The sequence below is a fragment of the Tiliqua scincoides genome, chromosome 3 (genome assembly GCF_035046505.1).
Source record: "Tiliqua scincoides isolate rTilSci1 chromosome 3, rTilSci1.hap2, whole genome shotgun sequence".
Taxonomy (NCBI): domain Eukaryota; kingdom Metazoa; phylum Chordata; class Lepidosauria; order Squamata; family Scincidae; genus Tiliqua; species Tiliqua scincoides.
Window position 1 is genome coordinate 3,779,257 of NC_089823.1, and position 143,738 is coordinate 3,922,994.

Here is a 143,738-nt window from a genome sequence, read left to right on the forward strand (position 1 = left end):
CTTAATGCCTTATTGGATATTTCTACCTGTTGCTATACTCTGCACTTGATTTGGTTTGGCATGGGAAACACAGGAAATATATCTCTTAAAATAAATACTGAGAAGTCTGTCTCCAGCATAGCTGTGGCACTGCCCCCACTATGCACCAGCCTGGGAAGCAGCAACCTTTAGCAGGGTAAAGGAGATTAGAAAAAATATGAGCGTCAGATGGCTAATATAATAATGCCCTTGTACAAATTGATGCTAAGGTCCCACCTGGAGTATTGTGTCCAGTTCTGGTCGCCACATCTCAAAAAAGATGCAATGGAAAAGGGAAGGTGCAGAAGAGAGCATCCAAAATGATTACTGGGCTGGGGCACCTCCCTTACAAGTAAAGGCTCTTTTCCCTCGCCTAACTCCAGAACCAGGGGACATCCACTAAAATTGAGTGTTGGGAGAGTCAGGACAGACAAAAGAAAATGTTTCTTTACTCAGTGTGTAGTTGGTCTGTGGAACTCCTTGCCACAGGATGTGGTGATGGCATCTGGCCTAGATGCCTTTAGAAGGGAATTAGACAAATTTCTGGAGGAAATGTCCATCATGGGGTTACAAGCCATGATGTGTATGCGCAACCTCTTGATTTTACAAATGGGCTACGTCAGAATGCCAGATGCCAGGGAGGGCACCAGGATGCAGGTCTCTTGTTGTCTTATGTGCTCCCTGGGGCATTTGCTGGGCCACTGTGAGATACAGGAAGCTGGACTAGATGGGCCTATGGCCCTGATCCTGGACCTGGGTGGCTGGGGATAAGAACAGGCCCTCAGTTTGGCTGTACTTGTCGTAAGAGGCGACTAAACAGCCACCAGGTAGATGGGACTCGTCAGCCTGGGAAGGCAGCTCATCTGAGAGAAGGAAAACTCTGATCCCAAACCTCCACTGCCTTGTGGCTACATCCAGTTATGGAAAAGGCTTCAGGAGTCAACCTCGAGTCAAAATTCGGAGCCGGAGTCCCTGAGGCAGTTCATGGCTGAACACAGTCACGTTCTGGCAACTCCTGCAACGCCAGTGGAACCAACCGTATTGGCTTCTGCCTTTCCATTGGACCATTTCAGCAATGTGGAGAGGGGGGATTTGCTGCATGGGAAACAGTCTATCCTCCATATCTACTTTACCCAGGCTTTGCACACTGGAGAGGACACTCTGTTCCAGAACCACCATTCAGAGCGCGATACTATAGTCTTCCGAGACCGAAGGATGCCAATATGTATGTCTGCCCGGCCCAGTGGTTAATTCTCAAAAAGAGAGACAATGTCACCCCCTAAACTGCAGGTGTGTCAGGGACTTAATTAGGGTTGCTTTGTAGTGAAGGAAATTAACTTCAGGGGTATCCAGGATGAAACTAGATGATGTACACAATTCCTTTTAAAAATGCTATTCATTTTATACATTTTTAAGAGCAATTTGCAAAAGTGATAGGAACTATTTTGATGCCCCCTCCCCTGGGTTTTGTATCAAATTGATGTGGAATATATGTCAGATTCAGGGTGAAAGTTATCCCATGACCAAAATCCCCCTTCCCCGCCCATGAGACACCTCCACCACAAACTTACTGGGGCTGATGGAGGCCTCTGAAGCTACTGCTTTGAGCTCCAAGCCACTGCCTATTTGTGGCAGCAGCCCAGAAGTGTTCAACAGTGACCCAGCTTTCATGCCATCAGAAAGTGGCCAGAACAAGAGTTCTGGCCGCACACGGCAATTACAGGATTGAGCCCTGAGTTACACACTCCTGCTGTACAATATTGGATTGTTAATCAGCTTCGTGCAAAATGACTGCTTAGAGCTAAAATATTAAGTCTTGCTCTCATAACTTTAAGCAGTAGCATAGCTACAGGGAGGGCAGCATGATAAGTATTGCAGGCGCTGCTATGTGTCGTGTAAACAGCCCCTCTCAACTGGAGGCATTCCAGGCAGCAAGGGCATTCCTATCATTGCCCAGAATGGCTCTGACGGCGAGTGGGAGAGGCTGCTTACATTGCGCATTGCGGCACCTGTACTACTTACCACCCCCCGTAGCTATGCTACTGACTTCAAGGTTCCATCTAGATCACCTCTTTATAGCACTGGCCAGTCACTGCTTTTCTCCTTGCAGCCAAATGCGGAATTGTAACACTCCTTCCATGGAACAGTGATAACTGTGTGTTTTGGGGAAAATATTTGCAGGACAATATTCCACACCAGGGCTCACTATAGATTTTCCTTGTTAACGAATGTGACTGTTTGTGACATTTGAACAAACCCCCCATGACAAATTAGTGAATGGGCAGCCCAATCCTATTTAACTTCCTGTGCAGCAATGCAGCTGTGCCAATGTGGCATCCGCTGCACACCATGGGGGAGTTTAGGCCTCTGGAGGTCTCCTCGGGTTAAGGGAGCATTTCAGTCCTTGCCATGACCCTGCTGTTCTGCTGGTTCAACTTGGACCTGCACTGGCGATATTGCTGGTGGAGGTTCACATGGACCTGTGAAGGCTAATTAAGCTTGGGAAGGGGATTTGTATTATGTGGATGACACTGTCACCAAACATGCTCCCTTCGTTTTGATCTGCCTGCCCCCATCACTGCACTGTTCTGCCAACACCCTGAGCCATCTTACCAGGCATCCAGAGTCCACTGCCTCGTGGAGCCAGTCACTCACCACTTCCAGCAGCATCCAGCCCACATGCTCTGGTGTGTCACCTTTTGTGATGGTTGGAAAGCACCTGGCGCTGCCAGAACCCTCATTCCAGTAGCACTAGGCAGTGTAAGGATTGGACCCCTAATAATCCAAAGCCGCTGGATAAAAGTCTCCCCTTTCCATTTCAGACACATTTTAAGAAGACAACAACCCTTTCTTTTCAATTACACTTGTTTGGTATGTCTAGTGAATTACACACATTGCCCATTTACTTGCTTCTTATTTCAGTGTACCTCTGTTTAAAAATGATGCAGATGTTAAAGGCAAACTGCACAAACCCTGCCTGTTTATAATGGAAAAACAAGACAGGCTTTTATGCTCTCAGCAGCACCTCCTTGGCAGACCTTTCAAACTGACCCAAATGGGCACAAGCCAGCTTGCTTCTGTGCAAGCCCCACTGAACTGAACAGGAGCTGTGCAAGCACATGGCAGTGCTTGTGAACAGATAGCTTTTATTATTTTCTGTGGAGTTTATGCAGGATAACGTATCTGTGGGTTGTGCCTAAGATCAGAAATCCCTGAGCTAGCACTCCCTCCTCTAGCTGGATCTTTTCCTGAGCCTAGCAGTGACAGCTAAATGAATCTGCCCTCCTCTATATGCTGACTAAAAGGAGACACTATAGCTGCTCAGTCCTCTGCCATATTATTTCCCACTCAACCCAGCCTACTGAAGCACGCTCATGCTCTCTTCCCCCTGATGATGCATGCCCTTCCAATAAGCCACTTAAAAACCTTAGTCACCAATTAAATAGATCCTATTGCCAATTTGAGATACCTTGGGAATGCTTGCACAGGAAAGCATATCACTAATGCAGAAAAAGCCCTGCTGCAACCAGTTAGTACCACAGCAAATGGAGTGCTAGTACAGTGGAAGAATACAGGTCCAATCATCAGGCAGCCCCAAGTTCAAAGCTCAGATGCACACTCTCCTCAGAGCGCACACCTGGAAGAACAGCATATGAGCCAATCAGAGGGAGCACTAAATGGGTAAATCGTATGGCTTACACATGACATAGGCTGCTGTTTGCATCAGTCCAATCATACACATACCATGCCCGATACACTGCCCATATCTGCTGCTTGCTGCCCCCAGGTTATAGTGGCCTCCTTCCCCCTCCCCAATGGATGCCTTATTCATCATGGTGGCCGTGAATGGGTTGCTTGTGGCCCTGCCAAGTCTGTGCCTCTCCTTACTCAGAATGAAGTTCTGTTGGTGTTCTGGAAGAACCTCATTCTTCATGAGAGGTGCGGTCTTTGCAACCTGTTCACAAGCAACCTGTTCATTGCCACCATGATGAATGAGGCAGTCAATTGGGGAGATATAGTCTATGCTGCTAGAAAAATTTATTTTGAAGTATAAGTCTGTAAGTACAGTATAGACAAGCCATTTTCAACTAGTGTGCCATGAATGGTCCCCAGGTGTGCCATGGGAATTTGGAAGAGGGGCATTTATTAATAGGGCCATTGGGGGATGCAAACCCCCCACTGACAGCACAGTTTGCCTTGTCAATTGTGAAAAAAACCGATTGTGTGCCTTGACCATTTTAGTGCCTTGCCAGCGTGCCTTGAGATGAAAAAGGTTGAAAATCACTGGTATAGACCATTGCCTTAACAACTGCGGCAAAACTCTTGTACAACTGCACCAAACAGGAGAGTCTTCCTCTCTCATCAATCCATTGTGGAAAAACTGATTTCACATTTATTAATCTGCTTCAAGTTTTGTCCACTCACATCTCTAGGGCTTGGTTCAGGCAAACACTCCTTTAAAAAGCCCTATTTCAGGGAGCTACTAACCAATCTGGAACATCTGAAATGAGCAGAAGCAGGAACACCTCTGGTGGAGTGCTGGGAAAGGGCTCTGAAAAACATCTCCCATTGCATGACTCCTCCCCACCCTCCCTCCGCCCCAGAACACCCCCTTTGCGCCTCTCCCCATGCCCCCACCTACCTCTCTGCTGTCGGCAGTCTGCACGACTACCAAGCAGCAGAGCTCCGGCACTCCACCAGCACTAGTCCAGCGCCAGTCAGTGCTGGCCTAGCACCGGCAGAACACCACTGGTAGGGCACGCAATTGTGCCTTATGGCACATTTGCAATTGTCCATGCTGGCAGTGAGCAGGCGTGCGAAGTATAGGATTGGACCCTAAGTCCTGTACACCTGAAGCTGCAGCATTGCTGATGCTGAACAGAAGTGGACTGGATGGAGGGAGCCAATAAGGAGCACACTTCAAAGCAAGATATACATCAAATAAATTAAGGGCGCAAACCAGACTCACACTGGCCCAGTCCCTTGTGCCAGCCCAGGAGGGTTGCAAATGTGCTGAGTTGGCTAGGCTGGTGCACGGAGGCAGGGAGTGGGAGGTGGGGCTGGGATCCGGCTTCAAGCCGCTCCGCTTTCCTCAGACTTGTGCCACCTTAGGATGGGGGTGCAAGCCCAAGGAGACCCACAGGGGCTGCAGTGGCTTACCTGGGAGTTTCCCCTTACATAAGTTTCCCTGTAAGAGTTTCCCCTTACCCTCAGCTGAGCCACTTTGCAGTCCTGTCTTGCTCTGGATACAGCGCAAGCCTCCTGTAAGAAATGTAAACAAGAAAAGATGACACAATAGAAACGGGACTTGTGCAAAATCCTACGAATGCTTAGTTAGTCTCCTGGAACACAAGAAAACTTGCGTAGGATCAGGTTACCAAATGCTCAAACAAAAATATTATATTAAAAAGAAACAGTATGAGCAACTCTAACATATATTCCAGTTTCGCCATCATTAGGTTTTAGAACATCATTTAGGTTTCTCAAACTGTGGGTTGCGATCCACTAGGTGGGTTGCGAGTCACTTTCAGGTGGATCCCCATTCATTTTAATATTTTATTTTTAATGTATTTGACTTGATGCTACCCTGGTATGTGACTGCATTTGGGGAAATTTTACAGACCTGTACTTTTAAGAAGCTACTATATATATTCTTTTAACACTGATAGTAAATGGGACTTACTCCTGGGTAAGCGTGGGTAGGATTGCTAAAAATTGTCCTGCTTGATGATGTCACTTCCAGTCATGACATCACTGGTCCTGACAGATTCTCATTCTAAAGGGCGAGTCCTGGTGTTAAATGTGTGAGAACCAGTTTTAGAATGACCATGGTGGTGATCTATGTGGGGCTGCCTCTGAAGATGAAAGTGCAATTAGTGCAGAATGCGGCTGCCTAGGGAATGAATGTGCAACCTCCTGATTTTAGAAGTGGGCTATGTCAGATGCAGGGGTCAGCCCACCAGGCTGCAGGACATCCTGCAGGGCATTCGGTGGGCCGCTGTGAGATGCAGGAAGTTGGTCTGGATGGCCCTTGGTCTGATCCAGCGGGGCTCTTCTGATGTTCGAGATCACCACTCAGGGCTCTTCTTAGAGCACTTTGTAGTGAATGGGATTTTAATGGCAACCCCTTGAGGCCTGATCTGCTTTGCTGCTCTAACTGTTTTGGGCTTCACTTTGTGGGTTTGATGCTGCAAGCCGACTGGGTGGCCAAAGGGCAAGAATTCCATGGAGGAGGCCTGCTGCTCCAGGGCCCCTGGAGGTCCAGTCCTGAGCATGTCTCTCAGAAGAAGGGCTGCAATCCATGCACTTTCCTGGGAGTAAGAGCGGTTGAGCAGAATGGGACTGACTTCTGAGTAGACGTGCCTAGGATTGGGCTCTGAGACTAGTCCAAGGTACCCTTACCCAGGAATAGCTGCACTGACTATAATGGGACTGACTTCTGAGTAGACACGCATAGGCTGGGCCTGTGAGGCAAGTGCAAGCCACCCTTACCTGGGCCTGACTAAATGGGACTGACTTCTGAGTGGACGTGCCTAGAATTGGGCTCTGAGACTAGTCCAAGGTACCCTGACCCTGGAGTAGCTGCACTGACTATGATGGGACTGACTTCTGAGTAGACCTGCCCAGGCTTGGCTGTTAGGCTGCAACGCTAGCCACACTTTCCTGGGAGTAAGACCTATTGAAGACAACGGGAGTGACTCCTGAGTAGACCTGCCCAGGCTTGGGCTCTTAAGGCTGCAGTCCTGACTACGCCTTCCTGGGAGTAAGCCCCACCGACTCTAATGGAACTTGCTTCCGAGTAGACCTGCCCAGGCTCGCGCCTGTTCCTGGGGCCTTCCTCCCAGCAGAGCAGGCCCGGCCCGGCCCGGCCCGGCGCACGCATGCGCACTGAGCGCAGAGAGGCCGCCTGCCGCCCCCTCGCCCACTCGTTCCGCGTCTTCGCCCGAACAGCGCACAACAGGCCCCGCCCGCGCCACGGCGTCGCCCGCGGGCCCCCTGCGGCGGCTTGAGTGACAGCAGCTCTCGCCGCCCCGCCCCCGAGTCCTCCCCCTTCCCTCTCTCGGGGCGGGGCGACTGGCTCGCCTCTCCGGCGCCTTTGATTGGCGGGCGGCGGGGGGCGGGGCGAGCTGCTGCCGGAGGCGGGGCCGGATTACCTCAGCGGCGCGGGCGGGGTCGCGTCGTGGCTGCCCGGCTGACGCGGCCCGGTCTGTGCCCCGCCGCTCCCTCAGCCCCGCCGGCGCCTCGTCCGTGAGGCGGAGAGAGCCCCGCGCCCGCGCCCCTCGCCCCCCGCGGCCCGGCCGAGCCCGTCCAGCCTGCACCATGTCGGCGGGCGGGGACTTCGGCAACCCGCTGCGGAAATTCAAGCTTGTCTTCCTCGGGGAGCAGAGCGGTGAGCGGGGGGGCTGGAGCAAGTGGGGGCCTGAGGGACGTGGGGGGCTGAGGAGAGCGGGGGAGCCGATGGGGGGCTGGAGGAAGGGGGCTGAAGGCCGCAGGGGGGCTGTGAGAGGGCTGAGGTTAGTGGGATGAAGAGAGAGGGGCAGCCCGTGGGGGGCTGGAGGAAGGGGGGCTGAGGGCAGCAGGGGACCCAATAGGAGTGCTGAGGGTAGTGGGGGAGCCGATCGGGGGCTGGAGGAAGGGGGCCTGAGGGTAGCGGGGGGGTTGAGGGTAGTGGGGGGGCTGAGGGCAGCAGGGGACTCGAGGGTAGAGGGGGTCTGTGGGGGGGCTGAGGGGAGCAATCCGGCTAGGCTGGGCCCAAACTGGCCTCGACCCCTTCCCCCCACCTGCCACACTCTTACTCCTTCCCTTGCTGGTCTTGGCCCCAATCCAGACACGGGGGAGGGGGGGAGCTAGGGAGCTTCATTCCTTCCTGCCTGCTTCTCCCCCCCCCCCCGTCTCCTCTTTTGGCTCTTCCCTTGTTTCTCTCCCTCTTTCACCCCCCCCCCCGCATTTGACATGCAGCATTTTGGGGGGGGAAGAAGCTGGACGGGGAATAAAGGGCGAAAAGGCAGATTCTTCACTCCTCCTCCACGTTTTTCATGCCTTTCGGCTTGATGCAGCGAGGAATCTTTACTCTTATCCTGCCCCACAGTGGGCTCCCTCAGTCCCTTCTGTCATCCCCTTTTCTTAAAAGGGGGGTCCCGATCCTGATAAGGATGGCGACAACCAAGGCAGAACTTCTTTTTGTTGCAAACCCCCCCCCCCCCCCGCAGCCACAGCTGGTGCTGATTTAGTCTTTCTGGACCACAGGGACATGTAGTGGCAGGTGAGGCAGAGCCTCCCCACTGGACCGCGTGGGTTGTGGGTGCTTGGGTGCCTCACATGGCGGCGGCGCTTTTCGAAGGACCCTGGTGGGGATGCTCTGCCTCACCTGCCTTCCCACCCACTGCACATCCCTGCTGGACCACCATCAGGGTGGAAAAAAGTCTTCCATCCAGGTTTGTAGTGATGGGTAGTTAGGCTCCCCTCATTCTATGCAAAAATCTGTGTTTCCATCCCTGAAGCTTGATAAGAGAGTCTTTCTGGCATTCTCCAGTCTGGTCTGAGCCTTGCCATGGAGCTTCCACAGGCGAGTGACGAAACCACTTGTCATTTGATACCGATTTCTCCTCCTCCATCAGTTCTGAGCACTCTTCTCTCTATCGCCCCTTCGTATTCCGGGAGTTTAGTTGCTGCTCCTGAGATCCTGATCTTCCATGTTTCCTCTCTACTGTGTGTTGACTAAAGGTCCATCAATTCTGGCACAACCAAGGAATGCAGGGGAGAACACCAGGATGCAGGTTGTGTCTGTCGTCTTGTGTGCTTCCCTTGGTTTGGTTTGGTTCCTTTCCGTTTGGTGGGCGATTCTGTTGAAATGTAACCTGTTCTCCCAACTCCTTTGGATTCCCAGGTTTCTTGCACTTCCAGCCATGATGGATTCAGATTTAATAACACGTCTCAGATCGTTCACCTCTTCTGTAGTACTCTCAAATTCTCATATCATACTCTGGATAAACTCAATCTCAAATATTTGAGCTGTTTTTGGATCTTGGAAGAATTTAGTTTTGGACTTCCTTACTCACTGTTTTTGGAAAAGCTGTTAATGGTTTTGTGGACTGATCTTCAGCAACAAGCTCAGCACAGTGATTTGGTCCTGGCATCCTTTCCATAGTGCAAGGAAGACTGGATTGTCTTGGGAAAGGAGAGAAATCTCAAATGTCTCCTCCTCTTCCTTTGTAAACAGTTTGTGCATCTGGGACTTGTATTGTCCCTATCCAAGTACTGTGAAAGAGACAGCTGAAATCTGAATCCATCTGCGTTGTGGTGAGAACATCTTAAATTTTTCCATATGTTCCATACCTGTGAGGAAGATTTTGAGGATAAATACAGCAAAAATCCACCATTTTGCTGATTCATACAGCCTTGGTTTCTTTGACTTTATTGGGTATAGAGTGAGATTTAAAGGCTGACAGATCTGCCTCAGTGTTTTCAGTCTGAACAATATTCTTGCAGAAGTCCACCCCACAAGTGACTGTTCTACAGTTGTGTGCTGCATAATGTCCTTTTGATCCACGATGGACCACATACAATGGTGGTCCAATAAGATTATAATAGAGCTGAAAAACCTTGGGTTTTGTGTAGCTGTGACCGGTAGGTTGCTACCCAATTTTTGGTGGGTCTTGTGTTGTCTGTGGCACCACAAGGCATTCTGATATTACCTGACCAGTGCAAGGCATTCTGGAGCACTACTTGGCTGCCACTCTATGATGTTTGCACAATGACAAATTGCCTAATGTTGCATTTTCAGAACATATCTCTTTTGTCAAGTGACACATACCTATAGTCTAAATATTTTATCCTAAGGATCTTTGTTCTTTAATCCTCCTCCTTTAATCTATATCTCCATGTTCTATTAAGGAGAAAAGGCTTTGGTTTTAGTGTGGTCCAAAATTCAATCTTTCAGAAGGAGATTTTTCCAGTCTGCAGGGGGCCATGGCCTAGTGGTAGAGTATCTGCTCTGCACAGAAAAGATCTGAGCTCAATCCTTGGTATAGCCAGTTAAAAAGGATCATGGGTTGAGAGACAGTCTGGGACCACCAAGAGCTATTTTGAGTCAGTAAGTAATAGTGAAATCGACCAATAGTCTGACTTGGTAAAAAGCAACCTAATAGGTTCAGAGGCTGCTTCCTTGTCAGGATTGCTGAACCAAATTTTGTCACACCGCAAATGCATAGTGATGCCATTAAGAGTATAAATGTTTATTTTTGATTGCAATAGAGTTGCAACTGCTATTATAATAGAAAGGTTTCTATTAATGTTAATATTCAAACAGTATGTTAAAAGAGAAATGTTTTTATTTTCTGCCATGCTTGTAATCTGCTTTATATCAGTCTTTCACCTTTTAGAAGATTTATAGCAGATCAATCTATATTACAGGCTTTTTGAGTACAGTATTTGTCTGTTGGGAAAGTCTTTTTTTGGTAGAGCCATGTATTCACACAAAAATGTTAAAATGTGTGTGTAAGATAGGTTTGAATGTGCAAGAAGGTTGTTTACCTGAGACTTACAGGGATTTCAGTACAGAGCAGTGTATCAAGTAAATATTGATAAAATAAAGCCACAATTCTGGATTAGCACCTTTGGGGTGCAGCTGCCTACACTATTTTGATGCAAAAATCTGATCTGTAGGAAACCTTTGAGACAACCAAGCTTGTAGATTAGAAAAAGTTCTGTTGCCTAATGGCACGACATTTTTCTCAGTTCCAAGAACATCTTGCATACTTCAGGTTACAATAAATCAGGGGTGCTCACTCTTTTTTGGCTCGAGAGCTACTTTGAAACCCAGCAAGGCCCAGAGATCTACCAGAGTTTTTTTTACAATGTTCGTGCCATCATAACATATAACATTTATGCGTACAATGTATGTTGGTGTACCTTGAGCCCCACTGAGTATAACAGGACTTACTCCTGAGTAGACATGCCTAGGATTAGGCTATGAGGCTGCAATCCTAGCCACACTTACCTGGGAGTAAGCCCCATTGAGTACAATGGGCCTTACTCCCGGTGTTTCCTCCCAGAGGCACCTGAAGGGGGGAGTCGGCACTCCGCGATCTACTCATTTTGCCTCGCGATCTACCGGTAGATCGCGATCCACCTATTGAGCACCCCTGCAATAAATCCTAAGTAATAAAAGATCCCACATGGTCATGGTGCTTTGCTATTTAACACAAATGTGTATTCTTTGATATGTCAGTACACATGGTGCAATGGCCAAGGTGCTGATAAACAGATTGCTGACCTAGATCTTAAAAAAATCTCTAAGGGGTCTGAAGAAACAATGTTTGCAAAGTTTCCAAGGCAATTGTATTTTGAAATAGGAATGGGGACTGGAGTCTGAGTAGTAAAAAAGTGTTTATTTAACACTCCAGTCACCTGTACCGATGACTCAGGCACTGACCCAAGTTTGAGGCCATGTGATTCGGCACTGATTCCTCACACATGTGCACTGGAGTCTGACTGTATCTGCATGTGCTTTTTTTCCTTTTTTTTTTTTTTTAACTTTTTTCGTGGCATGAAAGACCCATCATTCAGACCGGGTGAGCAGTAGGGAGGTTCTAGTCAGAAGGCAGGGAAGGGTTAATGTTTTGCTTTGCAGGAGGGGGGGAGATGGGAGCGGGCTTTCTTGCCCATCTCTGAAGGAACCAGTGATCATTGGACGAAGTGGTCTAATTTTTCTTTGAATGAGGGAAGGAGGAGGAGCCCAAGGGGGTTGTTGCCTTAGAATTGGCTGAAGAATTCCCCCCCTCAAGGGAGGGGGAAGAGGTGGATCGTAGTCATCACGCTTTCCAACTGCATGGCTGGCTCAGGGAACCTCGCTTTGGCTTGCAAAGCACTATATGTTGCACACGTAGTCGTGATTGGATGAACTTGGAGCGCAACAAATGTTCCCTCCCCCCAGTAAAAAGGATAAAAACAGGCTTGTGTGACTGGTAAAGTGCAACTTTTTTTAGTCTTGTAAAGCTAGTGAGTCCTGAAAAAGTGTCATTTTTAAAAAGTGGGTCCTAAAAAGTTTGGGAACCACTGTGCTGTTGGGGAGCCTATTGGAAGTTTGCGAACTGTTTCTCAGTTCTTCTGTTTGTTTAATCATCACATTAATCATAAGTGCTAATCTTTGTTTTTTAAAGCCCCAAATGCATTTTCTGTAGAGAAGGTTTTGCATCTCGTATATACTTGTGTATAAGTTGAAAAATGTATGCCCGAAATTGGCCCTAAACATGGGTTGAGTTATACACTGTTCAATACAGTATATAAACCTTCTGAGAGCAGCTGTTTGGTGAGGTGGGAGTGGAACTGGGCTGTGAAGCAGGATGCAGGGAAAAAAGAGTAATTTTGCTTACTAGTAATTATTCAGAGGCAGCAACAAAAAAGGTAGCCATTTTAGGTTCTTCACCTTCACTTTTCTTCCTGTTTTTAGCTTATGGGAATTGTAGTCTGTATGAGGTCTGAAGCTATGGAACAAAGAACATAAAAAGAATCCTGCTGGATCAGGCCAAAAGCCCATTTAGTCCAGCTTCCTGTATCTCACAGTGGCCCACCAAATGCTTCAGGAAGCACACAAGACAACAAACACAACCTGCAACGTGGTGCCCTCCCCTGCATCTGGCAAACAGAGGCAGCCTACCTCTAAAACCAGAAGCTTACACATACCTATCATGAATTGTAACCTGTGATGTAACCCAGAAATTTGTCCAATCCCCTCTTAAAGGTATCTAGGCAAGATACCATCACTATGTCCTGTGGCAAGGAGTTCCACAGACTAATTATACGCTGGGTAAAGAAACATTTTCTTTTGTCTGTTCTAACTCTCCCAACACTCAATTTTATTGGATGTCCCCTGATCTTGCATTAAAACTGGCTATAATCTACTGGATATAAAAGTCCACTGGATTAAAAGATAAATTTAATTTTAATGGTGTGTAAATATATTTAAGAGTTTAATGCCTCTTAAATATTTCCACTCTCAAACATTTGAAGTTTATCTTATGTAGGTAATTGAGCGGGTGGTGGCGTCCCAACTCCAGAGGGTCTTGGATGAAGCGGATTATCTGGATCCTTTTCAATCTGGCTTTGGGACGGAAACCGCCTTGGTCGCCTTGGTGGATGACCTACGCCGGGGACTGGACAGGGGGAGTGCGTCCCTGTTGGTCCTGCTGGACCTCTCAGCGGCTTTCGATACCATCGACCATGGTATCCTTCTGGGCCGATTGGCCGAGTTGGGAGCTGGAGGCACTGTTTTGCGGTGGTTCCGCTCCTACTTGGAGGATCGGTCCCAGATGGTGGTGCTGGGGGATGCCTGTTCGACACCCTGGCCCTTGAGGTGCGGGGTGCCGCAGGGCTCAATTCTGTCCCCCATGCTATTTAACATCTACATGAAACCGCTGGGAGAGGTCATCCGGGGGTTTGGAGTGGGGTGCCATCAATATGCTGATGACACCCAGCTCTATCTCTCCTTTCCTCCAGACTCCAGGGTGGCGGTTGAGGGCCTGGAGCGCTGTCTGGAGGCAGTGAGGATCTGGATGGGGGCTAACAAGCTGAAATTAAATCCGGATAAGACAGAGGCTCTCCTGGTTCGGAAATCCTCGATGCAGGTGCTGGACTATCGGCTTGCGCTGAATGGGGTTGCACTCCCTCTGAAGGAGCAGGTCCGCAGCTTGGGGGTCCACCTGGACTCGCAGCTGCTCCTGGATTCCCAGGTGGCGGCTGTGGCAAGGGGGGCCTTCGCTCAGCTTCGGCTGGTGCGCCAGCTGCGGCCGTACTTGGATCGTGCAGACCTGGCCACGGTGATCCATGCCTCGGTGACATCGAGATTAGATTACTGTAACACGCTCTATGTGGGGCTGCCCTTGAAGACGGTTCGGAAACTGCAACTAGTGCAGAATGCGGCGGCCCGTGTGGTTACTGGAGGTAGGCGGTTCGACTCTGTCGGTCCGCTTCTCCAGCGGCTGCACTGGCTGCCCATTCGTTTCCGGGCCCAATTCAAGGTGCTGGTATTGACCTTTAAAGCCCTATACTGCTCTGGACCAGGGTATCTTAGAGATCGCCTGCTCCCATACAATCCGGCTCGCCCTCTCAGGTCATCAGAGAAGGCCTTTTTACAAGTGCCGCCGCCTAGGGAGGTACGTGGGGCGGCTGCAAGAAATAGGGCCTTCTCAGTAGTGGCACCAACGCTATGGAACTCCCTTCCCCTTGACTTAAGAATGGCTCCCTCTCTTGAGACCTTTCGGCAAGGCCTGAAGACCCTTCTGTTTAAACAGGCCTTCTGAGTTCTTGGCCTTTTAACATCTTTTTAACATCTTTTAATATTTTTTACAGGCCTGATTCTTTTATGACTTGCTGCTGCTCTATGCTCTTTTTACCTATTTTTTTTTTACTCTGATTGCTGTTTTTAGTATGTGTTAATATGTTTTTATTTGTTTTTAAATTGTTTTTAATTATGTTGTAAGCCGCCTTGAGTCCCTTCGGGGAGAAAGGCGGGGTAGAAATAAAGTTGTTATTATTATTATTATTAGTTCTTATGCTAAGCAAGTTTGGCCAACCCCAATATCTATAGTCTTGTTTCTTCAGTCCAGCTGTTGCTGATCAGGTACAATAGTGGTGGGAGCTTGACTGAATAGTGTACCTTGCACTGTGCATGTTTATTTTAAGGCTTTTTTCTGCATGTGTCCAAACTTCCTGATTTCACCAGCAGCTTTTTATCTACTGTCTTAGGCTGCAATTCTATGCACAGTTTCCTGAGAGTAAGCCCCATTGAAGACAATGGAACTCACTTCTGAGTAGGCAAACATAAGGTTGTACTAAGAGAAGTTCTGCAAACTTTGGGTGATGCATTCTACATCTGTTAGGGAGTGGGACAAGACTCATTGGTAGAAAAGTAGGGATTCTCATTCAAAGCACAGGACAGTTTGAAATAGCTCTGAGCTTGAGTTCCTACAGTTAGAAACTTGGAGTTATGTGGATGCTGAGCTTCTCTGTTGGTGTCATTTACCTAGCTAGTGCAGTGAACTTGATGCCATCCTAGATCTCTTAAGCACTGTTTAACATTGCTGCTCTGTCTTGCCCTATTGAGAAGTTTCTAGAGGCACAATTATTCGCTGTGGACTTTGTGCAGAACCCAAACACTGATTCTTTCCTCTTGTGGTGAGAGCAACCTGTAGTAGACAGGAGAATGAAACTGTGCTGGGAGTTCTAGTCCAGTATTTCATAGTACAGTATTCCTATCCTGTTTTGTAGTAGTACTGTCTACTTATCTTTTCCTCTCCAGTTTGGGCACTGCAAGGATAAAACTTCAGTTTCTGCTGTACCTGTTGAAAATGGTTTTAGTTCTTAGAACAGATGCATTTGTCCTTTGATGCAGAATGAGTTGCCAACCCCTGGATTAAGGAAACTGTTGGTTAACTTCTTTTAGAACATTTAAATGATTCTAGATTTAAATGATACTATCTCAAGGGTTTTCTGATTACAAAGTTGAGCAGCTGTAAAATATGTAGATCTCTTGTAAGAGCTTTGTGCTAAGGGATTTGATACAGCTACAGGAAATATGCATTTTTTTAAAAAAAAGTTTTGTAATTTCCCCTTAAATCTCTTGAGCTGCTCTGCCAGATGATTTAGCACTTGGCGCTAAAGTTTCAAGCCCAGATTCTTAACTGAAGTGGCTCAAACTAGCATTTCTTAAGTGATTAATGAGAATAGAATTACTCTGTGTTTAAACTTGTAAATATTCAATAGTCTTTGTTTTTTTTATGTGTTCTCTGCACATGAGCTGTTTTGTTCTTGCTGTGTACCCTTGGTTCTTTTTTGGAATAGACAGAAATAATTGAATGCCAGTTGCGAGATCATGTATGTGTTCATTTTCTTACATAGCCTTGTTCCAGTAGTCTTTCAGAGAAGAAATCTTCATGTTACTAGTTATTCTGACTGCAGTTTGACTGGCAGAACTACCAAGGAAACAAATCTTGTTATATTTACAAACACAAAGTGAATGTCCTTGCTTTTGGTTGATCCCATCCTGGTTTGCTGCTTTCGACACGAGCCTATGTCTCCTTTTAGTTGGTTTTTGGCATATCGGTGTCCTAAAAAGATTCAAATATCTTTTAGTTCATGAAACACTTCTTTGTCTAGTCATCTGGAAGAGATTTCTCATTATGTTAACTACAGACTTGAGTACTTTATATTTTAGGGGGAAAGGCAAGATAGAAATACTTTAAATATTTATAAACTGCATTACCACGTTGAAGTGGGCAAGTTTATAACATGCAAAACCTGTTTTAAAACTCTAATACTGATGGCTTATTTCAGAACCATCAATTCTGCCTAGTATTGTATTGGCAACCTTCAGTCTCGAAAGACTATGATATCGCGCTCTGAAAGGTGGTTCTGGCACAGCGTCTAGTGTGGCTGAAAAGGCCAATCCAGGAGTGACAATCCCTTCCACACCGGGAGCAAGTGCAGTCTGTCCCTGGTCTGTCTCCCTGGCTATGGGCCTTCCTTCTTTGCCTCTTTGCCTCAGACTGTTGGCAAAGTGTCTCTTCAAACTGGGAAAGGCCATGCTGCACAGCCTGCCTCCAAGCAGGCCGCTCAGAGGCCAAGGTTTCCCACTTGTTGAGGTCCATTCCTAAGGCCTTCAGATCCCTCTTGCAGATGTCCTTGTATCACAGCTGTGGTCTACCTGTAGGGCGCTTTCCTTGCACGAGTTCTCAATAGAGGAGATCCTTTGGGATCCGGCCATCATCCATTCTCACAACATGACCGAGCCAATGCATGCATCTGTTTCAGCAGTGCATACATGCTAGGGATTCCAGCACGTTCCAGGACTGTGTTGTTTGGAACTTTGTCCTTCCAGGTGATGCCGAGAATGCGTCGGAGGCAGCGCATGTGGAAAGCGTTCAGTTTCCTCTCCTGTTGTGAGCGGAGAGTCCATGACTCGCTGCAGTACAAAAGTGTACTCAGGACGCAAGTTCTGTAGACCTGGATCTTGGTATGTTCCGTCAGCTTCTTGTTGGACCAGACTCTCCTTGTGAGTCTGGAAAACGTGGTAGCTACTTTACTGATGCGTTTGTTTAGCTCAGTATCGAGAGAAAGAGTGTCCGAGATTGTTGAGCCAAAGTACACAAAGTCATGGACAACCTCCAGTTCATGCTCAGAGATTGTAATGCAGGGAGGTGAGTCTACATCCTGAACCATGACCTGTGTTTTCTTTAGGGTGATCGTCAGTCCAAAATCTTGGCAGTAATGGTTACTTGCCTAGTAATGGTTACTGTATTTTCAAGTGAAGGACTTAAGCACTTGAGTGGTTAAGTTAAGTGGAATGTGTTCACAGGAGATGTTGGAGCCTGAACTTGGGATCTCATGCATGTGAAACCTGACTCTAATGAGTAAAATTTAAACAAATGGGGTTGTGGTTTGTCTACATTGGTGGCAGAACATTGATTGACACAATTGGTATCAATGCCAGGTTGCTGTGATTCTAGGGCAGATACAATCTAGGGCAGATTCTAGGGCAGATTCTAAGGCAAGATACAAATGTATTAAAGAAATAAACAGCACTGGTACTGAAATTGTCACATATTGGCCTAGATGTGTGGGCCTTGGCAAATGCCCAACTGGCCAACCTTAATTCCCTGTGTATCAGTAGAATGATTGTTTTGAGCTTTTTTCTTCTAGAAGACATAAGGCTAAATTTAAACTAGTTAATCTTACTAAAATGCAAGGAATGACTGTTCGGTTTACACCAGAGCTGCTCACTGCCCTTCTTAGGGTTAAACTGTGTATTACATTGCTTGTGTGTGAACTCGCAGACTTCCAGGTGAATGCATGATTGTCTGCATGTTTCGCTTCTGTTCAGTATCTTCATGCATCATCTAACTCCTTGTTTGTTTGGAGATCTTATACATCCCTTTCCACCCCTGCAAGATCTTAGTACACCTTACCTAAATAGATAAAACTAATGCAGTGAAAATAGTCAACAAACTACAAAGATCACAGTAAAACGCAGCTGTTTAAAAATCCTTTGTTAAAAGAAAAGTGGAGTTAAAAAAAACCCTAAGATGCCTCTGGAAGGCCAGCAAGTAGAGGGCAGTTCAAAATTTCAAGGGGAGAGAATTTTGCCTTGCAGGTACAACAACAGAAAAAATCCTGTTGCTGTTTACCGCCAGCTATTTGTGACATGGAAAGGAAAGTCTAAATGAATGGGATGTTCTGATTTTGGTACATTTTTACCTTGATTGGTCACCAGTGTCAATTTCTGGCTTGAGGTAGGCAGTATTGCTGCAGCCCTTTAGACAAGCTGAGTACTTGTGAAGGAAATTTGGAGTTCTACAGAGTTGTGCAAATATTTCTTCATCTTATAATCACAATCTGGCTCTTATTTTCATATCTCATGTAGTGTTCAGATCTTTCTCTGGTCAGCTTATTCTGTTTACTCCCACCTCCAGCTACATTTCATCTGTTACAGTTTGTGAATATACATTGCGTCTTGGTGGTCATGAATGTGCTGAGTTTCTCTGCTCTTAAGGACCATTTCTATTAATTTCTAATTCTTGCTTGTTACTACTTCCAGCCGGAAATAATGCTGTGGGCTCCTATTCTGTTTTGGGCTGCTGTTCTTCACATCCTAGGGAATACAAGCTCAGTGGTCTCTCCTAGTTTGTCTCACAGTTCTTAGGAAAGGGAGCCTAGCTTAGACCTACAGCATCCTTTTTGGTTAGCATGGAGTGCTTCAGCGGTGAAGTGAGAGTCAGTTAGGTGGAGAGGGAAGCAGATGATAGGAGATAGGAGTGATAGGAGACAAGCGGGCAAACAGTCTGAGCCACACACTGAGTGGGTCAAATTTCCTCAGCCTGCAGTTAAGGAAAACATGTGTCTTTCAGGATTCCCATTGTGGTTACATATTTGGCTATGTCCAAGTTTATATGCCTTGGGTTTATAGCATTTCTAGGAAATTTTTTTTATTGCCTGCCGATATGGCTGCCTTGTACTTTCACTTTAGTGTTGTCAGATAAACTTTGTTGTCCCTGTAGATCCATCTACTTGCTTTGGTTCTTGTTAGCATTAGCCTTGGTGGCTTTCAGTGCAGAGGATACCCTGCAACCGTATCTCACCCTGTGCCCTTTATTCCTAAGGAAAACAGTTGCATCTGGACTTGCCTTCTAAGCCAGCCCTTGAGTAAGACTGGAGACTTGCAGGATTTAGCAAGAAGCATCTGTCCTTAGTAGTATTTCACAATGTTTAGTACAACTTGTCATTTAATTCCTGAATGTAATTTAACCATGCAATTAGTTTATTTCTAACATAAATGGCAGCTTCTGTCTTGCATTCACCCGACTGTACATAGACTCTAAATGCTTTGTTTTTTAAAAGTGCTATATCAACGCTTAAAACAGACTCCATGGGAATATTATACTTCAAGTTAATTCATCAGGTCTTCTGGAAAAATATGGACCATGTACTAGGGGTATCAACTCATTTCATATTGTGGGCCGAATAGCTTTCTTGGAGCCTGCTGAGGGCAGGAAGTGATGTCATTAAGCAGATGATGGCCCGACATAAGCATTTTGTTCTCATGTAGAAACTCATTAGCTGCAAGTGACAGAGGAGAAAATGTGCAAATCTTGATCATATTTTCAAGATATGGGAGAACCCAAATTTTAGCAGTGCTGCTGTTGCCAAGGAATCGGCAGCTAAGAACTGCTGATGGTGGTGCTGGGAGACCCCATTTATCATATGTGGTAGATAAAGAGCTTCTGCAGGATGTATCTGGCACATGGGCCTTATGTTTAATCCTTGGCTTAGGGTCGCCATAAAAGATAAGGTTCCTAGAGGTGGGCATTCCATAACATCAAGGCAACTATTGGAATGACTGTACTTCTTGATGCTGCTTTTGTGCCTACAAATAGTGGTATTTAAGCAGAGTCTTAGGAAGTTCTTAGAGATATGTATGTACAGGAGAAAATGCTCTCTGAGATACTCTAGGTTTAGATAATTTAGGACTGCATAGTTCAGGTTGTTGATTTTTTTAGATCCAGAAATATGCTGGTAGCTAGTTCAACTGTTGAGTGTGTGTGAAATGCTCCCATGATTAGTCCATTTTTGTCAAAAACTGAAACTGCATTTTGAGCTAATGAAAGTTTCTGGATAATCGTCAAGGGCAGCCTTACAGTGAGTACATTTTTGTAATCTAACTTTCAAGTTACCAAGATGTGATCAGTTGTTTCCAATCTCTGTGATCCAGTAAGTGAATACAGCTGTGAATTGACCAAAAGTGCAAACACATGCTAAGCTATAGAAGCAAAGCCTGGGTGCAGGAGGACACTTTAGCTGTGAACTTGGCCAATCAGGGTGTTATCCTGTCCAAAGCAGTCATTTCTTCAGCGAACTGTGGATAATATTAAAATATAGATATTAATGGATTAAAATAGAGATGAATGGAATACTTTGAGGTATATGCTAAAATTATCTGGAATACTCTGCTATAAATTCTTTCCTTATTGTTGGTTGCTGTTGAAAAAATAGATTTGTTAGATACTGAAAAGGAAGTGTAGACTGTTTCCCCCATATAAGTTCTGCACTGTTTTATTCATTAAAGTTCTAGTTGACAAAATGGTAATGTAGCATATAGCCTTAGGTATTTCTATGCGTTTGTCAGCCTTTTGAAAAATTTTCAAAAAGTATTTCTGGAAATCCACGATCTCCTAAAGATTTGGTTACCTTTGTTGTGCTTAGTTTGTAGATTGAAGGTGTGCTCTTGTCAGTTTATGCACTATAATTTTAACTCAACTCCCAATTGATTTTTTTGTGCATACTGAATAATTCCATCATGTCTGCTAGACACCTGTGGGGCTTATGCACTGTGTTGGTTACCTTTGCAACAGTCCCAAGGTGTGGTGCAAATTTAACTTGCCTTGATTGTTTATGCTTGAGCTCTTGTGATATTCAGTATTTAAGAACTTATTTCAAATTATGAACCTTAATTAATATTCCTGTTGAGCAGGTCATTTGGACAGATTCATTGAAACTAAAGATGTAAAAGATTTTGTTATAAACTGAATTAAACTTCAAAACCTCCTTTTACAGGTGAAAAGTATGATTTGAGGTAAAGCATTATAAATTATGCAATGATCTCCTCTATGGAGAACTCGTGCAAGGAAAGCGCCCTACAGGTAGACCACAGCTACAATACAAGGACATCTGCAAGAGGGATCTGAAGGCCTTAGGAGTGGACCTCAACAAGTGGGAAACCCTGGCCTCTGAGCGGCCCGCTTGGAGGCAGGCTGTGCAGCATGGCCTTTCCCAGTTTGAAGAGACACTTGGCCAACAGACTGAGGCTAAGAGGCAAGGCCCATAGCCAGGGAGACAGACCAGGGACAGACTGCACTTGCTCCCAGTGTGGAAGGGATTGTCACTCCCGAATCGGCCTTTTCAGCCACACTAGACGCTGTTCCAGAACCACCATTCAGAGCGTGATACCAGAGTCTTTCGAGACTGAAGGTTGCCAACACAACACATAATGTTAACTAATGTTGAAGCTGTATGAACAAGCCTCAGCCTTGTGCATTCTGATCTTCCTCCCTGTGTACTTTATCTGAATTGGGAGTGCAGGTGTTAAGGTTGACAGAATCCAAGTTCAGGTAGGAATAGAATGAAAGCCCAAGGCTCACTCATGTAATGTTGAATCATGATTGGTATTCTGTCAAACCAGCTTAATAGTTCAAATCAGTTGTCATACTGAACCATAGTTAAGGGACCTTGGCTTGATGTGGTGTCTGGACAAACCATAGTTTGCAGGTGACTGACAAATGAGAAAGCATAAACCATGGTTTTTCAAACATGCCAAACCATGGTTAGTCATTGCATTGCCCGAAGAGGCTTCCATAACCTGGAGATGGGAGTGAACTACTCTTGTTGAAAAGCAGTATATAAAGTATTCTTAATAATAAGCAGTATATAATGTATTGGCAACCTTCAGTCTCGAAAGACTATGGTATCGCGCTCTGAAAGGTGGTTCTGGCACAGCGTCTAGTGTGGCTGAAAAGGCCAATCCGGGAGTGACAATCCCTTCCACACCGGGAGCAAGTGCAGTCTGTCCCTGGTCTGTCTCCCTGGCTATGGGCCTTCCTTCTTTGCCTCTTTGCCTCAGACTAAGCAGTATATAAGTATTCTTAATAATAATAAATAAAACAGAATACTGAAAAGATGGAAAACAAAAGCAGATTATTATACCCAGTAACTACCACTCTTCTTTCTAGCAAAGTTCTGGTTACTTAGTCTTCAGGTTAATGATCTTGTTTTCTCTCTTTGCATCTTTTGTTTCATAATTATGCTCAAAGGATATAAATTCTGGAGTGCAAAAAGGATTTTGGGCTCGTGTGACTAGAGGATTATGCTAGTATAAAAATTCTATTAAGATGCAATAAAATTATTTCTGGCGATTAGTTCAGTGAATTATGAATAAGAAGGTTGGAAACTCTGAATTTATTATCTTAATCAGATGCTGTTCCTAGTGATTTAAGTCAATACGTTGCGTAGATTTAAGTAGATGATGATTAGGAGAGTAGAAGGTTTAGGATCATGGACTTTTGAACATCTAACAGATGGAGATAAGAATTTTTATCAGTGGTTTATTTCTTATCAATGGTTCGTGTTTAAGAGAGAATGCACTTCTGAATGCAAGTGCAATTGTTCCTGTGTCATAAAGACCTCAATTCTAGGTACACTTTTGTAGGAATAAGGAGGGCTTACTGCTGAATAAACGTTCATAGGATTGTGTTGTATGTCTGTGTTCTCTTCTTGTCTACCTTTTGTGGTTGCTGTTATCCTAGCTGTAGGTCTGCATGGGGATTATGATTGGTAAATAATCATGTCAATAATCATTATCAAATCACAGCTGACTCTTGGTTTGTAATAGCTGTGGCTTCATAGGAAAGTATGATTGTGTCCTAGCTCAGTAAGTCATTTAAATAATTGGCCACTTTTCATACCTTCCTTAAGCAGAAGAAACAGATCAGAGACTCATTGGGGACAATTTCTGCTTACCTCATATTTTGGGAGCACTTTAGAAGCGGCTAGGCCTATAATCTGCCTATTCTGCAAGCATTCCCTGATTTGATCAGACTCACATTACATAAAGTTTGGGCTGTGCTACAGAAGCCACTTGTGCTTGCCACTTGCTTTGCTCTGGAAGCTCGGATTCTTCCAATGCATCTTGCGTTTCTGCTTTTGATTAAAGAGCCCGTGTGGAAGAAGGGGTGAACATGCAGCGATCTGTCCCTGTCTGCCACATAGGCTCTTTAAAAGAGAGGAAGTGCAGGGCACGATGGAAAAAAGTTCAGCTTAGTGAGGGGTGAGTGTGGGTGGCTATTTCTGCACAGTGTGGTTCCAGCTTGCATAAAACTCAATTTAAGGGTGCCTAGAACAGAATCTTCATATAAGTTGGAGAATGCCTGCATTGGGAGTCTTGTTCACCAATCTTTTATTTATTTATTTTTAAACCATTTTTTATTGGAGAAATAGGTAATAAGATACAACTAGACAACACACGATTAACACGTACAGAGAGAATAACAAAAAGGCATTCAACACTATTGAATACAGATATATTAAAAATAAAATATTGAAATGAATGGGGACCTACCTGAAATTGGCTCATGACCCACCTAGTGGGTCCCGACCCTTAGTAGGCAAGCTTCAGTTTCGAAAGACTATGGTATCACGCTCTGAATGGTAGTTCTGACTCAGCATCTAGTGGGTCCCGACCCACAGTTTGAGAAACACTGTTCTAATGTAAAATGCACTAAAATACACTGTGCCTACAGTTATCAAGTTAACCACACTTTGCCATTGGCAAAAAATAGTTCAGGACGATCTTTAATCTATATCAAAGACTTGCAGAACTGAGGGTCAGAAAAACATTTTATCGAAATTTATGGTGGTTTTTTTTATGAATTTGGGTTGCTGATTCCAAAAATGGCCATAGCATAGGCTTCCTCATGAGGAAGCTACTTGAGCTACATAGTCACTAATGAGACTATGCCATATTTCCAAAACTAGAAATGATAGGGGGAAACTGATGCCATTTTTGGAATCAGCACCCCAGTGGCGTCACTAGGATTCTCGTACCCAGTGCGGGAGGCCTGTGCGTCACCCCAAGCAGTGGGCAGGGCAACGCCCCAGGTGGTGGGCGTGGTGATGTACCATCACCCTGCCCCCCCCCCCCGGTTTATTGGCTGTACCTTTTGTTAGAACACAGATATTTCAATGTGGTTTGTTTCATTGCATTCTGCATGAAATTACACATAGATTGATATAAAACATGATAGTATTGTTCCTCCAAATTCTGATTTTAGTGATTTTGAAAACTTGTAGTGATTTTGACACACACCCCTGTGTCACTAACAACTTATGGCAGCAGTTCTCAAACTTTTAGCACTGTTTTGCCAGATTAAGGCCAAGCTCTGCCTGGAGAATTATGCCCACTTTAAGCAAATTAGCTTCCTTTCTTTCCCCCAAGAAATGACCCTGGTTCTGCCCTGCAGTCCTGCTGGACCCTGCCTCCAGGGTAGCTCACCTGTTCAACCTGCAGAGGTCTTCTCTCGTGCCAGCAGCCTCCCACCACTACAGCAGACCCTTGGTCCTCAGCAGGTCTTAGGCACAGCAGCCACACACCAAACTCCAGTGTCTCCAGCAGTCTCCAAAGTCCATTCACCAGTCAGACCACCAGCCATCAATTCCTTAGTCCATTAATCCAGTCTCCCCTGCCTCAAGCTTTGCTCCTTCTGCTGCCCACAAACCCTTCCTACCTCAGGTGCTCCTCATATCCCTGAGAGACCTATTGCCTTCAAGTGGCTGCAGCTGTGCAGCACACTCCCTGGAAGTCCAGGCCTTACCCTTAAAATGGCCACTGCTGACACCACAGCCTACCTCCTTTCCAGATCTACCGAGATTCCAATACACACTTTTTAGAATGACAATCTGTCCAGGATCCACTGGAAGTGATGTCATGGCCAGAAATGACATCATCAAGCAAATTAAAATAAATAATTATAAATTAAATTAAAAGAAATAATTAAATAAGGGGGAGCCAGTCCTGTTCCACCAAGTGAATCTACTCTGAAGTAAGTCCTATTGTGGTCAATGGGGCTTACTCTCAGGAAAGTGTGGGTAGGATTGCAGCCTGTGAGCCCAATCCTATGCATGTCTACTCTGAAGTAACTCCCATAGTGGTCAGTGGAGCTTACTCTGTAGCCTGCCTGCAATAACGCCCCCCCCCCCCCCCCCCGAACAAAAATCAGTGAGATTTCCAGTCCTCGCCAGTGCCCAGTTTAAAGTTCTTCTATTTCAGGCATATCAAGAAAAAGACCCTCCCGGCTTTGTAAGTGCAAAATAGAAAACTTTCCCCTTACCACCTGGAGCCTCTTTTTTGTCCTTTTTAGTGGTGGGGGGGGGGGAGAGGCTGCCTTCTGGAGTATCTCCAGCTCCATGGGATTGGGACCATTCTGGTGTCCTCACATTCCCCTTTGCCTGGCCTGACCAACAGCCAAGGCACATCTACCTACTCACAAGTAAACATGCCGTGAGGCTGCTTGCTTTCCATACAGCTCAATAGACTGCAGCTGGGAGGGAGGCAGGGACCTGCTTTTCCCTTTTGTGTTTTTGGGGGCTGCATTCATTGGATCAGGACCATTCTGACGTCCTTGGAGTCCTCTCAGCTGCCCTTTCTGAGGGACTACTAGTCAGTAAACGCGGCCACGTGGCTTCCTTTCTGGCTCAGGCTCGCAGCTGGGAGGGATGGGACCTTCTCGGGTGTTTTTGGGAGGCTGCATTCATTGGATTGGGGCCATTCTGGTGTCGTTGGATTCCTCTCGGCCTGCCCTTCCCGACGGACTATGGCAAGTATGCCTACTCGCGAGTAAATGCACGCTACTACTCACTTTCACTTTCCATAGGGCTCCATTCATTTTTTCCTGCAGGGGACTGCATAAAAAAAAGGTGCAGGAATGCCGTTCAGGTGCGTTTTATTACAAAAAAGCCCTGTGTGTAATTAACCCAAACACTGTTTACCCAGCTGTTACATTTTAGTAGCCAAAGCCTTTGGGAGTCTTTCCTAAAGCACCTTCATAAGCATGTGTCCTTCATTGGTGATGAGTTCTTGCTTTGTCTTGCTGAGGGTTAAGAGCAAGGAGTGAAAAATTTGACCAGATAGCACGTAAGATAGAGAGTTGTCATGGAGATAATGGTTTTCAATAAACATCCCCTTTGGCCTTCACTTTCCTCCTATAATTTCAAAACTTGATTTGCTACATTTTTAAAACTCTAATTTTTGAGGGTTTTTTCAAAGATATCCACAAAAATGCAACTCATACTATTGGATCATAAATAAAAGGGGGAAAAACTCCTTAACCTACAGTAGGATTCATATTTAAGTGGCAAGAAAGTTCTTTTAATAGTAACTGTTTGATGGACCTCTACATTTTAAGGACAAAACTGACATCTGATGTGCTCTCTGTGGAGGAACTACTGCTCCTATGCCCTGCGTGTAGTGTTCATTACTACAGATTACTTGAAGAGTACATTTTGAATATTAAAATATCTGTGATATCTTTTGAGGGGTTTGGATCACTTTGGGCGGAGCAGTTTTTCTTTCTACTTCAGGGGGTTAGCTGTTTTGAGGAGTCTTGAATTGCCTCAAGATAGAGAATTCATTGACTTTTTCATCATGTTCAAGTATGTCTGATGCGGCCTTGAATGTGACACGTTCCCTGTGCACTTGTATTTGCCTCCATGTAGCACATTGCTTTGTGAGAGCTTGGGCTTGGGAAAATTGCTTTGTGAGAGCTTGGGCTTGGGAAAGATTTTTGCGTTAATTCATGTTTATAGTTCTGTCATAAGCTTCTTCTACTAACTTGACCTCATTGTTAGCTACGTTTCTTGCCCTAGGGGACTAAAGCTGTAAATACAGTGCTCCTGTTAAGTATATGACAGTGGTGTTTAACCTTTTTTGTGCCACAACCTCAATAGAGATTTATTCATTTATTTATAACAGAAATAAATAAAATTTATTTATTTGAAGAATTTTTACTCTTGTCTTTCATCAACGCATTGGGGCACCCAAGACAGCTTACAACAAAAGAAATAATACAAGGTAAAAGATTAAAACAATACTAAAACGTTAAAACAGAAGACCATTGAAACAATTAAATTAGTAAGACAGATCAGACCTCATTGAATCATGCTAAAATTACATTTGTTAAAGTGCCAGCCTCCCCAGTCAGCAATTAAATGCTTCCTTGAATAAAAACGTCTTAAGGCTCCATCAAAATGTCTCTAGAGAGAAAACTTTCCCCTTTAGTGTGGTGTCCTGGTCCCACTGTTGCCTCTAGGAAGTGCAAAGATTTTAGGAAGTTTGAACCCACTTTAGTAGTGTAAATATACTCCTTAGTGAGCAACTACTTTGGGTATATATCTGCCTTTTTGAAACAAATTTTTGAAAATTTGTTAATGGCATTGGAGCATTACTGGTGTGAACCAAAATTGGTTAATAAAATTGTAATAGAGGATAAGGAGGTGCAGAATTGTTGGTTGTATGACTTTTTTTTCAAGGCAGGGCGAACAGATTGCACTTCCTTTGTGGAAAGGAAAATGCTCTCTCCATGTACTCAGGTGCTCAGCATGAGGCCATCCTTTTGTCTTTGCTCATCTCTAATTGAAACCATGAGTTGTGGCACATGGAGAAGTATCCTGGGTACCTGTCCCAGAATAATGGACATATTGTGAACTTGAGTACATTGTGCAACACTTTCAACAATCTCATTGCTTATTCTGAGACAGATCTGACTGTAATTTGGGCGTGAGGGTGATATAACTGTATAGCTGAGGCTTGGTTGGGGGGCATGTTATTATTACATATTGGAGCATGTAAAGCTTTCAGAAGCTGTCATCTGGTTCAACTGTTTAGCAAAAGCCAGAATATGAATCTAGGACGGGAGAAAACAAGCAGTATCTGTTAGAAAGCACATGGCTTTCCTTTCAATCTTGAAAATCTGTATGGTTCACTTCATTGTTCAAACACTTCCAAGGTTTCAGTTTCAATTTATTTGCTTAAAACCATAGGTTGTCACAATACACACTTCCAAGGTAGAATTCAATCTGGTTTTAAATAATGGCAGCCTTCCTAGTTGTGTTGTGTTCTTAAGGGGATCCTGATGATTGGTACCATTGTTTCCTGTAGGTTGCATGGCCTTGCAGTTCAAATTGGAGCTCCATGCAGCTTCTGTCTTGGCCCCCTGGAGCTTGATGATGGCATCTCTGTGTGCTTTAGAGCTGTCCTCATGCCAGCTCCATTAGGGAACACTGTTTGGTTCTTGAAGATTTAGGATGGACTTAATTCTCCACGCACCATTTCTCTTTATGCACCAATCCTGCATTTTCTGTTGCAGTTGCAGAATCTAGATATCTTTTCCTGCCCATTACAATTCACACATGTGTCAGGCGTACAGTATTTGCTTCTCTTTTATATAGGAGAAAAGAGAAAATCAGTCTGTGAATGAACCTTTTTTGTACTCTTCAACTGGCTGTATAATGTACTGTATCTACTTAGTGGTAACATAACTGCTGCATTTTCAGACTTGGTTGGTTTGTCAAGGTTACAGTTCTAAACATAATTTAAAGGCTGTGCAGGAGGATGTCTCTGCAGTCAGGTAGTACCTATATTTGGGTATGAGAATTGAACTTCCTTTCTCACTACTCTAGCAAAAGCTTCTAGGACTTGATTCAAAAAGCCAACAAACTCGTGTTCATGACATGGCTAGGGATTCCACACATAGCCCTGCCTGCCATCCCAGGCCCTGAATTGTTGTAAGCCAGGATGTGGCAGGGGGGTCCTTGATATCCAGGCCTGGTATAAAATGTACTTAAAGGAACAGCAGCACTGTATGCTGATTAGCAATCAGCTGCACCTGTTACAGGTGGGAGTCATGTGACTTGGGGAGAGATATGTGCAGAGTCGTGTACGCTATGGTGGAGTGGTACAGTGCACCACTGGACAGCCAATCAGAGTGGGTCACAAGACTGTCTTGTGACTGAGGTCACCCTACTCTGATTGGCTGGCCCTGGTATATATGGGGCAAGCACAGACACCAAGGTGTGTGTTGTTGTGGTGAAGTTTCTGTGTGCCGTGCTGCTGGTTTATGTACCACTTTGCTATCGGGAAAGCAAGGGCTATCCTCTCCTGCTGCCCTGACAAGACCAGTCCTATCCCCCACTGCAGCGAGGTACAGTGGTACTGAAATAGTTGCCACTGTATCCCGCAGAGCCAGAGCAACCACCAGTCTCTCCTTGGCAGAACAAACGTTCCCTTACTCTGTGTTGACTTCCGCTGGCCCCAGTGGGGGCTTCTTGTTGGACCAGATTCTCTTTGTGAGTCTGGAAAACGTGAGTCTGGAAAACGTGCATAACATAGGGCTCTTGTATAATTAAACAATCTATAATTGTATCCTGTGGTGCTAAGCTGTTGTTCCTGTAAGTATTAGAAAAGGTTTATTTATTGGAGTGTTGGATTTGATGGTTTGCAGTTTAGACATACAGGTATTCCTGGGAGATATGTCCCGTCCCCCCCCAGAGATAGAGTTCCCTCTTAGGTAGGTGTAGGACACTCTGCTTTCCTGTTGATCTGGGAGTTGGTGACTTTTGGTGATTCCCAAAATTCTTCATTGGATGGACATTCAAAGCTAGGTCTCTCAGGCCAAAGTACTGGTTTGCTGTGCAGTTGGGCAGACTTAGAAGACCTTTTTAGTTCCAACTGTCTTGGCCTTTGCCCTGTGAATCATTGTGAACTCTGATCTGAAAGATCTATAAATATTATCCAGTTTACTGGGAGTGAATTTATTCTAAGATTAAGGTTTGTGGTGATTAAAGAGCGGTGTTTCTCAATGCTTGTTCCCTGTGGTACCACTTTGTATGGTTCACCTATTGTAGTGGTTTCCAACCAATAGGAGACTGCAGACCACTCAGGCGAATGTTGGAATTGTAATGGATCACATGCAACCTCCTCCATCCCCACCACACATAAAAAATGCAGTTGAATTTGGCAACCCACAGAGGAAGTGTTCGGCAAGACACTGAAAATGCCAGTTGCAGGAGGGGAATCCATTTTATGCCTTCTCTGGTGGTTCATGGCAAAGCTTCTTACTGAGTAAGTGCTCCTCCACAGACTACCAGAAAGGGTGGAGAATGGACCCTCCCACAACTGGCACTTCAGCAAGCGCTGGACCACCAGAGAGGGTGGAGAACTACCTACAGCCAAAGCTGACAGTTCAGTGGTCTGTGGGGGAACAGTGGCGATCATGCTTTTTCCCCTGAGACATCAGGGACCACTTCTCAGGGTCCCCGGACCATAGGTTGGGAACTACTGACCTATTGGAAGTAAATGGTAATGTCATCACCAGTTATGTCCAGGTTGGGAGGCCAGACACGACAAACGCTGGTAAGAGGCTCAGGGTGGACTGGAGGGCATTTTCAAGGGTGCAGAGAGTGCATGCTGGAACTCTGCTTGCTGAGCCAAGCCTCCTACTGCTGCTTGTGTCATTGCATTGCTCTTCTCACTGCCATGCAGTGGGGGTCCCACGCATATCACAGGACACCTCCTCAAGTACCACTGGTGGTATGAGTAGCACTGGTTGAGAAATACTGTAGTGAAGGATGCCCTAAGTGTAGTCTTCTGTGGATGCATTGATGATGTCTCAGGGAGGAGGACATAGAACTCAGCAATAATTGGAGCAAAGTTTGAACGTCATTTGGCTTAGTTGTGGACTCATATGCATATTGCACATGATGAAATTCATCACAAAACTTGGTGTGACAGTGAGAAGAAACTGTGCAGGATGGTTAGGGATTTCAAACAGGAGTAAGGGTAGTAAACCTTGGTAATGCTTACTATAGCTGTAAGCTGAGCTGCTAATGTCCTCCTATTACAAAAACAAAGAGTGACCTGCCAAAAACAGATCATAGAACAAATACAGGAACTCATTTTTATGGTATTCTTGAATGAAAATTAGATGACTGTCTGAAGGGGTGATGGATGATGGTTAAAGAGCACCTCATAAATGGTCTAAAAAGTCTGATTGCTTTGTAAACACCTACCGAGCAAAAGGTAATTTAGAGCATATTAAATGAGGCTGTCCTTGATCTTCTGTCCTTGAAGCTATTTAGTAGTTAGAAATTTTGATCATAAGAACATAAGAACAGCTGCACTGGATCAGGCCATAGGCCCATCTAGTCCAACTTCCTGTATCTCACAGCGGCCCACCAAATGCCCCAGGGAGCACACCAGAACAAGAGACCTGCATCCTGGTGCCCTCCCTTGCATTCTGACATAGCCCATTTCTAAAATCAGCCCTACAACGGCACATCAGACTTCCATCTCTTCTAGCACTTCCTAATACCCCAGAAGGCAAAGAGATTCTGACAAGATAATTGTCACAGATCACAAGTAGTTACCAATATACAGTACATATATATAATTTATTCTTGCTAACCCACAGTACCTCCAGTAGTCCAGCATATCCAATAATCTGGCACTGTTAGAACATAAGAACAGCCCCGCTGGATCAGGCCATAGGCCCATCTAGTCCAGCTTCCTGTATCTCACAGTGGCCCACCCAATGCCCCAGGAAGCACACCAGACAACAAGAGACCTCATCCTGGTGCCCTCCCTTGTATCTGGCATTCTGCATAGCCCATTTCTAAAATCAGGAGGTTGCACATACCCATCATGGCTTGTAACCGTAATGGATTTTTCCTCCAGAAACTAGTCCAATTCCCTTTTAAAGGCATCCAGGCCAGATGCCGTCACCACATCCTGCGGCATTCAGTTGGAATATTGGAGTTTTACTATACTTGTGCAATAAGACCAGGTAGCTTTCACATCCTCCAGATCAGCGATCTTCAACCTTTTTCATGCCACAACCCCAATAAATAATATATGAGACCCAGTGCTGATCTCACCCCCTTTCTGGAACCCAATCTGCCCACCCCCCACCCATCTACCATGCCCACCTGCCCCATTTCCCCCATCTCTTGTGTCTTCACAACAACCCTTTGAGGTATCAGCCTGAGCAGGGCTGGCCTTAGGAGCTGCAGGGCAAGACAGTGAGAAGAAACTGTGCAGGATTATTTCAAGAACTCCGTTTTGATAAGTCAGTACCATTTTTGGATTGGATCCAAGCCCTCTCTTATACAGGCTTTGAAAGGTTGCCGTGACCCTCCCCCCTCCATGAGGCTTCACTACTCCACTGGGGTCGCAACCCACAGGTTGAAGAACACTGCTCCAAATCTGTCAACTCCAGCATCACTTTCTGAAAAACTGGTTTTACTTTGTTTGTGTCCAGTACAGTAGCTGATACAGCTTTGACGACATGCTTAGAAATGTCTGGGGGGAATGATGACAAACTATTGACCACTGTTAACCTCATTAAATAAGAGAATTGACTCAAACTACGTATACGTTAAAAATGACCTTTCCATGAGTGTTGGTGCCAATGAGGAGAACCTTCTAAAGCATGTCTGCTTTTTTTCAAAAATCAATCTGACAAAAGATATAAACCTGAGACCTGGATTGATTAAAAACATAAAGTCTACATACATACCTTTTTGACTTGCACTGGAAATGACATTGTAGAAGAAGTGCAAAATGTTTCTGTTCCATAAGGATTATGTTCATATAACATGAATAATGTTACTAAAATATTGAAGTTAATGTCAGCTTCCTTAATGCATTTCTTCCATAAATCTTTCTGCTTCAAAAGTTGGCTAGCCAGTTTCACACTACTACTGGCTAAAATCTCTTGAGACATGCTAGAAACTTATTCAGAAGAGTTTGCTTAGGTTAGTAAACCTCAATTGGGTAACTCCACTTGTAACAAGAAGAATTTAAAGGGAGGCATATTCACTGTCAACATTTCTCCTGATTTGTATCTTCATGAGAGTACTGCCAAAGCGCTGGTACTTGTTCCAGGGAGTGTATGAGTTATTGCTACTTTTCAAGAAAAAATTCTGTTAGGTTTTCATTGCCCCTATTGCAGTACTGTACGTTGTGACTGGAAACTGTTGTAATCCCAACCTCTCTTAGGAAGAGAATGTGTATTGAAATCTGTGGTTGTCTGCTTCAAACGGAAAATAACTAAAGTGTGACACAGATCTTTAGGGATTTACTTTATGTTCTGCATCAAATTTTCCTTTAGAGGCTGTAGGTATTGCTGGTAATGTGTGCATGGTCTGAATTTGATGAAAGAAAAGTACAGTAGAGTCCTGATTATCCAAACTTCAGTTATTCTGTGTTCTATTTTATTAGACATGCTACTTACACCTGTACAGTCTGCAAAACTTTCTTTTAGCCCTCTAATGGTTAAAGTGGCAGAGCTCTTACAGTTGCTAGGAAATACAGATAGCCTTACTGGATCAGGCTAAGCCATCCAGCTTCCTATATCTCATAGTAGCCCACTGGATGCCTCAGTGAACACTCAAGATGACATGATACCTGTACTTTGTACTTTGTTGCAACTCCCTTGCATCTGGCATGCAGGAATAGGCTACCTCTGAAACCCAGAGGTTACATACAGTCATTGTGACTTGTACATTATGATGAACTTTTTAAATCTGTCTGATCCTCTTTTAAAGGTATCGAGACCAGTGCCATCACCACATTCTGTATGAAGGAGTTCCATGCATTAATTATTCCCTAGTTAAAGAAATACTTCCTTTTGTCTTAACTCTCCCAGTCAAATTTTAATGGAAGTTCTCTGGTTCTGGTGTTAATGTGAGTGATTGACATAGAAACACTGTCATGCATGTCTCTTGAAATTGAGGGATCAGACCATAATGTGTCACAGATTTTTAAAGATCACAGCACTAACCTGCACATCACATCCAGGTACTTTTAGGTCCTGTGGCATCTATCATGGCAGTCGTCTCACTTGGTATGCCTGTGTATGAGACCACCACAGAGAGCGTATTCAGGCCGCTATCAACATAAATGGGTAATCATTCCAGATGAAATCCTACATTACCTGCAGTGGTGTGCTCTTCGAATATATTCTTCAATGTTACGCAACATCCAGAACACTAACCACCAACGTAAAAGTGTAGGGATGGAGAACAATTTGGCTATAGCTTTCTGCTTCAGTTATAGCTTCTGAGTGGTTTTCAGGGACAGCCCCATGTAGTATTGCTTTAATCCGATCAGGAAGTGACCCAAAGCATGGGTGGCCAGATCTACCTTTGCAAGGAAGGGCTTATCAGCCAGTCAGGCAAAGGCACCCTAGCTGGCTGGCACCTGCCCTTGACTGGATAAGAGCAGATCCGGAAACAGCCTCAAGTTGCACAAATGCCCTTTCCCTCATCTGTGTCTGCCAGCTGTATCTGAACTTCTTGTGAACAGCTGGACCTAAAGATCATATTGCAGATGGGTAAAGCTTAGCCAATTTTAGGCAAATGACTGCTAAGCCAGTACTTTTATTAAAAACAATAAAAGTTTTCATGGCTTGAGTAGTTGCTACTCGGGGTAGGGGACTTGTTCATTCTATACAGTATCATTTTTCTACAAGTGTTAGACACTGCGTTTGTTGCAGCAGAGGTGAATCTTATTTAGAAATTAATTTGTATGACGTTTGCATGAATGTGGACGGCACCAGCCATGGATGATGGAAATCTTGCACAATATTTATGCAATTTCCAGTGCAAATAAGAGGAACCTGTGTTGTGGCAATTGTAATCATTTAACGGCAATCTGTTAGTTCTTGGGGTCCACCTCCTACAGTGTTGGCTCATCAGTGAATGTATAGTGTCTTGGCTAAAGTGTTAAATTTGGGTTCAGGATGCTTGGGTTAAGTATGCTGGGAAACCCAGAAATCCTGTAGTGGAACAGATGAGAAGACACATCTTCTGGCAAAAAGTAAAGGAGAGAAGATGCAGAGAGTGGCAGGGAATACTACAGAATAAGCTGGAAAGAAAAGTCCTGACATGGTTAATTTAAATATGACTGTTTACTCATGCTTGTCTCAGACTCCCAATTTCGTACAACCAAAGCTGCCCATGGGGATGAGCACGCACAACCCATACTGAGCATCTGATCCAGGGTGAATGCAATTGTGCATGGTGCAGGTTGGATGGGCTTTACTTTTGGATCTTAAGAACAGACCTGCTGGATCAGGCCATAGGCCCATCTAGTCCAGCCTCCGGCATCCCACAGCGGCCCACCAAATGCACACAAGACAAGAGACCTGCATCCTGGTGCCCTCCCTTGCATCTGGCATTCTGACATAGCCCATTTCTAAAATCAGGAGGTTGCACATAAACATCATGGCTTGTAACCCATAATGGATTTTTCCTCCAAAAACTTGTCCAATCCCCTTTTAAAGGCATCTAGGCCAGATGTCATCACCACATGCTGTGTCAAGGAGTTCCACAGACCAACCACACACTGAGTAAAGAAATATTTTCTTTTGTCTGTCCTAATGCTCCCAACACTCAATTTTAGTGCATGTCCCCTGGTTCTGATGTTGTGTGAGAGGGTGAAGGGCATCTCTCTATCCACTCTGTCCATCTCCTGCATAATTTTGTATGTCTCAATCATGTCCCCCCTCAGGCACCTCTTTTCTAGGCTGAAGAGGCCCAAACACCGTAGCCTTTCCTCATAAGGAAGGTGCCCCAGCCCAGTAATCATTTTAGTTGCTCTCTTTTGCACCTTTTCCATTTCCACAATGAATTTCCACTATGAGTTATCTTAATGCCAGTGGTTTTAAACTCTGCTTTACTTGAGGGATCAATTGTCTGGATTTTTGTGAATTTCTTACTCCTGGTCATCAGGTGGACTTCAGGGTAAAATAGCGGTTAAGTCAAATTTCTTTTGGTTACTAATCGAGGGAAAGATGAAGGTGATCAGAGAAAGGGCAGCAATGAGGACATTGGAGGGATTCCCCTCATTGCCCCGTGGCCACTGCCTCAGGATATCTTAGCAACCTCTGGGGTTCTAGACAGGTCTATAGTAGAAAGAAAAGTGAATATACTTGTTATGGCAAGTGTTGAGTGGAAAAGTGAATCTTGATGAGTGATAACACATGGAGTGATAATGCTGGCATGCATTTTGTAGTTAAACTGTTTCTTGAGACAGTTGTGATTAGCAGAAGCTTGATGCTGTTGCAACTACTTGACTGTATTTTGGATGTGAATTGCTTCTTAAGGATGCAGTGGCAGGTGCAGCACAGATGTGCACTGAAGCCATTATGTCTGGTATTTGTTGCTTGTAATTGCTGATTAGCTCTTCTCCAATCTTTGGGGAGAGCATAATAGCTGAAGTCTTCAGTTCTGGAAAAATCATAGTTCCTGAAATCTTACCACTTTACCCATAATAAAATTTTTTTAGAATAAGCTATTGACTTCATGCTACTGATGTCTGCTATATGTTACTGTGATTTTTTTTGCACTTATGCAAAGATCTCAAAGATTCTTAGCAATAATTAAATATAGTGTTGAAATCAAATTGTTTGAAATAGTAATCAACAGTTCTTTACTTTCCACCCATCATAACAAGTGGCTATTTTACTTGTTTATAGTGTATATTTGAAGTTTGCTCACAATGTGTTTCTCGAGGAAGATATCTACACTAACTTAGAAGAAAGTAGTTTTGAATTCTGCATGGTCTCTGCTATCTGTTTGTAATTTTATTGCCATGGCCCCTACTTTCATTTTTTAAAAAGTTTCTGGCCTTTGATTGTGATGGCTATTTGGATCAATGTTGGCAATGGCTGGGAAATGGCTTGGGTGTTTTAACAAATTGTATCCCTCCTTTCCCACGCCAAAGCAAATGTCCAGGGTGGCTATGTTCTATAGAAAGATGCAACTGTGCCCTGCATGCCCAACATGCAGGGAATGTTCATATATAACACTCAAATTATGCAGTAACTTGAAGTTCTTAAACATGCAAATTGATTAACCATTATAGTTCCATCTTCCCTCTCTAGAAAGGTGCCCAAGGCAACTAACTATGTAAAATGTACACAAAATATAATAACTGCATAAGCGCAATTGCAGTTTGCAGATTTCAATTTACACAGGTGCACAGCACACCAAATTTTATGCAACATTTTAAACTGGGATGTGCTACAAACTTCCCAAGTGCTATATAAACCAAGTTGGCTCTCACTATTGCCTAAAAATCTGAAGAATGAGAACTCCCCTGTGCCCAGACTGAGATACAAATAGTTCCCTTTTGATATTAGTATCTTTTGGTACAAAGCAGGGCTGGATTTCTCTTTTTCCTTCTGTCGATGTTCATCTGCTAGGTGTATGTCATCCCTCATTTCATGCCATTTTACTCTGCTCTTTAGTTTCCTTTCTTGCTTCTGCACCAGACAGTCATAAATATTCATGCAGGCTTCCTTCACCCCTTTAGTCTTGTATACTTAGCTAATAGCTGTCCCTTTAAAGGGGGGGGGGGTTGTCTTAGCATGCTAGCACAGAGGGCCCCTTAGTGAACCAACACTGGCTTTGTGCCTGAAAATGTCAGAGCCCTTTTGAGAACTATAGTCTTGTTTTGTATTTGAAAGATGTTCTAAAATTTCATTCACATTTGCTGCATCTGGCAGATCATTCCAGGAAACCTCAAAAGCTTCTCTTTCTGTGCACCTAATTAAATTTAATTGTGCTTTTCCAATTCCCCCACTCTCTTCTTAACATGCAAGCCACAGGATCATTTGACTCTTAAATATTTGTGTCTTGTTTGGACTCTGGTTTGTACAACCCACCTTTTTTTAACTTGGGGGGCCACGGCAGCATGTGAACTCAGAACTACTGTCTGGAAATGAGCAAGTGTCTCCGTTTTACAAAGAGAGCCTGGGGAAAGATTATCCAGGTTCACATCAGTCAGTACCTAGAAAGATCTTTGAACAGATTGAGCAGGAATTCTGTGAGTCCATGGAAAATGACGGTGATTTTCTGTTATGAACAAGTCAGTCCAGACTAATCTCATCCCCTTTTGATAGCCACTAATCTGGTTGTTCATGGGAGTGTCATGGACATAGTGTACCTAGATTGCAGCAAAGCAATGGACAAAGTGTCCCTTTATAATCCTTTATGGGTAAAGTGGTGAAAAATGGTCTGTGTGGTGATGGTGGGTTCAAAGCTGGTTGAGCAGTTGTTCCCAGCAAGTGTGATCCCTTTTATTGAAGTGTTTGTAATTACAAGCTTTTGAGGGTCTAGACCTGGGGTCGGCAACCCGCGGCTCCGGAGTCGCATGTGGCTCTTTCAGCCGTCTGCTGCGGCTCCGTGCGGGGCCAACCCGTCCCGGGGGGGAAGGGGTTCACTCCACGCAAATGCTGGGGCTGAAGGGGCGAGCCTGACGTGGCCAATGGGAGTCTCCCGCGACGCGGCCGCCACTTACCAGCCCGAGCAAGCATGCACGCAGCTCCGACGCCACCTGCGGCTGCGCCGACGAATGTATGAGAGGGCGTGAACGGCCGGTGTGCCCGCACATGCAGCTGTGCTGAGGAGGGCAGGAGAAGCAGCCCAGCTGCCCGCCCCGCGCCTCCCCTCCCCAGCCGAGCTGGCGGGCCAGCGGGATTGACATAGACTGCTCCTGCGCCTGGAGGCTCCTCCCCTCTTGGGCTCAGCTCTCCCGGTGGGTCGCAAAGTGCTGAGCTTCTAGCCTCAACACAGGTGAGGCCAGATCATAGAAGGATGGCGTGGGCGGGACGAAGAGGCGCCCCTGAGGATGATCCTCCCCGCTGCTGCGCCAGCCACCTGCCCGTGTGGGGGAGAGCGTGTAAACAAATGGGGTTTTAACACCCTGACCACCCTGACCACATGCAGCCCTGACCCCATGGAGCCCTGACCCTCTCTCCCATGCAACCCTGACCCCTGTGGAGCCCTGACCCCCAAGCAGCCCTGACCCCCTCTCCCATGCAGCCCTGACCCCCTTCCCACAAGCAGCCCTGACCCCCATGCAGCCCTGACCCCCCTCCCCACAAGCAGCCCTGACCCCCCTTCCCACAGGCAACCCTGACCCCCCTCCCCACAAGCAGCCCTGACACCCTCTCCCATGCAACCCTGACCCCCCTTCCCACAAGCAGCCCTGACCCCCCTCCCCACAGGCAGCCCTGACCCCCCTTCCCATAGGCAACCCTGACCCCCCTCCCCACAAGCAGCCCTGACCCCCTCTCCCATGCAACCCTGACCCCCCTTCCCACAAGCAGCCCTGACCCCCTCCCCTAAGCAGCCCTGACCCCTTCCCATGTGTACCCATGGGTGTCTGGATAATTGATGGGAATACTGGGAGGGGGGCTACTGGACATGCAAGTGCAAGTGAGGACGCTAAGCAAACAGCAATATGGAAATATCTTCAATAACAGTTTGTCAGGTATTTAATATTTTTTCATTAATATTTTAAAACTCTTTCTTAAAAAGTTTTTTTTATACATAGCATAAAGATTAAAAAAAACTATATATGCAGTGTTATCTTCATTTTAGTCAAAAGGGTTTTGTGGCTCCCGAGGTTTTCTTTTCTCCGGAAAATGGGTCCAAATGGCTCTTTGAGTGTTTAAGGTTGCCTACCTCTGGTCTAGACCATGTTCCATGCAAGTTTGATCTCCTTGCTGTTTCACCCTTAACTGTGAAGGGCATCATCAGAGGTGAAAAGAAATTAAAAGCTGTTGAAAAGCTGCTAAAATCACAGAACCTAAAATAGAAGGCTTAAACCTGCTAAATGCTAAACCCTGCTAACTGGGTGAGAGGCACTTTTTAAAGTGGGTGCTCCTCTTATTTAGCAAGGGGAGAGTAAGTGGCCGTCCTCAGCCTAGCAGTGTTTTTCTAGTGGCTGTCTGCTGATGTTGTTTTGCATCTTTTTAGATTGTGAGCCCTTTTGGAACGGGGAGCCATTACAGGTCCAGCCTATTTATACACGGATGTTTTATACATGGATTTGACTCAACACGAAAGGCCCCTGCAAATGAGAAAGAATGTGCTGATTCCTGGAGAAGGGGAAAAATGTATCCCTTCAAAATCAGTTTTAAATACTGAAGAGTCCTTTAACAACAGCCTCCTTAATGAGAGAGAGAGGGGGGGGTAGCAGGCTAACAATCCATCAATCCTTCTCTCTCCTTCGGACCCCTCCCTTCCCCGAGCATGTGAAAGAAAGGTGATCATTTTGCATTGGTGAAAGGAGGGGCTGAGTGAAGTGCTGATGGATTGTCTTCTTAATAACTCTTATCTTAGAGTCAAAATGTCTGCAAGGCTGTTTTTCAATCACTGGAGCAAAGAAACTTTGTTTTTTAAATTGATTTGCTATAGTTCGTTTTTTTTATCCACATGAATGTTTGGAACGGAACCCACGCAAATAATTAGTCTCAACCTGTATTGTTTGATTTTCTCTGTAAACCGCGTTGTGAGCTTTTTGTTGAAAAGCGGTATATAAATGCTGTTAAATACTGTTAATAATAAATAATAATAATAAATGAAGGGTAAAAGTGTTCTACTTCAGAGAGACAAACTACCAGCGAGAGCTCCCAAGAAGGAAGAGAGAATATAGATACTTTTACCTACTCATGAGTAAACATGCATTGTGGTTCAGTTTCACTTTCCATAGGGCTCTATATTTTCCTTGTTAGCTATCAGCTTGTTGGTTTCATGACCCACCAATTAGGTCGTAACCCACTGGTTGGACCTAACCCACAGTTTGGGAAATGCTGCTCTAAATTATTCTAAAAAACACTGCTAAAAGTTTATTTAGCACTGCAGTTCAAGTCTGCAGCTGGTACTTTCTGTTCTGGAAGACTTCTGTACCCTGCATTACAGTAGTGTGAGGCCTGCTCAGTACTCTTTGGTGAAGAAAAGCTATTTACATACACAAAAAGGTTTTCTCTCACTTGTATACTAAGGCTGAGCCCAGACACTAGGAGCAAATTCTTGCAGGTAGTCTTTGTGGAAGCTGGTTCAAATTAAGACCTCTGCTACGGTTTCCTGCCAGGTGAACTCACAGAGGCGGGCATGGGCAATCATGGGAAGCTGATCACAGTAATCAGTAACTAACTTCCCTTCTTGGCAACTGCATTGCAGGTCGGTTTACTGCTTTCTCCAATGTACTGTGTAATCTGTGGCCACATCATCACTTGGTTGGCACCAGTTTGATGCTTGAGTGCTCCTTTCAGGGCTCTCCAGTGGCGATATTGACCCTAATTTAATGAGTTGGGATTAAATGTGAAACAATGGAATGTGTTTAGTTTTCTTTTGTAATAGGATCCAATTTTTGTAATAAATTGTGTGGTACTTATGCGTCTTTGGGCGTGTTATATGGCTTTTTAGGGTGAGGTAGAAAACCTGTTGAATTCTCAGGTATGGCTCATGTTGGGTCATGCTGTTAACCTTCCAAAAAATTTTTTCTGTTTTAAATGTAAAGTCACTACGTGTTGTGGTTTGTTTTAAAGTTTCTTTTGTGGGTGACTATGAGCTTTGGAAAAGCAGTCTGTAGACTTTTAAAAAAGTTTGGTAATGTTCCTCTCCACCCAAAGAGGTACTAAAGTAGCATGTGGGAATCAGTGGTGTACCTGGCCCCTCAGGCACCTGGGGCTATGACTTATGACATCACCCTTGGAAGGGCCTGACTCAGAAGTAATTGCGGTGACGTAATGATGTCACTGCGCATGCCTTCTGCTCGAAGTGGCCATTGACTTTTTCATTTTTTCCATTAAAGTGATGGGGGAAGGGAAAAAAGTAGTTGGCCTCTCAAGAGTGGCTCACAACCACTCTGAGTGCCTGCAAGGGGGGTGCTGGATGCTCTGCAGCCAGGGTTTCCTCTGCCCCATCCCAGCGGCTCCCCATCTCCATGCAGAAGTTCACTATGGAAGCAGCTGTTCTGGGATGGAGGTGTGTGGGTGCGTGCGCAGGCTGGGAGGTGAGACTCGGACACCTTTGCTGCACTCCTCCTTGTCCCTACTGGGAACCAGACATAACTCACAGCTGGACTCTAGCCAGAGGATGGAGCAGCACCTCCACCTGTGCTCCCGGAAGTCTCCCAGAGACTTCCCCACCAGCCACACTGTAGCTTTGCCTGTTGCTGCAGCATGGTTTCCTTAGTTAGGACGCCTGCCTCACCAGCTGAGATGTGGTTTGACTCCCATGGTGCGTATGCTTGACCCTTTGCTCACTGCTGCTTCTGGCCAAGCCCTGCCACTGCCCCAAGCTCTGCCCTTATAGGTTCTGTCAGGAGCTGGACTCAGTGGTTTTAAAGCTTGCCTGGAGCAGCACTTTTACCAGCTCTCCCAGAGAACAAAGGTCTTCTCCACCACACCAGACCTTCGCCCCCTGCTCAAGCTTGGTACGACCCTTTGCTCATTGTTGCTTCTGGCCAAGGAAATGCACCAGATCCCTGACTTTACATGTGGGCGCCTCTGAAGGTGTGTCCATGGAAGACATACAGGATGGTAAAAGACATGCATTGCGTGCACATAATTCTGGTTCCCATTTGACCTCCACAGTTCAGAGGCACCCCTGGCTTGGCACCACCTCAAAACGTGGTGTCCAGGGCCCAGTACCCCTCAGCCCCACCTTATCTATGTTACTGGTAGGAATACAAACTTACAGAACAATTCTCAAAGGAATAGGATCCAAAGTGATGTTGCCTCCACAAATCTTACCCACTCAAAGATTAGCAGAAGCAATTTGCACAAACGGCAGTTTCTGCACAGTTTTCACATACTGTTCTGTTAAGCAATTGGAGAGGTTAATGAGGAATGGGTGCTGATGGCAAGATCCCAGTAACTCGTCATCAACACAGTAGGCCCCATGATGAAATGCCAGTGGAGCTGGAGGATTAAAAGTGTTTGCACTGGTGAAAAAGTAGTCAAGACAAATCTGACATAGTTCAGGGGCTTTTGTAAAACCACAGTTCAAATTTGGGAAAGGAAACCTTTTAACAGCAAGGTGATTTTTTAGATAATATAAACAGACTATAAGAACATAAGAACAGCCCCACTGGATCAGGCCATAGGCCCATCTTGTCCAGCTTCCTGTATCTCATAGCGGCCCCAGAATATTCGGTATAGAGGTATAAAAATATCTAAATATGTTAAGAATTGCTTGACAAACCATCTTGCCACAGTTGTTAATGAAAAGGGATCTTTTACCTTCCCCTGACCATTGGTTAACTTCAGGTTCATGTGCATTTTATTGCAGATAGTACTGTATAGGAAATCGCTGGATGTTGCCATTTTGTTTGAACATTTGCCGAAAAGCTCACCATTGAACACATGAGGCAATGAATAAATGGTTGAAGCAATAGTCAGTCTTCCTGCTATGCCACAGTACATGATGTTCCTGGCATCTTGAATCAATGTGGGTAGCAGCTCTACTAGAAATAGCTTTTCAACTGCCTGTGCTATTTTTCAGCAACACTCCTAAATTTTTCATATTTAGACACTGAATACAGGGCTTTCTGTTTTGGTTACATGGTATATGAAGTGCTTATTTCACATTAGCAGCCCAGTCCACCAGAGCCAGGGTGCTGGTCTCTGGTGTGCTGCCCTGGCAACAGATGTCACGAAAGTGCCTAAAAGCATTTTGTGGCAACTGAGCAGAGGCAGGTGCTGGCACAGAGGCCAGCACAAGCAGGGGCTGAGCCATCGCACTGATCAGAGAGACTCCAGGCACCAACAATGATAAATTCATTGCCAAGCAGTGTGAAGTTCTGGGGAAGGGGGTGAGAGGGGAAGGGTAGTGAGGGGGCCAGGCGTGAGAGGACCTGGCTTGGGAGGGCACAGGGACAGCAGCAGAGGCTACCTCCAGATCCTATCTCCAGGCCCAATCCACTTGACATAGGGTTGTGTGTGCCTGCGCCAGCAATTTTTCTGATGCAGGTCTGAGTAGCCCCTTAGCGGCTGCTAGGGCTTTCCCTGGGGCAAGGGGACAGAAAGTCCCCTTACCTCAGGGAGACCTCCAGCAACCTCATTTCCCATGCTGGATATGTGGTGGCTCTTTCAGCACTGCTGCATTGTGGCATGGGAAATTCGGGTATTATTGGGCTGTAACAGAGCCAGGATGGTATAATGGTTGTGGTGTTACTTAGATCTGGAAGATCCAGGTTCAATTCTCCTTTCAACCATGAAACTTTCTGGGTGACCTTGGGCCAGCCACCGTCTTGGAGCCTAACCTATCTCACAGCTTTTGTCCTCACAGCATACTAGTGAAAGAACCATGTATACCACCCTGAGCTCCTTGGGGGAAGGGTGGTATAAAAATGTGGAAGTTAAACTGGTTAGAAGAAATGGTATTTTGCTGGGTTCAGAGGGATTGACGAATCATAGAACATAAGAACAGCCCCACTGGATCAGGCCATAGGCACATCTAGTCCGGCTTCTTGTATCTTACAGAGGACCACACCCACCAAATGCCCCAGGGAGCACATTAGATAACAAGACCTGCATCCTGGTACCCCCCCCTTGCATTTTGTATTATTTAATAGCTTATATTATAATATAAGCTATATATTATATATTAATATATTATATAAGCTGTACAATTAATAGCTTATCTTATGTTATATTATATTTCTGTGTGTTGGCAACCATCAGTCTCGAAAGACTATGGTATCACGCTCTGAAAGGTGGTTCTGGAACAGCGTCTAGTGTGGCTGAAAAGGCCAATTCGGGAGTGACAATCCCTTCCACACTGGGAGCAAGTGCAGTCTGTTCCTGGTCTGTCTCCCTGGCTATGGGCCTTCCTTCTTTGCCTCAGTCTGTTGGCCAAGTGTCTCTTCAAACTGGGAGAGGCCATGCTGCACAGCCTGCCTCCAAGCGGGTTGCTCAGAGGCCAGGGTTTCCCACTTGTTGAGGTCCACTCCTAAGGCCTTCAGATCCCTCTTGCAGATGTCCTTGTATCACAGCTGTGGTCTACCTGTAGGGCGCTTTCCTTGCACGAGTTCTCCATAGAGGAGATCCTTTGGGATCCGGCCATCATCCATTCTCACGACATGACGGAGCCAATGCAGGTGTCTCTGTTTCAGCAGTGCATACATGCTACGGATTCCAGCACGTTCCAGGACTGTGTTGTTAGGAACTTTGTCCTTCCAGGTGATGCCAAGAATGCGTCGGAGGCAGCGCATGTGGAAAGCGTTCAGATTCCTCTCTTGTTGTGTGCGAAGTTGTGTGCATGGTTGTGTGCGAGTCACTCACCATGGCTCGCTGCAGTACAGAAGTGTACTCAGGACGCAAGCTCTGTAGACCTGGATCTTGATATGTTCCGTCAGCTTCTTGTTGGACCAGACTCTCTTTGTGAGTCTGGAAAACGTGGTAGCTGCTTTACCGATGCGTTTGTTTAGCTCAGTGTATTAAATAAGAAATGAACCTAGAAAATCTCTTCCGTGCACATGCAAGTTCGAGGCATGTGCTGGCAATATTTATGTTTGGTTAAATCAAGAGTTAGTGTTCAGTGAAAGTTTTGCTCAAATCAAGATTTCTGTTTTTTTGTAACTTCACCTGTTCCACAGAAAACTTTGGATGGAATCCAAAGAGTGTTTTCTAAATGCATATAGTAGTAAAAGCAAAACAAAGTCACACACACCAGAGAGATTTATGCAATTAAGTAAACATCAAAGAGGCAGGGATTTGTATAGCCAAATCTTATCATGCAGTCTTGTTAGTAGTCACCTTATTTCAGTGGACTCAGAGAAATCATGGTTGTTCTTGGGAAATTTAACAGATTGGGGTTAATTGCCCTCTCATGGTTTGCCATGGTCATGGTCTTTCCACGAGGACATGAAGGGCACTATAGTCTTTGATGGCTCCACATCAGACCCCTTTGACATCCGAAGCGGAGTGAAGCAGGACTGTGTTCTTGCGCCAACCTTGTTTGGGATTTTCTTTGCTGTCCTGCTGAAGCAGGCCTTTGGAACTGCAGCAAAAGGCATCTATCTCCGGACCAGATCAGACGGAAAGCTCTTCAACCTCTCCAGACTGAGAGCAAAGTCCAAAGTCCGGCTGAAATGTCTGTGTGACTTCCTCTTTACCGACGATGCAGCTGTTACCACCCACTCTGCCGAAGATCTTCAGCAGCTCATGGATCGTTTTAGCAAGGCCTGCCAAGACTTTGGACTCACAATCGGCCTTAAGAAAACGCAGGTCATGGTTCAGGATGTGGACTCACCTCCCTGCATTACAATCTCTGCGCATGAGCTGGAAGTTGTCCATGACTTTGTGTACCTTGGCTCAACAATCTCCGACGCTCTTTCTCTCGATACAAAGCTAAACAGACACATTGGCAAAGCAGCTACCATGTTTTCCAAAGAGAGTCTGTTCCAACAAGAAGCTGATGGAACATACCAAGATCCAGGTCTACAGAGCTTGCGTCTTGAGTATACTTCTGTACTGCAGCGAGTCATGGACTCTTTGCACACAACAGTGGAAGAAGCTGAACGCTTTCCACATGCGCTGCCTCTGTCGCATCCTCTGTATCACCTGGCAGGACAAAGTTCCAAACAAAACAGTCCTGGAACAAGCTGGAATCCCCAACGTTTATACACTGCTGAAACAGAGACGCCTGCGTTGGCTTGGTCATGTTGTGAGAATGGGCAATGGCCAGATCCCAAAGGATCTCCTCTATGGAGAACTCGTGCAGGGAAAGCGCCCTACGGGGTAGACCACAGCTGCGATACAAGGATATCTGCAAGAGGGATCTGAATGCCTTAGGAATGAACCTCAACAGATGGGAAACCCTGGCCTCTGAGTGTTCTGCTTGGAGGCAGGCTGTGCAGCATGGCCTCTCCCAGTTTGAAGAGACACTTTGGCCAAGTGGCCAAAGACCAAGGCAAAGAGGCAAAGAAGGAAGGCCCACAGCCAGGGAGACAGACCAGGGACACGCTACACTTGCGCCCAGTGTGGAAGGGATTGTCACTCCCGAATTGGCCTTTTCAGCCACACTAGATGCTGTGCCAGAACCACCATTCAGAGCGCGATACCATAGTCTTTCGAGACTGAAGGTTGCCAACAACAACTATGGTTTGCTTGTAGTCTTGTAAAGCAGACTGTGCCATAAAAAGCAGAAAAGTTGGAGATACACTGATATAGGATAAGTATAGATAGAAATTTTGTAAGATGTAAAATCCAAAGTGCTTTTGGACAGCTTTGGCTGGGATACTCAGCTGCACCAGTTTCTCTGTCAGTTGTACCTGGCTTTGGGGTTAACCATACCTTGCAGCAGAATCCTATGTGTGCCTATAGAAGAGTCTCATTTGTTTTCAGTTGGGCCTACTCCTGGGACACTTATAGCATTGCAGCTTTGTCACCTCATAAGAACATAAGAAAAACCCCACTGCATTCGGCTAAAGGACCATCTAGTTCACCTTCCTGGATCTCACCATATGCAGTGGCCCACCATATACTTCAGGGAACACACAAGACATAACCTGTGTCGTGGTGCCCTCACCTACATCTGGCAGTCAGAGGCAACCTACCTCTACCTTGCACATACCTACCATGACTTGTAACCCCAGTCTCCTCTTAAAGGCATCTAAGCAAGATTCTATCACTACTTCCTGTGGCAAGGAGTTCCACAGATTAATTACATGCTGGGTGAAGAAATATTTTCTTCTGTCTGTCCTAATTCTCCCAACATTCAACTTTAGTGGATGTCCCCTGGTTCTGCTGTTATGCGAGAGGGAAAAATAGCATCTCTCTATCCATTCTGTCCATTCCCTGCATAATTTTGTATGTCTCGATCATGTCCCCCCTCAGGCTCCTCTTTCTAGGCTGAAAAGGCCCAAACATTGTAACCTTTCCTCATAAGGAAGGTGCCCCAGCCCAGTAATCATTCTGGTTGCTCTTTTCTGCACCTTTTCCATTTCCATTATATCCTTTTTGAGATGTGGCAACCAGAACTGGACACAATACTCCAGGTGTGACCTTACCATCGTACAACAGCCTTATTATATTAGCAGTTTTGTTCTCAATACATTTTCTAATTATCCTTTTCCAATGGTCTAATGAGCATAGAATTGACTTTCTTCACTGCCGCCGTACTTTGGTCAACACTTACATCGAGCTGTCCACTAGCACCCCAAGATCTCTCTCCTGTTCTGTCGCAGACAGCTCAGAATCCACTAGCCCAGTGGTATTGAAACTGGGGCGTCGCAACGCCCCAGCCTGTGGGTCCTGGCCTCTGCCCCCTTAAGGGGTGGAGGCAGCCAGGAGACAAGGGGAAGGCAGCGGCACAATCCACAGGATCGTGCCACTCAGTGGGGCTGCAGGGTCTTGGGTGCACTTGCCCAAGCCTCCTGTAACCTCCCAGGGGTGCAGGGAACCCTGCGCAACCTTCGGCAGGGCTCCCTGGGTCAGGAAAAGTGAAAGCGGAGCGATCGCGTCCCGCTCTGCAAAACTGGAAGCGGAGCACGATCACTCCGCTTTCCCTTCTGACGGGGCTGCAGGGACTGCAGGTGCTTGAGCAGGGCTCCCTGCACACAGGGATGGCTGCTGCAGGGACTGGTGAGTGCATCCCAGTCCCTGCAGCCCCTGCGCGACGCAATCCTGGGGATCGCGTTGCTGCCTTCCCCCTGCCCCTGCTGCCTCCCGCCCCCACAAAGACTTACTGTGAGTTTCAAACTCCCGGAGAGTTTGAAAACTGCAGCATTAGTCTATATGTAAAGTTTTAATTCTTTGCCCCAATGTGCATGACTTTACATTTACTTACATTGAAGCACATCTCCCATTTTGCTGCCCATTCTCCCATTTTGGAGAGATCCTTCTGGAGCTCTCCTCATGGAGATCCTTCTGGAGCTTCACCTCATGGATTGCTGCAATGTGCCTTATGCAGAGCTGCCTTCAAAGACCTCATGTGGGCCTGTCATTTGTTAGGTTTCATCCCTCATGGTTTGTAAGAGACAGCCTGGTTAGAAGTGCCATCCTTGTATTTAAATAATTTGTGCTCTGAATTTTTCTTGAAAATCAATTATTCTCTCATTTTGGTTTTTTCTGGTGAAGCGGTTTTTCATTAACTTAATTACCATGTTTTTTAAAGTGGCAGAAATTGGTGGGATTGATAAGGCATTATCAATAAGCTGTAGCTGAATAAGATCTAAAAACTTAATTCTATTAAATCTTACCTTCAAGCCCTTGGTTTGTTGGCAGACCTAAAAGAAAAGCGTGTTCAGAATGGTAACTTTAAAGCAAGGCTTGTTTGGTAGTAAGCCACAGAAATATTTTCTGTTGGAATAAGATGCAGCTTTGGAATCTCTGTCTGATGGCCTATGGTGAAAAAGTACTACCCTATACAACAAGGATATTGCATAGAATCCAGTATTCAAATGCTTGTCTAATGCAAGTACTGTGCAGCTGTCCATGGGGAGGAGAGTGCTATAGCAACACTGTATTACTCAGCAAGCATGTTAATGGGGGAGGGCACTAGAAGTCTTGGGGTCTGAGAAATACAAGAAGCTGCATGACTGAAACCACCAAGGAAAGCTGAGATCTGGTAGCAGGAGGATTTGGATGCATCATTATTAGTACTACTGTGGCAAATCTCTCTCCCTTACACCTCCATCACCCCCCAGTGAACTCTTAAGTTATAGCAAGGGTGAATAAAGAGACTAATAGGCCAATGTTGTTTTTAGAAAAAAAAATAGGAACCAGGTGGAGTAGAGTCAGTTCTGAGTATAGAATGGACAGCAGAAAGAATTAAAACTGTATTCTCTTGACCCAGGTGGCAGGATCTGATTAAACAAGGAGTGTTATGAGAGGAGACAGTCGGAAAAGTTATCTGTCTAAATCCAAATGCAACTCAGTTACCTTTAGACTGAGGAATGAGCCCCCCTGCAGATATTTCTCATGTGTCAACAGGCACGTTTCATACAACAGAACAAATGAAATGTGGGGACAAAGAGGACCAAATGTACAAGAAGGCAGCACCTCTCTAGGCAGCTGTACTTCTGAGTATCTACAGTATCTTTTCAGATAACATAATCTGAAAGTCAGAGAAACCCCAGGGTTCCCTGAAAACTTACCAGCAGTATGTCAGAGAGGAAATCAACAATGCTGGAACAATTTTCTGAAAGAGACTTCTACCACCTCAATTTTCCCTTATAATTTGTAGTCACAGGAAAGTGCAGAGTATGTTTGTGCTCTGTTCACACAAGACAATGATGCTCATCATCATCCTATGTGAATTGAGCATATCCTACAACATTCTGAAAATCCTCTTTTGTGATGGGTGTGCAGGAATTTCTGGACATATGCGTTGGTGTGGAAGTTTTCTAAAGGTAGCAAGGTTTGGAAACCACATCTAAAGTGTAGTGGGTTACAGAACAATAGTGAATTGTCCTGAGTACAATGTCGTTGCACAGAATATCACTGCCATGATAGATTGTATTGACAGGAGCACTGAGATCACAGTGACACTTTAATAATAATAATAATAACTAGGTATTTATATACCGCCTTTCTGGTCATCGAATTACTCCTCTGACTTTATTCAAGGCTGTTTACATAGGCAGGCGTTTCTAAATCCCTCAAGGGGATTTTTACAATCATAGAGGTTATCTCTTTCAAGAACCAACATTTCAGATGGATCTTCCTGGTTTGGTTTCACTTCTGGCCTCCAGTTCTCCCACACAAGCTGACAAGCAGCTCCATCTCTCACATGGAGGGCAGCCAACTCAGCTCGGCTTTGTCAGCTGCTTCAAGGTCTCGCCATTATCAGCCGTTCAGGGAGCTGGTGTCCTCGAACTGGCGACCTTCTGATGTTATCTTCGGGCTAACGGAGGCTCGACCCTCTAGACCAGACCTCCTGCCTCAATAATAATAAATAATAATAATACAGGTATTTATATGCCGCCTTTCTTGGTCGTCAGATTTCTCCTCAGACTTTAATTCAAGGCGGTTTACATAGGCAGGCAATACTAAATCCCAGTAGGATCCTCAACAGTGTGAGAGCTTGTTTGGAGCACTGTGTGTTCTGTTCCAGTCGCCACAATTAAAAGTGAAAGATGTTTCCTACAAGGCTGATACAAATGGGGATAGTAATGAATGCAAACCTGTAAAATGTTCTACATGTTAGAAGTGTACAGTATTATAAATATTGGAAGATAAGATAATTTGCTATGTGTTTGTCCTGCTTGCTGGTGTCATGTTACAAAGAGTGGAGTGTTTTGAAGATAAGAATGTATTAAGTGTAACTGTATTTTCAAATTCTAGCCCTGTGAATACTGCTTGAACACTTGTGTGGGTGTTACTGCATGACACAAATCTTTGCATGTTTAAGAGCAGAGCCTACTGCTTCTCTTTAATTATAGACACAGTGGGAAGTGGCTAGTATTGATTTTGATTATCTCTGCGAAGATGTCTTGATGTTTTCTTTTCAGCATTCTGATACCATGGAGTTAAAACTGAGATCCCAGTACTGAACCAAAACTGATAACGTTATTATGCAAAATAACCTTTTGTCTCTCTATATGAAACTATCCAATATGAATAAGGCAAATTACTATTATGAAGGTTAAAATAGGCTTCATATTAGCAGATCAAAACTGCTTCTTTCTTGAAGAACCTTTACAGCACAGTGAATCTCAGCTTTTCAAGATTTTCAAGAATCCTGGTCTAAGATCTCATAATGTCAATATTGACTTAATTTTTCACTCTTGAATACGTTCAGCAGAAAGAATATGGTTCGGATGTCAAAGTTGAATATTTGAATAGTTGAATAAACTTAGAAGAATATTCATCATCCTTTTAATCCTCCTACATATTTGTGGTCCTAACTCACTTGAAAGGAAAATAAGATGTACAACTATTTCTATAACCATTTTCTGGCATTCAAAACATTGCATTTTCACTATATGTGTGAGTTTGAGTCTCACAACTGGTGAGAGCTGCTCCCCTGCAACTCACATTCAGAAGCACACTGCCCCTGAACCTGGAGGTAGCAAAAAGTTGTCATGTCTAGTATAAAGTGAAAGACTTCTCCTTCCTGAATTGTCTTGTTTTTGTTTAAAGTAATAATATAATATAATAATATAATATACAGTATTTATATACCGCCTTTCTTGGTCTTTATTCAAGACTTTATTCAAGGCGGTTTACACAGGCAGGCTTATTAAATCCACGCAGGGATTTTTACAAATTGAAAGAAGGTTCTCTCTTTCAAGAACCACCACATTCAAGATGTTACACTCCGATCTGGTTTTAACATTCTGGCCTCCATCCTCCCACGCTCCGAGCAGATGGAACAGCTCAGCTGCAGCTTGCCGGCTGCTTCAAGGTCGCACGGTGCCGGTGGCCTCGAACTGGCGACCTTGTGGATGTTAATCTTCAGGCAAATGGAGGCTCTACCCTCTAGACCAGACCTCCTGCCCTAAGTAATCTAAGCTAGTGGCCATCACATCACCACTACTATAAATTTCCTAGTAGGTTATATGCTGAGTTTAAGAAAGTATTTTCAGTTGTCCATTTGAAATCTCTTGCCACTCAGTTTCATTGGATGACTCCTGGTTCTGAGAGAAAAAAACATATTGCTTTCAATTCTCTCCCCACATAATCTTCTAAGTCCCAGTCATGCCCCAGGACTTTTTCCCCCTCTCCCAACTAAAAAGTCCAGATGTTGCTTTTCCTAATAAGAAAGATGCTCCATTCCCCTAATAATTTTGATTCTCTCTTCCTGCACCTTTCCTAGCTCTACTATATTCACTTTAAACATTTGGTAACCAGAACTGTACAAACTATTCCAGATGTGGTCACACTATAGATTTGAATAGGGGTATTAGGATAGTGATATTTTTCCCTTTCCTGATAACCTCTAGCATGGTATTTGCTTACAGCACTGCTGCATTCTGGGTTGAAATTTTTCCTGAGCATATCTACCATGGTCCCAAGGTCTCTTTCCTGGTTCATTGCCAATAGCTCAGAGCCCACCAAGGTATATATGAAGTTGGGATCTTTTGATCCGTATTAAAACCTTGCCAACTTACAGTGTTGAATATTCAACAAGAGTTGAATATTTGAGTTTAGAAAGCAGTATGTGCAGGCTTGCAGTACTTGGCAATAAAAGCCTGCAGTGGATAACTGGATTGATACAATTTAAATTGTAAAAGGAGGGAAAAATTCAAAGTCAAGAGACTGGAATAAATTGATCACTTAGACCAGTGGTTCTCACACATTTAGCACCGGGACTTGCCTTTTAGAATGAGTATCTGTCAGGACCCACCAGAAGTGACATCATCAACCAGGAAAATTTTTAGCAATCCTAGGCTGCAATCCTACCCACACTTACTTAGGAGTCAGTCCCATTTACTATCATTGTTAAAAGATTATACATAGGAGCTTGTTAAAAGTACAGGTCTGTAACGTTTTCCCGCATGCAGTCACATACCATGGTGCCATCAATATTAAAAATAAAATATTGAAATGGAGACTCACCTGAAATTGGCTTGTGACCCACCTGGTGCGTCCTGACCCACAGTTTGAGAAACACTGACAGACTATAAATTGGCTCAGATTTTTTCCCTTTTATTTAAATGCTGTATAGGTGCTCTATTAAAAAGAGTAATTGAGATATTTTAAAATGAGGTTCTGTAACTGAATTTAACAGTTACAGAACAGTTATTTTTAACCTTTGAAATTTTGTAAAATTATTAAAGTTCTTCAAAATGTGAACAAAAGCATTTTTCAATTTTGTATTTTTTTTCTTCTAGTGGGGAAGACCTCTTTGATCACCAGGTTCATGTATGACAGCTTTGATAACACCTACCAGGTAATATGCTCTTTGTTTAATGACTTCTAAATGCTCACTCATATGGAGTAGGAGCTTGACCGAAAGGCCTACCAACTGAACATAAGAAGAGCCCTGCTGGATTAGACCAAAGGACTATCCAACTTCCTATATCTCATTAGTGGCTCTCTTAGTTGCTTCAGGAATTGCATAGAACAACAAGGTACCTGCATCTTGTTGCCATTCACTTAGGCAAAAATACCTGGACCTTTAACAATTGTATAGGTTGCCCACTGCTGCTGTAGGAGGATTTCCTGCTGCAGGCAAGAGTTTGGACTAGATGACCTATTAGGTCCCTTCCAACTCTGATTCTATAATATCCTTGTATTTGGCATTCTGAGGCAGCCCACTACTAAAACCAGGATGTTGCACATACTCAATAGTGTTTTGTGACCTGGGTTGGATTCTTCTCCGTAAGATACCTCTGTGTCATGATTTTACCACTATGTGACTGAAGAGTGGAGAGATTATTGCTGAGGATCTCCTACTTGGTTGTGTAAATCTCAAGCATCAACACCTAAAAATTGGAAACATTTCTAACCTCGATTCCACTGTCTTGCCCCCAACCTTTCAACAAAGTGATTGGTGAATTAGCAGGAATACTGTTACTGCAGTGGGGGCACCCTCAGAGTTTCACATTATGTGCAGATATGCTGTAAGAGTACCTGTATGTGCAGCCTGCTCATCAGTGTTATCATTGGCATCCTTCAGTCTCGAAAGACTCTGGTATCGCGCTCTGAAAAGTGGTTCTGGAACAGTGTCTAGTGTGGCTGAAGAGGCCAATTCGGGAGTGACAATCTCTTCCACACTGGGAGCAAATGTAGTCTGTCTCTGGTGTGTCTCCCTGGTTGTGGACCTTCCTTCTTTGCCTCTTAGCCTCAGTCTGTTGGGCAAGTGCCTCTTCAAACTGGGAGAGGCCATGCTGCACAGCCTGCCTCCAAGCAGAACGCTTAGAGGCCAAGGTTTCTCACCTGTTGAGGTCCATTCCTAAGGCATTCAGATCCCTCTTGCAGGTGTCCTTGTATCACAGCTGTGGTATCGCACCTGTATCGCACCTGTAGGGCGCTTTCCCTGCACGAATTCTCCATAGAAGAGATCCTTTGGGATTCGGCGATCGCCCATTCTCAAGACATGACCAAGCCAACACAGGCGTCTCTGTTTCAGCAGTGCATCCTTGCTAGGAATTCCAGCTCGTTCCAGGATTGTGTTGTTTGGAACTTTGTCCTGCCAGGTGATGCCGAGGATGCGTCGGAGGCAGCACATGTGAAAAGCGTTCAGTTTCCTCTCCTGTTGTGAGCGAAGAGTCCATGACTCGCTGCAGTACAGGAGTGTACTCAAGACGCAAGCTCTGTAGTCCTGAATCTTGGAATGTTCCGTCAGCTTCTTGTTGGACCAGACTCTCTTTGTGAGTCTGCAAAACGTGGTACTTACTTTACTGATGCGTGTTTAGCTTGGTATCCAGAGAAAGAGTGTCATAAGAACATAAGAACAGCCCCACTGGATCAGGCCATAGGCCCATCTAATCCAACTTCCTGTATCTCACAGCGGCCCACCAAATGCCCCAGGGAGCACACCAGATAACAAGAGACCTCATCCTGGTGCCCTCCCTTGCATCTGGCATTCTGACATAACCCATTTCTAAAATCAGGAGGTTGCACATACACATCATGGCTTGTACCCCATAATGCATTTTTCCTCCAGAAACTTGTCCAATCCCCTTTTAAAGGCATCTAGGCTAGACGCCAGCACCACATCCTGTGGCAAGGAGTTCCACAGACCAACCACATGCTGAGTAAAGAAATATTTTATTTGTCTGTCCTAACCCTCCCAACACTCAATTTTAGTGGATGTCCCCTGGTTCTGGTATTATGTGAGAGTGTAAAGAGCATCTCCCTATCCACTCTGTCCATCCCCTGCATAATTTTGTATGTTTCAATCATGTCCCCCCTCAGGCGTCTCTTTTCCAGGCTGAAGAGGCCCAAACGCCGTAGCCTTTCCTCGTAAGGAAGGTGCCCCGCCCCGTAATCATCTTAGTCGCTCTCTTTTGCACCTTTTCCATTTCCACTATGTCTTTTTTGAGATGCGGCGACCAGAACTGGACACAATACTCCAGGTGTGGCCTTACCATAGATTTGTACAACGGCATTATAATACTAGCCATTTTGTTCTCAATACCCTTCCTAATGATCCCAAGCATAGAATTGGTCTTCTTCACTGCCGCCGCACATTGGGTCGACACTTTCATTGACCTGTCCACCACCACCCCAAGATCTCTATCCTGATCTGTCACAGACAGCTCAGAACCCATCAGCCTATATCTAAAGTTTTGATTTTTTGCCCCAATGTGCATGACTTTACACTTACTGACATTGAAGCGCATCTGCCATTTTGCTGCCCATTCTGCCAGTCTGGAGAGATCCTTCTGGAGCTCCTCACAATCACTTCTGGTCTTCACCACTCGGAAAAGTTTGGTGTCGTCTGCAAACTTAGCCACCTCACTGCTCAACCCTGTCTCCAGGTCATTTATGAAGAGGTTGAAAAGCACCGGTCCCAGGACAGATCCTTGGGGCACACCGCTTTTCACCTCTCTCCATTGTGAAAATTGCCCATTGACACCCACTCTCTGCTTCCTGGCCTCCAACCAGTTCTCAATCCATGAGAGGACCTGTCCTCTAATTCCCTGACTGTGGAGTTTTTTCAGTAGCCTTTGGTGAGGGACAGTGTCAAACGCCTTCTGAAAGTCCAGATATATAATGTCCACACGTTCTCCTGCATCCACATGCCTGTTGACCTTTTCAAAGAATTCTATAAGGTTCGTGAGGCAAGACTTACCCTTACAGAAGCCATGCTGACTCTCCCTCAGCAAGGCCTGTTCATCTATGTGTTTTGAGATCCTATCTTTGATGAGGCATTCCACCATCTTACCCGGTATGGATGTTAGGCTGACCGGCCTATAGTTTCCCGGGTCCCCCCTCTTTCCCTTTTTAAAAATAGGCGTGACATTTGCTATCCTCCAATCTTCTGGCACCGTGGCTGTTTTGAGGGACAAGTTGCATACCTTAGTCAAGAGATCTGCAACTTCATTCTTCAATTCCTTAATAACTCTTGGGTGTATGCCATCAGGGCCCGGTGACTTATTGATCTTTAATTTATCAATGAGGTCTGAAACATCTTCTCTTTTAACCTCTATCTGACTTAACTCCTCGGTCAGGAGGGGCCGTTCGGGCAGCGGTATCTGCCCGAGCTCTTCTGCAGTGAAGACAGATGCAAAGAACTCATTTAATTTTTCTGCCATCTCTAAGTCTCCTTTTATCTCCCCTTTCCCTCCCTCACCATCCAGAGGGCCAACCGCTTCTCTGGCGGGTTTCCTGCTTCTAACATATTTGAAGAAGCTTTTATTATTCCCCTTAATGTTGCTGGCCATGCGTTCCTCATAGTCTTGCTTGGCTTCCCGTATCACCTTCTTACATTTCTTTTGCCACAGTTTATGTCGGAGATCATTGAGCCAAGGCTTTTTTTGCACCTTCTTTCAAGGCACCTTCTTACATTTCTTTTGCCACAGTTTATGTCGGAGATCATTGAGCAAAGGCACACAAAGCCATGGACAACCTCCAGTTCACGCGCAGAGATTGTAATGCAGGATCTGTGTTTTCTTCAGCCTGATTGTCAGTCCAAAGTCTTGGCAGGTTTTGCTAAAACGATCCATGAACTGCTGAAGATCTTTTGCAGAGTAGGTGGTGACAGCTGCATTGTTGGCAAAGAGGAAGTCACGCAGACATTTCAGCTGGACTTTCAACTTTGCTCTCAGTCTGGAGAGGTTTCTGTCTGATCTGGTCCAGAGATAGATGCCTTATGTTGCAGTTCCAAAGGCCTACTTCTGCAGGACAGTGAAGAAAATCCCAAACAAGGTTGGCACAAGAACACAGCCCTGCTTCACTCCGCTTCGGGTGTCAAAGGGGTCTGATGTGGAGCCATCAAAGACTACAGTGCCCTTCATGTCCTTGTGGAAAGACCTGATGATGCTGAGTAGCCTGGGTGGGCGTCCGATCTTGAGGAGAATCTTGAAGAGGCTGTCCCTGCTGATCAGGTCAAAAGCCTTCGTGAGATCTATGAAGGCTATAAAGAGTGGCTGTCATTGTTCCCTGCATTTCTCCTGCAGCTGTGTAAGGGAGAATACCATATCTGTGGTGGACCTGTTGGCTCGGAATCCACACTGCGATTCTGGATAGATGCTCACTGCAAGTACCTGGAGCCTCTTTAGTGCAACTCGGGCAAACAGCTTTCCTACAATGCTAAGGAGAGAGTTGCTGTGGTAGTTATTGCAGTCGCCCCTGTCGCCTTTGTTCTTGTACAGCGTGACGATGTTTGCATCCCTCATGTCCTGTGGTACTGCACCTTCTCTCCAGCAGAGTCAGAGGATTTCATGCAGCTCAGTGGCAATGATCTCTTTGCAGCACTTTAGGACCTCAGCAGGGATGCTGTCTTTCCCAGGTGCCTTGCCAAAGGCGAGAGAGTCCAGGGCCACGTGAAGTTCTGCTAAGGTTGGTTCACTGTCAAGCTCCTCCAACACAGGCAGGCACTCAATGTTGTTCAGTGCTTCTTCAGTAACTACATTTTCTCTGGAATACAGCTCAGAGTAGTGCTGCACCCAGCGTTCCATCTGCTGCGCCCGATCCTGGATGACCTTCCCTGTGGCAGACTTCAGAGGGGCAAATCTCTTCTGTGTTGGACCTAGGGCCTGCTTGATACCATCATACATCCCCTTGATGTTGCCTGTGTCAGCTGCTGTCTGTATCTGGGGACAGAGTTGGAGCCAGTAGTCGTTAGCACATCTCCTGGCAGTCTGCTGGACTTTGCTGCGAGCAGCTCGGAGGACCTGCAGGTTGCGCTTACTGGGACAGGCTTTGTATGCTGCTAGAGCTCTCCTCTTTTCCTCAATGACTGGTGTCAACTCCTCAGAGTGGGATTCAAACCAGTCTGCCATCTTGTTGGTCTTCTTGCCGAATATGGACAAGGCGGTGTTGTAAACGGCATTCTTGAAATGTTCCTATCTGTTGGATGCGTTTGCGTCGGCTGGGCCTGGAAGAGATTCCTCAAGCACTTGTGCAAATTCCTCCACTTTTCTCTGATCCCGGGTCTTCCTGGTATCAATGTGAGTTGTGGCTATACATCTCAAGTGTCTATACAGTACCAAATTGCTAAATGGAATTGTGTTAGAAAGCACAAATTCCTTTGCTTATGAAAAAGTGATCTTAGTCACTGTCAGAGTTACTGACATAGTACAGTAATACTATATGTAAAGCATAACCACAAATACAAAGTACAAAACTCTTCTGTCTTGCAGTTTAATGTACGTTTCTCGTATCTGAGAGTGGGGATTTAGACCTTGATAAATTTTAGACCTATCCCTTCATTGCAGAACTGACACTTGTCTATTCATCAGAAGTTTAAGAAATTGGATCAGGGGATTGTTGTTGTCTGTTCAGTTAACTTAGTGGGGTTGGCAATGGAACAGAAGATGGGTTATGGGGTGGTTCTGGCTTGACCAGTTCAATTTCACTGTTCTACAGCATTTTGAAGTTTTTTTCCCCGTCTTCAAGTGGAGGAAACCCCACGCATTCTGCATACCTTAGGAGTGGAACAGCGGTCCCTCAGTTTTTCTGACCCCTGTACGGGAATTGCTTGAACTTTGTTACTTCCTCCTTTTTTTCATTGTATTTCCCAATTACATTTACCTCAGGTATTTTAGTTTTAAAAACTTGTAATTTAGGATACTGTTCCAGTGAACACAGTTCTTTTTTGGTCCGTTTGTCTTTGCTTGGCTGTATGATAGCCCAGATATTTGGAAAAAACTGTACTTGTTTTGGGGCCAGGCAATCCACTGTTAAGATGAGCACAATTTTGCCAACTCTGCTTGGGAGCGATTCACAGGCTCAGTATTCGTGGCTTCTGCCAAGCAAGTAAGATGGACTTGCAAGTTTCAGAAATCTTCATTTTGGGAGATAGCATTAATTCCCCCCCCCTTAATGTTGGCTAATTCCAGAACAGTTGCCTCTTGCATTCCATTCACATCTAAAAATCAGCTTTTGATCCTCACTGAGGCAGAAGGAAGCCTGAACATAGGCCTCCGAGTAAGAAGGAACCAGAACACGCACAGTCCCTTAAAATATTTATATGCATCTTTCACCAAAACATTCTCAGAGCAGCTTAAATAGCAAAGGAGATGGGGAGAAAGGTCTTTGTTCCACAGGGCTCACCGTCTTTAAGACAGGCACCAGCAAACGACTACTGGAAAAGATGCTATGCGCGGAGGACTATGGGCAGTTGATTACTGTTCAGCTATTCAGCGGCTAAATAAAAACATAAGTCATGTTTGAAAGCCTCTGATTCTGAACTGTGGGGTTCTTTATGAACTATGGGGTTATGCTATGAGACTTTCTCATAGCAAGTCTCAGCCTCCCAAGATTTTGATCCTGACTGTCTCCAAGCCTGCATTACAGGCCTCACTAACTCTGATGTTGACAGGCTCTTGTCACGCCTCTTGAATTCATGCCTGAGGAGGTTTCGGCGTACCCATCTGTTGGATCAACTATAAGTTCTAATATTTTAATTGTCAGGACTTGTTCAAAGGAAGTAACTGTGAAAACCTCTTTGTGCTTGAGCTCAATCCAGCTCACTATAGCTACACTGTTGAACCCCACCCCCCAATGGACTATGAAAAGTAAGTTTTAAACTCAAAGCTCTGTTTTTTACCAGGGGCATGAGTCTTCATGTCAATTGTATTATCAAGCCCACAAAAAGAAACATAGCCATCTTGGGTTGGGAAATGGTGTCATGATAACTTCAATTATGAGCATCCACCTTTTCTTATGTGTCAACATTGGAAATTTTTCCCCTGGGAAAGTACATATGGCCAAAGGTAAACTGGTTATCACTGTTACTGGCCAGCTTTTGAGAGCCACTATGGACATTATTCCCCTGTTCCACATTGACATCTTTGTAGTGACTCATCTTGACATCACCAACACTATGGGGGTGACAGTCGTATGCAATCAATAAGCATTTGACCCCTGCCTAGATTACTGACAGTCTCTGATGCTCTGATATTGGGCATCAACCTCTGATACGGGGGCTGTTGAATACTTCACATCAATGACTGTTTATGCCCCCAGCTATAGTGTGTTTGGCAAAGCTGTCAGTGTCAACCCACTGTGTTTTAGTGCCTGTAAAGCCTACTTTACAGTAGTACTTTACATTTACTTTACATTTACATAGTATATTGGCAACCTTCAGTCTCGAAAGACTATGGTATCGCGCTCTGAAAGGTGGTTCTGGCACAGCGTCTAGTGTGGCTGAAAAGGCCAATCCGGGAGTGACAATCCCTTCCACACCGGGAGCAAGTGCAGTCTGTCCCTGGTCTGTCTCCCTGGCTATGGGCCTTCCTTCTTTGCCTCTTAGCCTCAGACTGTTGGCAAAGTGTCTCTTCAAACTGGGAAAGGCCATGCTGCACAGCCTGCCTCCAAGCGGGCCGCTCAGAGGCCAGGGTTTCCCACTTGTTGCGGTCCATCCCTAAGGCCTTCAGATCCCTCTTGCAGATGTCCTTGTATCGCAGCTGTGGTCTACCTGTAGGGCGCTTTCCTTGCACGAGTTCTCCATAGAGGAGATCCTTTGGGATCCGGCCATCATCCATTCTCACGACATGACCGAGCCAACGCAGGCGTCTCTGTTTCAGCAGTGCATACATGCTAGGGATTCCAGCACGTTCCAGGACTGTGTTGTTTGTAACTTTGTCCTGCCAGGTGATGCCGAGGATGCGTCGGAGGCAGCGCATGTGGAAAGCGCTCAGTTTCCTCTCCTGTTGTGAGCGAAGAGTCCATGACTCGCTGCAGTACAGAAGTGTACTCAGGACGCAAGCTCTGTAGACCTGGATCTTGGTATGTTCCGTCAGCTTCTTGTTGGACCAGACTCTCTTTGTGAGTCTGGAAAACGTGGTAGCTGCTTTACCGATGCGCTTGTTTAGCTCGGTATCGAGAGAATGAGTGTCGGAGATCGTTGAGCCAAGGTACACAAAGTCATGGACAACCTCCAGTTCATGCTCAGAGATTGTAATGCAGGGAGGTGAGTCTACATCCTGAACCATGACCTGTGTTTTCTTCAGGCTGATTGTCAGTACATGTAGTAGTACTATGTAGTACTATGTAGTACATGTAAAGTACTATGTAAAGAACATAGTACTTTACTATGTAAGTACTATGTAAGTACTTACTTTACATAGTACTTTACAAAGTACTTTACATAGTACTTTACATTTACTATGGTAAATACCATAGTCTCTCGAGACTGAAGGTTGCCAATACAATACCAAGCCTACTGAATCCTCCATACTCACAATGACACAAGTTCTAGGCTCAACTGATGATACTTTCACTTGCTTCTGTTGATGCTTCTGTTTTAGTTTGGCTGCCTCTGCTGATTCAATGTAGGAGTCACTAACTTCTTGCAATCTTCCTTTCATAACTTCTGAGTAGTCTTGGACCACCAAACTGGAGAGTCATCAGCCATCTCTGATACTAAGATCTGTGTATCTACAATGAAAATATAGTAAGAATGGCAACAGCTTTGGGCATGAAGTCTCAGAGGGCCAGAACATCTTGACTTCATGATCTACAGTTTTGTACATGCTGAGTCATCTGGCCCAGTGGTGGTAGAGATGGCTCAAGCAATAAAAGATATGTGGGACAAAACTTTGTGCCTCTGGCTGAAGAAATTGGAGCAAATGTACAAGATGCAGAACAAATGCTATTTGGTTTAATCTCTTTCAGTCGCTAAGCAGAGCTGTTAGTGTAATGCAGATGCCTCTTCATACTACTGTTGTTTGCATCCTTTCATGATGCTATTGTCTAGAACAGTCTCCAAACCCTGGCCCAGGGGCCAGATGCGGCCCGCAGCAAGTGTCTTTCCAGCCTGTGGCCAACCTCTTGTCCCCTGAAATCCTCTGGCCCACTCAACAGAACATGACCAGAACTGTGCTCTGATTGTGTCTGGAGGGTGTTCTGAGGGCCAGAGAGGTTAAATGAATGAGCCCATTCATTTATTCACTTATCTGTTCCATCTCTAATCTATTTATTTAAATTTTATATTTAAATTCTTTTTCCGGCCCTCCACACCACACCAGATATTTGATGTGACCCTCTGACCAAAAAGTTTGGAGACCCCGGTCTAGAACAGTGATTTTCAACCTTTTTCATCTCACAGCACACTGACAGCATTAAAATGGTCATGGCACACTATCAGGTTTTTGACAATTGACAAAGCACACCATGGTGCCAGTGGGGGGCTCACATCCCCCATTGGCCTTGCTAATAAATTAGCTTCCTCCAAATTCCAATGGCGCACCAGTGGATCATTTGCAGCACACGGCACAGTGGTTGAAAATGGCCGGTCTAGAACAGGTGTGTCAAACTCGTTTCATACAGCAGGCCAAATAGTATCCATGTTGCCTGCTGAGGGCCAGAGATGATGTCATTCAGTAGGAAGTGATGTCGTTAAACAGGTCATAACCAGAAATAAGCACTTTTTTCTCACTTATGAACTCATTAGCTGCAAAAAAAGAGAAAACATGCAAATTTGATCATATTTCAAGATAAGGGAGAGCCCAATTATCATGCAAGCCACCCTTTCAGCAGTGCCCTGTCAGCAATGCTCAGCAGCTGAGAGCTCAAGGGCCAGATGAAAAATTTCAGGGGGCCACATCTGCCCTCCGGGCCTTATGTTTGACACCCCTGGTCTAGAACGTGGCAAAAATAAGCGGCCCTTGTTGGGACTTGCGCTGCATTCTCTCACCATTGATGTGGTGCAATCACCGTTGAGACCTGCATTAAATTAGTTGAAACGTTTCTGAAAGTGCCTCACAAGGCAAGATCTGAGACTTTCATGTACTAGAGCTTGTCAAAGATAAAGCCTTCCACAACAAGTTAAATCTCAGCTCATCACGTGGAAGGAGAAGGGAGTTGGGGGCAGAGGTGGGTGTTTGGTATCCAAAAGTGAGTAAAACTCATCTGTGAATATGTGCCATAAATGTCAGTATCTGAGTTGCAGTTCATTTAGTCTCATATGAGAAATCTTTCGGTTGTCCTTCTTTCAAAATAATGTTTTCAGAGTATGTGTAATATCTTAAGAATTTAATCTCCAGTTTTGCTTGAATTTCTCTAAATTTTATTGTAAGGTGAAATCTGTTGAATATTTTAATATACTGCTTTTCCTTAAAAATAAATAAATAAATCTCTGGATTGCATAGAAAAAGAAGTGAGAAGATAGTCTCTAGTCCCACAAAGTCTCTTGGTCTGAAAAGAAACACAAGGGAGACACTATCAACAGCCACAGGAAGGATCAACATTTGTCCTGAGTCCAGTTAGCCAATAGGAAAGCTAATTTGCTGGGCAAGGTCATGATTTCTAAGAGCTTTTGAACATGTTCATGACTCCGCATGCTGCTGTGTCCTTGTGCCAAAGAAGTAAAATCCTGCAAATTTGGTATGCTAAGCCGTGCATAGCCCTGACATTGCACAAAATATTCAAGGTGGCCTTAAAGGTGGTGCTTAATTCCAAGCAGATTTAGCCTTGGCTGAATGGAATGCCATTTGGTCCATTAAGATTCCACCACCACCACCACCCCCCTGTTTCTGGCAGAGAATGTCTGTGAGCTAGCTTAAGCTAGCTATCAATACCCCCTTGTTTTATGGGATTAGGTGTTCAGTTAGCATTTGTGAATACACTGAGCTTTGGATGTGTCCGCGATCCTTTTCGTTATGAAATGCCATATTGTTTATCTGAGAATGTTCTGAAGATCACCTTGGTCTAATCATGTGTTGAAGTGGGATCCATTCTGAATGGTATAGTGTTATTTGTTGTACATTGTTCAGAACTGAAGAAATAGGAGTAGGAAGAACTTTCCAAGAGTTTAAATTCTCTAGGACTGCTTCTTACTTTAACTTTCCTCCTACCTCGTTTCTTCTGTTAAGGTCTAAACTATACTAGCCATGGTCAAACTTAATAAAACGTCCCTCAAAGTACCCTATCTTTGCCCGTCTTGACCTTTTCATTTCTATTCTGTCCTGGCTACATCTGTCGTTCTGAGTTTCCCCTCCCCTTTATCTACTGTAGTTCTAATTTATTTACGAATGGCATATTTCTTACTTCCTTATGCTCATGTTCAGTGAGAGTTATATTTGCTCAGAAATAAAAACTTTTGTTTTTGCAGGCTACAATTGGTATTGACTTCTTATCGAAAACCATGTATTTGGAAGATCGCACAGTGAGTAAGACTTGTATAGTAGCCCCACTGAACTCTGTAAAGTATATGGAGAGAGAACTCAAGATCAATGCATCGTCTTAAGGCATCTTAGAAAGATCCACATACAGGAGCAGATTGGAGGTTTTGTTGAGGTCAACTAAAAGTGCTGTGGTCATTTCTGCTGGATCTTTTCAAGCGTTTCATCTGACCCTGCCAGTGCAGTTTCTGAAGGCTGGCATGCTCGCATAGGCAATGCAATGAAAATGTCTGGTCCAGTGCATGTTTGGGGGCTTAAATGTCAGTTCTTATGCTAAGACAAAGATCTGGATTCCAGACCAATTTCCAGTTGTTCAGCAAAAAATTTTTAGAAAGTGTTTTCCTATGCATTGGTATTTGCTAAGATTGCAGAGATAGATTCATTTAAAAATTTAGGTCATTTACCACATGGAGTGAAAGTTGTCTTAAAACATTAATAAGTGACACAAAGTTAGTAAGGAGAATCTTTTTTTTTTTATTGGACAATCTGGAGACCCTGAGCAAATCCTGCACTGGGTTCCCCACAGCACCTTTCTATCTGCCCCCTAAAGGTGCACTGTGCAATACCATTGACACCAGTTCTGAGAGCTCATCTCAACCAGGACCCTTTGATGGATGTGGACCCTTGGTCAGGGCCTGACCAGACCAACCCCTGAACAGGCTGCTGTTGGGCTAGATTCTAGCCACCAGAAGGATGCAGGCTTTCATATTGGCCAGCTTTCATTGGATAGAATGGAAAATTACTCCTCTGATCTGGATCTGTTCTGCCCGATTCAAAGAACTGTGTAGCTGAAACTTTTTCTTGCATCAAAAGACACTGGTCCAACCAAACATGCCTGCATGTTTGTTACATTTTTTTTTAATACATTAGAATCTTGCCTGTCTTCCTTAGAACTCAAGGCAATGTACATAGGATTCCCAAACAGTCTCCCATCAAGACACTGGCCAAATCCAGACTTGCATAGCTTCAGCAAAATAGCTGTCTCATTTGTCTTCAAATGGGAGAGTTGGATGACTGCTCAAAGCCACAAGCCACAAGCCACAAATTCAACTGACCTTGAATTGGGTTTTCCAGCTTAAATCCAGTATGGTATCATTTCTATCTATTTTGTATCTCATTTTCTGGCAGCTGCCTATACCAAGCGGCTGTATTAAGTACTGTATCAAAAGAAAATATGTTCATAGGGTCTAAAGAGAATATTTACTCATCGCATTGAAGAGCATCAGTGCGGTTGCTGCTGATGAATTTAAACTTCTGGCTGTTCTCAGCTTTGGTGTGGCCTTTATAGGATATTGTCAAAATGCTTATGTTTCTCACTTTACACCTGAAGTGAATGTCACCCTTGCCATGAATGCTGTGGTGTTTTTGCAAGCTACATTTAATCAGCTTTATACTCTACATGGCTGTTGATTAGTAGTTTGCACAGCCGGCAGAGACTTATTGATCACTGCTCTGCTAGTTCTTGCAGTTTCTGGTTTATCATGATAATTCTGAGCGGCTTTGATTTTTTTCATCCGCTGCTTCCTTGTTCCGGCAGTGACCCTCTATGGAGGGGGGTGCCTTCAAATTGGCCTAGGGTGTGCCTGTTTCAGTACTGCCTGTGAAGAAACTGCAGATTGGTGTTGCCTTCTGATTAGCAGCTGTGCACTCGGCTTCCTACCCTTCAAATAAGGGAGGCTACCTGGACTGCACTCCAAGCACTGAAAAGTCCTTGCTGTCTGCTTCTGTTCACAACCCAAGTAATGCTTTCCACGCATGAGTCTGACATAGCTTTTTTATTTAAAAAAACCAATCGCAAGCTTATTCATTTTTAGTGGCAGTTGGCTTTTTTTTTTAATTTTCTCCCATCCCACAGATCAGGTTGCAGCTGTGGGATACTGCGGGTCAGGAACGTTTCCGTAGCCTCATTCCCAGTTACATCCGTGACTCTGCTGCTGCTGTAGTAGTTTACGATATCACAAGTAGGTATATTTTGCTCCGGTTTTGACCCTTTTTTCTTGTTTTTCTTGCTTGTTTTGACTGATTTCCGTTAGGTACGGTTGCAATTGTGGGACACAGCAGGTCAAGAGCGATTCAGGAGCTTGATTCCTAGCTACATTCGTGACTCCACTGTTGCAGTTGTTGTTTATGATATCACAAGTGAGTGGGGGGAACTTCTGTGTTTCTGGTACTCCCTTCTTTGCTCTTTCATCTTTCAGCCCAGCTGTGCATGCCGTACCACAGTCATCTGCTTGTTTCTTGTTGTGGCATGAAAACTCTTTCTGGTCTGGAACTTCAGATGGGAGACTGTTCTAATGTTTTTCCATTTCCTCATGTGTAGGGACGTTCAGGCTGAACCATGAGGCCTTATCAGGGCTATGGCCTGCACCTGCAGTGTGCAAAGCACTGGTATGAGTGTCTTTGAGCATGTGCAGAAAGCATTTCCTTATCACTGAACAAAACAACTCATACATTGGGGATCATAAAAAAAGACCTCCAGTTTGGAAGCGACCACTATCTTGCAGGCCTGGGCCCTGGCACTTCCTAAATTGAGCATGGTTGATCAGTCTCCCAAATGTGGAGTTTCATCCACAATTTCCCCTCTTGAGGAAACTATGAAGCTTTTGCCCAAAGGTGTGCTAGGTCCTTCACCCTTAAAACACCATCTCTGCCCCTTTCTGTTCATTTTCACATCATCTCGCCTCCTTTCCCTCAGAATTCCTGAGCTGATCTCATTGCCATCTCAGTTCATCTGCTGTTCTGTGGGTGTCTCTGTTGTGGGTGTCTCTGTTTGGCTTCTTCTACAAACAGTGAATTCCCAAATTGAGCCTTCCCACTGAAGTCATATACTGTTTGTATCTCCATTTCTCCTGGTAGCTGGGTGTGAGCTCCAAGAACTGTAACATCCTCTCTCTTATATACCCCAAAACTGTCTCTTTTCTCTAATTAGTTGTGCTTTTTCCTTACCAAAGGTATGTATATTTTTAAGAAATAAATGTAGCCTTTTTCTCTTCATTTTGAAACGCAAGTGAAAATAGTAGCTAGCTTTTTAAACCTTATTTTGAGGCAAACTTAAGTGCATCTTTTCACTTCAAATCCTGTGTGACACAGTTGAGTGAAACAAGAATTGCGTGAAACTCTTAGAAAATGAATAGTATGCGACAGGTAGGCTTAGTTTGGATGGACATGGTCCAAGATCATTAGATGCTAATGAATCCAGTGTCCTAAGTAGAGAGAAATTAGAAGTTTGGCAGGTGATCATTTTAAAATATGTTGAAGATGTAAAGGATTTTTGTACTCAGTAGTGGCCAATATTATTGAAATTGATATACTGCTTTTCAACAAAAGTTTGCAAAACTTCGCAAAGCCATATAGCCCATAGTTGCCAAATGTAGTTAGGTCCATGGCAAAAACCTAGCCTCAGATAATCCCATGCAGAAACAGGCCAGGATTAGCCCTGCTTTGCCACCTTAAGTCTGACTTGCTCACAGCTAGCAATAAGCTGAATTTTTTGTAAGATGCAGAAGTGTTCAACCATGGAAATCAGTTGTTTTGGTAGAAAGATAGGGATAAAATGAGATCCTGTCTAAAATGAGGTTTGATGAAATACACCTGTGCTAAGCCCTGCCAGCTTATGTCCCGCCATTCCTTTTTTAGAGTGACAGATGTGGTTCTACCCTTGCACATAGCAAGACCAAAAACAAATCTGAAGGGTTATGTTGTGTTTTGGGTTTGAGGAGGGAGGAAAAAGAAGAGGAGGCCAGTGATACATGCTCCAAAGTGTGTTGAATCCTACTGTCAACATAATTCAGGGAGAGGCACCAAAGGCAAAATTAACATTTTTTTCTTTAGCATCTAGATCATTCAGGAGCAATTTGGCAGTGGATGGAGCAAAAGTTTTAATGTCTATAAATTGTATAGCTCTCTTGCTCCAGAAAGAATACAGTAATTTTAAAAAATGCAAATTAACAAATAATTTAAATACAGAGTTTAAACTGTGTATGTGGTTTTTTAAAGCTGTGGTCCACAGTGAGCCTTTTCTGTGGTGGTTCATCAGGTTTTGTTTAAGCAACTAGTAATGGGAAAGTAGGTAGCAGTGTGTGGGCCTCCCAAAGTATGTACTTGCTGTTTGATTCGAGTTCCAGCCTAGTTTGCCACATGCATGTTGAATGACTCAGGAAGCACTGAGTCAACCCACTGAGATACCCACTGAATGACTCAACCCACTGAGATACCCACAGAGCATTGCAGCAAACCCTTTTTCATGGTGTTTTCTTGGATTATGCTTTTGGGGAACTTCAATTATGGAGTGAATCTGATTGTCTTTGATTCCTCCCTTTCTTTTCTTAGCTATCCATATGCTAAGTCATGGGTTTTCAAACTGGGGTGTCACAGCGCCCCAGCCTGAGTGCACTGGCCACTGTCCCTTTAAGGGGTGAGGCAGTGAAGAGGCAGGGAGGAGGCAGCAATGCGATCCACCAGGATTGTGTCGCTCAGGGGGCTGCAGGGGCTTGGCTGTACTGACCAGAGCTTCCTGCAGCCTCCCAGGAGTGCGGGAAGCCATGCACGACTATCTGCAGGGCTCCCTGAAGCTTTAGAAGTGAAAGTGGAGCAATTGCACTCCACTTCCAGTTTAGCGGAGGCAGGGCGCGATTGCTCCACGTTAGCTTTTGAAGCTTCAGGAAGCCCTGCAGAAGGTCACATAGGGCTCCCCATGCCCCCGGGAGGCTGCAGGATACATTGGCAGTTATCTGAAAACTTTAGGATGACCTTCACTTCCTTGTTTACTTTTGCTTCCTAGATGTAAACTCATTTCAGCAGACCACAAAATGGATTGATGACGTCAGAACGGAAAGGGGTAGTGATGTCATCATTATGCTAGTAGGAAACAAAACAGATCTAGCAGATAAGAGGTAAGGAGACCAATTCCTTGGCTTTGAGCAGCCTTTATATTAAGACAATCTTTTGTTTGACTAATATCTGGATTTGAAAAAAAGGACAGAGCATGACATGAATGGTGAACTGTGCTCAGTTCTAAGCACATGGATATGGCTAGAATTCTGAAAAGTTGGAGGAGATGTAGTAGTTTGAACCAATCTCCTAAAATTTGTGTGCTAAAATGGTATTTGAAGAACATATTTTGAGGTTCTGTCGTTTCACTTTTCTCTGTTAGCAAGAAGCAAAACTTTTTCTCAACATGCTAGCAATTAATTACTTCAAATGATATTTTTCTCTGTATACTTTGCTCAGACCTAGAGCTGTGGAAGGATAAGCTGCACACACTGGATTTGGCAGAAGTAGGGTTCTGCCCCATTTTCTTCTGTTTTGGAAAATATTCTGTGTGTGGAGCTACTGAATAAGTTACTTACTCCAGCTGACCGTCCTTTACCCTTCTGTGTCCTATTGGTCAAACTGAAAAGGTATCATGTAGGACAGTGGTTCTCACCCTTTTCAGCCCTGGTCGCCACATCTCAAAAAGGATATAGTGGAAATGGAAAAGGTGCAAAAGAGGGGAAGTAGGATGATTACTGGGCTGGGGCACCTTCCTTATGAGAAAAGGCTATGTTGTTTGGGCCTCTTCAGCCTAGAAAAGAGGCGCCTGAGGGGGAACATGATTAAGACATACAAAATTATGCATGGGAAGGATAAAGTGGATAAAGTGGATAGAGAAATGCTCTTTACACTCTACGGGGTGCATTACTGAAGATGGGAATGGTGGTGGCTGTCCTGGCAGCTGAGTGATTTCAAAGCCCACAAAGCTCATTTCTTGTTTCTGTCTCTGGTTGAATCTTCAGAGAATTATAGCTCTGCCATGGTCTTTCACCAGTTTTGCTTTATTGTTGCCAGCTGACAGTTCTGGCATATGTTTAAAACTTCCTACTTCTTGGTGGCAGTTTTACAGATGCAGGTTGTTAAACTTTCATATTTATTCCTGGAAGCATTAAGATATTCAGTAGAAATGGATAATTGCTTTTAAAATATAAACACCAGACCTTTTCACAGCACAGAATCATGTCATTAATTTTGCGAACTCAGGAGCCCTGACTTCCACATTACCCTATGCCCGCCCAAACACTGTTTCACCTGCTGGCATCCTTGTCTCCAAAGCACCATGACCCAGGCTAGTTCCAGGGAGTGAGTAATAAGATTTAAGGACCTTTCCTTTTGGAGAATATCACAAAGCTACATTAAATGATGTTCCCAACTTAATGGGCAGTAAGAAGGGCTTACTTCTGGTATAGTACAATGGTAGTGGGGGGGGGAGAGAATTGGAAGAAGCTTCTGAGCTGGAATATTTTCTCTTGTCATTTACAGTTTGAGTTCCTAGGTAAGAGCAGTGATGTCACTTCCTGCTTGATGAAATCACTTCCGCCTCAGATATCACAGTGATGTCACTTCCTGCCATGACATCACTTCCAGGTTGATGACATCACTTCCGTTAGGTCCCAGACAGATTGTCATTCTCAGAACATAAGAGAAGGTGGCCTGGCCCCACTGGATCAGGCCATAGGCCCATTTAGTCCAGCTTCCTGTATCTCATAGTGGCCCACCAAATGCCCCAGGGAGTACACCAGATAACAAGGGACCTCATCCTGGTGCCCTCCCTTGCATCTGACATAGCCCATTTCTGAAATCAGGAGGTTGCACATTCACATCATGGCTTGTAACCCATAATGGATTTTTCCTCCAGAAACTTGTCCAATCTCCTTTTTAAAGGCATCCAGGCCAGATGCCATCACCACATCCTGTGGCAAGGAGTTCCACAGACCAACCACACGCTGAGTAAAGAAATATTTTCTTTTGTCTGTCCTAACTCTCCCAACACTCAATTTTAGTGGATGTCCCCTGGTTCTGGTGTTATGTGAGAGTGTAAAGAGCATCTCTCTATCCACTCTGTCCATCCCCTGCATAATTTTGTATGTCTCAATCATGTCCCCCCTGAGGTGCCTCTTTTCTAGGCTGAAGAGGCCCAAGCGCCATAGCCTTTCCTCATAAGGAAGGTGCTTCAGCCCAGTAATCTCCTTTTTGCCAGTCTCTCCCTGTACAGTGTCATGACAGTACTATGTTGTCGTGAATATGTACATGTTAGGCCTTGGTTAGCATGTGGAGCCTGAACCAAACTAAGTCAGTAACGGAGAAGTTGCTAGCAGTTCCTAGCTGCAAGAATGTGAGTAAACAAACAAAAAGATTGTTTTCTCTCCTTTGCTGGCCCTGACATGTACATATTCACGACATATGTAAACAGCACAGGCCTCACTAATTAGTCTCTGTTAAGGAGATATTTATCTTGACTTGGTTAGAATGTGTCAGCAGTTCTGAAACTGCATATTGAGATGTGGGGTGGAGATGACTTCTGGGTGGCAGGCATAACAATATAAGAGGCGATCATTTGTATACAAGCAAAGGTCTATCTTTTCCATTTTCCATAGTGGCTTCTTCTGTAAGTCCACAACCAGGATATGAAGGCATTGGCTTCCCCCAGCAAAAATGTTGCTGGTTTCACTTCACTGACATAGCTGTCAGCCACTGATAGATCTGTCCTCCTCCATGAGTTTGTCTAATCTTTTAAATGCATCTCAGCTGGTGGCCATCAGTACATTTTGTGGTAGTGAATTCTGTACATTGTATCGTGCAAAGAAGGCATGATTGCAGGTGCCTGGAATGTCCTGTTTTTGCTCTAATGAAATTTTTTTCCTTTGTTCTCCAGGCAAGTGTCTATTGAAGAAGGGGAGAGGAAAGCCAAAGAGCTGAATGTAATGTTTATTGAAACTAGTGCAAAGGCGGGATACAATGTAAAACAGGTAAGTGATAGGGTACAGCATCATTGAGGCATGTCTTGAGGTTTGGTAAAGAAGGAACGGGGTATTCAACTTGTGCAGTGGTTAGAGTATTGGCCATGGACCAGGAAGTCCTGGGTTCAAATGGCCACTCAGTTGTGAAGCTTACTGGATGACATTGGGCCAGTCATACATTCCCAGCCTGAGCTGTCTTGAGGGTGATTGTGAGAATAAAAGCAGGGGGAGGAGCTATGTGCACTATCCTAAACTCTCTGGAGAAAATACATTATATAATTGAAAAATAAGATCAACTGCACTCATACCACAACATGTCCAGTTTTTGCAGTGTGTGTTTGGTTTGCCGGACGTTTGGCTCAGTCATCCTGCAGCTGGTTGTATAGAGAAGTGGTTGGTGGGTTGCTTTGTCAAATAGAATGCCTTGTTTTGTATTCAAAGCCCTCCTCCAAAGAACCTTTTCTCTGGTGCTGTTCCGTGTCCTTTACCCTTCTGCAACTAAGTATAGGTCCATGTACTGTACATGAAATAACGACATTCTTCATTGCACCCCCTCCTTTTCTTATTTCCCTTTTGCCTGTTTTTAGATTGTGAGCCCTTTGGGCCAGGGACCTGCCTTGTCTTCTACTCTAAAGAACTCACTGATGGGACTATATAATATCTATAATGCTGAACTCTAGAATTTTCTGCTGATATGTTCATAGCCAAAATAGAACCATCTGCAGACAACGGAGAGGTTCCTTAAAGGAACCTCCTTAAAAAGGTTCCATTTCCTTAAAGTGGTTATGAAAAATGCACAGAACTCTTGTGGAAGGCAGGGGACTGGTTGGTACATTCTTCATCATGTGGGGCTGGACAAGTAATCAAAATATCATTCAAACTGGTCCAAAGAAAAACGCAAGGGGTCAATTGAAGAGCAAAAATTAGAGGGCAAAATGAACAGAAAGGGCATGCAGCAATTTTGTCCTGTATGTCCAAATGTTAGAAACAAAGGCATCACTCATTTGGGAAGCAGATTAATGCTGCAACTTTTTGTTTCAGGCCCCTTTCTGTAGTATTAGATCAGTTTAGATTAGATGTATTAGATCAGTGCTTCCCAAACTTTTTAACACCAGGACGTGTTTTTAAAACAATTTATTGCAATCCACATGGCTTTACTAGAGAAAAAAGATCTAGAAAGAAATATTTTTAATAATAAAAAAATATTAATCAGGGTCATGTGCTTCCAAGGCTGCCAGAGACCTTATATACTATATTGTGTGTGTGTAGTAACTTTGCTATGCTATCCCTAGAAATGGAGCTCGAGGACTGTTCCCCTAAACTTTTAGTCATTCCAGGGTACACAGAAGGCTGAGGTGGAAAGCAAGATAAGAACATAAGAAGAGCCCCACTGGATCAGACCATAGGCCCATCTAGTCCAGCTTACTGTATCTCACAGCAGTCCGCCAAATGCCCCAGGGAGCACACCTGATAACAAGAGACCTGCATTCTGGTGCCCTCCCTTGCATCTGACATAGCCCATTTCTAAAATCAGGAGGTTGCGCATACACATCATGGCTTGTAACCCGTAATGGATTTCTCCTCCAGAAACTTGTCCAATCCCCTTTTAAAGGCATCCAGGCCAGATGCCATCACCACATCCTGTGGCAGGGAGTTCCACAGACCAACTACATGCTGAGTAAAGAAATATTTTCTTTTGTCTGTCCTAACTCTCCCAACACTCAATTTTAGTGGATGTCCCCTGGTTCTGGTGGTTTGTGAGAGTGTAGAGAGCATCTGTCTATCCACTTTATCCTTCCCATGCATAATTTTGTATGTCTCAATCATGTCCCCCCTCAGGCGCCTCTTCTCTAGGCTGAAGAGGCCCAAGCGCCATAGCCTTTCCTCATAAGGAAGGTGCCCCAGCCCAGCAGTCATCTTAGTTCCCCTCTTTTGCACCTTTTCCATTTCCACTATATCCTTTTTGAGATGTGGCGACCAGAACTGGACACAATACTCCAGGTGTGGCCTTACCATCGATTTGTACAACGGCATTATAATATTAGCCGTTTTGTTCTCAATACCCTTTCTAATGATCCCAAGCATAGAATTGGCCTTCTTTACTGCCGCCGCACATTGGGTCGACATTTTCATCGACCTGTCCACCACCACCCCAAGATCTCTCTCCTGATCTGTCACAGACAGCTCAGAACCTATTAGCCTATATGTGAAGTTTGGATTTTTTGCCCTGATGTGCATGACTTTACACTTACTGACATTGAAACGCATCTGCCGTTTTGCTGCCCATTCTGCCAGTCTGGAGAGATCCTTCTGGAGCTCCTCACAATCACTTCTGGTCTTCACCACTCGGAAAAGTTTGGTGTCGTCTGCAAACTTAGCCACCTCACTGCTCACCCCTATCTCCAGGTCATGTACCATTAGGACTTCCAAATCAAACAAAAGACTGAAACTGGGTTCACAAGTGATCTACAGCATACCAATTACTAGAGAAAATGGGATAATGTGGCATTTTAATCTGGGGGTAGGAACTTCATACCACAGGTTAGCATTCCAGCCATGACGGTGGTTTCTTCATGTGGATTGCCCGTTGTTGCAATTTTCTTCTGTAAACTGGTCAAAGATGTTTGCAAAGTTTTTAAAAATATATTTCAGGAACTTTTTGTGACCCACCAAAAATTTGCTTGCAACCCACAGTTTGGGAAATACTGTAATACCCATATCCTTGTACGCTGAAGGAATCCTACAAACTGACCTAGAACCAACCTTCCCTGCACAGCTGGATTGGAGGCCCCTGGGCAGCTGATAAAGACTGCCACACCATTGGGCTTGGCTAGATTGAATCCTGTAGGAAGCCTCTCTCCCTCTTGGTGCTTTGTTGGCTTCTCTTGCAAGAGCAAAGGGAGGAAAGTCAGCAGAATGTTGAGAGAGAGCACTCTGGAGTGCCGTGAAGCAGCCTTCCCTGTAAGCTGCATAGTTGTAGTGGGTTACAAGGTTGAAAAGGCAACTCAAGAATAACCGGTACTCAGGAGAGAAGGTTTGCAGGCTTTTTTATTTCATTGCAAGCAATGGGCATCTCATGGGACTAGTGTCCAAAGCGTGAGAGCAATTCCCAATATTGATTTCAACTTTTATACAATTTTTGGCTTTGTCCCAAAATCTAGACTTCCCATGGGCTGAAATTTTACATCAGAGATGGGGCTAACACCTAATAGGTTACAGATAAGGTACAATTCACCTCATAGGTATATTTCAGATTACATTTGCATTAAAGATGGAAATAGGTGGGATTTCATCTTTAAACTCAGACAAAGTTTTGGATGCCGGTAGAGTGCAGTATGATACAAATATTAAAGTTTAGGTAGAAGGCAAGATAAATCACAAGTTGGTTCTTGGCATAAATATTAGGCACTTACTCATCCTTCATTAGAGTTGCCTGGTACAATTGGCCTAGTCTCCTGTTATCTTTACACCTGTTGCTTAACGTAAACATCATGGGGCCCAGTTTGCAAAGCCAAGGTTTTCTATAACACAGCAAAGCAGCTTTTGGTTCCTTTTATTAATGAGGTTTTTAAACACTTTACTAAAATCAAGCATTTTGGTTTCCGTGGCTTAATTTTATATAACTATTGTGACCCTTTTACCTTGGGTACAGTTTGGCATCAAGGGATCACTTGGTTTCCATATTACATATGTATGCTTCTGCTCTAAAAGCGTAAGAGTATAGCTACAGAGTTTTCTTAGTAAGCATAAATCAGTGAATGCCCTTATCCCTTGCCAAGGAGTGAGCTCATTCTTCTTCAGTAGCTACCTGGCACCTGCTATCTCTTGAGCTACAAAGTGTAAACACCCTGAGCTGAGGCTTCAGCCAGCTTCTTTCGCTCAGACTCGTAAAAATAATAATAATAATAATAATAATAATACAAGTATTTCTATACCGCCTTTCTTGGTCCTCAGATTTCTCCTCGGACTTTATTCAAGGCGGTTTACATAGGCAGGCTAATTAAATCCCCAAAGGGATTTTTACAATTTGAAAGAAGGTTCTTTCTTTCAAGAACACTACATTCAGGTGTTTCATTCCGATCTGGCTTCACATTCTGGCCTCCATCCTCCCACGCTCCGTGCAGATGGAATTGCTCGGCTTCAGCTTGTCAGCTGCTCCAAGGTCGCATGGTGCCGGTGGCCTCGAACTGGCGACCTGCGGATGTTATCTTCAGGCAAATGGAGGCTCTACCCTCTAGACCAGACCAAAATGATTCTTTCTTAACACCAAGCAGCTTTTTTCACCATCTTATGTGTTGATACTGGGCTATCCAGTGGCCTTTACATGTGGGTTACATTCTGGGGTCAAAGGTCACTGTACCTTAGTGGAAGCCTTATGCAATTTCCCCTTGCACTCCACAGCCACAGGAGAGCTACTTACACTCCAGGGCAAAATTTGCGGGAACATTGCTTACATCGTACACACAACATTGGAGAATTCCATGTTCCATTTAAAAAGATTTCTGGCCTTCTTAGTAATGCATCAGAGGCAGAGATCTGCAGCCAGTAAGGCTGTACAGGGAGGGAGCGTCAATGAAAAGGGCTTTGAAATGCCTTTGATTTCAACAGCATTTTGGATCTTTTGTTTTTTTGTTCATGGTGTATAGCTAGTGCACTATGGTTCTTTTCATTCCTGTTTCTTGGCTGGTAAAGAGCAGCAGAAAGAAGTGGCATAGCAGTTGGGAGCAAAGTGCCAGTGGCTGTAGGTGAGCTACTAGCCGCAGAATTTGATTTTATCCCAACCTTAACATGATTTATTATTTTTAAGGAGCAACTTGTGGATTATTTGCTATTAAAAAATCAGGACTTTGGCACTTAAGTGGCAATTAGGACTATTATAAGAGTCTTCTGGACTCATCAACTGATAGGTGCAACTTATCTGTAAGGAAACAGTTGTTGCAGTGAACTAAAGGGTTGTATTAATATTTATAACGAGTCTGATTTTTCATTTGACCATTTCTTTCCTCCTCATTTCTGAAGGGTAGCCTGTTCACTTGGAATAGTTTGTGCTCTTGTTTCTGTTGAGAGCCCTTATGCAACAGGGTTGTTTAGTATGTCTGTGTGGTAAAAATGCTGATATTTGAGTCATCCATAAATATTTGGGGATACATTGGGGAGCATGCATAGAAATGCTCAAAACATGACTGCTATGAAAAATGTAGAGTACCCCTGAGAAGACTTAAGCCATGAAGGATGAAGAGTACCTATCATGCATAAGTCACCTTAATATGTGACTGTCAACTGGATAGTGGAGGCCTGAACCAAGTCTGTCCACCACATAGAGACATTTCCTTGCCTGGAAGCAATGGGAAGACCCTTGGGATGCCACTGCATATAATCCACTTGGTGGTAAATGTGCTCTTCTCCATGGTGAGCAAGGACATCAGTAAGGCAGGCCCTCCTGAGTGTTATCATTTTGTACCTTGGATCTTGTAAATGCAAGCTGAGCCACTGAAAAGGAAATGCTGACCTGGTTTTTGTGTTCCAGAATATAGTTGTGATTGCATTGCTTTTTCAACAGTGCAAGGTGTTCACCCTCTTTTCCCAGCATTGATCTGTTGATTTTTTTCAAAGTGGGGAAGGCCGTATTAATGTGCTTTGGAAGCTAGTGGCAATATGTCTTGTGTTGTAAGATGAGTTGTCATCATGATGAGTTGTAAGATGAGTTGTCATGTAAGATGAGTCGTAAGATGAATTGTTAAATACTGAGCTCTGTGATGACAATGATCTCACTGCCTGCTTCATTGAAGATAAATGCTGTTAGACAACTTCCTAATGGTTCCTAGCCATAAAAGCTACAGTACAAACTGTGCATGTGGAACTTGGTTTTAGTTCAAGGTCATTTAACTTTGGTGAGAGTCATAATTGCCAAATAGCAGGGCAAAGGGCTGTTGAGTCAGAACCTCACAGAAAAAGCAAGTAGGGCAGTAATTCTTTGATTGGTACTGCTGAACAACTTGGCAAACCCAATGTACGTAAAGATTAGTACTGCAGAAAATGGGTCATTCTTATCTAGCAAGACCTGTTCTAGACACATCATAATTTTAAGTTATGCTTTCCACCAGTTTACCTAGGATGCATGTTAAGCTGTCCGGCCTGTTATTTCTTAGATCCCTTTTTAAATATAGGTGTTACATTGGCTATATTTCAAGCTGCTGTCATAAAGGCAGACAGGTTACTAAATTTTGTTAGATTAGACAGTCAGGAATTTCATGTTTGAGTTTCTTAAGACCTCTTGGGTGGATGCCACCCAGAACCAGTGACTTGTCCATTTGCCAGTACACAGTGGAGCCTCATCCCTTGCCACTTCTGTTTGGCTCAGTTCTTCACCCTTTCTCCTTGAGAAGTGTCATGAATATGTACAGTTCAGGCCTAGTAGCATTGCAAGGCCTGAACCAAGCTAAAACAGTAACACAGAAATGGCTTGCATTTCCTAGCTGCTAGGATTTACAAATCAATGGAAGGTGATTATGTAGCACCTAGGCAGCCAGAAAGACACCCATCAAGGATGGAATGCAGCTGCAGATCTCCAAGGGGGAGGGAAGAGCTGAGAGGGCGAGCTTCCAGCCCCACTTCCAGAGGACAGGGTCTTTGTTCCTTGTCTCTTGGTGAGAGAGGTGGTGGGTGCACATCCTGCCCCGCCAGGACCATGTGGCCATAGGTAACTGGCCTGAGGATCTACAAAAGAAGCTGACCCAGGTGAGGGTTAGGAAATAATAGAGTTAACCAGTTAGCTTTGTTGTTTTATGCTGTTACGTTTCCTAGAAGTTTTATGCCTCTAGCATTTGCTGCCTTTTGTAACCTTTTGTAACCCTATGTATTTAATAAAGTAGAAAATCTTTTTACCATGTTGGTTCATTGTCTGTTGGGGACAAAGGTTCAGAATCCTGCCTAGCGGTTCAGCAAGCTACCAAAAATCCTCATTGTGGACTAGTAACTTGAGGACTGAGACTTTAAGTAAAGAAAGTGCTCAGTGCCTACAAGGGATACAGTTAAGCCTAAAGGGTCTCGGTTTCCCTGGACTGAGGCACTGGCTCTTACAGGGTGGTGGCAGTACTACCGAACAGGGATCTTTGAGGGCTCTAGGGTTCAGAACCAACAACTCTGAGCACCCAAAACCCTGGGAGTGAGACCCAAGGGTGCGACAAGAAGGTCATGTCAGGGATGGGTATCTGCCCTATATCTTGTGTAGTGAAGACAGATGGAAAGAATTCATTCAGATTTGTAAAAGAATCTACAATCTCCATATCCTTCTGTTATCTCATTATCTAATGGTCTAACTTGCCCCCTCACAGGTTTTCTGATGTATTGAAAGTTTTATTGTTTGCTGTGATGTTTTTAGTCACGTGCTTTTTGTATTTTTTTGAATCTGTTTTTAAGCTTTTCTGATGGGCTGACTCTAAACATTGTGGTTTGTTTCTCTCCTGAACCAACACTGCTTGTCTCCTGTTGCCCCCCCTCCCTGCCCTTCCCATTTTGCTGTATGTAGGAAATACTGCATCTGGGGCAAACCTGTGGTGGGGAAGGGTTTTGAGCAGGATGAGTTTGAGGAGAAAGGGTTAAGCTCTCCTGCACCATGATACTGATCTGGACCTCTCACACTGCTCAGTCGCCTTTTGTTTTCAACTTAGTCAAGCTTAATAATGTCTTGGCACTGTCTTTGCAATGTGTAGCATCTATGTTCAACAAAGGGACCCTTGAGGGGCAAGTGTAGAATCCACAATTTAGACGAGTTCAGTGATTTTTATTAAGTTATGCAGCAGTAGATATGAAACAGTTTAGTCTGTTTCCTTGCTGTCTGAAAGACAATCCAGCTAGCCAAACAATCCCTAAAAGCAGAGCTGGACACTTCCTTTTGCACATGCCTTGAGTGGCCAATTAGAGGTGAGAGCACATGCAATGGAAGGCTGGAGAAGCCGGCAGCACATTGCAACCTCTCTTTGTTGCCAATAGTAGTCTTCTTCCTTGGGCTAGAATCTTGCTTGCTGTTTTTTAGTCCTTTTGATGTCATTTTAAGAATATGGTTTTTTCTAGTATTGGGCAGTGACTTCTCTGACATGCTTATCCCCTGGCCCAGCTTCATCTTCCTCTACTAACTCTCACAGGGCCTTTGTCACAACCCCTGCACTGGATCATTAATCCCATGGGGGGAGGCTAATATAGGTGTAGGCTGTGACATTATTGTAGCCAGGAAGCTGGGCTAGCCCCAAAATTGTGCTTGAGGGGATCCCAACTCTATTCCACAGCTCCCCAGGCCTTTTCCAAGTTTGGCCTTCTGAAAGCATACAATTTTCACTCATTCTGCACATTCATACATATCAAAAATAGCTGGTAGCCAATACTTTGATTGAAGCAATAATAGGCTGTACAACAATTGATTAAAGCCATAGTCGGTAACTGCATAAGGCACCAATGTTGTAGTGATGGATCAAGCAGTTTGTCCTACAGCTGAGGCAATTGTAAGTAATATGACAGTAGGTTATAATTATGGAAGCCAAAACCAGACCACAGCACTCCCCCTTTTATCATTTTGCAACGACAGTCAGCCCACATCTTACTCTTGATAGTCTCTCGTGAATTCAAGTGTACACACTCCTGATGGAAAAACAACAGTTTAAAATGGTGGGTCCCATCTACCAATCCACTTACTCTGCTTATGCCTCAGAGCAAGCCTGAAATGGGGGACTGGAGCTGCTGTTCCTTCAGTTGCCGCATTTAGTTCTTTGGGCTTTAAGGGAGTTTCAACTGTATGTGACTTTGGCTTTACCTGACCTCAGAACATAATGTAAGATGCAAGCTGATTCATGAATGTTCTCATTTGGCTCTTAATCTTACCAGTAGGGGAGTTGTCCTGCAGGGCAAAGGCAGAGGGTAATGGTGGAGCAAGATTCCAAGATACTATTATTGGAACGGCAGCAGAGCTAGGTCACGACAATAAAGCAGAGCCAGCTAAGTGAGGTGTTGTGCTGGCAACATCCAAGTTACTGAGGGTTGTTATAGCAAAGCTTGCAACACCAAATGCCCTAATCTTGTGTAATGCCTGAATAACGGACCCTTCTTGAGGAGCTGTGCTAGGAAAAGGGAGATCCTGTACTTTAAGTTGAACATGCCTCTTATTTTGTTGTCAGATGTGCATGACCTGAAGCCATCTTTGTTCCTATTACCCAGGGGTCTTTGTACCAGAACCAGAGCATAGGTCAGGAAAAGCAGTTTCCAAGACTGGATCATTCTCAGTGGCTGATATTAGAGTCTCCACTAGAAGTTCCCATTGACTTAAGCTGGTCTCGTCATGTATTGGGGCCTGTGTGGTGGTTGTCCGCAGCAGAGAGACTATACTTAGAGGCAACATTCCAGTGACTCTGCTGCCATCTCTGAGGCTATCCCCTCAGATTTGATATGAATAGTGTTAGGTGTGATGTCTGTTGCCATGTGCCTTCTCCCTTTACCATTGGTTCTGGCTTCCCAAGGATCTCTCCTTGCAGGATTTCTAATGCTCATGAGTAAATCTTGGAAGCCTACATACAGTGTTGGCTGCAGGCACAGAAAGCCAAGAAGTCTCAGCTGTTTAAAACGATACAGCTTATTTAAAGACTGCAGATGAGGAGTAAGCCAGGGCCATGATGATTCTTTTTTTGTATGGTGCCAGCTGTAGTAGAAGTGTGTTAACCAGTGAATGATCATATTAAGTGTTGCTGAGGTACATTTGAAATTCTGTCTTGTCATGCTTGTGTACCCTCATGGTGTGAAAATCCATAGCCCAGGGAAACACTGATTGTAGGGGCTGAAGACAAGGGAAAGGAATACTGGAGTGCGAAGCCCTTAAATTCTCCGTGTGACTTTTCAGCTTTTTGTAATGTTTTGCTAATTGGATTTATTTCTGCACGCTCTGAATGGTAAATCCATTTTGACTTGACTTGCTTGCCAAATGCTCCCCCTTAGTGTAATAATTCTGGTGAAAAACCGAGCCTAAGGCATAATTTTGTTTCCAGCTTAAGTGCAGAGATTACTGCATTTTTAAATGCCAGTTGTCCGCAGCTGGTTTTGTATGCAATAATCCAATTGGTTCCTGACAAGTGATTTTTTTTGAAGACTTAAAAAAAAAATCATGATCTTGAAAGTACCAGAAAATACAGCGAAGGGAGCAAGCCTTCTGGCACAGATAGCAAGAGAAAGGGAGTTATTTTTATAACCACAAAGGCTTTAGAGTTCTTTGGTGAGGTAGGGCCAGCACACAATGTGCAGATTTAGGTATGTTTGCAAGATCATGTACAAGAGATGTTTTCCCTACCACTTGGCACCCTCTGATCCTCATCTCTGAATGAAGTGAAGCAAGAGTATACTGAAAGAGTCACCCTTTTTCCACAGTGTGGATCATTTTGGTCATTACAGTGGTTTTGAGTTCTAAACTCAAATGCTGTAATGCCCATTGTGTGATGGGCTTAACAATGCAATTGGTTCACTTTAGGATCGACTCTCCATAGGTTATTCACTCTATAGGCTTATGATTGTTACTAACCTAACCTCATGGGTGATAGATGAGCCAATCAGTGGCTGTAAGTATTTGGTAGTGCCTTAGCCAGTAGCAGTGTGATTAAAATTATGTTTGAGGGAAGGAATCAACAAAGGCAAATGCAAATGTTGGCTATAAGGCTTTGAAGTAGCATTTCAGTTCTTGTTTACATCATGGCTGTGTGTGTGTGTGTGTTGAAGGAAGGAGTTGACAAGAAGGTAAATGCAAACCTTCTGAGTAGCTCTTGTTCCTAGCAGTATGATTAACATAACATTGTCCCTGAAGAGCACAGTAGGCACCTTTTTAAAATCACTTTTTAGAGAGGGAAATAGCTTCATTCTGTGGCAGAAGTTGAGGTCTTGGAACGAATTATGGAAAAACAGTGCATGGTTGAAATCACATCACAATATTTTCACAATACAGTGGTGTCTCAAGAAGGGATTAGCATTGTTAAACCAGGGGTCTTCTGTACTATAGCAGTCACCCCAGTGCTCTCTGGGACATTTTGGAGTGCCATTGTTGCCTCTGCACCTCCATTCCAAGCCTTCAAAATAATTGCATCAAGTTCTCTTCAGTTACTTTTTTGTCTGCCCACTAGAGCACCTCTACTGGTGCTGGCTTTCACATTTTTATTCCCACAGTACATATTTAGTTGCTTTTACACCCCGTGTTGCCTTGCCCCCTGAAGGGATAGTGTACAGCTGCAGTGTATGAATGCAACTCACCCATTCTATCGATTACTACACTGCTCATATGTTGCTTCTGGTTTTTCTGTCCTTATCCTTCCCCTGCCTCCTTCCAGCTTTTCCGACGTGTGGCTGCTGCCTTGCCTGGAATGGAAAGCACGCAGGACAAAAGCAGAGAAGACAGTATCCTTTTGCACAGGAGTTCCTAAATGAATGAATTGGGGCAATGGACACTGAGAACCGTGAGTTAAGGTGGCACATAAATGTGCTTGAGCAGGTTTGAACATGGGACACAAGCCCAGATGTTCAAACAGAACAGCTACTAGTAGGAGAGGACTCTGGCTGCGCAAGCACGTTGGAGAAGGCACCTGCAGTGCAAGGAAATGTGCAGGTGATTCAAACAAGTGAGGCCAAGTTCCAGCTGGGGGTGGGGAGACTATAAAGCTCATTAGTTAGCTTCCTCTGAAGGAAATTCCTTCTTGATCCCAGATTTAGTGACCAGACAGATCATGAGTGTAAAGCTTAACCTGTCTCTTGGGTTGTCCTGGAGGGTACAGGGAAAAAAGATCCTCCAAGAACAAAGGTTCCTTCCTAATTCTAGTCAGCCCCAACTGAGGTACACAAGAATTGAAATGTCATGACAGACCTTCATAAATGCTTGTGTTCTGACATCTGAGCCCAGGGAGCTTGCCACCTTATTGATGTTTAGAAAGCTGGCAAAATTTTGCTCCCTGGTCATGAGTTCAGTCTTCAGTTCAGAGATCCTTTGTCACTAGGCCTCCTACAGAAAGACAGCAAGCAATTTCAGTGACCTGTGAATGGACTACTTTGCCTCAGCTGTATATGGCCTCTTATTTGCCACAGCAGTTTATAGCTTCTTATTCCCCCCAGCTCTTATTTGTTCATATGAACCTTTGTCTTGATTGTGAAGCATTTGCTCTGCAACTCCTAAGGCTGGCTCTTAGAGCTTTGCCGAGCTGCCACACACCTTTGGAAACTAATGTTCAGAGTTCACTCACCACATGTGTCACAACTGCAGCATTTTTTGTTTTTAACTTGTGGGTAGCACATAGGGACAAAGAATCAGGGGAGGGTGGTTTGGTACAGGTGCTCAGGTTCTAAGCTAGCTCAGCCCAGAAAGCATCACTAGGGTTCTTGAGGGTCATGCAGGGGAGTTGTGTGGCTTCAGAAGAGGAAGTCAGTCTGCCACACTGAGCTGTGCTTCAGGATATGGTGTTGGACTGATGCACTGGTTCTATCAAGGACAAAAATTCAGTTAGCCCCACAGGAATAGCACAGAAGGGTCAGAGGCACTCAGCCCATTTAAAATGTTGAGTGTTAACATACATGTTTAAGTACGCTTGGTTTCATGGAATACCCAGTAATACAAGAACATAAGAAGACCCCTGCTGGATCAGGCCCAGGGCCCATCTAGCGCAGCTTCCTGTATATCACAGCGGCCCAACAGATGCCTCAGGGAGCACACACAAGATACTTGCATCTCGCTGCCACCTCTCTGCATCTAGCATTCTATTTACTCTCACACCCCTCAGCAAAGACACCAGATTGCACTTGGGCTTAACATGTTCTCCTTTATTAAACACAGTGTCCAGTTTTTAAATGCATGAAATCCACTGAATATACCTTCCCTCCCTCACAAGTCTGGGGTAGGTGAAAAAACTGCCATCCACGGCCAGTTTGGTTGACAAAAAATGGTCTCAAGACATTGGCAGTAGCTGCTTTATTCTTCTAGGGTGCCAGAACCCTCTGGGAGCAAAAGCTATTGAAAATGGAGAGAGGCCTCCTTGATTCCCAGTGCTGATAGTTAATATTAAAGGTTATATTTACAATGATGTCATGATTATATTTACAATGATGTCGGCCGTGACGTGAGAATGGTTGATGGCCAGATCCCAAAGGATCCCCTTTATGGAGAACTAGTGCAGGGAAAGCACCCCATAGGTAGACCACAGCTGCAATACAAGGATATCTGCAAGAGGGATCTGAAGGTTTCAGGAATGGATGGGACAGATGGGAAACCTTTGCTTCTGAGCGTCTTGCCCATTGGAGGCAGGCTGTGCAGCATGGTCTTTCCCAGTTTGAAGAGTCACTTGCCCAACAGATTGAGGCAAAGAGGCAGAGAAGGAAGGCCCGTAGCCAGGGAGACAGACCAGGGACAGACTACACTTGCTCTCGTTGTGGAAGAGATTGTCACTCCTGAATTGGTCTTTCCAGGCACACTAGATGCTGTTCCAGAACCACCATTCAGAGCGTGATACTGGAGTCTTCCAAGACTGAAGGATGCCAGTGACGATTTACAATGTTTGAAGGGCCTTTCTGGGCATAGTGGGCAGACACTATCTCCTTGGCACTTGTTTCCATTATTGGAAATGCTTCTGTTTCCCAGTACCCACATGACTGCAGTAGCTGGGAAGACTGCATGTCTCACCTCAGAAGGCAGTAATGTGTGTGGAGAGGTGCAGCTGACAACATATAATCAGCACACAGTGAACCTGAAGGGCTGTCCCTGCAGCAGTGGAGAATGCCAAGCACAATATCCATGTGTGTTTTGAATCTCGGAGTTGAGATCTCCTTGCACTGCAGTGTGCTCCCTCAGCTTGCGCAATGTCTATGTGCAGTGAGACCTTCACTTGGGGTAGGTTTTAAGCAGTGAGCTCCTTGTGAGCATTTTGAGGGTAATGCTGGCCTATGATGTGTTGACTGGCTCTTCCTGAATGTTTGAGTGGGCTTGGAATAAAACGGGGGGGGGGGGAGAGAAGGCGGTATATGAGGCTTCTGTGAACCTAGGCCTCTTTCCCCTGTTTTTGTTTTCCTTAACTGCCTTCTTTTCCAGTGATTGACATCAAACTTGAAAAACCCCAAGAGCAGCCAGTCAGCGAAGGGGGCTGTTCGTGCTAATAGTGTGTTGCTTTTGTCTTACTTTTCTCCAGACCATCATGGCTTCTTCCCTCCCTTCCCTTTACTCATTGACAGCAATGTGACTATTTGCTTGCCCCTTCCCCACTCCTATCAGTAACATAATGCGGTTCATCATTGCTGCCTGTCTCGTGAAGATGATCTGTTAGCTTCACAAGCACAAAAGAAAGTCAGTGTCTTTGTTATTTATAAAGAAACAAAAAAAAAGCCAGAATGGTCTTAGCATATTCCAGTAGTTCAGAAAAAAATAGGTACAAGTTTGGTAAACCTTTGTTCCTTTTTAAAAAAAATGTTCTGATATTGCACTTTGGAATGATGAAAATGGGTGTTAAATATGATCTGGATTTGGTGGAAAGGGACGTGCAGGGTAATCTTAACTGGAAAAATAGCCAGTGCTCAAGGCAGGTGGAGAGATCGAAGGCTGTCCTTTGCGTAACCAAAAAAGCCTGCTTTGCCTTTTCAGCCAAGATCCTCAGAGCCCTTTTTCCTAATTGCTAGGCTTTTGGAAACGCCCAGCTGACTACTATGTTTAATCTTTTTGTTTCCGTTCTTTTTAGTGGACACGAAGGCCTCTGGCACCTGATAGATGGGCAAAGTTACAGATTGGTGAACTGTGTACAGAAGTTAGAACCCTTAGTCTGTTCCGTGTAGTTAAGACCCCCAGAGAGGAAAAAAGTAGTTTGCAATGCCTGTTTTGGCTATTGTGTTGGGGTGGAGTGTTTTCAGAATTGGGGTGGGGAAATCTACACACATGTAACTTTTAGCATTAAAAACATTTTGACTGAGCTAAATCAAGGTCTTTAAAAACCTTTAAAAGTGTGCACATGACCACTCTGCAAAAATATAATATAAAATGAGGAGGTGTAATGAGGAGGAAGAAGGGATCGAGCAGAAGGAGGCTATTTCTTTATACAATCTAAATAAAAGGGGGGGTTACATGTAAAATGTAGATTAAAAAAGATCCCTAAGATGAAGAAGGAAGGGAACACAACAAGATGGAAACAAACTTACAATTATGCAGATTTTGCCTTGTGTTATCATTTTTTTTAACATTTGGTCATTAGTATATTTGTTAAGTTTATGTAGTTTGGTTAAAAAAAAAACTCTGGTTGTTTAGTATTATGTTTAACTGAACTGCAATTAACCGTGATTTCCTTCAATATTTATTTTTCTGCTTTTATTATTATTTTTTACTGCTATTCAAAGAAAAGGAATTTGTTAATCCATTTTAGTGCTTTGCCAATGTCACAAGATGTAGCTACCCAGGAAACACACTGAGACTTTGCAGACACACATTCACACACTTACCCTAGAAGTGCACTCTCTTATCTGTACTAGTTATTGTGAATTGCTGTGTATGTTAACAAACACAATTGTAAATACATTGTTTGCAGGAAGGGTGTTTGCATCTGGGAGGGGGGTATCATACAGGAAAGGCTCCATGGGGGTCTCTGTTTTCTAAGTGACTAAGTTTAAAAGGGGAGGTGGGGAATCACCCACCCTTCCCTTTTTTGAACCCCTCCATCTTCAGGGGATAGTCCTCTCCCCAAACATCCAACTTCTGGGCACACTCACATGGGGTCTTCGTTTCTCCTGCATTGTGGAATTGGAATGGCAAATTCATCATTTTGACCTGAGTTTCCAATAACTTTGCATATCCCAGTCATGTCATGTTAAGGGGCAGAATAAAACACAAAAATGCTTTTAATGCAATATTGAAGAGGTGATTTCTTTTTGGGTCTATTTTTAAAGTAGCATGTCTGAAAATGAGCATATAAATAGGGTGATGGATGGTTCTCTTTTTCTGAAAAGACTCTGTAGGAGACGTGGCTACTTTTCCTGTATTGTTGTATTCTTATGTGTGCAAAAAAAAAAAATCCATCTTGCTGCTTTTTAATATTGAGTTTTCCGTGGCTTGGGTTCTTAAAGCAATGAAATGTGTACACGGGTTGGATTTTTTAAAACATGCACAGAATTTTTGCTTTCAATAAAGTATCTAATCAGAAACACTAAAACAAAAAGTGTTCACCTTGGCTCATTTTGCTTGGCTCCTAAGATTGGAATGAGAAGATCCCCCCAGAAGATCCTCACTAACTGTTCCTAGTCACAAACATGACAGTGCTAGTGACATAGGGGGGAGTCATCTGGGTGGTATAGATGGTGCTGCTCACTTCATCCCCCACATTTTTATATAATGTGTGTCCTGCCTTTCTTTATTAAAATATATTCAAGGTGAGAGTCATTCTTGATCCTTTGTGTCCAAGGTGATTGAGCGCAGCAGTCTTTGTCCTGTCACTGGTGGTATATTGGTTGTAAGGCTTACAAATAAACTTGAGATGATGGTGGGGATTGGTGTCTTGTCTCCTGATGTCAGAAAGGCACTGGTGGCTCCCTAAAGAGAGGATCAAGTTGTGATGCTCCTATGCAGTCCTAGGGAGAAGAGGCATTTTGGCCTTGGGAGGGGTTGGCTCTTTTTTTTCCAATGGAAAGATTGCGTCCCCCAGTATATTACTTTTTCCTCCTGCACAGCTTTCTAGCAGTACCTCTCCTTCTCTTGGCAGGAAAATTGTTCAGGAGGAGAAGCCACCCAGTTGGATATGCATGAAGAAGGCAGGCAGCTATGCAGCTATGCCTGGCACTTGGAAATGGGGGCTAACTATTGTTTCCTGCTTGCAAGCAGTGTCAGGCCATTCTGACCCTCACACACCTTACTTCTGGGTTCCCTTTGATAAGGTTTCCAAAAGCTGCCAGACTGGGAGGCCTGGGTTGCTAGGCATCTCTAGGGTGCCACCTGCTGGTTGCTTGCTAGGAGTAAAACAATGTTGGTAAGGTATATACAGTGACACAGTTGGTTTGAAAAATGGATGCATACTCCACACTGTCGCTGCCTTCTAGCTCAGCAAGATCAGAGTGTTTTCATTACCACAGCTTCTCGTATATAACTGCTGCTAAGGAAATGGCTCCACGCCTACTGGAAATGCTTGTGAAATTCAGGCTGTGATTAACTCATGTAAAGGAGCCGTATCAAGGTAGTATACAATGAGTTGTAACGTGACAGTAGCAGTAACCCTGCAGGTGCACACCTCTGGAAGGGTGTGTATCACGGGGAGGGCATGGAGGGGCCTTAGTTGCCTGAAGTGTTCTAGACATTTTGTTTAGAAGCCGGGGGGGGGGGGGGGAGATGGGTTGCTGGAAGGTATGTGGATGCATTAATATAAACTGTTAAAACTTGGCCACATTGGTTAAATGAGCATGTAGGCAAAGCATCAGCAGGGAGTCAGAAAAAAATATTTTGAAGAATTGTCCAAATAGCTGGCGTGGGCAAGGAGGAGAGAGCCCTTTTCTGCTCTATCCATACTGAAGAACACAGTAAGTTACCTTCTGCCAAGATCATGGGTCTTATGTCTTATGGGTAGCAACTGTTACCCTGCACATGCCTGATCTTGTCTGATTTCCAAAGCTAAGCAGGGTCAGGCCTGGTTAGTACTTGGATGGGAGACTGCCTGGGAATACCAGGCGCTGTAGGCTTATACCATGATCTTGGAAGCTAAGCAGGGTCAGGCCTGGTCAGTACTTGGATGGGAGACTGCCTGGGAATACCGGGTGCTGTAGGCTTATACCATAGTCTTTCAAGACTGAAGGTTGCCAGCCATGGGTCTTACGCTGAACATTCACGGCTCATCAGCAATATGACTGAATTAGCAGTTGCAGGGAACAGTCGTGGGAGAGGAGTGTGCATATACTTGTACATTCTTTCTTGTGGCTGTACAGATCTCATATTTTAGAGTGTGTGTTTGCAAGTAGTTTCAAAGCTAATGCACAGCATAGTAATGAAGAACGAGCTACACATTGGGGCTGCCCTGCTTCATGTCTTGCCACTAATGTGAACTTGTTTGGGGGCCTTGAAAGAGCCACCCTCTCTTGGTGCCTGCTTGCCAGCTGCAGCGAGGGGATAACACTCACCTCGCTGGGTTGTTGCAAAGGTTGCATCAAGACTGTGTGTGCTTGGAAAACCCTGTAATTGTGTGTGGTGGCATTGAAGCAGCAGGCAGTTAGTGTCCATGAACCAAGATGAGGGAGAGCTCGCTTCTGAGGAGGGGAGGATGGAAGTCAAGGAGGGGAGGATGGAAGTCAAGCACTCAGCAACTTGGCAGCCCAGGGCCAGCTTCTTGTCTGGTTGCATTAGGCAGACCTGCGGACTTGCTGAGGACAGTTGGACTTTTCACAGCTGAGCTACTTGACTGGAAAGGCCAGAGCTGGCTGGTAAGAAGTGCAGTTGGAGTGACTGTGAATATTGTGTGTGTGCACATGGAAATGAAGAAATGTAAAGTGCACAACCAGGATGGTTAAAGCTGGACCCTGCACAGTGATCTCTACAAAGAGCTCACCAGTTTTCTTAGCCACTGAAGCCAAGGCGCCATTGACAATGATGGAAATGTTATGGATAATCATCTCTAAGAAGTTGCTGCACAACTCCAATTGCTTCTGAAGGATGGTAGTGAAGGAACGGAATTCCCCCCTGCAAACAGCCTGGTGTAACCAACTTCACTGTCTCCTGCACTTCCCAATCTACCTTATTCTATGGGACACAGTCCTCGGCTAACCACAGCAAGGGGCTGAACCCTGAATGAGCATTCAAGAGCACGTGATATGTTGATAGTTTTAATTCCTATATTAGGCATGTTTGCAAAGAAGGCAAAGGAGAAGGCAGGCGTTAACTTGCTTGAGAGTCTACTGGGGGAAGATAAGAGCCCAGTAAACCCCAACTGCTGGTTCTCATTGGTCCTATTTTTTAATCTTCATTATACAGCAACGCATAGCAAGAAGAAAATCCTTGGCCTTTTTCAGATAACATTCTTGATGGGTCCCACTCCATGTGATTAGGAGTGAGTGTGTACACCCTGGCATGCTCCAGCATCCTGAACCTGCAGTCCAGGTCTCCAGCATCCTGAACCTGCAGTTCTCTTGAGTCACACCAATACTTTACAGTCTTCAGTGCCCTGTGATATTCCCAAGTGCTGCAAATGGAGCATGTAGCTCCCAAAAGTCACTGGCAATTATGTCACTGTGGGACACCACAATCGGAGGTAAGAGGCTCAGGGTGGGCAGGAGGGCCTTTTCCAGTGCCTGAAAACTGCCAACGGTTGGGCTGAGCCTCCCACTGTTTGCAGTGTCCCTTGCCAGCCCAGCAGCCCACAGTGCCCCAGGGAGTGCCTTATGACTCCCAGTTTGGGAACCCCTGCTATGCACCCAACTCTATGAAAAGGAGAATACACAGCCATTCCTCTCCATGTGCCTGCAGGGAAGTGGGAATCATTCAAACTGCCCCTCGAAGACCAGCGATCCTGAGCAAGAGAAGCGTAAGAGGGTATAGTATCAGAGGGGCGTGGAGGGCAATAAAGGACAGGGCTGGGTAAAGCAAGGACAACGGCTGTGAAATGTAAAGAATGCTAAAGCTATTTATGATGACCATTTGCAATACTCCTAATTGGTGGTGATACAATCCTTCTCTTGCTTCTGGCTTCCCCCGTTGTGCAATGGGTTTGCTGCAGCAGCAGGCTTTCTTTCTGCGTGCAGTCAGGTCAAATGGCTTACTAAGAACCCCCCCCCCACACACACACACGTTTTACATGGAGGCTGACTTATAGAACCCCTCTTTCTGTGGCTGGAAAGTCACACCATGATGCCTCAGCCAGTGCCTTGCGCATGTGATGAGTGGTTCGACTTCACAGCCATCCTCACAGAATCCACTTCAAAGAGTTGGTTTCCATCTCTAAAGCGACCCACTGCACAGGTGAGCCCAGGCAAATGTGTGCATACACCAGCCAGTGCTCGATGCCAGAGGGCTGTTCTTCAGCAAAGCTGATTTTAGCGTGCTGTACACACCAGTTCAGCTCATTAATTTTTCATCCAAGCACATCTAATTGGCTGCCTGTGAACAAAGGCAGGCGCATCTGTGGCAGAGAGTCTATGTGTGGCATTTCAGTCAGGCTGAGCATGAAGATTCCTGCAGCTGCTTTTCAGAATCCAAATGCCCGAGTGGAGGTTTCAACAGGCTTCCTCTGCTGCTGTTGGAGCAGTCCCCAATCTAAGATGGCACCAAATGATGACAGAGTCTGGTGGGGAAATCGGGCAGAGGGTCAAGCTTCAAGTGGATGCCTGCAGTCTGCTGCTTTAAAGATCTTTGCCCACTGCAACTTCTTGTGACGAGTGCCCTGGTTTTTTCCCTAACCTTTTGCCCTGTTTTTCCTTATGTTTGAACGTTACTGACTTTCAAGAAGCTCCTGTGCAAGTTCAGCAACCTAAACAGCTGCTGGGGTGTCCTTCAGCAAGCAGCCTCTTGTTCTCTGTCTGAATGCCATCATCCACCAGCTGCAGGTGCTTGTGGTTTCAGACAGATTCTTCTCACGCTGGCATAGCTAGTCTGCTTAAGGATTGGCTGATTAGGCAGCAGCTGGTACCTAGGTGAGGGGCCAGGCAGGATCTACTCCTGTTGGGTAACTGGATGACATCATCATCCCCAGAGCACTTCAGGAGCACAAACAGACTCCATAAGCCCCTCTCCTGCCTGAAGACTAGCTTTCTAACATTAAAATCAAGTTCCTTCTTTGCTGGGGTAGAACAGCCCAAGGATACGAAGAGATGCTTGCAAGAAAGGAAGATCTCCAGTGTCTTTTGGGGACTCTGGTATTTGACTCCAAAATGCTGCAGGGCTGCTCCAGCTGTGCCACTTGCTCTTGAGCCTCAATGAATGGTTTGCAAGCTGCCTAGAGGCTCTGTAACCTTTTCTTCCCCAACATGGGCAGTAGCCGCCTTTTCTGTAGCTTAGTGTCTTGTGCTCCCTTTGCTTGCCTTTGGGTCACACCTGAGGAAGGTGAGGGTGTTACTCTCAAACTGTGGCACTGTTTGTACTGTGGTGCTCAGGGCCACCATAAAGGGGAGGGGGTTTCTTTGGATCAGGAGCTGTTCTGGGGACCCCGCTGAGTCTTGATTCAGAGCTGCCACATACTTTTCTCTGTCCCGCAGGGCCAAAAGATCACAAGGCCCCAACTATTCTTGATATTACAGAAGATGCTTCTTGCTATAGACCCATTTTTGCTCAGTCCACAGGTGTACACATATGGTCACTGTTGCGTATATACAAGGTTGGGCAGAAATGGCTTAAGTGAAGAAGCTGGCAGGAAGTGGCAGAGCGGGTTTAATGGAGAATAAGCTGGATGAGGACAGGAAAGCTCTCTCCTGTTCACATCTGAAGGCAACAGCGCTGGGGCCATTTACAGATGCCTTGAGTTATCAATCAGTTTTGTTCCCCACTTCTATAGGCCATCTCAGCCCAGAACTGTACCTGGCTGCCTTTGACCAAAAACCCAGCTGCTTAGCTGGCAACAGATGAGCAAGCTTTCCAAATTGGACAACTGAGCAGAGGACTCAGAGGACTGATCAAGATGAGAAAAGCATCATGCGCTTTCATTCTTGTGGAGGAACTGGGCTAGAACAGTGGTCTCCAAACCATGGCCTGTGGTACGCCTGATGATTGTCAGGGCATAGTATGGTGTTGGAGGAGCCTTACCATTCCAGTGCAAAGTGACCCCACTGTCACATCATGACTTCTGAGCTTCTTGCCAGGCAGCCATTCCTTCTGCCACTTGCCTCAGGGGGCTCTGCCCAATTTCCCAGCAGATGTGGTTGCCGGGCACGAAACTCTGCAAAGTCACAGTGTGAAAACGGGTTGCTTTGTTCTGGAATGATAAGGCTCTGGCACTGCCGCGCTGTGCCCAGATGCAATCATCGGGTGCACCAGATCCAGCCCATAGGCTGGAGTGTGGAGGACCCTGATCTAGAGAAGGAATACTGCCCCCTTACCTCTATTCTCAAATTAGAATCACTGCAGTATTCTTTAAAACAGCCTCTTGTATTCAGAGTGCCAATTAACCCTTAAAATGCATTAAGTAATGGTGAGGTCAGGTGCAAACAATAGTTCAAATTGTGCTGCTGCTCTTTTGTGTTGAGCATTGGCTATTTAACAACTATGTGGCCAGCAGGCCTAAATTCAACAGGTGCTGTTTCTCCTAGTCAATGAATTTTGCTGTTATGGTGACGCTTGACCTGACTTAACTGCTGCATGTCTGTGTGGGAAGCTCCACAGCCTGAGCAGAGAGTGACCACCTCCCCAAGACTCTCTGGTGAGTTGCTTGTGGGACTGATCCTGTTCAGCAGTCAGAGTCCATCTTTGTCTGAACAAGAAGGAAAGCGCTTGTAACAATGTAGTGAAGAGCAACTTTTATTCTTAAATAGCATTTTTTCCCTTCCAAAATATACATAAATATTAGTGCTTTGAACAACAGTGACAGAACTGAACTCTGCAAACTGACACACAAAACCCAGAAAAGGAAATGGGGCAAGAGAAGCAAACTGAGGCATGGTCTTGCTGGGCTGTGGATAGCGAGTTTTGCACTTGCTGCTCTTTCCCAGTTGCCAGCTGCAGCTGCCCCTTCTCAGCTGGCAGGGTGAAAACCTGCCTTCCCTTTGAGCACTTTGTCATCCAGGACAAAGTATGTTCCTCATGTGACAACTGGGCTGTGTGCATACGTGTATTGTGGACAGTTCCCCTTTAAAAATATACCTAATTCATGTGTTTTCTGCTATTGTACCCAAGGACAAAAATATCTTACTCTCATTTAGCTTTGGTCTTAACCTTGCACATTAAGTCTGTTCCTGAAGGCTGAGCTGCACCTGACCAAGCAGGCCTCCACTATTCTTTGTATACTACTGTAGTGACACATTGCAGCCCCTGAGACTGCACTTTGCAGCAGGGAGACAGGGCCTCTTTCACCCTCTTACCCTGGTAGGAATAAAACCAGCTGGAGGGAAGGCATGAGGGGAGAGGGTTAAGTAGCCCCTGCCCTACTCTCTGATCTTCCCTTTTACTTTGCACTGTCTTTTGTCTCTGTCTCTCTCTTCAAAAAGTCTGGAAACCCAATCTTGAGCCTACCTCTAATGCATAGTTCCACTTCACAGAGCAGAAAAGTTGCCTAAGATACCTGATAAGAGCAACAGCTATTAACTGGGTTTGGAATCCACATCACTGATAGCAAAGAGTTAAGAACACACAGGACCCTGTTCTGGGGTGGGGGTTTGTGGATGCATGTGTAAAGCAGAAATGCAAGCGCTACATGCAGTTTGTCTTCCATCCATACCGGGCAGCCTCAGTCCTTTTTAGAGCATCATACATGACTGTCTTGGTCCATCTGGAGAAAAAGTGACAATCTAACGTATGATAATGTTTTTTTAATCAAAAATAGCCCAAAGTGCCAAAAGTCTCAACAGGCCAGCCTTCAGCTGCCGCAGGACTCTCCACTGGACAGGTGGCAAGCACAAGGGGAACAAACCCAATCAGACTACTGGTCTCAGTGGTGTTGCATCTGCCCTGGTGAAGCACTCAGCTTGCTGCTTTGCTACTTTTGGGGTAGTTCTAATAAAGGCATTTGCCAGTTATGGAAGGAGCTATTTTCAGGTGGGCTGTGCCTTCCCCAGGGGCATAGCTAGAGGGGATGCAAAGCACTAAATTTTGCAAGGATCTGCACTGTGGCACACAAGCGGCCCCTCCCCTTTGGAGTCATTCCGGGAGGTGGGAGCAAAACAAAGATGAATGCCTGTATTTTGCTCCTACCACCCGGAATGGCTCTGAAGGGCAAGGGCTGCGTGAATGCTATGGTGAGGCTCCCTCCAAAACTTAGTGCTTTGCACCCCCTCTAGCTATGCCACTGCCTCCCCCCTAAATTATATTTAATGTTGAAACTGATCCTTGTGCTCATCCAGCAGCTTTCTCCTAACCCCTTTACCACAACCAGTATTGGGAGGGGGGCTTCTTTGTGTCATATACTGCTGCTGCTGTAGACCAGTGCTCAGTATATTCAAAAACAAATCTTAAACTACTCTGTAAAAGAGTCTTGCCACAGTCTTCAGTCACTTGATTTGCTCTTGTGCCAGCCATGCCCTGGCCATGAGTACCTGCTGCTCTCATTGGCTGTAACAGCTGTCAATCAACCCAAGACAAAGAAGGCTGCAAAGAAGTGGCATTCTTGGAAGTTTTGCCTGCACCAAGATAGTTTCTCCACTAACCCCTGATTTTACTCCAGTTTTCTCTCAAGGCACACCCAGTGACCCTCTCCTTCCCTCCTCACACTGAAGGAACACAGAGGATGTGCTCATCCTTTGTTCCTGTCGCCTTTAACAGTAGTTCTGCCTGTCTGCTATGACTAATGGACACCTAGGATAAATATATTGGCTTTGACACCAGATTACCTGGAGCAAACCACAAACTCACCACTACAACTACAGAGATTAGACAGGATCAGGGGTGTGTGGTGGGTGGAGAGGCAGGTGCCACAGAGCCTCCCCCCAGAGTCCTCTGAAAAGCAACCCCAAGTGTCAGGTGTGCAAACACTCACAATCCACATGCTACCAGCATCACAGAATTACTCTCTTCAGTGCAATAAATAAACTCCTGGATGGAGCCCTATTCTATTGGAGGAACTTGTCCAGCCCCTGCAATCACTAGAAGAACTTTAAAATTAATATTGTTTGGGCTGATGGGCCATTGTTTTAAATTGTTTTATTCAACCGTGGCCCATCAGCCCAAACAATATTAATTTTAATGCTATGAATGCCAGCCATGAAAGCTTTAGTATTTACATCAGAAGAGCTGCTGCTTTTTTCCCTTAATGGAGCTCCTGTGCCTTTAACAGCTACAATGAGTAAAAATTCCATAATTTTTTTTTGGTCTTTTGGATTTTGTAGTTAATGGGGAGTTAAAGAGTGTGCCTGCAGTGGGGGGGGGGGGAAGCTACATTCCCTTTCCTGCTGAGAGGCAAGGAACAGGTGGTAGGGTGAGGCTGAGGTTTAATTTCATAGCTTTGCCATCTAGCCTCGGAGCTCAGTGCCACTGACACAGGTGCTCCACATAATCAGCACCCACTAAATGGATTACAATTTGTATTGCACAAGCCTCCATCTGACGGCATCCTCCATGTCACAGGGACATGTGCAGATGAACTGGGTAGGCTGACACCACCACACACCTGAAACAATCGTGTTTTTAAAAAGCCAAGGCTTGCAGCAGCTCCCTTTGGTGGCAAGCCGTGACCTCCTGGTGTCCAAGGCAATGCAGGGCACAGAACGGACGGAGGAGGTGGGCATGTGGGTGGTCCCTGCCAGCCAGGCACCCCAGGGTACTGCCTCAGTTGGTCTCATGGAAGAGCTAGTCCTGGTAGAGTACATTATTTGTCCCGCAGAAGAGCCCAGTTCACATTCTCACATCTCCAGTAAAAAAAAGTCAGCACAGAGGTGAGAAAGTGCATTCCCTGGAGGGCTACTGGTCTAGATGGCCTCCCTCTGATCTGACTCCGCCTGAGGCAGCTTCATATGTTTCGGCAACTGAATGGCCATCATCGTAGAGAAGTTCATCCTTGGGCAGTGAAAGGCTGTGAGTGGCTGTCTTGGTCAGACTGTGCAAGCTCCAGAGGCTCACGACCCTCCTCCCCCCACCAAGGAAGAAACCGGGCAACTACCTGGCACGGTGTTCTCACTCACACGAGACCCACTTCTCTCCCATGTGGTGCTCTGTTTGTGCCAAGAGGGGCTATTTGCGCACTGTGTTGCAGGCCTGGCTGGGCTCTGATCTAGAGAGAGGCTTAATCAGAAAGTTCACCTGATTGCGCATCAGCCGAAAGACTAGCAGAGAAGCAACACACACATGCTTGGAAATTCTGGGGCTAAGGAAGCAGCCAAACCAGCCCACAGGAATCAGGAGCAGGAATAGATTCTACCAAGACGCAGGGGAGAAGGTTCGCCTGGCAAAGCTTGTGTCTGTGTGTAGAGACAGGACTAACTAAACCTCCTTCCAGTGGCATAGCTAGAGGGGGTGCAAAGCACTAAGTTTTGCATGGCACCTCACCTCTGCTTGAAGAGCACTATGTTTTGCATGGAGCTACGCCACAGGTGTGCAAGTGGCCCTCTCCCCTTTGGAGCCATTCCATAGCAGCCTGGGGGCTGCTTGCACACCTGCAGTTTGGCTCCATGCAACATGTAGTGCTTTGCAAGCTGAGGTGAGGCACCGTGCAAAACTTAGTGCTTTGCATCCCCTCTAGCCATGCTACTGCCTCCTTTGGTCACTGCACTTGCTCTCTCTCTCTCTCTCTCTCTCACCTTTTGCTGCAGAAGGAGGCTGAAAAAACAGGTGCCACCTGTGCTGCAGGTGAGGCTGCAAGAAGGATGCTGCCTACCACTCGTCCTCCAAAGTCCAGGAAGGCCACATTACGCCATAAATACGCCTAGTCGGGGATGCCAAGGGAAGTGCGAGCATGACCAGGAGGGAATCTCACAGGAGTCTGCAGTCCAGGTCAGTTCCCTTCAGCCCTCCAGGGAAATGCTGGAGGCATCCTCGTGGAGCAGCTGGGTTTGGGTGCAGGTTGTAGCAGTAGGACGAGCCTCAGAACCAGCAGGGCATCCACATGAAGGACCCCAACGCAGCCCCACTGGCTGCTCCTGCCAGCAGACCCAAGGCCATCTGGTCTCCAGACACACGGTACGGGTCTTCGCGGATAATGACGTGGGTCATTCCAGGAGCTGTGTGGGGAATGAGAGAAACTGTCATCAGGCACAGCAATCACTGCAGTCGCACACGCATTGATCCACATGGTGCAGTGGCTAGAGTGTAGGGCGTACACATAGCAGTCCTGGGTTCAAATCCCCACCCATTCATGAAGCTGACAGGGTAGGCCTTAGGTCTAACCTACCTCACAGTGTTGTGATGAAGATGATGAGGAGGGAAAGAATGTCAGCTGCCTTGAGCCCCTTGGAGGAAGGGTGGGAGAGCAACAGAACCAAAACATTGATGGCTGACAGCAACAAAGCAGGCTTCTCCTTCCTCCTCCTCTCTGGCTCCCCCTATTTGTGGCCCAAACCCATGTCAATCTGGCAAGAAAGGTGAGGAGGAAGGAGGCACCTCTAGTGGACCTTTCACCAGTGGGAGAAGTCACCGGCCAGGGACGTTCCTTATTGGAGCCACCAGGTGTCACCCTCGCTTTGCCTGATTCACTCCCCTCCAGTCCCCACACTTGGTCCCTCCCTCAGTCCTTTTCTCATCTATCCAACATAGTCCCAAAGCCCACATTCTACACCCTCTGAACACCCACACACTCTCAGGGCTAACCCTGATGGCAACAGGAGCCCTCTCTGGCAAAAAGCACTCCCAGCAGTGCAGTCAGAGAGGGCAGCGTGGAAGTACGTTGCTGTCCCTCCGACTGTGGGGGGGGGGCACTTACGTGACACATTGCGGCTTCTGTCATGCCGTGCTGCCCCCCCCCTCAGGCTACACAACTGGCACTCCCAAGTCCAGTTAAGGGCTGTATTTTCCCATCAGTCCATCAGACGCCACTATAGGGTCACAAGCAGGGCAAGAAGTAGGTGATCCCCCCTTGTTCATGCTGCTTCGGCTCAGAGGTTCAGTTTTAGCAATCATGGCTATTGACAGACTCATCCTCCATGAACCCCACAGCTAAAGCAGGGAACATGGAATGTTACACTGCAGATGACAGTGTCTCTGATCATGTGTCGTGTGCTTTTTGCTCACCACTTAGGAATTGCTGTTGGTTCCCTGAAAATATCTGGCATTAGGGTCAAAGAGTGCGCTATGCAGGGCAGCCCTCTCAACTCCAAAATGTCTGGGGCAGCCATGATCTTATGCTGCCTGACGGGCTGCAGGACTCGGCCTCTGCTCTTGGTCCCTCCAAGGAAATGTGCAGTCTCTGATTCCGCTCAGGCCCACCTCTGCAGCAAACACCCAGAAAGTTCCTTGCCGACGCAGCCCGCAGCTGAACAAATCCGAACCACCCCAGGAAGGGGGTGGCGGGTGGTTTCACCTGAGACATACCTCCATACTGGTTGCCGTAGTAATCAGAGCTGACGTACATCGCCTGGTGGGAGTCTAGGGGCACTGTCTGGTAATAGTCGTCATAAGGGTCATACAAGTGAACCTGGAAGGGCAAAAGGACCATGAGGAAGACAGGCTGGTGGAAAGGCTTTCACGCAGCACCAGAGGGGGATCTCGACCATGAGCTGTGGGTCCTCACACTAGGCCCCAGCCGGTGCTTTCCCAAGGCAGCTTCTCTGAGACCAACGTCTAGAGGTCTTTCAAGGATGATGGGTCGAGTCCCTTCTCTGCTAGATTTCAGGGACAGCCCGGGCACCTCCCTCTCCAGTTCATGAAGCCAGGCAGGCAAGCTCTGAAGAGGTAAAATGTGGCAGCTGATGGCTGCGTAGGAAGAGCCGTTTCTGCTGACTTTTCCCTCTGCTTTCATCCACACTCAGACCACTCTCGTAGCTGAGAAGCCGAGCAAAGAGGGGAAGAGCCAAGGTCATCTCCAGACAGGAGGCACCTTCCTCATTGCCAGGACTGTGGCTGCACTTAAACAAAAGGAGCTGATTCTGCACCAAGGGAGTGGTATGCAGCCTGAATGTATTTCTTCTCTTTGCGCAATGCTTTCTCCTTGTCTTGGAGGGGGGAAACAGCGACACGGGATCACCATCACCTTCCATTCTGACTACTGGGAAGCCTCCTTTGAAGCAATAGCACGGGGGGGGGGGCAGCACAGTAAGGATTGCAGCCCTAGCACCTCCCTGCCCAGAATGGCTCCAACAGCGAATAGGCAGAGCCACTTACATGGCATGTGGTGGCGCCTGCAGTACTTCCTGCGCCGCTGCCCCTCTGGCTATACTACTGCTTTGAGGTCACTTCTGGTTTCTGACCAGGGCCTCGGCCTTGCCCACACACTTCCTCCCTTTAGAAACAGGAAGCTGTGATTCTCAGGCAGAAAACAGGAACCACATACTCAGCAGGAACCAAATTTGGCATGTACACAATGAACTTGCAAACATGCGCACAGTTCTCCTTGCAGTGCTGCATAAACTTTGTACACCTGACATTGTTACCTGGGAAGGCCGAGCTCCAGCCTTCTCTTTGCCTGTCCCTTGCTCAGCCCAAACCCGGGCTGCTACCTTCCTTACGTAGGGTGCAGAGGTCATCCTTTGCAACCCACCATCAGGAACAGCTAAAAAAAATAAAAACCCAGCTCTCTCCACTAGTTTCTTGCTATACATGATTTTATGAGTCCATCTTGTCCACCATTTATGGCCCTCTTTCTTTCGACTTGAAAAGCCAAGAATGCTGTAACCTAACCTCATGAGGATGGTGTTCTAGCCCTCTAACCATTTTTGTTACCCCAGCAGCATAGCAAGATGGGGTGCAAAGTGCTGTGTGTTGCACGGAGCCTCACTGTAGGTGTGCAAGTGGCCCCCTCCCTTTCAAAGCCATTCTGGGCTGCTAAAGTAGCCCAGAATGGCTCTGAAGGGGAGGGCACTGCTTGCAGGTCTGCAGTAAGGCTCAGTGCAACACACAGTGCTTTGCAAGCCATGGTGAAGCACAGTGCAAGAGTTTGTGCTTTGCACCCCTTCTGCCTACGCTACTGCATTGTATTGCACGTAATTCCTTGCATTCGCCTCTGTTGTGCTCTCACTGCCCAGAATGGCTCTGAGGGGGAGGGGGCCACTTGCACACCTGCAGTGAGGCTCTGTGCAACATATAGTGCTTTGCACCCCTTTTAACTATGCTAGTGGGTTCCCCTCTTTTTCACCTTTTTCAGCTTTACATCATCATTGGCCAGAAATGAATAGCATATGACCCCCTAGCAAGAGAGCTGTGTGCTGTCGCCAGGAAGGCATGCAGGCCCTGGGGAGTGCTGCATTTCCTTCTAAAGAGCCACTGAGATCCTCTGCTTCATTCAGGTCTCTATTCTGTGCGTCTCTCCTGGGTGCTAGAGGCACTTCAGCTACAGCAAGGCACTCAGATTGCACTTATTGATCTGTAACTGGCCAGGCCTGGAAACTGGGAAGCAGTTTAGTTAAAAATAGAGTGCAGCAGGGAAATCAGCGGGTTGGTTCTTGACCAAAGGCCCTGCTGACTGTATTGACAAGCCGCCGGGGTGGGGGTGAGGCTTAGCAATATAGTTTGCTGCACAAATTACTGCCCTGCCTCCTCACATGGCATGAAAGATGCTGCATGCTTTTTCTCAAGGACTAACCAGACATAACATGAGAGTTTTTGTAATATGGGGTAGGAAGGGAATAGAGGGGCAAGATTTAGAGGATGTTGGTGACCCTTACCCAACAGGTGTAAAAAGGAAAAAAAGGAAAATGTACCCATTGGGAGGAAGGGAGAAGTTCAGAGGGAGACCCATCATGGGTTGCTGAACAATTAGCAACTTCCTTCCTGGTTATTATGCCAAACTGGACTTTCAGATGTCTGCCAGATTTTTGCATCCTGGGTCCTTCCTCTCCAAGAAAAGAACTAAAAACTCTTCCCTTCTCCAGCTGCTCTTTATTCATGGTCAGGCTGAAAGGCATTCTTTGAAAAATGACAAACAAGACATTCACCAAGAACCAGCTGTGCTTTCATTTGGTGAGACAGTTTCCTTTGCACCAGCAGCCATGTTACCAAGAAGAAGGGGGGGCCAAGAGCAAGTGTTTTTCTGTAGGCACCTTCCTTCCAAATTCCGTGACCCAATAAAGCAGGAAGGGACAAATGGCGAAGAGACAACCCTTTCCCTCTTCCCTGTCCAGCCAAAAGGAAGGACCATGTGCATTATTCTTGCCTGCAGAATCAGACCTGAATTCCTGTTTTCCTACTAAATAACTGAGGAGTGAACAGGAGTGGCCCCTCCATTGGTTCAAGAAACTGTGCACAGAATCTTGCTCCAAAGACAAGCCTGCTGTTGCATCCTAATGTGAATCTGTGCTGCAGTTCATTTTTTTCTCAAGCTTTAAGAACGTTCCCTGCTTTTGAAGAGCTAGAAAATCACAGGAATGCAGAACTGTAGCCTGTATGGAGCATTTCCCGCAGCAAGAATGGTTAGCTACTCACATCACAAACACAACACAAAGAAAGCCCACCTGGGTTGCTTTGGCCTCCAGAATCGCCATCTTCCATGCTCTGTAAGCAAACCAAGAGAAACAGCAGGTAAGCAAGACAGTGCAAATCGTACAAATCGATGGGAAGGCCACACCTGGAGTACTGTGTCCAGTTCTGGTCGCCACATCTCAAAAAAGACATAGTGGAAATGGAAAAGGTGCCAAAGAGAGCGACTAAGATGATTACAGGGCTGGGGCACCTTCCTTATGAGGAAAGGCTACGTCGTTTGGGCCTCTTCAGCCTAGAAAAGAGACACCTGAGGGGGGACATGATTGAGACATACAAAATTATGCAGGGGATGGACAGAGTGGATAGGGAGATGCTCTTTACACTCTCACATAATACCAGAACCAGGGGACATCCACTAAAATTGAGTGTTGGGCGGGTTAGGACAGACAAAAGAAAATATTTCTTTACTCAGCGTGTGGTCAGTCTGTGGAACTCCTTGCCACAGGATGTGGCATCTACCCTAGACACCTTTAAAAGGGGATTGGACAAGTTTCTGGAGGAAAAATCCATTACGGGGTACAAGCCATGATGTGTATGTACAACCTCCTGATTTTAGATTTGGGCTATGTCAGATGCAAGGGGGGGCACCAGGATGCGGTCTCTTGTTATCTGGTGTGCTTCCTGGGGCATTTGGTGGGCCGCTGTGAGAAACAGGAAGCTGGACTAGATGGACTTATGGCCTGATCCAGTGGGGCTGTTCTTATGCCAAAGCCCCAGATACTTTTGAAGCCCCCCTTCCCCCGCATTCCTCTCCCTGGTGTTGCATCTGCAACTATTGCAGAAAACACACACCACCTTTAGGCCACATGAATGGGCTTGAATTTGTGAATGAATTTGAATTATTGTGCCTTTTGAAAACACTTTTCAATGTTTGGAAGTGGAAAACTATAACTTGCTTTGGAAAGTGGCTGTTCCTGTCCCCTTAAGGAAGACCATCATGCCAGCATTAAACAGGAACCATCCTGATTCTCTCGTCACAGGTTAAGCTCAAAAGCAGTCTTCTTAGGCAAGCTGACAGGCTTTAAGGAGCTGGTGACCCAGACCTCTGAGTGAAGCCAACATGTCAGTCTGCTTTCAGCACAGTTGTAGCAGGGAAGCTGTCTCGCTTACCTCGGAGGGTGAACTACGCCAAGAGACAGACAGGGGCAGCACAACCCCATCAATTCCCCTGGCTCTCTCTGCGGTTTTCAGTGCCATTGACGGCATGAGATCTGTGGTGGCTCATTTGCGCCTAATAAGTCACAGCTTGATGCTGGACTCCCTGCGCATGTAAGAACCAGCCTCACCTGAGGCTGTTTGTAGTTTCCTATGTTTCTTCCAAGGAACTCTGCACTCTGTTCCACCCCTGCTCTTATCACAGCTCCAATCTCCCTTTATCTCTTTGACCCCACTTTCAGCCTCTGATTGATCCTGTGACACTGATTGATCCTGATTGAGCCTCTGATTGATCCTGTGACAGCAAACAAAATCAGAAGCTGAAGTCTGGTTTGCAGGTGTCAAGGGTATCGCCCCAGGAAGCTAGAAAAGGAATCATTTGCATGAACTTTAGAAGAGCTCTGCTCCAGCATCCTGTTCCCAACCATGGCAAGCAGAGGATGAAGGCAAGAGTGCTCTGCTGCTCCTGGTCCCTGGCAACTGGTGTCCAGAAGTACACAGCCTCTGAACATGGAGGTTCCATCTAGCTATCCTAGTTAATGGCTGCTGGCAGATCTCTCCTCCTAAAGAAGAGCCCTGCTGGCTCAGACCAAGAGTCTCCCTCACTCAGGCTCTTGTTTCTAGGTGCTTCTGGGACACAAGGCATGAAGGAAATGGCTCCTGCTGCTTGCATATCATGCTTGTCCATTAAATGCTGAGCTACCCAGCATGAGAAAAGGAGAACTTGAATTTTTAACACAAATTCTACAATCTACGTGAGAGAGAGAGAAAGAGATACTCTGTGTGTGTGTGTGTGTGTGTGTGTGTGTGTGTGTGTGTGTGAGAGAGAGAGAGAGAGAGAGAGAGAGAGAGATTTATCACATTCTTGCTTATCCTGTTCTGCTCACTGTGCTCTTCAGGATTTCAGACTGTGAATTGAATCTGGGTCTGCCTGCCTGCAAAGCAAATGTTCTGCCACTGAGCGATGGCCTCAGCCCCACTGAAGCCCCTCTGCCTCTGTCACTACTGCTCGGTTCCTTCTCTAAAGTTCCACCAGGTACTGCCCATACACCTTCAGCCCACCTTCCATCGTGGCAGCACAAACACACTCAGACACTAGCGACTACTGACGAGGACGTTGCCTGTACTGCAGTTCCGCAACTGCAGATCACACTGAGCTACTTTTGCAAAGCAAATGACATTGCGACCCGCTGGTGCACTCACAAGCCTGGTCTGGAATCTGAACCCTCAGCAGAACTTTTTAGGCACTAGTGACCAACACAGCCGGCCTTCAGGATCTGAGATCTTGCTGTTTTCCCAGCTGCTAGAAGGGAGTCCAAGCAGAACACGAGCCCACTCCTGCATAACTGCGTGGGCTCTGCAGGCCTGGCAGCCACAAAACAACACTTGTCTTCTGCTGCCAACTCAGGCGAACAAGGGCTGAAGGGCGGCTGTTCTGTGCAGTGAAAAGGTACTTCATTTGATAGGCCAAAGGCTCTCTCTGTACTAGCTGAGAGGCATTGTCTACCCACCCGTCCTTTGCCTTAATGAAACCTTTTAAAAACTGCTCTGGGGACTGCTCTGACAGGTACCAGCCAATCGGTGCTCTACACAGTTTGGTTTTGCTGCAAAATTGCAAAACAGATTTGTTTTCTTTTCCACCACTCAACAGCTTTCTCACCACTCTCTGTTTTTTGTTGGGACTTAGGGCGGGCGGGGGGGGGGGGTTTGAAAGAGCAACTTCCAGCATTCCTGGTCCAGAGATGTAGCCCTCAGCTGGGAAACGCTGCAGGGCAAGACAGACACTGTGATTTGATGGCAATGGTAATGTCTTTGCCCAGTACATTCCTCTGCTGTAGATTCTTACCTGAGAGGTTCTCCTCCACACAGATCAGAGGAAGATCTCTGAAGCACCCCCACTCCCCACCCACCCACTCCCCAAAGCACAAATTCCATTCCACTGTGGTCTAGAACAGTGATGGCGAACCTTTTAGAGACCGAGTGCCCAAACCTCAACCCAAAACCCACTTATTTATTGCAAAGTGCCAACAAGGCAATTTAACCAGAATACTGAGGTTTTAGTTTAGAAAAAAACAACTCACACATTAACATCTTTTACCTACTATTACTTGTAACCCATAATGAACTTTTCCTCTAGAAATTTGTCCAATCCCTTCTTAAAGGCATCTGGGCAAGTTGTCATCACTGCTTCCTGTGGCAAAGAGTTCCACAGACTAATTACATGCTGGGTAAAGAAAAATTGGCAGGGAAGGGGTGGCTGCAAGACCTTGCCACTGCTCATTTTTTCAAACAATAATATATAAATATTTTTTAAAACCCCACCCACAGAAGTGGGCTCTAAGGCTGCAATCCCAGCCACTCTTTCCTAGGAGTAAGCCTCATTTACTCTAATGGGGCTTACTTCTGAGTAGACATGCAGAGGAGCGGGCTCCAAGGTTGCAATCCCAGCCACTCTTTCCTGGGAGTAAGCCTCATCCGCTGTAATGGGGCTTACTTCTGAGTAGACATGCAGGATTTGTCTGGCTGCGCTGGTCACCCCCAGCTGCGCCTGTGCTGTGGAGGAAAAGCCTCTCCTGGTGCTGAGTGGGGAGCTGCTCACAGAAAGGTGGGCTGTAAAGGCTTGCAGTGACTGAGGAGGAGGGCGGCTCAGGATTGGCTGGTGGTCAGCCAGTGAAGGGCCCTGAGCCATTCCAACAGAAAAAGCCAGGAGCCTGCTGGATGCTGATTGGCTGAGCCTGCTGGAGAGTTGGGGAAGGGAAAAACAGGGACCTTAAGCCTGCAGAGTGGGCAAAATTGAAAAGGGAAGCAAACTCGGGGCAGGCGGGGGCAACAGAGTGAAGGGAGAGGAGGGCAGCAAGCTCGGGGTGGAGGGAAGCAGCCCGCCCTCCTCGGAGAGAGCCTCTGTTTTCTTTAGAGTGACAGCAGCTTCAGCGACCCTCTCCAGGCTGCCTGGCTCAGCGCGCATGCCCACGGAGATGACTCGGAGTGCCCTCTCTGGCACACGTGCCATAGGTTTGCCACCACTGGTCTAGAATAGTTCTGACCAGGTGATTGTAGCAGTGTGCAAGTGCCCTGAAACCCTTCGCCATCTGTCCAGACCTGACACGAGAAAGTGGAAAATTTTCAGAAGCTGCCACATCCCCGAAGGAAGCCCGTCTGTGTCCCAAAGGGGCTCCCTGCAGCACTGAAGGAACAGCCCAGAATGTAAACAACCTCACAAGATCTAAGCCTTCCACTAACTGGCTTCAAGACCAAGAAAGCGCCTGAGTGGGGGCACTGCAGAAGGATCCCTTCACATCTCCCTATAGCTGCCCTCTTGCCAGAGAGTTGCATCCTTGGCTGATACTAGCACAGGCCTGGTCCCTTCCAACACTCCGGGGGACTGCAAGGGCCTTGAAGGGGCCCTGTGGTGGTCAGTGATCTCTGCTCCCATTTGACAGATGGTGAAAGTAAACTGAAAATGGGGGCAAAATGCCTCCCTCAGAACGCCTTAAAGTCAAGCTAGACATTACAAGGGAGGCATAGCTGAGGCAGGCTCAATGGTACCAGGTGGCACCAGGTGGTACTCTGTGTCTCCTTGTGGGGGTGTGACATTCCAGGTATGCTCACAGGGAGGGAAGTCGGCCAGCCTCTCTCCCAGTGACTGCGCCAAGAATCACTGTGGGGGTGACAGGCAGGAGGACCTGCCCACCACCTCTGCAGCAGCCCAGAAGCACCGCAGACACACGCCTATAAGTCGACACCACAGATAAGTCGAGGGCAGGTTTTGAGCCAACAATCATGGAATTTTCTATGATCCTCGGATAAGTCGGGGGTTAAACTTAGGGGGGGTGTCTGACTATAGTTTTGTCTGATTTTACCCGAGGCCAGATCCTGAAAAATAACCTACCACTAATTGTTACCTAAGAACTGTAGTCTCTAATTTATTAAAAACACAGTAAAAGATCATAAGATACATTTTTATTCTTTTTTTAAATTCTGGTCTTCACCACCTTTTTGTAAAAAGTTTCAGAGTAAGTGCACTGTAAACACATACCAGTGGTTCCCAACCTGGTATCATGTACTCCCAGGGACACTCAACAGGACCTTTAGGGGTGCTTGAAAAAGAATGGAATAAAGGCAGGTTGTGCTCCAGAATGCCTTGCAAGGACCAGCAAGGCAGGAAGGGAGGTGGCTGTGAAAGCCCCACCAATAGCTAGTTTTTGGTCATCAATTCATGTATGAACCAGTGATTGGAAACCAGCACAGTAAAAAAGCTGAAACATAATATGGAAAGTGATCAATCACCCAGAATTTCTCAGCACACTTCTGGTGCAAACAGTGCAAAGGCAGAGTCTTCTGTTCTTCAAACTGATGAAAAGAGAAAATACGTGATGGATACATGAAGTCTGGGCTTTCATATGGAGGAGATGAGGGCTTCTCTTACTAATTACAAACATTTTGCTAATAGGAAGGGTACAATTTATGGAAATGGGCTGCCAAGAGATACGCAAGTGAAAAAGGTTGGGAACCACTGCAGGAGATTCATGAATCAAATCCACCTTTAAGGTGTCTGGTGTGTTAAGCCAGAAGCTCTACATACAGCATATAACACATAACTGGGAGTGTGCAATTCACTTCACAGCAGAGAGATGCAGCTGCATATATTTGCAGCCCTTTTTACTCAGAAGTAGACCCACTGCTTTCCATGGGTGTTATTCTTAAGTAAGGGTGCAACTGAATTGTAGCCTGGGAAGGAGGGTCCCATCCTGGTGTTTCAAAAAACAGACCTGCTTTGCAAGCATTTGCCAAGCAGAACCAGGCTGCAGAAGGAAGGAGATTAAAAGGTTAACTTTGGCTGGAATTTCCCAGTTGCCTAGAAAGGATCTCTGCCTGGTGCCTGCCTACCGCTTGAGAACCGAAACTGTTCAGAGTTGAAAGGCTCTGTCCTCTGATTGACCCAGAGATAAGGCAAAGTGAGAATTGGAACTTGATTGTACTATACCTGAGTATCTAATTGCCCCCATTGCTCCCATGGTCCCCTGCTTCACAAATTTTACCACCTTGTTTGGCTACATGTGGAGGCTCAGCCTGAAAACCAGTGTGATCTGGAGGAAGACAGTCTTCCCTTCTGGAGGGAAGAGAGAGGCAAAGAGAATGAAGCCTCTGCTCTTCCGTGCATTTACTGGAGTAGCTTGGGCAAGTCTTAGCCTCAACTGCTCCTCTGCACAATGGGCAAATTCTTAGTATTATTTATGGATACACATAAGTACTTGCAACTGTTGGAAGTTCCATTCAGGGCACACCCACAATCAAACAGTTATGGGCAGTGGTCAATAACCCCCCCCCCCCCAAAAAAAAAGCACTTACACAGCATCATCCTCACTCTCTGCACAAAGCATGGTTTTGGATCCATCTCTCTGCACGATGCACATCAGACACTCGCGGGTTTTTCCTTCAGGAGGCTGAATGTCTGGAAGACAAAAGGAGAGACACACACAACACTGGTGAGAAGGAGGGTGCGGATCCGCATTTCATGCTCAGTCAGTGCCAGGACACCAGCTTGCAGGCAGGAGGCCCCCGTTTCAACCCTTCGAATCTCTGATCAAAGCTCTGGGAAGGGCTTGGCCTCCAACCCTGAAGAGCCACAGGCAAGTGATTCAGATGATGAGCTTGAGAGTCCAGTGGGCCAACGTAGTACAGAAATGGCTGTGCCATTCTAAGGAAGCACAAAAGATGGCATTACTTTTGTTTGATTTTTTTAAAAGCAGGTTTCTAGTCCTGAAGACTGGGGAGAGATGAGTTAAAGTGCTGGCAATGGCTGCTAATGATATCTCACAAGCCGGAGCAGTGCCTGAAATAATAATAATAATAATAATAATAATAATAATAATAATAATAATAATAATAATAATAATAATAATAAACAACTTTATTTATATCCCGCCCTTCTCCCCAAAGGGACCCAGGGCGGCTCACAACATATTAAAAACAGATTAAAAACATAATTTAACCACAAATAAAAACATATTAAAAAACACATTAACATATACCCATAAAAACCATAGTCAGATAAAAAGTCAGATAAAAAGAGCAAAACGTAGCAAATCAGAGGAATCAGGCCTGTAAAAATACTAAAAGGTACAGAAAAGATGTTTAAAAAGGCCATGCACTCAGAAGGCTTCTTTAAACAAAAATGTCTTCAGGCCTCGCCGAAAAGCCTCAAGAGAGGGAGCCATTCTCAAGTCAATCTGAAAGACAGATCCACTGGTGGAAGTGGGGAGGTCTTCAGGGCAATCCTTTTCCCTTCCCCACAAATAAAGTGTCTTGTCCAAACCAACTTAAAAACTGTGGTATTTGCTGTACTCCTGAGAACTTTCACTCCACGAGCCAGGGAAATGCCATTCCAAAGGGGGCAGCCCCAGAGCCAGGAGGCAGCTGGGCAAGGGGCTGCATCCCCGGTCCCCACTTGTTCTCCAGATAAGCTCATCTCCTTCCAGATGCTCTACAAGCTACCCTGAACTTGGAAGGAGAAGCAGGAACTGGAAGTCAGATGAACATTGGTCTTTTTAAATAAAATAATAAAACTGCGACTGCTTAATTAATCATGTCTCCTGTTCATTAAACAGTGCTGAAAATGTTGATTAACATTTCTAGTTGTAACGTCTTTGTTAACTGAGCTTTTTTATGACTTTGCCCCGGATCAATGTCAGAATGACACAATCTTGTAATTAATTAAGGGGTTATTATGCCACTTGTTTATTCATAAAAAGAGACACCCCACACAGTCTGGCTTCGCGCAAAGCTTCTTTTGGAAGACACCCAGAATTCCAAGGCTTCAGAATGTCACCTCCTGGAGTGGATGCTGTCAGAACAGGGTGACAGGAAAGAGGTGTGGGCATCAAGGATCAGTGTGGCTGCCACCCTTGTATGCGAACACCCCACTGGATCAGTCAAGGCCCCACCTGGCCCAGTGTCCCATTTCCAACAGCAGTCACGGAGCCACAAGAGCCCTCCCCTGCTTGCACAGTGCACCTGGAGGCTTTGGATGATACCATGGCTACACCCTGTGAGTGGCTGCCTTAGGTAACAGGGGCAATACCTGGTCAGCACAGCCAGCGCTGTTCGCTCTACCTGGCCCAGCCACCTGCAACCCTTTAAGTTTCAGGGGACACTGAACAGAGGGTTGTGTTCACGCAAAACACATGCTCTCCAGCCAAGCAACAGTCCTGTCTCATTCCACCAAGGAGGCCAGGAGGATGATCAGCTTGTGCACTCACCGTTCATAGAATCATATAGTTCAGGGGTCTCCAAACCCCGGCCCGGGGGCCAGATGTGGCCCGCGAAGTGTCTCTATCCGGCCCGCAGCCAGCCTCTGATCCCCTGAGAGCTTCTGGCCCAGTTGACCAAACACAACCAGTGTTGTGCTTGTGGGGTGAGGGAATGTGGGTCCATTTAAGTGTGTGTGCTTTATTTCTTGGGTTGTGTTGGTGCTTGGAGAAATCCTGGACATTTGAGCCCATTCATTCATTCATTCATTCATTCATTCATTCATTCATTCATTCATTCCAGTCATTCATCTAAGTTCCTTCTCTAGTGTATTTAAATTGTATATTTAATTTTTTTTTCCAGCCCTCGACATCATGCCAGGTATTTGATGCAGCCCTTTGGCCGAAAAGTTTAGAGACCCCTGATATAGTTGGAAGGGGACCAATAGGTCATCTAGTCCAACCCCCTGCCTTAGGCAGGAAAGTAAGTCCTATTCATAGCAAGTCCCAGTGTTCCTTTCCGTGGCCAGCCCTGAGGAAAGGGGGTCGTGCTTTCTGGCTCCATCCCGATATGTGCAGTGCTGTTGAGCAATCCCATGACAGAGATGTGCTCCGCACTTACATCCAAAGCCCAGACACTTCCCACCGTCATGGGGTCAGGATCTGCAACAAGGGCTGTTCCTGTTAAACTGCAGCCAAATTCAGTCATGGCTATCTGGTACCAGACTAGAATTATTCTCACGCTCCATTCAATACGGGTGCAATCATATACAGGATATGAGGACTGCTGACCTGTAAATATGAACCAAGGTATGGTTGTTTGCATGGAAATGTGCACCCAGGTACAGGTATTCTGTACTCAGATACAGGACAGCCTGTGGACAGCAGATCAGAGTGAGCTCCATTTGCACGCCCTCCCACTGCACTCTTTGGGATGAAGTAAACAGGCAAGAGTCACAAACTGGGGTCAATAAGGGATGAGGAAGAGATCGAGCTCCCCACTCAAGTGCTGTCCCCAAATACATCCCTTCACCTTCTCCCACATAAGCAATGGTTGCCCCAAGCAGAACTTATGGATGCTATTATGAGGTGTTTCCCCTCAACGTTGAGCAGCCTGACTTCAGAGGGGGGAGTATATGATGCATGGGGCCCCTCCTGTGTGCTGTGCATCTTCCTTCATGGCACTCCAGAGCTGCCCCTGCACAGCAAAGGGAGGGCTCTGCCATGCAATGCAATCTCTTCAATATTTACAGGTACCCCTGGCTATAGGTTTCATTCCAGACAGAAGTCCAGCACTATGAGCCACACTGCAAAAACCACCTGTGATGATCACACACAAGGGCTCTTGCACCAATGCAGTGTCACAAGTTGCAGCCTTGAATCATTATGGCAACCCAAAGGAGTGCATCAGTGCAACTGCACCATTCCAAGCATAAACTGTCAAGAAGCCACAGTGGCATAGCTAGAATGGGTGCAAAGCACTAACTTTTGCAGGCACCTGAACGCGCAAGCAGTCTCTCCCCTACAAAGCCATTCCGGCTGGTGGGAACAAAATGAACACAGAATGCCTCCATTTTGCTCCCACCACCCGGAATGGCTCTGAAGGGGAGGGGCCACTTGTACGGCACATTCAGGCACCTGCAAAACTTAGTGCTTTGCACCCCGTCTAGCTATGCCACTGCGAAGCGACACTTCAGGGATAGGTGGAAATACTAGACTCAGTTGAATCAACCACCAAGTCAGCCGATGTCCCTCCTCCCTCCAGCACCAATTAAAACCTCTGACCACAAAACACGATGATTTCCTTGCAGATGCAAGTGATGAGCACAAGGAGCACAGTTCAAATGGAGTACACACAGGTGCTGTGTTGGTGTCCCAGCACCTTTTCAGGACTTGTTCCCAGACCAGGCTGCAAGCAGTGTGTTCAAGTCACAGCCCTATCATCTGCCTTCTGAGCCTCTATGAATGCATGTGCCTGGTGTTTTCAAAAGCTCTTGAGGACTAGAAACTTAAGAAAGAAAAGGAAGCCCAAATTACCTGATCCTTAATGAACTTGCTAATTGGGTAAGAGGCACTTTTTCAAGTGGGTGCTCCTCTTTTATCTAGCAGGGGGAGAGTAACTGGCCCTCCTCACCCCAGCAGTGTCTTTTCTAGTGGCTGTCTGCTGGTTTTCTTTTGCATCTCTTTAGATTGTGAGCCCTTTTGGGACAGGGAGCCATTTGTTGTTTGATTTTTCTCTGTAAACCTCTTTGTGAACTTGTTGAAAAGCAGTATATAAATACTGTTAATAATAATAACAACAACAACTGCATAATCAACATAGGGCACAATCCTAACCAGCTCTGCTCAGAAGTAAGTCTTATTTTGTTCAATAGGGCTTACTCTCAGGAAAGTGTGGTTAGGATTGCAGCCATAATCTCCCAACTCCCACAGGTTGTTTTGGTGGCCAAGGTGGAAAAAATTGACCCCCCCCCAACATACAAATATTAACAAAGTATCTGTGGCCAAGCAAAGAATCCATCTCAGGCCACAGAGCTGCTGGTCTTAGCAGTTCAGGTGAGCTACAGCACCATGAGCAGCCAATGGAATAACTGGGACTCCAGGGAGGAGCTGCTGGCTCCAAGGCTCCTGCTGCAGCCACAAGAAAACAAAAGCAGACTGAAGAATGAAGTAGCCGATCTCTTGACTAAAATATGCAGCTTGCCCCTTAAAACAGCCCTGATCTTTAAAAAGGGAAGGAGGGAGGACCCAGGAAACTATAGGCCCGTCAGCCTAACGTCTGTTCTAGGTAAGATCTTGGGGTGGACAGCCTGATGAAAGTGTCCTCCCATTGTGCAGCAGCAGTGAAGAGGGCTAATTCCATGCTTGGGATCATTAGGAAAGGCATTGAGAATAAGACAGCTAATAGTGTAGTGCCACTGTACAAATCAATGGTAAGGCCACATCTGGAGTACTGTGTCCAGTTGTGGTTGCCACATCTCCAGAAGGATATAGTGGAGATGGAAAGGTGCAGAAGAGATGCAGAAAGGTGCAGAAACCAAAATGATTACTGGGCTGCAGCACCTCCCTTACAAGGAAAGGAACTCTTTGCCACAGGAAGTAGTGATGGCATCTTGCCTGGATGCCTTTAAGAGGAGACTGGACACATTTCTGGAGGAGAAGTTCATTACAGGTTACAAGTCATAGTAGGTATGTGCAAGCTCTTGGTTTTAGGGCAGGCTGCCTCTGATTGCCAGATGCAGGGGAGGGCACCAGGACGCAGGTTGTGTCTGTTGTCTTGTGTGCTCCCTAAAGCATTTGGTGGGCCACTGTGAGATACAGGAAGCTGGACTAGATGGGCCTGATCCAGCGAGGCTCTTCTTATGCTGTTAAGCATTTGGGGCTTTTCAGTCTAGAAAAGAGGAGCCAGAGGGGGGACATGATTGAGACACGCAAATTATGCAGGGGATAGACAGAGTGGATAGATAGACACTCTTTTCCCTCTCACGTAATACCAGAACCAGGGGACATCCACTAAAGTTGAGTGTGGGGAGAGTTAGGACAGACAAAAGAAAACATTTCTTTATCCAGCGTGTAATTAGTCTGTGGAACTCCTTGCCACAGGCCGTAGTGATGGCATCTTGCCTGGATGCCTAAGAGGGGATCGGACAAATTTCTGGAGGAAAAGTTCATCACGGGTTACAAGTCATAGTAGGTACATGCAAGCTCCCGGTTTTAGAGGTAGGTTGCCTCTGATTGCCAGATGCAGGGGAGGGCACCAGGACGCAGGTTGTGTCTTTTGTCTTGTGTGCTCTCTAAAGCATTTGGTGGGCCACTGTGAGATACAGGAAGCTGGACTAGATGGGCCTTTGGCCTGATCCAGCAGGGCTCTTCTTATGTTCATATGTAAAATAAATGAGATCTAGAGACACCCAATAGACGGGGCAACATTCAGACAAGACCAACAGGTCAGAGTACAGGTGTACAGGCAGGCCCCACATTAGACACCCACTTTTAGCTGATGTCCCAAGCAGAACAGAAACCCATCTTGCCTCTAGGAAGCACACCCAGCAAGGCTTCATCAGAACCAGAATTCAGCCCTGAAGTCTATCTTCATGAGGATAAAACCGGGAACGTGTGAAGAGTATCTTTTCTTTATCAATTTCTTTATTTCTAATTCAGGGAAACTTCAGGATTTAAATGGAACCTTCTGAATTTTTAACATGCCAGCTTTTGCAATTGAAATCTCAAAGAGAACTTAAAGTAAACTTGAATCTTGTCCACGATTTTTAAAACAACTACATAGAAATTGGTACTGATTTTATAACTTGTGGTTTTGTTTAAATCCCTACTTCCAAAACAGCCACCATATGGGAAAGTTTGTTGAAGTGAAACAAAAAAATCCTAAAATTAGAATACAAATTGAATTTTTGCAAGCAAGGAGAATGTTCCAACCCAACTCCACCCCCTGTCCAATTCCCTTAAGCTCCAACAGGAGCTTGGGAGCAAAGTAAGAAGAACAGATCAGTGTTGGCATTATTGATCATTATGCATCAATATCTCAGAACCCAGACTCTGCAGGGATTTAGATGAAGATGAGACAGGCAGCCACAGAACCGCAAAGCATTGCATTAGCTTTCTTGGAAGGCTTAGAAAAGAGAGTCCTGCTACATGAATCAGTCCTTTGTTTGGACAATTTATTTCCTAGCAGTTTCTACAAGAGAATGCTCTGAGTGAGTCAGCATGGCGGTACCATGCAGTACAAGACATCAAAACTACCGGGGGGGGGGGTGTGCGGAATGGAACAAGCGGGGAAATAATTCAGACTTTGCACTGAAAAAGTGTGGTGGTTCCCACAGCCCAAGAAACTGTTTTATAAAATACTCTAGGGCAGTGGTTCTCACACATTTATCACCGGGACCCACCAGGACAGAATGAGAATCTGTCGGGACCCACCGGAAATGATGTCATGACCGGAAGTGACATCATCGAGCAGGAAAATTTTTGACTATCCTAGGCTGCAATCTTACCCACACTTACCCAGGAGTAAATTTCCTTTACTATCATTGTTGAAAGAATATACATAGTAGTTTGTTAAAAGTACAGATTTATAACATTTCCCCAAATGCAGTCATGTATCTTGGTAGCATCAAGTCTAATATATTAAAAATAAAATATTGAAATGAATGGGGACCCACCTGAAATTGTCTCGCGACCCACCTAGTGGGTCCCGACCCACAGTTTGAGAAACACTGCTCTAGGGGTTTTATACTCCAGGGGTTGGCGATCTAGGGGGCAAAATTCTCTTTCAACTTTTGCAGCTGGTTTTTGAGGAAACTCAGCCCTAATCCATAGTATTTGGGGAGATCTGGAGTAAAAAAGTCACTCCAACCATATTTTTCTGTAAGGAAAGGGAGTGTCGACTATCACTCGACACCTTGTCTTACTAAGGTTCTCCTCTCCTCAACCCTGAATTGGGCAGTCTTTGATACCACACATGGACACCTACTTTACAGACGACTTAGGGCCCCATCCTATCCAACTTTCCAGCACCGATGCAGGTATGCCAATGGAGTGTGTGCTGCATCCTGGGGTGGGGTTACAGAGGCTTCCTCAAGGTATGGGAACTGTTTCCCTACCTCAAGGCTGCATTGTGGCTGCACCGGGGCTGCACAGCTGGTTAGGACTGGGCCCTCAGTCACTACAGAATAGCAGACCTGCCCCCAAAGGCAGAGTGGGTCAGGGGTCTCCAAACCCCAGCCCGAGGGCCAGATGCAGCCCACGGCAAGCCTCTATCCAGTCCACAGTCAGTCTCTTGTCCCCTGAAAGCCTCTGGCCCATTCAACTGAACATGACCAGAGCTGTGCTCTGGTTGTGTCTGGAGGGTGTTCTGAGGGCCAGAGAAGTTGAATGATTGAACCCATCCATTCATTTACTCACTCATCTAAGTTCCATCTCTGATTTATTTAAATTTTATACTGAAATTTTTTTTCCAGCTTCACCACCACGCTAGATATTTGATGCGGCCCTCTGGACAAAAAGTTTGGAGACCCCTGGTCTAAATGATATGAGCTGCTCCTCCTAGAAAAGTCAGAAAATTGATTCCCCTGTCTTTGGACCAGGAAACGGTGCTATTGTATAATATCAACTGTACAAATATAAGAATAGTGTTTCTATAGACATATAGGACAGCCTACAACTGCACAGTCTTTGCTTGCAATTCTGCTGGACTTTTTATGGATCCTTTGAATGGGAACCTCCATGAGATCCTGAGGACCTTCAAGTACCACCTACCCAAGAGGAGGGGCTGAGGTGTCAGGGAATTTTGCCCCTCCTTCCTACCCCAGTCAATGACTAAGACCAAGAAGAGACTGGAACAGACTGAAATGGGATTTGATCTGGGAGAGACTGCAATAGAAGCCAAGAGGAAGACTGACAGACCAGTTGCAGTTCAAGTGTAGAAGACACAGGTGGCTGATGTTGCTTGCAGGAGAACATGCAACCAGTGGCATAGTTAGATGGGGTGCAAAGCACTAAGTTTCACAGGGAGCTTCATTGTCGCGTGCAAACGACCCCCCCCCTTCGGAGTCAGGTGTTCTGCCTCTGCCCCCCACTCAGAATGGCTTCAAAGGAGAGGGGGAGGGGCCACCTGTATGGTGCAGGAGGCTCCCTGCAAATCTTAGTGCATTGCAACCCCCCCCGGCTACGCCACTGCATGCAACCTCGTTCAATCTAAAGTTGCAAATAAAGCACTGAAAGTCTCCAGTAATTTCTGCTCCAAAGGAAGCCTGAACCCAGGCAATGCAGTGCCCACAGGACTTCTCTGCTTGGAAAAGCAGGGTACAAGCACATAATCTACACAGTCTTACTTCATATACAAGAAGACCACACACTTATGAACTACACTGACAGTTGTATTGGCATTGCGGAAGATCTTTCGAGGAGATAGAATGTGGTGTCTGCAGTGGCCCCTTTAAGTGTTAAGGCCTGGCCTTTCAGCAAAGGGTGTGCTGCACAGCTGCAGCCACTAGAGATGATAAGATCCCTCAGGATATAAGCAGCATCTGAGGCAGGAAGTGGTGTGGGTTGTAGGAGGAGGGTAGGTTAGAGAGGAGATTGACTGACTGGGTTTACTGGCCTTGGACTGTGACTTGGCTTATTGACTTTGGACTGTGACTTGGATATGCTGACTTATTTGACTGACTGACACCTGACCTTGGACTGTGACTTGGCTTATTGGCTCTGGACTCTGACTTGGCACCTTTGACTAATTGGACTGGCTTACCTGGAAACTGACCTTGGACTGTGACTCGGTATATTGGCTCTGGACTCTGACTTGGCACCTTTGACTGACTGGATTGACTGACTGACAAACTGACCTTGGACTGTGACTCGGCTTATTGGCTCTGGACTCTGACTTGGCCACTTTCGTTGATTGGACTGGGAACTGACTCTGACTTTTACTTGCTGCACTGGTGAGTCAACCAAGGGAAACTAATCAGCCTTAAGCGGGCATGAGGCCCAGTGGGGAGGAGCTGTGACAAGACAACAGTCTGGAGGGCCCAAGGAAGTCCCTTCAAATGAGGTGGTGCTGTTATGCATGCTGGTTTGAAACTCTAAGAAGAAACTAGAAGTCATCCTAGAGACAAGACAGAGACTTTGAGCATCCTTGTGGTCCAATAGAGAGAAATCAGTAGGCCTAATCTCTGGTCAGCCATGGGCAGTCCCTGCATCAGCTCCTCCATCTAAAAAATGAACTCCATCTGCTTTAGAGGTATCTGTGAGAATGAATCACACGCTCAGAAGTTACACATAGATGAACAAGCCTTGCTGAGGGAGAATCAGCCTGGCTTCTGTAAGGGTAAGTCTTGTCTTACAAACCTTTTAGAATTCTTTGAAAAGGTCAACAGGCATGTGGATGCCGAAGAACCCATGGACATTATATATCTAGACTTTCAGAAGGCGTTTGACACAGTCCCTCACCAAAGGCTATTGAAAAAACTCCACAGTCAGGGAATTAGAGGGCAGTTCCTCTCCTGGATTGAGACCTGGTTGAAGACCAGGAAACAGAGAGTGGGTGTCAACGGGCAATTTTCACAATGGAGAGAGGTGAAAAGCTGTGTGCCCCAAGGATCTGTCCTGGGACCGGTGCTTTTCAACCTCTTCATAAATGACCTGGAGACAGGAGTGAGCAGAGAGGTGGCAAAGTTTGCAGACAATACCAAACTTCTCCGAATGGTGAAGACCAGAAGTGATTGTGAGGAGCTCCAGAAGGATCTCTCCAAACTGGCAGAATGGGCAGCAAAACGGCAGATGCGCTTCAATGTCAGTAAGTGTAAAATCATGCACATTGGGGCAAAAAATCAAAACTTTAGATATAGGCTGATGGGTTCTGAGCTGTCTGTGACAGATCAGGAGAGAGATCTTGGGGTGGTGGTGGACAGGTCGATGAAAGTGTCGACCCAATGTGCGGCGGCAGTGAAGAAGGCCAATTCTATGCTTGGGATCATTAGGAAGGGTATTGAGAACAAAACGGCTAGTATTATAATGCCGTTGTACAAATCTATGGTAAGGCCACACCTGGAGTATTGTGTCCAGTTCTGGTCGCCGCATCTCAAAAAAGACATGGTGGAAATGGAAAAGGTGCAAAAGAGAGCGACTAAGATGATTACTGGGCTGCAGCACCTTCCTTATGAGGAAAGGCTACGGCGTTTGGACCTCTTCAGCCTAGAAAAGAGACGCCTGAGGGGGGACATGATTGAGACATACAAAATTATGCAGGGGATGGACAGAGTGGATAGAGAGATGCTCTTTACACTCTCATATAACACCAGAACAAGGGGACACCCACTAAAATTGAGTGTTGGGAGCGTTAGGACAGACAAAAGAAAATATTTCTTTACTCAGCATGCAGTCGGTCTGTGGAACTCCTTGCCACAGGATGTGGTGACGGCATCTGGCCTGGATGTCTTTAAAAGGGGATTGGACAAGTTTCTGGAGGAAAAATCCATTATGGGTTACAAGCCATGATGTGTATGAGCAACCTCCTGATTTTAGAAATGGGCTATGTCCGAATGCCAGATGCAAGGGAAGGCACCAGGATGCAGGTCTCTTGTTATCAGGTGTGCTTCCTGGGGCATTGGGTGGGCCGCTGTGAGATACAGGAAGCTGGAATGGATGGGCCTTTGGCCTGATCCAGTGGGGCTGTTCTTATGTTCTTAAGTTCTATGCAATGCTTATGATTTTGGCAAGTGTCGTGTGGGAGAGGGAGAGAGAGATAGGGAGGGGGAGGGAGTACTGTTTCCACCCAGAGCCAAAGGAAAACAAAGTGTAGTCATTGCCAGTAAAACCCACATGAGGCAAGGCAAATATTCTGTAGTCATGGCTTCCTGGATTAATCACATTGCTGATCGTAACCAATTTGGATGGCAATGCCTCCTCAGGATGCAAAGCTCTTGCAAACCAAGGAGACACAGAGAAGAATTCTGCTATCCAGTGTGCTGCAGATCATGTCCTTTAAAGTGGGAAAATGTGAATCAAGTGGAGTACAATCTCCCCCCCCCCCCCGTCACCATGCTGGGGAAAGATACAAACCTTTGTTGTCCCAGCTGCATGCCTCCACGCATGCACAGTCACAGGAGACAAAAGGCTGAGTGAAAAGGAGACTCTCATTTCAACTCATCCCTATTTTCCAACCTTAAGGACTAGTAACTTGAAGGCTAGGTCTTATCATTTTGCTTGCATGGTGCCACTGCCAAGGCACAGAGCACACCCAGTACAGCTCACAAGCAAGGTAAGCGCACGCACCTCGGCATTCCCGCCCTGTCCTGACGTCCCTGCAGTTGAACTTGATGTTGATCCGGCCGTCCATGTCGCGCCCCGTATCATCCTGGTAATAGACAAGGGTGCCATCCACCCACAGCACAAACCAGTTCCTTTTCCAGCGTCGCAGGATGGAGCCTGTACAGGCCAGGAAGACAACGGAAGAGCGGGCAGGGTGAGGGGGCAGAGAGGAGATAAAAGAGAGATGAGAGAGCAGTATGCTAATGGACCATCTTCTCTGCCAGCCCTTCAGGAGCTAAGAAGTCACTGCACCAATGAATTTACATTTCCAGCTCCATAATTCCCACCCAGCACTGCAGCAGGAGAGTTCTTCTTGGGTCCAAACACGATCCGTTGAGAACAGTTTCTCAATGCTCCTGCTACACCCTTGCTCAATCCCCACTCATCAACGGGAGTCACACAGGCAAAGTTCTTGCCGGATCCGGCCCTTGGTTTGCTGACTCCACTTCCCGACTGCCTCATCTCTTATTCTGCCCAGTCTGACAGATCTGACGGAGATCAAATATCCCCATCAAACAGCCAATACACAAAGCCCTGACATGCCTGATTCACTAAAGAGCAGGAAGGAAGCAGAGGAAAAAAGTTGCCTTTCCAGAAAATTAGAGTGGCAGAAATATTTTCCTTTTCTAGGTCAGATGGGGGGACAGCAGGTGTTTATTGAGCATGAGAAGGATAGGTGAAGTGGTGAAGGGGTTCACATGCACAAGAGAAGACTGGCTGGCCAATCTGAAGCCCTCACAGTGCAAAGAGGTCTGAGGTTCAGTGCTTAGAGCTGAGGTGTTTGATCTGTGCGTCCCGCCTCCCTAGTGAGGCACGGCTGACCTCCAGGGGCGTCACCAGGCATCTCTGGGAGAGAGGAGAGGCGAGGCTGCCTCCTGACTTGCTGCTTTTCTGCAGCTGTGAACGAGGTGGGTGGGGCAGCGTGAGGCTCAGAGGGTGTGTGAAACATGGTGGGGGGAGGTGGGAGAGAAGGCTGGCTGGGCAGGCAGGCAGAGGTGCTGCATCTCATCATGGAGCTCTCACCATGAGCAACCTTGCTCCAAGGACTACATTTCCCAGTGTGCCCCTCGCTCTGGGAATCCTGGGATTAGTCAAGGTTGCTTGGGAAGGAAGGAGCCAGCCTGCTGCTAGTGGGGGGGGGGGTGTCCAAATGCCCCAGCCTGCATCCCTCCATCTTGCCTGGGGGAACAGGGGTGGCATCTGCATGTTGGGTGTGTGTGTGTGTGTGTGTGTGTGTGTGTGTGTGTGTGTGTGTGTGTGTGTGTGTGAGAGAGAGAGAGAGAGAGAGAGAGAGAGAGAGAGAGCGCGCGCACACACACACACACACACACACACACACACACACACACACACACACACACACACACACACGAGCAGCCCCTGTCTACTTTGGGGTGAGTTGTAATCTTGCTGGGTGTGGCTGCAATCCTTTCCACACTTTCCTGGGAGTAAGCTCCATTGACTCAAGTGGGGCTTACTTCTGAGTAGACCTACATAGGCTTGGGGTCTGTGTCAGCTTAACCCAGGATCCTCACCTTTCTCTTTTCCCTCCCCCTTCCAAAAAGAAAAAAAGCCACTCTTGATGGCTTTGTCTCCAAAAATTGATTAAAAATAAAAATCTCCATTCCTTTTTAGCCATTCCCCTTTCTCCTCCTGTCTCATTTGGGGGGGGGGGGTACTCGGTTGGCTGCTATTGTAAGACAAAAGGCATAATCCTAGCCAGGTCTACTCAGAAGTAAGTCTTATTGTGTTCAATGGGACTTACTCCCAGGAAAGTGGGGTTAGGATTCCAGCCAGTCTCTAGGTCTCAGTTTGCATCAGTTTGCAATTAGCAGATACACACAAAACAAAGTCTTCCCCTCCTGCAAATTCATCACTTCCCCCCTCCCTTTCCAAAACCCTCCAGGTGTGCTGCTAACAAACTCAGGGCACAATCCTAACCAGGTCTACTCAGAAGTAAGTCCTATTTTGTTCAATGGGGCTTACTCTCAGGTAAGTGTGGTTAGGATTGCAGCCTCTGGCAGCCTTGTTTCCTAGGTGTATAATTATAACACCTTCATCCCCATTTTGGGGGTAACTGAGGTGAGGTGTTGTAATAGAGAGCTATGGCCAATGGCTACAAGGATGGGGGGGGAGGTGTGAGCCCAAAAAGTTCAAGAACCACTGGCTTAGAGGTTTGAGGTGCATCTAGAAGTCTGAAGTTCAATCCCCAGCATCTTAGTTAAAAGGATCACGTAATGTTAGAGTTGGGAGGGACCTAGGAGGTGTATTGGAATCGCGGAAGATCTGGCGAGGAGGTAGATGTGGTGTCAGCAGTGGCCCCTTTAAGGGTAAGGCCTGGGCATCCAGCAGAGTGTGCTGAACAGCTGCAGCCACTTGAAGGCAATAGGGCCCTCAGGGATATAAGGAGCACCTGAGGCAGGAAGGGGGGTGTGGGTTGTAGAAGGAGTGCAGGTAGGAGAGGAGGCAGACTGGGCTTATTGAATTTGGAATCTGACTGTGGACTGTGACTTGGCTTAATGACTTTGGACTTTGACTTGGATACTCTGACTGATTTGACTGACTACCTGGACTCTGACCTTGGACTGTGACTCTGGTTTATTGGCTCTGGACTCTGATTTGGCAACTCTAACTGATTGGACTGACTTACTTGGAATCTGGGGACTGGAACTGGACTCTCACTTTTGCTTGCTGCACTTGTGAGTTTAACAAGGGAAACTAATCAGCCTTAAGGCCCAGTGGGAATCTGGCAAGACAGGAGGTCATCTAGCCCAAACCTTGCTCAGTGTAGGCAACTGAACCCTGGACAACTGCTGCCAGGCAAAGCAAATGTAGATCATTCTGCGTATTGTAGATAATCTTGAGTTGGGGGATCAGGGGTCAGGCTCAGAACCAAGAAACTTCATAAGTTATCTACAGTGCTTGGCACTCCACAGTGTTAGGCGGGGAGCCTTTCCCAGCCCTACCCAGAGAGGTAAACATCAACTGAGCCACAGCTCCCCCACTTCATGGTCAGCCACAAGCGAAGTCTCAGGTACCAAAAAGCTTGGAGCAGAGGCGTAACCAGAAGCTCCAGCACATGGGACAGTGATGTCAGAATGCCACGTGACATTGTGATGTCACTTCCGGGTTCTCACTGGACTGGCTAGTGGCTTTGTGCCCCCTGTTCCTTCTCCAGTGGAGGCTCCCCCTTGAAGGGATACCACTTAAAGTGGGCGCCACTGAGCAAAAAGAATGGGGGTACAAAGCTGCCGCAGCGAGAAAAGAGCAAGAAAGGTGCGAAGCCCCCTTTAAAGAAAGGGGAGGAGAAGAGAGTAGCCCTCAGATTGGCGCAGAACTACAGTAACAGTGGCTGCAGGAGCATAGCCACTGTCGGTGTGGTTCTGGATCACTGAAAAAAACGGTGGTGGGAGGAGAGGGTCATGGCGCCGCCCCACCAAGCTTGGCACCAGAAGCATTTGCCCTCATTGCCCCTTCCTAGACATGCCACTATTAAGGTGGCAGCCCCAGGCACTTTCTACCCTTAGGGATCTTTTGCCACATTGACATGCCTGCCCGGGAGCTCCTGTGCACTGTAAAGGGGCCTGGGACATATCCTAGAGCAGCGTTTTCAACATTTTTCTTCTCATGGCACACTGACCTCTGTGCTCTTCACCTCTTGTGGTGCCACTTTTGGCTGCCAGGAGATTCTTCTGCATTCTTCAGCTTTGTTTCTGGGGCAACTGTCTGAGTAACAAATTGTCCTTCTTCTGCCAGCTTTGCCGGAGGAAGACAGACAGACAATTCATTACTACAGACAGTTGCCCTAAAAACAGAGCCACAGAAGCCAGAAGAATTTTTCCATGATTTTCAACTGCTACGCTCCAAACGTTTGTAGCACACCTCTGGACCTTTCATGGCACACCAATTTGCCATGGCACACTGTTTGAAAATCATTATCCTTGAGCACACACGCAGCTTGTATTGGCAAAGCCTGTGGGGCATCACCATTCCAGAAGACATTCTAGAACACCATTTCTGAACCAGTGGTACTCATACCACTGGTGATAGTGTCCAGTGGTACACACGGGGCCCCCAGGCCTCCACTGCCTGGTAGCAAAATCGGCAACACAACACAACAAGCAGTAGTGGGAGGCTCAGTTTGGTGGGCAGAGCTCAAAAAAGCCCTCCCATCTGCCCTGAGCCTCTTTACAGTGTTTGTTGCATTGTGTCTGGTCTCCCAATCCAGAAGTTACTGGCAATGACTTCACCACCAGTTACTTCTGGTGGTACTTCCAATTGGTGGGCCATGCAAAGCGGCACAGTGGGGGCCAAATGTTGAAAAACACTGTTCTGGAAGACACCGCACTGCCATGCAGTTGAACAATGCAGGCAAAGAGCATTAGTGGTGGGTCAGCCTCCTTCTAGGGAAGGTCAGCCCACATGACTGAGCTTACCGAAGATCATCAGAGTTCTCCTGGATGCATTCTGAAAACAGCTGGGGGAGGGGAGGAAATGATGGCAAGTTCCCTAAGTTTAAAAAAAGATTTGGAACCACCTTTTACCATTTCAGGTAATGAAGAAGCTGTAGCAAATTGACAGCGTCTCAGTGTCAGCAAAGAGGCAGAGTGACAGTGCTGCATTAAGGTCCCAGCTTCAATCCCTGGCAAGCGGGGCTGGGAAAGTCAGCCTGGTCACTGCTGGTCACTGCTGCTGCCAGTCAGTGCAGACAGAGTTAAGCTAGATGGACCAAGAATCTGACTCAGCATGACAGCATCATGTGCACCTCTTCTCCAATTTGATACTACCATATTTTGCACAGGCATGACACACGAGGCAGACACTGCTTTTGTGGTTTCACACCCACCTGCTATAACTTATGAAGCAGCAGAAGAGGAGGCAGAAAGAAATGCCATGAAAACAAACACAAATCCAGCCAGATTTTACTCCAGAAGATTCTGAAGCAAGAGCCTCTACAAAGAGGCAAGCTAGCGGCTTGCCTGCTTTGTTTTCTAGCTACTAGGAACAGATGGTTTGTCTTCGAGGGCAGGGGAGTGGGGAGAAGAGGTCTCTGCCTCAGTAGTTCCAGCAGTTACCAGGTGGGTAATTCTACAAGCACAACAAAATGTTGCCTAGGTGACAGCCCTAAGCAGACGTCCTTGAAAGCAAGTTCTATTATAATCAATGATACTTACGTCCAAGTAAGCAACACTTAATGCTGAAGCAGGAGCAACAAGCATTGTGGAAGTAATAGTGTCAATTCAAGAAGCGAGTATAACAGATTGCAGCACAAAGCAAGGACTTCAAAAGCAAAGTCTGCAGGCTGCGTCCATGAAACCTGGTGCTCAAGTGCTCCTGTCTAAGAAAAGAGGAAGACCAAGGACAAGTTTCTCACCCTTAGTGGCCAGGAAACAGGACCCTCAAATTGATTAGAAGTTCCTGCTAAAACGTTTGAAAAAAAGATGTTCACGAATCCTCTACCGTGTCTCTCCCCCATATCACTCCCACCACTGCCTTTGCATGTGTGTTTTGCACTCAGTTTTTGATCAGCCTCGTCTCAAAGGCTATGAAATAAGAAAGGGGGTAATAAAACAGAGGCCTGGAACTGGAAAGAGACATTCTGCCACACACATATTCCACAACCCAGTGGCGTAGCTAGAGAGGGTGCAAAGCACTAAGTTTTGCAGGAAGCCTCACTGCAGTGTGCAAGGGGCTCTCCCCTTCCCCTTCAGAGCCATTTCAGGTGGTGGGAGCAAAAGGAAGGTGTGCACCGGGCTCCGAAGGGTAGGGGGAGGGATGTGCACACTGCAGTGAGGCTCCCTGCAAAACATAGTGCTTTGCATCCCCTCTAGCTACGCCACTGCCAAAACCCCTAACTGCTTGATCCAGACAAGGCAGGTAACCTGCATGTCTACCAGCTGCCCTAATTTGCAATTCCTTAAAATTACAGCCACAGGCTCTGCACAGTCGCCTTTCCTTGCTGCTGTAATTCCAACTAATTCCAGATGATCCCCATGTCAGGGACCCTCAATTCTGAAGACTCGTTTCTCATAAACACCTATTAACTCCTGAAAAGCATATCCTTTTTTTCCAGCCAACAAATTACTTCCTGTCCAGTATGACCTATTTGTATGCAATCTCAAACCCCTTTGTAGTAGATTTACTACAGCGTTGAAGAATATATCTTATTTCTCCAATATTCATAGCCAAACCCTTTCTATACATTTACATTTCCAGCTCACATGCTCAACACAGGCAGAATAACCAGAGAAGAACGGCAGGCCAATTCCTAGAGGTGCATCCCTCAAAAGGAGAGCCACATGAGAGAGCCGGTCCTTGAAAAGTCTTGAAAATATTCTGAACTGGGTTCTCATCTTCATTGTCATTTACAGATATGACAAAAATGAGACCATTGGGGGGAATTAAGTTGGCACATACCCTTTTTCACTAGCCCCCCACTCCCACATCTTTCGATATGGGGGATTCATTTTTATACAGAAAGAGGACTAATTTTTACAAGATACTATAAAGTCAGCCCATCAAAATATCTATATCAAAAACACATGAATATTTAGATACCATTAAGAGTGAACTTATGGATTATTTCTAGAGCATTCATCCCACCTTTCCATGGAAACGATGTTGAAAACAATTTATAAAAACATATTTTTTAAAGTGGCCTCCAAAAATCATCAGAGACACCCACACAGGGGACGGGGTGCATGAGAAAGAGAATGAAGTTTCTGGTGCTCTAGTCTAGAGGGAACCCTTAAGACAAACAATCGGGTTGTGCTAAAGAAATTAGGGAGGGTTGTCTTATTAAGAGATGCCAGTTTTTTGAACCCACCAAATAGTGCTCCCTGAACTAATTATGCCATTAGGCAGGGTAGGGTGGTCTGCTTGAAACAACAGATTTTGGGCTACCACTAAACCACCCCAAATATGCAGGAGGGCAAACCCATCTCCCCCAAACCCAGTTCCAAACAGAGGGCAATGCAGCCTGGCAGCCTCTTCATCTCTGAAAAAAACAGAGAGTCTCATTCCAGTCCACGCGGAGAACGCCTAGTTCCACTTACTCTGCCTCCAGAGCCAGCCACTCTTCAACAGGGCCATTTCTGCAGAGACTTTTCCACAAATCTAGACAGCCAGAAGGATCTGAGAGAAGAAAGGCAGAGTTTAGAACACGAAGCCACCACTGTGCCTCCCATTTACCTGTCCTCAACAGCTCTCCCCCAAAACAACCTGGGTGAAACTGCCGGGAATTTTCCAGCCGCTCACAAGCATCCATTAGAAAATAAAACTGGCAATTGGGGTCATTGGAGTTCTAAATATAGGCACAAGTCTGTGCTAACCAGATGTAAAGAAAGAAAAGGACATGCTCCTCTCGAATTATCTCTGTTATGTAAATTACCGGGGAGGGGGGGAGAGAAATTGCAGCTAGTTTCCCTTGTACTGCTAATCTTGGTGGGATTTAGAGATTAGCATTTTGATTCTATGTTTAACCAAAGACATCCAGAACATACCTGAAGCAGGCAGCGCTCGGGAATGTTCCCTAAAGGTCCCCACTCATTTTCTGTACTGAATCCCCCTTGGCTGCACTTCAGGAGGCTGCACACAGATCCAAACTGGAATATAATCCTGCGAAGCTGCTGCCACCCTAGTCAAGCCCAGGGGGAGTAAACACACCCCCACCCCTTCCCATTCAACAGCAGCTCTGCTGTGTAAACAAAGCCGACAAAGCTGAAAACATATGATTTGGTTAATTTGTGCAAGCACACACAGAGCATGGGAGTTAGAGTGGATGCAAACGCATTCAAAGAAGATGACACAAGGGTGCAAAACACACACACACACAAACACACACCCCTCATGTCCATGTTTGTGGGACAATGTGGGAAAGGTCAGGAGGGTGTATGGGTGGCAAGAGATCCAGCTTAGAAAGGGAATGTAATATGAAGTCCTAATAAATGGAGACTTCTTATAATTTTTAAAACAATAAACCAAAGTGAACAGATTTTTCAAATTATGGTGTTGGAGCAGACTTTTGAGAGTCCCCTGGACTGCAAGGAGATCAAATCAGTCAGTCCTACAGGAAATCAACCCTGACTGTTCATTGGAAGGACAGATGCTGAAGGTGAAGCTGAAATACTTTGGTCATCTCATGAGAAGGGAGGACTCTCCAGAAAAGACCCTGATGCTTGGAAAAATTGAAGGCAAAAGGAGAAGAGAACGGCAGAGGATGAGATGGATAGATAGTGTCACGGAGGCAAAAAGCATGAATTTGGACACACTCCGGAAGTTAGTGGTAGATGGGGGGGGGCCAGCATGCTGTGGTCCGTCTGACTAAGAGTCAGACAAAACTTAATGACTGAACAACAACATAGACTTTTTAAGGGAATGAAAAATACTGAACTTCCTATACATTCAAAAGGCAAAGTACAAGGGACCTTGCAATCTTATGCAAGCCTATTTGGAAAGAAGACCCATTGAACCTGGTGGGACTTACTTCCAAGCAGACATGCACAGGGCCAGCTGCTCACATCATACCCCAAGGAAGGCAGAAATCGAGAGAAGGGAAGACACAACACTGGCGACTGGTGTGGAGGAGAGACCTGAGGAGGCTCTCAAAACGCCCAAGGCGTTTTGCAGCAAAAAAACCCAGCTTTGGACCTGCGTTTCTGCTGGTTCTGGGAGTTTCCACTTTGGCAGCAGGCAAACTTTTTTTTTTTAAGTTATGGGCATGAACGAGATAAATTGTACATTATAAATGATAGCACTGTATGTACATGACTGAGATGGCTCTGCTCTCCGTTACTTGGGCTGCAGCCCTCTTCCAACTTCCTGGGGCCAAGTCCCACTGCTGAGGAGGCCACACCCCTGGGGTCCAGGGGCCACCGCCTCCCCTGACCACGGCCTCAGTGGATGGAGATCCACCCCCACCATCACTTTCTGGGCAAGACCTGACCTGACCTGCCCTGCCCCTGCATAGCCTGGCAGGTCGGGTCTGTCTCTGGGTTCATAGCTGAAGATGATGGTGAGGCTGGTGCATCCCCTGCACTCTCCCTCCCACGAGCCCGAACTGGGGGCTGCCCTTGCGCTTGCCAAGCCCTGCACCTGCGCCTCCCTCCTGCCCCGCGCTCGGAGCCCTCCAGCCCGTCCCGCTTTACCTCCGAGCCCCGCAGCCGCCTCCGCCTCTCCCGCGGACACCGATCCCGAGCGCAGCAAACGCAGCCCGGCTGGCGGGCGCCCCTCCTCTTGCGCAGCATTCTGGGAGCTGCAGTTTGCCACTGACCCGTCTCCTGGGCAGTGCAGCCTGGACGGACTCCGGCTCCCAGGGTGCCGGGCGGGCACCTGCTCCCGCCCCTGCCCAGGTGCTTGTCTGGACCAGGTGGGTCCAGCCCGCATCCCCTGCGACTGGGGAGCTGATGCAGGGACCAGGCACCCGAAACGCAGGGCGCCCGAGAAAAGTGTGGGGCAGGGCAGGCAGGCGCAGGACCTGCCAGGACCAGGCACTCCAAAACGTAGGACACCCAAGAAAAATGTAGGACAGGACAAACAGGTGCAGGACCAGGCGCCCCAAAATGCAGGACACCCAAGAAAAATGCAAGACTGGACAAAAGAAAAACGGAAAAAACTCATACATGAAAACACTAGATTACTTATTCTTAAATTTAAAACTTTATTATATATAATTTACTAATTACAAGAATGCTATGCGCTGCCTGCAAGGGCCCACTCACCAGGGAGGTGCAGTGTGTGGGGAGGCAGGGGAGGAAGAGGAGGCACAGCGCATGGGTTGAGAGTGCTTGAGCGCCCTCCACGACTGTGAGAAGGCTCTGCCTCCTCTGCCTCGCCACCCACTGCGTGTCCCTGCCACTCACAGGAGGTTTAAGTTCTTTTCCAGGACAAGAGGCTCTAAGAGGGGACATGTCCTGGAAAAAGAGGATGTCTGATCACCCTGATATGATGATGCCCCTCGTGGAACACTTGGAGGTAGGGAGCAAAGCATGTGCCTATTCAGATATCATTGGCAAGTTAGCACCATGAGCAAGGCTTGGGTTGGTTTGTCTGGCCATCTGAATTGGAGCCAAAGAGCCTCCTCCGTCTGAGCATGGCCAGTTGAAGCGCCTAGAAGTGTGCAGGGACTCCTCCGCCACAGACCGTGTCAGGTTGCCAGGCTGTCTATTTTTAGTGATGCTCCAGCAACACATCAGGCACAAAAGTGATGCTTCCCTTGGTGATAACTGGCTTCCCTTGGCTTCGTGACAGGCCAAACAAAGCCCCGCAGAGGCTTCCTTTGTCCTCTTACATAAGGCTCTGGAGAACAAGAGTGTCCCTTCTCTGTCATGATGAAGACAACCTCGGAGATGCAGTGGAACGACAGGCAAACCTGTGTGCCCTTCGCTGCTCATTCTGGCCCAGTTGTTCTGTAAGGCATGCACAGCCGCTTAGCCCCATCTGTGTCAATGAATGAGTTGTTGTCCTCTGGGATTTATTCAGGGACATGTGGTGGGTGGGAGGCAGGTGAGGCAGAGTCGGCCCACTAGAGACCTTCAAAAAGGGCCACCGCTGTGCGAGGCACACAAGCACTCACAACTCATGCACTCTGCGCATGGGTTGTGAGTGCTTGTGCGCCTCACAAAGTGGCAGCACTTTTCAAAGGACTCCGGTGGGATGGCTCTGCCTCATCTGCCTCCCCACCCACCACACGTCCCAGGATTTGTTGTGTTGTTAAATTCATATCCCCCCTTTCTCCAGTGCGGAAGGCCTGAGGTGGGTTACAAAGCAATGATTAAAAACTCTGAAATAATAAGTATGATATAATCACATCTGAAGGAATTTATCCAGTTCCTCCTTCCACTAAGACAGCATGGCTAAAATCCCCTTTCCCATTACTTCATTGTGGATCTTCTAAAAGACAGAGCATTTGTGCCAGCCTAGTGAAAATTATGAGAAATTGATCCAACAGAAGTCTCAAGGGAAAGAGCTCTAAAATGTTGTGCCACCACCAAAAAGGCCCTGCTTAGTAACATGGGAAGTCTAACCTCAGATGGTGGCAGCACACAGAGTATTTGAATTGGGGGAGGGGGAGAGAAGCAGGCATTATTTTAATATAACCAGGGCTGGTCTTCTACCAGGTACCACTTATTTACAGACACATTTGTGTCTCACCTCTCTGCTGAAGTGACCATGATGGCTAATAACCCATTAACCCATTTTTGCCCAGCCCACAGGTGAACACATTTGATCCCTGTTGTGTATATGCAACATTGGGCAGAAATGGCTTTTAAAACAGAAACAGCTGACAATGTCATCTATAAAGCAATTTCAACACAAGTTCCCATGAAAATTAATCAAGACAAATGGATCAGGGAGAAAGCAGAATCTGCAGCAAAATGGCCAAGCAAAAGTAAGGCTGCAAGCCTGGGCTAACCTACTTGGGCGTGCACAGGTCTGGGCTCAGTCTAATGCATGCCAAAACAAGTAGGATTTCATAAGGTGGCAAACACACATTACAGGGGGCAGGGCAGAGGAATCTCCTCTGAAGGAGTTGACACAGCCTGTATGTGGCCATCAAGAAGACCCTTTCCCACATTCCTCAGGGGATATGTGCCTCTGATGAAGGTAGGATGTGGCCTCTCCTGATGGCCACGGAGATCTGAGAGGCTCACCATGAATGAACCATATCTGGACTGTTGCATCAAAGAGGTACAAAGCCAGTGCTGCCCTTGCACATTTTACCTCTGCAGTATAAATCATGCAGCCTGTATTCATTTATACAAGTCATGGTAGGTATGTGCAAGCTCCTGGTTTTAGAGTTAGGCTACCTCAGATTGCCAGATGCAGGGGAGGGCACCAAGATGCACGTTGTGTCTTTTTGTCTTGTGTGCTCCCTGAAACATTTGGTGGGCCACTGTGAGATACAGGAAGCTGGACTAGATGGGCCTTTGGCCTGTTCCAGTGGAGCTCTTCTTATGTTCTTACGTTCTCATTTATTGCCAGATGGGCCTCAGCAGCTGTGCATGCTCTTCTCTGCCAGGAGATGGAAAAGACGTTTCTCTCCCTAGAGAGCTGCTGCCAGTCATAAGAACATAAGAAAAACCCGGATGGATTAGGCCAAAAGCCCATCTAGTCCAGCCTCCAGTATCTCATAGTGGCCCACTAGATGCCTCAGTGTGCACACAAGACAACAGGAGACCTGTCTCCCAGTGCCCTCCCTTGAGTCTCAGTAGATCATGCTGGGCTGAATGGACCAATGGCCTGATTCAGCACAAGGCAGTGTTGAGAACCAACCAGGGTGAAGTCTGAAGAAGAGCGTGCTGATATTAAAGGCACAGGAGCAGGGGTCAATAAAAAAGCTGGCAACCTTGGGAAAGGCTTTCAAGGAAGAGACATTTCAGCTCCAACACCTCCCTTTTCAAAAAGTAACCTTTCTTGTCACTATTCATTTTGAAAACAAGTTCACAGTTTCACTTCTCAGCTAGGCTGTTTCTGCTTATATAACACTCTTGAAAGTTGCAAGTACTTGTTTATCTTGCCAGGGGAAGACACCAGGTATTTCTCTAGGGACCCAATTAAGAAACAGGCAATAATGTTCATAGAGTTTGTGATGAATCCCTTGTTTCTTCCCTCTATTTTTTCCCTATTCGTATGTTTTTGACCACCTCTTAGAAGCCAAGAAAAAGAAACTTACACACCCTAAAAACTGCTGGACATACTTTGCAGACAGCCTTTGTCCTTTGTTTGAAAAAGTCATGCCAAGATGGCTCCAGTTGGGTAACTTGATGACATCGTCAACACCAAGTTATGAATTTCCCAGTTCGCAAAAAGTGGGAGTTGGTTCTTTGCCAGTCACCAGAGTGATCCATTTGTTAGGACAGCCATTTTCAACCACTGTGCCATGTGCTGCAAGTGGTCCACAGAGACTATGTGAATATAGAGAGGGGGGTTTGCAACGGATGTGAGGACTGCATGGCAACTTACCTGCCTGGTGTGAAGGTTGCGGACATCACCTCTCGTCTAGACAGGCTGGTAGATAGTGCTGGGGAGGAGGTAGCGGTTGGTGCATGTCGGCACCAACAATGTGGGGAAGTGTAGCCAGGAGGTCCTGGAGGCCTAATTTAGGCTATTAGGTAGGAAGCTGAAAGCCAGGACCCCAAAGGTAGTGTTCCCGGAAGTGCTACCTGTTCCACGCGCAGGGCTAGCTAGGCAGGCAGAGATCAGGGGTCTCAATGCGTGGATGAGACGATGGTGTAGGGAGGAGGGGTTTAGATTCATTAGGCACTGGGGAATGTTTTGGGACAAGCGGGGCAGGTACAAGAGGGACAGGCTTCACTTGAAGGGATGTGCCCCAGGGATCTTTCCTGGGATCGGTGCTCTTCAACCTCTTCACAAATGACCTGGAGACAGGGGTGAGCAGTGAGGTGGTTAAGTTTGCAGACAACACCAAACTTTTCCAAGTGGTAAAGACCAGAAGTGATTGTGAGGAGCTCCAGAAGGATCTCTCCAGACTGGCAGAATGGGCAGCAAAATGGCAGGTGTGTTTCAATGTAAGTGTAAGATCATGCACATTGAGGCAAAAAAATGAAAACTTCACTTATAGGCTAATGGGTTCTGAGCTGTCTGTGACAGATCAGGAGAGAGATCTTGGGTAGTGGTGGGCAGGTCAATGAAAGTGTCGACCTAATGTGCAGCAGCAGTGAAGAAGGCCATTTCTATACTTGGGATAATTAAAAAAGGTATTGAGAACAAAACACCTAATATTATAATGCCATTGTACAAATCAATGGTAAGGCCACACCTGGAGTATTGTGTCCAGTTCTGGTCGCCACATCTCAAAAAGGATATAGTGGAAATGGAAAAGGTGCAAAAGAGAGCGACTAAGATGATTACGGGGCTGGGGCAACTTCCTTATGAGAAAAGGCTATGGCGTTTGGCCTCTTCAGCCTAGAAAAGAGATGCCTGAGGGGGGACATGATTGAGACATACAAAATTATGCAGGGGATGGACAGAGTGGATAGGGAGATGCTCTTTACACTCTCACATAACACCAGAACCAGGGGACATCCACTAACATTGAGTGTTGGGAGAGTTAGGACAGACAAAAGAAAATATTTCTTTACTCAGCATGTGGTTGGTCTGTGGAACTCCTTGCCACAGGATGTGGTGATGGAATCTGGCCTGGATGCCTTTAAAAGGGGATTGGACAAGTTTCTGGAGGAAAAATCCATTACGGGTTACAAGCCATGATGCATATGTGCAACCTCCTGATTTTAGAAATGGGCTATGTCAGAATGCCAATGCAAGGGAGGGCACCAGGATACAGGTCTCTTGTTTTCTGGTGTGCTCCCTGGGGCATTTGGTGGGCCGCTGTGAGATACAGGAAGCTGGACTAGATGGGTCTATGTCCTGATCCAGTGGGGCTGTTCTTATGTTCACAGGTATGCCACAGGAATTTGGGGAAAGGTCATTTATTAGTAGGTCGAATGAGGGATGTGAGCCCCCCACTAGCAGCATGGTGTGCCTTGTCAGTTGTCAAAAACCTGATGGTATGCCTTGAGAAATTTAATGCCTTGTTAGTGTTTCTTGAAAAGGGTTGAAAATAGCTGTGTTAGAGCTCAGAGAGGCACACCTACATGCTCATTTGTGACTACAATGACTGTGGGTTCCTTGCCATGTAAATAGTGTAAGTTAGTGTTATGTGAAAATCCCCTTTTGCCTTTTACTTGTGGCTTTCTCTCTATCTGGTTATGTACTATGGACTAAGTGTCTCCTACATTCAACAATCAGGTCAAGTCACAAGCTTACACATCCTTTATTTATAGCCAATCGGTCAAAGCCTGGTCAATAATAAAGTTGCCTAATAATCACTTGGCAGCCCTGAAGACTTAAGCCCTCCATTCCAGGCAATGCTTTCGCTCATTAAGGCTTTTGTCCCCACCACCCTTCACGTGGTGCTAAAGTTGCCAAGCCAAAGCATCCAAAGGAATTAGATTACCCCAGTGACAGGCCACTTCATTACAAAACTGGGGAGAGGAATTGGGATTGCATTGGGAGGGATGCATTATCCTCTGTCGATGTGGAGAGGAGGAAGCTTCAGACAATTCAGGCTTGTGCTCACGCACTCTCTCTCCCCTTCTCTAGATACAGAAGCAGATGTAAAAAATGCATCATTTGACATTCAGCTGAAGCACTGGGCTGGATGTTTTCTCCCCATCCTGAAACTGAATTAAACAATAATAGCAAAAGGTGCTCCTCTGGGAGAGAGGAGTGTGGCAGTTTGGGCAGAAATTTTGATCTGCTCCAGGCAATCTGCTGAAAATATGCTCCAGCCTTCGCAGGAGGTGGGTTCTGTAGTTGGGTCTAATTATTCTCAGCCCTTTCCTCTCCTTCCACTTTGCAAGCTTCGCCAACAGAATGAATTGGATGTTGCCTTGGCAGCATCAGGAAGAACCATGTCACAGCATCTGAAACAAACAGCTGCAGCATTTAAGATGGTGCCAGGCAGGCAGTCACAGGGACAGCTGTGAGTCAGCTGTGAGTCAGCAGCCTGAAAGCGAAGCACCTTCGGGGTACATACAGGTGTATCTGGTGTGCTCCCTGGGGCATTTGGTGGGCTGCTGTGAGATACAGGAAGCTGGACCAGATGGGCCTATGGCCTGATCCAGCGGGGCTGTTCTTCTTATGAAGAAGATCTTCTTATGAAGGGGGATCTTCTTATGAAGATCTGCTGCTGTCTTGCAAAACGCCTTTCCCCCCTCTTATGCTTTGCCTGTATCCTTCTAAATAAAGCAAATATTAAATATGATATTGTAAATCTCCAGTGTTTCCTTATTTAAATTAAATGATACCCAGCAATGCTACCTGTTCTCACTGCTCAGGGAAAGCATGTGCAGAATGTGCTTTAACTTTGGAACCCTATGAAGTGTAACCCTATGAAGTGGCTGGATCCCAAAGGATCTCCTCTATGGAGAATTTGTGCAGGGAAAGCGCCCTACAGGTAGACCACAGCTGCGATACAAGGACATCTGCAAGAGGGATCTGAAGGCCTTAGGAGTGGACCTCAACAAGTGGGAAACCCTGGCCTCTGAGCGGCCTGCTTGGAGGCAGGCTGTGCAGCATGGCCTTTCCCAGTTTGAAGAGACACTTGGCCAACAGGCTGAGGTAAGAGGCAAAGAAGGAAGGCCCGTAGCCAGGGAGACAGACCAGGGACACACTACACTTGCTCCCAGTGTGGAAGGGATTGTCACTCCCGAATCGACCTTTTCAGCCACACTAGACGCTGTTCCAGAACCACCTTTCAGAGCGCGACACCATAGTCTTTCGAGACTGAAGGTTGCCAACAACAATAGGAAGTATACTGAACTTTCAGGTTACAAAACTTTCATAATGCAAAACTCTTTTAATGCAGTCTATCCATGTTTAATGCAGGCAGCTGTCTATAGCAGTGGTTCTCACACAGCACCAGGACCCACTTTTTAGAATGAGCATCTGTTATGACCCACTGGAAGTGATGTCATGACTGGACCTAGGATTATCAACAATCCTAGGCCGCAATCCTATCCGCACTTACCCAAGAGAAAGTCCCATTTACTATTATTGTTAAAAGAATATACAGAGTAGCTTGTTAAAAGTACAGGTCTGTAACATGTCCCCAAATGTAGTCACATACCATGGCAGTATCAAGTCTAATATATTAAAAATAAAATATTGAAATGAATAGAGATCTACCTGAAATTGGCACGCGACCCACCTAGTGGGTCCTGACCCCCGACCCACCTAGTGGGTCCTGACCCCCAGTTTGAGAAACACTAGTCTATAGGATTGGTACACAGCTATGAAATAGGCTTGCATCACCTCTGGGTGACAAAGGTGGGATAGAAATATTATAAATAAATAATAAGAACATAAGAACAGCCCCGCTGGATCAGGCCACAGGCCCATCTAGTCCAGCTTCCTGTATCTCACAGCAGCGCACCAAATACCCCAGGGAGCACACCAGATAACAAGAGACCTGCATCCTGGTGCCCTCCCTTGCATCTGGCATTCTGACATAGCCCATTTCTAAAATCAGGAGGTTGTACATGCACATCATTGCTTGTAACCCGTAATGGATTTTTCCTCCAGAAACTTGTCCAATCTCCTTTTAAAGGCATCCAGGCCAGGAATTTAGCACCAGCAGACCAGCATTTGACCCCTCCCCCTTCTCTAAAGTAGTCTTCTTGCTAAGATACCACTTCTCTCACTTCCAGATTGGCCACTGGAGGAGCAGGTGTGACCTCTCAAGGGGCCAGATTTTGCCCAGAGATCTCCAATAGCTAGCCCTGCCCTGTAGCTTCCATGTTGTTGTTGTTTTTTAATTCCATTATTTTATGGAACAGTGGAAATGGTTGAAACTAACTCAGACAACAAGTCTAGCTGCCCGGTCCTACCATGTTGATGCAGCCACACCACCAGAGTGCATGCTGCATCCTGCTTGGGGGGGGGGGTTCTGGAGGTGATCTCCATGTAAGAGAACATTTATTCTCATTGCCCCACTGGGGCTACTTTGACCTCTACCGGCCATTTTGCTGCTGCAAGTCCAAATGGACCTGGGAAGGTGGACTGAGGCCCGGAAGTGGGGATAGGATCTTGGTGGCACTGACCTGGAATGCCGCTTTTGTGCTGCTGTCACTGCTCAATTTTTTTTTTAAAGCAGCTGTTGAGTGCACTCCTCCAACTGTTTCTTCAGTTGTAAAAGTGCAGGACTTCCACATTCAATTTAAAGGGAGCTTGTGAATAAAAGAGCTCCTTCATTTGCACAGTCCCCGTAAATGAAAGTCCTGCACTTCTGTGTACAGGAAGAAACCACATGAGGTGCACTGAAAGGAGGCAGGTAATCCATTTTTTGCTCCGGCTGGAAGGAGGCAGTGGTAGACTCAGGGCATAGGGCACCCTGAATCCAGGTAAGGGAGGGCAATAGTTGACATGCCATCTCAGGCAACAGGAGATCTTGGGCTGCAGCTGAGGCGCCACAGTCCAAGTCACCAACTGTTTGAAACAAGACTATTGCCCTTTCTGCTCTCTGTAAGTACTCATTTGAGTTTAGCTTCTGTATAAATGTGCAGGCCCACCTAGGAGCAGGCAGTCCTCTCAAGGCTGCTAGTAACATTTCTGATTTTACTCACCAGGGTGCAAAGGCAGCAAGCAATATATGCAAAACATATTCTGGGGATAATCAATACAGGAAGGAAGATAATAAGATTACAAAGGTCTCTGAAGTCTTTTAATCTACCAGATAATAAAACTTGGTTGGGAGCTGTGCCTGCAGGAGCCAAAAATAGGAGAGAGAGCAAACATTAATGGTATGTACATATAACAGAGTGAATTTATTAATGGCTGCATTTGGGTCCAGCTATTCTACCAAAGAGCTTAGTAGAGCATGCACTGTATTTCATAATACTTCAGGGACACCATGTATGCACTGCTGAAACAGAGACGCCTGCGTTGGCTCGGCCATGTCGTGAGAATGGATGATGGCTGGATCCCAAAGGATCTCCTCTATGGAGAACTCGTGCAAGGAAAGCGCCCTACAGGTAGACCACAGCTGCGATACAAGGACATCTGCAAGAGGGATCTGAAGGCCTTAGGAGTGGACCTCAACAAGTGGGAAACCCTGGCCTCTGAGCGGCCCGCTTGGAGGCAGGCTGTGCAGCATGGCCTTTCCCAGTTTGAAGAGACACTTGGCCAACAGACTGAGGCTAAGAGGCAAAGAAGGAAGGCCCATAGCCAGGGAGACAGACCAGGGACAGACTGCACTTGCTCCCAGTGTGGAAGGGATTGTCACTCCCGAATTGGCCTTTTCAACCATACTAGATGCTGTGCCAGAACCACCATCCAGAACGCGATACCATAGTCTTCCAAGACTGAAGGTTGCCAATGCAAGGGACACCATGAAGGGAGCGGCAAAGCTAGAGGGGATGCAAAGCTCTAAGTTTTGCAGGGAGCCTCACCATGGTGTGCAAGTGGCCTCTCCCCCTCAGGCTGCAGCACCCTTGCTTTTTCTCTCACTGACTCAGGTCTGCAAGTCAATACTGGGAGAGGTGCTGATGGTGTTTGCTGGGGGGTACTGGGAATCTTTCACAGTTGCAAGGCTGGCCCATCCATTCATGAGGCCAACGGAAGCTATCATTTTAGGTAACAGATTGGTGCACGGCCTAGGAGAGGAGGGTAAAGGGGGTAATTTGTACCCGGGCCCAGGGTCAGAAAGGGGGCCCAGGAGCCAAAGGGGGGCCAGAAATTTCTTGGAATCTTACATTTTTCAATCTCACCCAGACTCACTGGTCATGTGGGATGCTGGGGGCATTACTGTGGACACATGACAATAACTACTGCCACAAGCCATACACACCAGGCCCAGGAATGCATACATTCCTTAACAGTGTCACATCTGGGAGGAAACGGACCTGCTACAGTAGCTCTTTCGCTAGTGGATCTGCTTACCATGAAGAAGTATATAGGAGCTCAGCAAGACAGTTGCGGGACTGCAGCTATTGCAGAAGTCCGTTTTGGTGTACACAGGACACTTTCCATTCTAGTGTGAGCCGAAATACAATGATACTCATCTCCTGCAATTATTTTATAAATTTCAAGATTTTAGTATGTTTGGTTTTCTGTCTTACTGTATCTCGCTGCCAATGCTGGGCAGGCAGGTAGACCTGAGCTCTGCTTTGGGAAGACTGGTAGAGCTGGACTCCAAAGACTATTCCAGCTGTTGCCACTTTCCCCTGCCTGTTTTGCCCCCATTCTGCCCACCCCCACTGTTTCAACCCTCCCTCTTTGGGAAGGGGCCCAACAGAAACTTTGTACCCCGATAAAATTCCTCTCAGAGGCCCTGGATTGGTGGAAGGTGCTCATCCCTGCCCACCAAATTGCCTCCACTGCGCCTCCTGCTTTCACTGCTTGGATTGGAAAAGGACAGAGATCAGAAGGCAGTGCGATAGGGAGGAGAGTGCTGAGATGAAACACTGAAGAATGGGAGGAGCAGAGGCTGGCACATCATCGGGGAAGGGCGGCAGCACTTGGCATGCCGGCTCAGGTGTCAGGAAGTAGATCTCCCCCTCCATTCAAGGGACCTTTCCAGTCTCCCACCTTCTGAAAATCTCTCCAGATTACAATGCGTGGATTATTGTGTCTTTGCTCTGCCTATGTTGCATCCAACGCAACTGAGGAGGAAGGAGGGCACTTCAGATTGGAGGTCTTCTCCTAATACAAATATTTACTACTAACAACTCAGCTGCCTGATGAGAGTTCCCCAGGGGTGGTTTCTTTGGCAAAGGCACCAGTTAAGAGAGCTGCAATCATTTAACTGCACCATGCTGTGGTCTGTAGCCTCCAAGAATGTGCCGAGTTCCCTTTCTGTGAATTTTTTATAAAGCAGCAGGCATAAAATATTTAAATAAACCCCTTTCAGAGTAAATCCTCACAAAACCAGAGTTCAAGTTGAGTATGAACATATGTTACTTGCATCTACTCCTAAGATGGAAGAGAGCAGGGAGATTTGCCGGTGGGAAGAAAGGAAGGGGGTTGCATCCGCAGGATGATGTCTCAATGTTGGCAGCAGAGATGCACATTTATGCAACTTGGATCACCAGTCCTGTGACTGCCAGTCTTCAAACAGGGAAAAAGGTCTTTGAGAAAAACATTGATTTTGTCAAATGTGTTTAGAAGGAGGGTCCATAGTCCATTTCATGCAGAAGCTGGGCCTTTTGCAAACCTTCCTTCCTGGGTCCCATCTAACCCTGATAGGTCCTGAAAGAGTCACTCTGTCATCACCACACCATCCCATGAAGGCTGTGGGCACAGAAGTGGCCTCAAAGATCAGCAGTTGACCCTTAAAGGGGCCTGAACCCTTGGCAGTTGCCCAAATTGGAGGACAGGCCTGTCAAAGGTTATTATGTGCTACCTCCATTTTCAGTGGCAGGCAGGAAAGTATTTAGGAATCCCAGCCCCCAGCCTGGATTCTACTGATCAAAATGATCCCCACCCACCCACACCTGTTGTCACTGCCAGGCCTGGTTCTGCTGTGGCTCCTGTAGCAGCTGGTCCAGTTGCTCTTCTACTGAATAGCCAGCTGGGTAAGTAGTTGCTATTATTCAGCTGTCCATTCTCCGCTCTGGTCCCCGGTCACCCCAACCAGCTGTTTGAGGGTGCACCTTGGAGTGAACCCCTGGGAATACTGCCTGCATTCTCCACCATGATTGTGTTCACCTCCCTGCCCAGGGAAGCATCTCCATGACAGAGGGGCTGGAGAAGCTTGCATTCTACCCCACAGAAGGGAAGTGTACACCAAGAGCAGCTGCAGAAAACCAAGAGGAAGCGCTAGGAATGCCAGTGGGATCACCCGGCTGAACTGCTTA

General features: G+C 46.0%; 2 protein-coding genes across 5 annotated transcripts; one reads left to right on the plus strand and one right to left on the minus strand.

The window, feature by feature from the left end:
- The first annotated feature begins 7,169 nt into the window (after positions 1–7,169).
- On the plus strand, positions 7,170–89,436 carry RAB6A (RAB6A, member RAS oncogene family). 2 transcript variants are annotated; one of them, XM_066621741.1, is made up of 8 exons: positions 7,170–7,408; positions 53,753–53,811; positions 65,089–65,142; positions 67,014–67,119; positions 69,939–70,050; positions 72,846–72,939; positions 84,282–84,348; positions 87,020–89,436. In XM_066621741.1, the coding sequence occupies exons 1-8, from the start codon at positions 7,339–7,341 to the stop codon at positions 87,082–87,084; spliced, it is 627 nt and encodes a 208-aa protein (XP_066477838.1). In that variant the 5' UTR covers positions 7,170–7,338; the 3' UTR covers positions 87,085–89,436. The 2 variants fall into 2 exon arrangements, with proteins under 2 accessions (XP_066477838.1, XP_066477839.1); XM_066621742.1 differs by lacking the exon at positions 67,014–67,119 and adding an exon at positions 67,192–67,297.
- Positions 89,437–99,063: 9,627 nt separating this feature from the next.
- PLEKHB1 (pleckstrin homology domain containing B1) lies at positions 99,064–131,523 on the minus strand. Of its 3 annotated transcripts, none has more exons than XM_066620690.1 (7): positions 131,508–131,523; positions 129,417–129,495; positions 122,326–122,478; positions 110,642–110,744; positions 104,110–104,149; positions 101,036–101,138; positions 99,064–99,729 (listed from the first exon to the last, which is right to left on the minus strand). In XM_066620690.1, the coding sequence occupies exons 2-7, from the start codon at positions 129,451–129,453 to the stop codon at positions 99,593–99,595; spliced, it is 573 nt and encodes a 190-aa protein (XP_066476787.1). In that variant the 5' UTR covers positions 129,454–129,495; positions 131,508–131,523; the 3' UTR covers positions 99,064–99,592. The 3 variants fall into 3 exon arrangements, with proteins under 3 accessions (XP_066476787.1, XP_066476788.1, XP_066476789.1); XM_066620691.1 differs by lacking the exon at positions 131,508–131,523 and adding an exon at positions 129,864–129,952; XM_066620692.1 differs by lacking the exon at positions 131,508–131,523 and adding an exon at positions 129,583–129,621.
- Between the last annotated feature and the right edge of the window lie 12,215 nt (positions 131,524–143,738).

Bases quoted from the DNA above. Each gene is read 5' to 3' on its own strand.
- RAB6A (XM_066621741.1), top strand. From the start codon at position 7,339: ATGTCGGCGGGCGGGGACTTCGGCAACCCGCTGCGGAAATTCAAGCTT. The intron at 65,143-67,013 runs GTGAGTAAGACT...CCCATCCCACAG, and splicing joins TGTATTTGGAAGATCGCACA to ATCAGGTTGCAGCTGTGGGA. The intron at 67,120-69,938 runs GTAGGTATATTT...TTTGCTTCCTAG, and splicing joins AGTAGTTTACGATATCACAA to ATGTAAACTCATTTCAGCAG.
- PLEKHB1 (XM_066620690.1), bottom strand. From the start codon at position 129,453: ATGGCCCTGTTGAAGAGTGGCTGGCTCTGGAGGCAGA. The intron at 104,150-110,641 runs GTAAGTGCTTTT...GTTTGCTTACAG, and splicing joins GAGAGTGAGGATGATGCTGT to AGCATGGAAGATGGCGATTC. The intron at 99,730-101,035 runs GTATGTCTCAGG...TTCCCCACACAG, and splicing joins CTACGGCAACCAGTATGGAG to CTCCTGGAATGACCCACGTC.